Raw genomic sequence first — 144,179 nt, forward strand, 5'->3', positions numbered from 1 at the left:
TGCTGGAGGTGCCAGCATGTCTGGACTATTACATTTGAGCTTTCTGGAGACATGTTAAGTGCTGTCTCTCTGGCTGATTCTGCACTTGGTCATTCACTGGTTTAATAGCCTAGAATCTTTCTTTTCTTTTTTATACCATAGTCCCCAAGTTCTTAGAGATAACCTAAATCTGAGTGTTTATTCTAAAAGAATGGACGTTCGACATTTGCTTTCTCAAAGCTTCTTTCTCACCCAGTGATTGTGTCTTCCTCTCTATAAACCCACCTACTCCCAGACACTCTGTTCTCCTTGTTCCTGTATGGCTTTGCTGCATTAGCCGGAATGGAGGGGCTCCCCATTATCCCAGGCAGAAACTTCATGGTCTAGAGATATGGTGAGTTGGTTGAGAATTAAGATATAGCTACTGATGATGTCAAGATATGTTTATTTTTTTCATTCACTCTAAATTTGGTTCCAGGCACTTTTCTGGTTCGTGTTCATGTTTGTTACTGCTAAATAATGACGAGCAGAGGTATCCTGGAGAAACAGTTTCTCTCTGTCATTTTACCACAAATGTCTCCACTGGACTTATTTTCCTGTGTTCTTTACTGGGAGCACAGTCTTTTAGCTACTACACCACCAGGGAAGTCCCTATTTTCCCATGTTCTTGAACAAAAGATTCTGAGCAGTGAAAACATGGGGTTGGACATTGGCATTGGTTAAATAATTTGCCAAGGTGTTCCTTTACAGGTAAATGAGGAGACATTCTGAGTAGCATGTTTCTTCTTGGTATTCAGGGCAATAAAACTCACTTATTGCCCTTAAAAATTCACAGATGACTCATGAATCAATTAAAATTTTAAAGTAGCTCATTATCTTAAAAGTTAACTTTAGATGGTTGATCATGATTAATATATTACAGAATTTTAAAAATTAATGCAAAATGACTGCATCTTGTTATTGTAACACTGGGCTATGAATACTCCAGTGTAATTAATGATAGAAGTGATGCCTACAACATGAAAGCACATGGGCAAATTATTATAATCATTGGCTCTGACAAAATCTTATATCACCATTGAGGCCCATTATGTGCAAGACACAGTAGAAACTGCTAAGTCTTCTTTGCTACACAGTCATAATCATAGCTGTCATATTTTATGACAGTCTAAAGTTAATTTCAGATGAATTAAAAGTGATATTTTAAAAAGTCAATGAAGAAGAAAATGTTTCTGAAAACAATATCTCCAAATGGGAAGCAAATTAAATTATGAAAATAAATACTCAGTAGTTTTAATCAAATTAAAAAACAAAGACTAAGCTCGAGAAAACAGTTGAAACAACTAGAAGATGTTCCACCAGAAGTTTATATATAATAATAATTTTACTGCTATTATTAATAATGCTACAATATATACTAACTTTTTCCCATACAAAAGTTGTTTAATGCCATTTTACAAAACCACCACAATATTGTAAAGTAATTAGCCTTCAATTAAAATAAAAAATTAAACTTGTACAATATATACTCTAAGAAAAAAATTCCTGCTTAGTAGCAATTCCATATTTAGAATCTAAGAAAGAAAAATCAGAGTAATTTTTAAAAATGGAATTATCTTCATGCATTTTTTGAAACATGAAACTCTTAAGTGAATTCAGGTTAAAGATCAACCTCCTTATTTTGGCTTATAAAGCCCTACAGATTCATATCTGTCTTCATCCCTCTTAAAAAAAAAAACAACTTATTTAGTCTTATCTCTGGTCACTGCTACCTAGTACCTCTTCTCCAATAGTGTTAAGAAATCCAAATATCTGTGTTCTTTCTTACCTCCTTCCTGTGTCTGAGAGGATGGGAGAGGTTGTCTTTGGTACTTGTAGTGCTCATTTGGATTCAGATAACTCAGATTCCTCTTCCTGCCTTGGCCTGTTGTTGCAAGCCCCTGAATTCTTTAATATATCACTTCTTTATTTCTGCCCATATATCCTTTAATATTCTCTTCCTTAAAGTTTCTTCAAAGCCCAAGTTAGGTTGCCATGCTTCTTGCCAGGACCCTAAATGATACAGCACTCAAAATTCAGAATTAAGTATTGATATTTTTCACATTTTCCCTGGTGGCTCAGATGCAGGAGTTTCAAGTTCGATCCCAGGGTTGGGAAGATCCCCTGGAGAAGGGAGTGGCAACCCCCTCCAGTATTCTGGCCTAGAGAATCCCATGGATAGAGGCTACAGTCCATGGGGTTGCAAAGAGTGGACATGGATGAATCACTTTCACTTTCAAATTAAAACACAACTTTATTGAGGTATGATTTATACATAATAAAATGCACCTACTCTGATCATCTAGTTTGATGAATTTTGGTAAAGGGATATATCTGTGTAACCACCACATAGTGGTGAAAAGAGAAAAATTGCACGTCCATTACTTCCAAAAGTTTCCTCTGCACTTTCTTGGTCAAATTCCCCACTCCAGTTTTCTAATCTGTTTATTTGTATTCTAGAATTTTAGCTAGATTAAATCATAGATTATGACTTACTTGTATCTGACTTCCTTTCTTCAGCATGTTTTTGAGATTCATCCATATTGTTGCATTTATCAGTTAATCACATTTTTAAATTTTTAAGTAGTGTTCAGTTGTATGGATATTTTAAAATTTATTTATCCATCCCTCTGTTCATGGGTATTTTTTTTTTCAGGTTTTGACTATTATCGGTAAGGCTATATGTTTATGGACATTCATTTACAAATATTTGTGTAGACATGTGTTTGTTTGTTTGTTTTGAGGGAGCCACATTTTCCCTAGTGGCTCAGATGGTAAAGGAGAATTTCTGGGTTGTATGATAAGTCATCAACTTTATAAAAGGAGCTGTCATGCATTTATACAAAGTGGTGGTACTCATTCACATTCTCACCAGCCATGTATTAGAGTTCCAGTTGCTCTATATGCTCATGTAGTACTTGTTATTTTCAACATTTTAAATTTTAGGTATTTCTCATGGTTGGAGCTGTTTTGTTGTGGCTTTAATTTCCATTTCCCTGATGATTAATGATGCTGAGCATTTTATCATGCAGTTTTTCATCATCCATTTGCCCATTAAAAACAGGATTATTTGTCATAATTTTGAAGGCATACATTCTGGATCCAAGTCTTTTGTTAGATACAAGCATTGTAAATATTATTTTCCCCAATTTTCCTTTATCTTAGTAATGTTTTACAAATAGCAGATAGTTTAAACTTAGAAGTCCAATTTAACTCTTTATGGCCTGTAAGTATTGTGTCCTGTCTGTGAAATTTTTGCCTATCTCAGCATCATGAAGATTTTATCCTATGTTTTTTTCTGGAAAGTTCTTTTACTTTTTAGGGGAAAAAAGAAATCTCTGTAGGTAAACTTAAAATTGCCCCTTTACCCCTTCCTTCCTGTATGCCCCTCCTTTCATTTTAGTGCAAACCATGATCTTGAACTTCACATATACATCTTTATCTATGTTGTATAATTCTGCCATATAAGTTCTTTTATTTTTTTAATTTTAATTTTTACTTTATTTTACTTTACAATACTGTATTGGTTTTGCCATACATTGACATGGATCCACCACGGGTGCACATGCATTCCCAAACATGAACCCCCCCTCCCACCTCCCTCCCCATAACATCTCTCTGGGTCATCACCGTGCACCAGCCCCAAGCATGCTGTATCCTGCATCGGACATAGACTGGCGATTCAATTCTTACATGATAGTATACATGTTTCAATGCCATTCTCCCAAATCATCCCACCCTCTCCCTCTCCCTCTGAGTCCAAAAGTCCATTATACACATCTGTGTCTTTTTTGCTGTCTTGCATACAGGGTCACCATTGCCCTCTTTCTAAATTCCATATATATGTGTTAGTATACTGTATTGGTGTTTTTCTTTCTGGCTTACTTCACTCTGTATAATCGGCTCCAGTTTCATCCATCTCATTAGAACTGATTCAAATGTATTCTTTTTAATGGCTGAGTAATACTCCATTGTGTATATGTACCACAGCTTTCTTATCCATTCATCTGCTGATGGACATCTAGGTTGTTTCCATGTCCTGGCTATTATAAACAGTGCTGCGATGAACATTGGGGTACATGAGTCTCTTTCAATTCTGGTTTCCTCGGTGTGTATGCCCAGCAGTGGGATTGCTGGGTCATATGGCAGTTCTATTTGCAACTTTTTAAGGAATATCCACACTGTTCTCCATAGTGGCTGTACTAGTTTGCATTCCCACCAACAGTGTAGGAGGGTTCCCTTTTCTCCACACCCTCTCCAGCATTTATTGCTTGCAGATTTTTGGATGGCAGACATTCTGACTGGTGTGAAGTGGTACCTCATTGTGGTTTTGATTTGCATTTCTCTAATAATGAGTGATGTTGAGCATCTTTTCATGTGTTTGTGTATGTCTTCTTTGGAGAAATGTCTATTTAGTTCTTTGGCCCATTTTTTGATTGGGTCATTTATTTTTCTGGAATTGAGCTGCAGAAGTTGCTTGTATATTTTTGAGATTAGTTTGTCAGTTGCTTCATTTGCTATTATTTTCTCCCATTCAGAAGGCTGTCTTTTCACCTTACTTATATTTTCCTTTGTTGTGCAGAAGCTTTTAATTTTAATTAGATCCCATTTGTTTATTTTTGCTTTTATTTCCAGAATTCTGGGAGGTGGATCGTAGAGGATCCTGCTGTGATTTATGTCGGAGAGTGTTTTGCCTATGTTCTCCTCTAAGAGTTTTATAGTTTCTGGTCTTACATTTAGATCTTTAATCCATTTTGATTTTATTTTTGTGTGCAGTGTTAGAAAGTATTCTAGTTTCATTCTTTTACAAGTGGTTGATCAGTTTTCCCAGCACCACTTGTTAAAGAGATTGTCTTTACTCCATTGCATATTCTTGCCTCCTTTGTCAAAGATAAGGTGTCCATATGTGTGTGGATTTATCTCTGGGCTTTCTATTTTGTTCCATTGATCTATATGTCTGTCTTTGTGCCAGTACCATACTGTCTTGATGACTGTGGCTTTGTAGTAGAGCCTGAAGTCAGGCAAGTTGATTCCTCCAGTTCCATTCTTCTTTCTCAAGATTGCTTTGGCTATTTGAGGTTTTTTGTATTTCCATACAAATCTTGAAATTATTTGTTCTAGTTCTGTGAAAAATATCGCTGGTAGCTTGATAGAGATTGCATTGAATTTGTAAATTGCTTTGGGTAGTATACTCATTTTCACTATATTGATTCTTCTGATCCATGAACATGGTATATTTCTCCATCTATTAGTGTCCTCTTTGATTTCTTTCATCAGTGTTTTATAGTTTTCTATATATAGGTCTTTCGTTTCTTTAGGTAGATATAGTCCTCAGTATTTTATTCTTTTCATTGCAATGGTGACTGAAATCGTTTCCTTATTTCTTTTTCTACTTTCTCATTATTTGTGTATAGGAATGCAAGGCATTTCTGTGTGTTGATTTTATATCCTGCAGCTTTACTATATTCATTGATTAGCTCTAGTAATTTTCTGGTGAAGTTTTTAGGGTTTTCTATGTAGAGGATCATGTCATCATATAAGTTCTTATGCATCATGATATTTAGCATTATTTCATGATTTTGTAAAACTCACATAAAGATTTCATCTGTATGTGCATACAGATGAAAACAGCTCTCACTTAGTTTTTTCTGTATGTAGTAGCTTAAATTCATAACCAGTTTTTTGCTATCTGCTCAGTTAACCTTTCAAACCAGAAATTTAATTTTTACTTATTCTTAATCCAAGACAGAGAAAGATTCCATCCGTCTATATAATCTATCTATCCATCCATCCATCTACAGAGAGACACACAGGGAGAGATAGAAGATAGATACATACACAGAGAATGTTTCATTTTATTTAAGAAGAATGAATGAAACCAAGTTTTAAGCAATTGTTTAATTGTTCTCTGCTATGGACATGTGCATAGACATGGACTGGAGATTTTTTTTTAAGGTTTTATTCCAGAGTCACAGAGGTAGGTTATAGATTCTGATGGCCAAAGGGAACCTTTACAGGAACTTGTTGAGATAACACAAATTTACTTACTCCTTTACTTATTTTTACTTGTTATATCTGTCCACCTGGGCAATGCATAAGAAACAGCTTATTCTTTTCTCCAATTAGGGCCATGAATATGGGAGCTGAATCATAGAGAAAATAACCAAAAGGCTATATGCGCAGAGAGAGGAACAAGGAGCAACAGGAAACTAAGCAACTTCTAAAATTCTCTGCTATAGAAATTTTATATTTTATCTGTTGATGAAAAATTTTAAAGTAAGAACTGAAGTATTGTTTAACCACAAACTATAGCTTTTAGAAGCACAATGCTTATATCATATTGCTAGACTGTGTAATGGGTGAAGTGGTGGCAGATAGCTAGCTTCAAACTCATAAACTTCTTTTTCCTTCTGAACACACATCTCGGCTACCTTCCCAATCTGAGTGCACATAGGTAGGACCATGTAACTAATTCTTTCAAACAGAATGTGTGTGGAAATGGTGATTGCCACTCGCAGGATTGTCTTTTCATCACATGTGATCCTTCACCTTCTCTCTCTTTGCCTCATTAGCTGACTGGAAGCAGAAGACTCAGCAGAGACTCTGAGGCCCCAGGGGAAATGCAGAGCCCCTAAACGAAAGGAACGGTTTGAAGACTACAGAGTTATATACATTGCAAAATCTTTGCAAATTTTTAATGCGGTTCACATATAAACATGAAAAGTCAGGGATACAGTATTAGTCAAGGAGTGTGAACTTCACTCCTCCACCCAAATTTCTGTCCACTTTTATCTCTTTCTGACCCTTGATGATGAATGATTATCTTGACTTTTAGATCTCTTTTGAGAAAGGCAAGCTCTTCTCTACTTCCTCATCTGGGGAAGGGTGCGTTAGGTAAAGTGTCTTTGGGCATATGCCTGGAAACTGAAGCAAAAGACATGATGTTGTGAGGAAACTGAAGTGAATAGAAGACAGGTGAACAACCCTTGCTCAGAAAAGGCACAGAGCTAGGACAGCTGTTGTCAATTGCAGAAACTGTGGAATTTCTCTTTGGCTTCTAGCAATGAGTAATTTGGTGCCAATTGATTTTCTGCCCTTCAGAATCTCTGCTCTAGATTGATATCAGGGAGGTAGAATCCAGTTTACTTACCATAGACCACTGGCCCTTACTAGGGTAAGGATGATGTGCTATGGTTGGCAGCCCTACCAAGAACGTATGAAAAAGAGCAAGGGAAATTTTCTGAAGTCAGTAGACATTTAACTGGTGTAAGAGGGAGAAGAGGTACATGGCAGACTTACAACAGAACACATCTGCTACAAAGACAGAACTTTTAAGTCATTGATATCTTGATGTAAATAAATTTATTAGACTTCATCTTATATGTATGTACACGGCAAAGCAAAGAGGAAAGTTATTGAGTGTTATAATCCAACCACATGCTAGGTATTCTTATGAAAATTATCCCATTTTATGGAAAATGATGGCCGGGGAGTCAGGAATAGAGGAGGTGACAAAGAAAACAAGAAAGGACCAAAGGCTACCTGAAACAAACTTTTCTATACCACCTTTGCCTACTTATAGAAATCATTTGACTATTGGCCTGTGAGTTTGCTATTCAATTGTTTCTCATCCCTACAATTCTTGCCTGTCTTTAGATGTTTTGTCTTACTTCTCAGTAGAAACCAATCAGAGATTTTAAAAATGACCAACTGTGGATAGAGTTCTCTTGGAATTCCATATGATTTATTTTGTGGTAGAAATAAACGAGAAGTACTAGTTGTGTGTCAAGGAAGGAGGGGAGAACCATAAATCAAAAGTTACACAACATTAAATGACCTTTCAGACTTTAACAAGTGGAATTTCAGGAGGGAAGAAAGTCGAGAAGCACAGATGAAGCACAAGTGGTTAGAAATTCATTTTTTAAGGGAATGGAGACTAAGATCTGTTTTGGTATGTTTGCATGACCCAACCTGGGAGGTCAGAAAACCATCACAGGCTTTTGCTTGTAGAGCAGGTGCACCTTGCTGTAAATAATATGTGTAGCTCTGACCCTGAAAGCTGATATCAGATGTGTTCAGCCAGGTGACTCCTGATGATAGTTCATTTTGTGTTCATTTTCTTCCCCTATACTCCTTAACAGGCATCCAGTTAATTTACTTGAAGATTCTGACTTTTGATAGCATTCCTAGAGTTGAATGATTTTGGCATTTTGGTATTTAAAGCGAGAATGGATGATGTTTCATATGCTTATACACTTCCAAAATCTTGTGTACCTAGATAGCCCCTCTATATAAAGCTACATTTTGAGTAAAGAAATGTAGTTTTGTTTCTGTTATTAACAATAGTTGAGAAAGATTCCATGTTGAAGTCCCTTAGGCTATGGGACATTTATTAACCAGGCCCTTTTTTATAGGATTTTTAAAAAGTTCCAAAATAGAGTGAAATATCATCAATTCAGGTGTTTAAAAATTAAGAATTTGTGATCATTTGGGAGGGATTACTTACTTTTGTATCATGAAAAAGAACAATGTGAGTAATATTCTGGGGGTCTGTTTAATCTGGATAAAAAAACTAAACCTTTCAGTCATATTCAAAGCACTTATCTAGTGGTTACGGGTAAATTACTCGTATCTGTTCAAAGTGTTTCCTGGAATTTCAAGCATCTTTCCAACATAGTCATCACAGAGGTAGTGTTGGTCCTCTTTTCCCTTGTCAGTCAGTTCAGTCACTAGTCATGTCCAGCTCTTTGTGACCCCATGGACTGCAGCATGCCAGGCTTCCCTGTCCATCACCAACTCCTGGAGCCTGCTCAAATTCATGTCCATTGAGTTGGTGATGCCATCCAGCCATCTCATCCTCTGTTGTCCCCTTCTCCTCTTGCCTTCAATCTTTCCCAGCATCAGGGTCTTTTCCAGTGAGTAGTTCTTCTTATCAGCTAGCCAAAGTATTGGAGCTTTAGCTTCAGCATTAGTCCCTTCAGTTAATATTCAGGACTGATTTTCTTTAAGTTTGGCTGGTTTGATCTCCATGCAGTCCAAGGGACTCTCAAGAGTCTTCTCCAACATCACAGTTCACAAGCATAAATTTCCTTGTATCAGAGGGCAAATTATTTCTCAGAATAATTTTCAAGAAGCATGAGGCTTAAGTGCTTTGAAATCTTGCAATAAGAATGAAATGGTAACTGATGATGTTCCATTTTGAATATCCCCAGGGCTGCATTGAAGCCATGGGTATACCTTCGTTACTATTGTAAACAAATTACACCTATGGGATAAGAGTTGTTAGCTACATGACAGGGTTGACATGCTGAGTTAACAAAATAGTAGCTGCTTTCTTGGGTACAGAGGGACAGTGATAGTCTCTGAGTCTCTGTCGGGGATGTAAAGGAACAATAATTCCCCTATTGCTGTAGGTACAATTGATTAGAGGATGTAGTTTTCCCTCAGGAGAGAGAATAGCTAAGAAATTTCACCGGTGATAGAGACTAAAGTTATGCCTGATGAATCTGTAGAATTTGTGTTTTTTCAGTTCAGTTCGGTTCAGTCACTCAGTTGTGTTGGACTCTTTGCGACCCCATGAATCGCAGCACGCCAGGCCTCCCTGTCCATCACCAACTCCCGGAGTTCACTCAGACTCACGTCCATCGGGTCCGTGATGCCATCCAGCCATCTCATCCTCTGTCGTCCCCTTCTCCTCCTGCCCCCAGCCCCTCCCAGCATCAGAGTCTTTTCCAATGAGTCAACTCTTTGCATTAGGTGTCCAAAGTACTGGAGTTTCAGCTTTAGCATCCTTCCTTCCAAAGAAATTCCAGGGCTGATCTCCTTCAGAATGGACTGGTTGGATCTCCTTGCAGTCCAAGGGACTCTCAAGAGTCTTCTCCAACACCACAGTTCAAACGCGTCAATTCTTCAGCGCTCAGCCTTCTCTCACATCCATACATGACCACAGGAAAAACTATAGCCTTGACTAGACGGACCTTATTCGGCAAAGTAATGTCTCTGCTTTTGAATATGCTATCTAGGTTGGTCATAACTTTTCTTCCAAGGAGTAAGCGTCTTTTAATTTCATGGCTGCAGTCATCATTTGCACTGATTTTGGAACCCCCCAAAATAAAGTCTGACACTGTTTCCACTGTTTCCCCATCTATTTCCGATGAAGTGACGGGACCAGATGCCATGATCTTTGTTTTCTGAATATTGAGCTTTAAGCCAACTTTTTCTTTAGTTACAACTATGTATTTAAGTGTGGTATCAGACCTAAAATTAGTATTATGTGTTGCCTTGACATCTGGGGGAGGTTGGAAGAGACTTGTGTTGTCCAATCCAAGTTCCCCTCTCTACTTTGCTTCTGCAGATAAAACCTTCCAGCCAAGCAACCCTCCGTATCGAAGAAACCAAGTGCAGTTCCTGCTTATCTCTGAGTAGTGGGTTTCATTTCCCTGGCAGCCCACAAATTATTCAAACAAACAAATTACATCATTTTGCGGAAAACTTGGGATTTCCTTCCTTCTCCATATTACAAAATCTGCCTTCCACAGCCCGGGTTGCTCATTCTATCCTGTTCTCAAGTAAAACTGCCCTTTGGCCCTGCATAGTGTCCTCCTCCTCTGGACTATGCCTTTACGTGACAAATAATTGTTGCTGATATCATCTGTCTAGAGTTGGATGTCTTATGGCCATCTGCATAACCCTAGGGTAAGTAACTTCCCTCACCAGTGATGCAAGGAGGAGTTGATTTAAACAGAAAATACCAACATAGAAAATTAAAAGATCTCAGTAGCTGTAATCTCAAGATTTTTAAAAATGATATCATTTATTTTGAGAGAAGAGAGGAGAGTGTGTCAAATATATAGTATAAAGGAGGTATACTTGGAAATGTTCAGCAGTGAAATTCATGAATTGCTTCAGTCAATAGAGCTGTTGTTATGATATAGCTTGTATTCTAATTATGTTTCAGCTCAGTGAGATTAAGTCTGAATTCAGAACCCAATCTTTAAGTTAGTATTTCTGCCACTGTATGCTATCTCTATTTTCCTACATATCAACTTTAATGAGAGTTTTTGTCACTAATGGATGTTGAAATTTGTCAAATGGCTTTTTTCGTGTCTATTGAGATGATTATATGTTTCTCCTTCTTTTATCACATTGTTTGGTTTGCAGATTTTGAACCATCCTTGCATCTCTTGAATAAATCCCACCTGATCACAGTGTATGAGCCCTTCTACATGGTGTTGAATTTGGTTTGCCAGTGTTGTGCTGAGAATGTTTGCATTTATATTCATCAGAAATATTAACTTGTTTCTTTCCCCCAGTTCAGTTAGCTTTCTTATTACCCTTGCTTTGAACTCTATCTGGTAAATTATTTATTTTGGTTTCATTAAGGCTTTTCTCAAGATTTTTTTTTCTTGTTCTTTGAAGCATACTCTCTTGTCTTCTCATTGTGTTTAACTTTCTCTCTCTTTCTATGAAGTTAGGTGAAACAGTTGCCTGTCCTGGCTTGAAGGTGTGGCCTTGTCAACTTTGCCTGTGTCCTGTGCCTTTGGAGTTGCCTCGAAGGTAAGCATGAGCTGTGTCTTCCCCTGGTGTGTTCCAGTCATCATTGCATCAGTGGAAAGTAGAGCTGGAGTTGGTGGGGCTAGAGCCAGAGTCTGGTGTAAATAGGGGCTTCTCCTATGCTCAGTGGTTGTCACTGCCTATGGGGGGCAGGGTTGGGGCTGGAGGGCCTGAGTAGGAGACCTCAGCTAGTTGGTTGTGTGATGGCATTCTCAGCCTTGGGTTGGGGTGTGAAAGCGAAAATCACTCAGTTGTGTCCATGGAATTCTCCAGGCCAGAATACTGGAGTGGGTAGCCTTTCCCTTCTCCAGGGGATCTTCCCAACCCAGGGATCAAACCCAGGCCTCCTACATCGCAGGCGGATTCTTTACCAGCTGAGCCTGCAGAGAAGCCATGGTTTGGGTGTGACTAGGGCTTAAGGGTTTGGGGTTGCCCTTCCGTGCTGGTTTCACTTTCCCCCTGATGTGTGCATTGGTTAGAGGCTGCCTCGGGGATGGCAGGGTTGGTGTCACACTACAGCCACCTCTGCCTTAGTGAGGAGAAGAGCTAGAGCAGGAGGGGCTGGAGTGGGAGTCTGGGACAGGCTGGGGGTTGCCCTAGGGTGTTCCTGGCAAGTCAGCAAGAACCCCAGGCGGTCTTCAGTCTGCTGTCTCTGTGACTGAGCGTAAACACGAATGTGTGTGTGCTGTTTAAGAGCAGAGTCTCGGGTTCTTCCTCTGGTAAGTCCCAGTGTTTTCCAACCTGCTAAAGGGGCTTGTCTTTCCACTGATGTAATGTCTAACATGTGGCTTGAGCCCCTCGCTCTGCAAGGGGAGGACCCTGAGCCTGTGCTATTCCCCTCCTCTTCTGTGTCGTGGTGTGGGTGTGGGGTGTGGATCCTGACCACATCACTTCTCCTCCCTTCCTACCAGACTCAATGGGTGCATCTTCCTTTATAGCCTTGGTTGTCCTGCTAGCCTCCAGGTGGATTTTAGCGAGAGACATTCTATGTATAGTTCTTTTTAAAAAAAATTAATTTATTTTTTAATTGAGGGATAATTGCTTTACAGAATTTTGTTGTTTTCTATCAAGCCTCAACATGAATCAGCCATAGGTATACATATATCCCCTCCTTTTTGAACCTTCCTCCCATCTCCCACCCTATCCCACCCCTCTAGGTTGATATGGAGCCCCTATTTGAGTTTCCTGAGCCATACAGCAAATTCCCAATGGCTATCTATTTTACTTATGGCAATGTAAGTTTCCATGTTACTCTCTCCATATATTTCACCCTCTCCTCCTCTCTCCTCATGTCCATAAATCTATTCTCTATGTCTGTTTCTCCATTGCTGCCCTGCAAATAAATTCTTCAGTACCATTTTTCTAGATTCCATATATATATATGTTCAAATATGATATTTATCTTTCTCTTTCTGACTTACTTCACTGTGTAATAGGCTCTAGTGACTCAAGTGTGTTCCTTTTTATGGCTGAGTAATATTCCATTATGTATATGGACCACAACTTCTTTATCCATTCATCTGTCAACGGACATCCAGGTTGCTTCTATGTTCTAGCCTTTGTAAATAGTGCTGCAATGGACAATGGGATACATGTGTCTTTCAATTTTGGTTTTCCAGGGTATGTGCCTAGGAGTAGGATTGCTGGGTCATATGGTGATTTTATTCCTAGTTTTTCAAGAAATCTCCATACCATCTTCCGAAGTGGCTGTATCAGTTTACATTCCCACCAGTGCAGGAGCATTCCCTTTTCTCCACACCCTCTCCAGCATTTATTGTTTGTAGGCTTTTTGATGACGGCCATTCTGACAGGTGTGAGGTGATATCTCATTGCAGTTTTGATTTGCATTTCTCTAATAATGAGCGATGTTGAGTATCTTTTCATGTGTTTGTTAGCCATCTGTATGTCTTCTTCGGAGAAATGTCTGTTTAGGTCTTTTTCCCACTTTTTGATTGGTTGTTTTTCTGGTACTGAGTTGTATGAGCTACTTGTATATTTTGGAAATTAATCATTTGTAAGTTGTTTCATTTGCTATTATCTTTCCTATTCTGAGGGTTATCTTTTCACCTTGCTTTTAGTTTCCTTTGCTGTGCAAAAGCTTTTAAGTTTAATCCGGTCCCACTTGTTTACTTTTGTTTTTATTTCTATTACTCTAGGAGGTGGGTCATAGAGGATCTTGCTTTGATTTATGTCATCAAGTGTTCTGCCTTTGTTTTCCTCAAAGAGTTTTCTAGTTTCTGGTCTTACATTTAGGTCTTTAATCCATTTTGCATTTATCTTTGTGTATGGTGTTAGGAAGTGTTCTAGTTTCATTCTCTTACATGTAGCTGTCCAGTTTCCCCAGCATCATCTATTGAAGAGGCTGTCTAGAAAAATGGAATGCTTCAGGAATTTGCATGTCATCCTTGCACAGGGGCCATGCTAATCTTCTCTGTATCATTCCAATTTTACTATATGTGCTGTTAAAGCAAGCACTGGTTGTAGTTTTGATGTGTTCATGAGCAGATGGGAGCCTAGCATTATTTTGATCCCATCTCCCACTTGTAAACTGTTTCTGATGGCAGTTTCTGTGGGCTCATAGAGCATGCTGTCATCAGTCTTTTGTTGTTGCTCAGTTTCTCAGTCGTTTCTCCAATTCTTTGCAACCCCATGGACTGCAGACCACCAGTTTCCCTGTCCTTCATACGTCCCGGAGTTTGCTCAAACTCATGTCCATTGCATTGGTAATGCCATCCAACCATCTCATCCTCTGCTGTCTCCTTCTGCTCCTGCCTTCAATCTTTCCCAGCATCAGGGTCTTTTCCAATGAATAGGCTCTTTGCATCAGTTGGCCAAAGTATTGGGGCTTCAGGGTTGATTTCCTTTAAGGATTGACTGGTTTGATTTCCTGGCTATCCAAGGCACTCTCAAGAATCTTCTCCAGTACCACAGTTTGAAAGCATCAGTTCTTCAGTGCTCAGTTTAGTCATCAGTCTATTTACTTGCATTAAAAAAAATGACCAATTAACTTCTATTGAGTCATTGAGAAGAATGGATGGGAACTCACATCATTTCCCTGGAGGTACCCCTCACTTCCATTCCTGTGTTCAGAATGTATATTTGGGTCCTATTGGGTTTTCTCTTTTTTGTATTGGTTTTTGAAAACTCTTTCTGCTCGAACCACTCAAGCTGGCAAATTTCTATGATAGATTTCTTTCTATGATCACATTATATTTGCTTTACATGGAAATCTCCACCTGGGGTTGGAGTGAAACACTTAGGAACTCTGTTTGTTGCAAGGAAAGACTTGAAGTCAGTGGTAGCATATGAGAGGGAGTGTGTTATGAGGACCAGGTGAATCCAAATTTGCTACACAGCCGCTGATTTCAGAAAATGATTTCCAAGTTGCAGAGATCTATTTACAAATGATCCCTAGCAGCTACCAAGATTAATTCTTAATCCCTTGCACTTTAAAGCTTTTTTTTAGTCACTGAACCTCAATCCTATTCCTTTGTACAAAGTTTCGTGCAAAGAGCATATTACCATAGAATGGCAGATTGGCTCATGTGGGTGGGCACTGTGCTCCACATATGGGTTTTGGTATGCAGAATCCAGCTGCACGAGGTGAGGACAGGACCTGTGCTCTTTGAAAAGATGGGAGGACAGCAACACCTGTTTATTACCTCTAGAGCCTCTGGGACTTTGACAAGCTAGGGTTGTAAACAGCAATACAGTTAAAAAAAAAGTTATCATTTAGCTCTCAGCTAGTGAATTTTCCCCTGTTTGAATTTTATTTGGTAAAGAAATTCACTTCAAAGACCACTGCTTTGTAAAATCTCCTGGGTTCTTGATTTTCTGTCTCTAATTCAGGGAAGGAAGATGCAGGCTTATACTTCATTTTCTTTTAAATCTTGACTCAAACAATGAAGTACATTGTCTCTCACAGTCTAATGTAGATGCAGTTTTTTTAAAAACTTTTTATTTTTAGTTTATTTTACTTTATAATACTGTATTGGTTTTGCCATACATTGACATGAATCCACCACGGGTGTACATGCGTTCCCAAACATGAACCCCCCTCCCACTTCCCTCCCCACAACATCCCTCTGGGTCATCCCCGTGCACCAGCCCCAAGCATGGGAACTTGGGATGCAGTTGTAGTGGGACACAGGAAAAGCAGCTTCTAGATCTGTGTTGGGGTTTATTTGCTGTTGTTCAGTTCCTAAGTTGTGTCCAACTCTTTGCAACTCCACAGACTGCAGCACGCCAGACTTCCCTGTCCTTCACTATCTCACAGAGTTTGCTCTAATTCATGTCCATCGAGTTGGTGATGCCATCCAACCATCTCATCCACTGTCATCCCCTTCTCCTCCTGCCTTCAGTCTTTCCCAGCCCCAGGGTCTTCAATAAATCTGCTCTTCATATCAGGAGGCCAAATTATCAGAGCTTCAGCTGCAGCACCAGTCCTTCCCATGAGTATTCAGGGTTGATTTCCTTTAGGATTGACTGGTTTGATATCCTTTTTTGGGACTCCCAAAAGTCTTTTTCAGCACCATAGTTGGGGTTTATAGAGAAGGTAATATTTCAAAAGATGCTTTAAGGAAGAGTAGAAATTTGTAAGCAAAGGGAGAGAATGTAGAAGGACATCCAGGCAGAGAGATGACATTTTAGGCAGGTAAAAATCCAGGTGAAAGGAGCAGTGTGTGTTTTAGTGATGTGAGAGGACACATTGGATACATGGCTGGGGAGACACCAAGTCACAGTGGGAATCTTATGTCATTCAGAGATGCACTTATTTTCTCCAGTGGGCCATGGAATCTGACTGAAGGGTTTTGAAGAAAAGTTTGGGTATTATCAGATTCATATTCAATAAAGAGCTCTGTAACAGTTGTGTAAAATTTGTTTTAGAAAGAAAAGTTAGACCAGAGGTAGGGAAGTTGTAATATTTTTGATGAAATATATAACAAGGCAAGGTAGTGGTCATGGAAATGAAGAGAGGAAAAAAAATCAGCAAATTCAATGACAGAATCTATATATTTTGATACTGAATGTATGTGGTGGTGGATGTGTAAGCAACCATATTCAGCTCCTGAAGTGGGGCCGTGAAGAGGGTTAGTGTCAAAGTTAGTGGAGGATTATTGGCCCCTCATTGCTTCTGCTTCTGTATTTTTGGCCTGGGCTTGCTATTAGTCTGCATGGCTGGTGGTCAGGAAAAGCTAGACTTGAACTGGAAAAGCAAGACAGACTGGAACTCACTGATACTCCTGTGTCCATCCTTTGCTGCTTCTAACTATACTCAGGGAATATTGTTCTTATGAGCTTTTGTAGAAGAGATTACGAGTGGATGAACTTTAGTTTTCTAAGTGATGAGAAAATTTTGGTAGAAGGGCTAACAGTGAGAATTGGGTTTATTGAAATATAACTTAAGGCAAAAAAGAAACACACTAAAAAAGGTACCAATACTACTAATGGACACAGTTTCTAGTAAATAGGTAATAGTTAACAAACTGTTGTTGTTGTAGTTTAGTCACTAAGTTGTGTCCAACTCTTTTGTGACCCCATGGACTGTAGCCCACCAGGCGCCTCTGTCCGTGGAGTTCTCCAGGCAAGAATGCTGGGGTGGGTTGCCATTTCCTCCCCCTGGGGATCTTCCCAACCCAGGGATTAAACTTGCATCTCTTGCATTGGCAGGTGGATTCTTTACCATTGAGTGACATGGGAAGCCAGTTATGAATAATAGACACTAAATAATATAGACAGCATTCATAAAGGAAATGTTAGGGAAATAATAAGGAGAAATAGAAACACAATAGTCATAAAAGATTTTAACTCACCTTTTTTCAGTTCATAACAAAGTCAAGGGGACAACAAATAAAGTAGGCAAAAATAACCAAGGATATGAAAAATATAAGGACAAGATATGCTTGTTAGATTTATTTGATATATATTAAAATTTGTACCTTAAAAAAGACAATATGTCTTCTTTTCAACTACCAATGGGATAGTCACAAGAAATGACCATATCATACACCACACAGGAAGCTTCAATAATTATATTAAAATAAAATCGCATAGACAAAATTGTGTGATATATATCCAATAAAATAAAATAGTAAAATTAGATAATTGAAGTCCCAGTGTACAGAAATGTAGATATTTTCTCTTAAATAATTAATAAATATGAATTAGCAAAGTATATTGCTAATGAAAACACTCCATAATAGCACAGAGGGTTATGAGTGAAAGCAAGGTCAGAGGATAAATCATTATATATTTATATTAATGCATAGGAAAGCACAATAATAAATGAATTGAACAGGTAACTAAAGGAGTTAGAAAAAGACAGAAAAGAAAATAGAAATACAAAATTAATAAGGTAAAGCAGAAACCAATAAACAATTAAAAAGTGGCAAAGCTGTATATATATTGAGAAGCTGGGTTTTGAACAAGAAATGATATGAAATAAATGTCAGTTAACTAGGCAAGAGAAAAGGAAGAAAGGACAAATATACTAAATAAGAAATGAGAGAGAAAATACTCTCAGTGGCAGATGAAATGAATCATAGAAGGCTAATTTTCTAAACCCCATGGAAATACATTTGAAAAATCTTGAAATGGATAGTTTTCTAGGAGGATTAAATTTACCAAAAAAGATTCCCGAAAAGGGAGAAAATTCAAAAGGATGATTAACATAGGAGGAATAATTTGTCAAAGAGTTGATGCTCTATAAAGGACTCTGTCTAGACAATTACACAGGGGAAAAAAATCTAATGCTATTTAAATTGCTCCAGAGCCAAATGACAAAGAAATGCTTCTAAATCCTCCTATGAAATACTAGGCATAATATCATTACAAAAGTCCAACAAGACTAGCACAAAAGACAATATACAACTCAATATTGGCATAAAAGTTCTAAACATATTACTAACAGAGAGAAACCAGTAGTCAGTACACAGAGGTCATTCCTAGAATGTGAGGATGGTTCTAATGAAAAAAAACTATATCAGTATACTTCATCATAGTAAGAGACCTAAGATGAATCTTATAATCAGTCTCCAAGTGTTTTGAAAAGGCAATAGAAAAATTAAAACTAAGTCATTTATGAAAGACCATGTATTGCATGATTCTGTTTATAGGAAATATCCAGAACAGGCAAATAAATGAAAGTAGATTATAGTGATTGCCTAGGATGGGGGAATAGCCTGGGATAGAGAGTGATACCAAATGTGTCTGGAGGTTCTTTTTGGGGGTGATGAATGTTAGATTCTAAAATGAGATTGTGGTAATGGTGTACAGTTCTGTGAATATACTAAAAGCCGTTGAATTGAATGGTATATGAATTGTATCTTAATAAAACTGTTAAGGAAGTCAATGTACATGCTTAAAAGTCTAAATAAAATATTCTTAACTTAATAAAAATGTCTTTGGCTCACCCCCAAAGTTAACATGAATCTTGTTGGAGAAGTGAGAATTGTTTTTCCCATAGACTCTTGAAACAAGCAAAAATTTCCCTAACTAGCACTGCCCAGTCTCTTCAGAGACACCAGCCAGTGCAATTTAAAAAAAAGAGACAGAAATTGGAGTCATAACATTTGAAAACATTATCACTATTTACAGCTGCTATTATAGTACACATTGTAAATATGAAACAAACCAAGAGAAAATGTAAACACAACAATAAAATTCAGGACAATGGCTTTCCTACTTGCAAATTGGAACCACTTAGAGTATTTAGTTGAGCAGTCACCAGTTCTGGGACTTAAGACAAATTCCTTAACCTCTGTGCACTTCATTTTGCTCTCAAATGCAAAAGAAATGATGTTTAGTTCAAAAGAGTTTTTCTGCTTTCTAAATGTCATAACCACTCAATCAGCACTGGTGCTGGGCCCTGCCCTTCCTCTAAGAATAGGATGTATTGCAGTGTCTCTCTGAATTGATTCACATGTGGTGGCAGAGGGAGTACCAACCAATAAACCGAATTACCTGGGGATTTCTTCTCCATTTCTTCTCTAGAGTCAGTGATGACCACGTACCATCTCCTGCAAAAGGAAATGAGCTTGGTTTTAGTGCCAACTTTAAGCTGGTAATGGTGAAGTTGAGGTGGTTGAGAATAATTGTGAAGTTATCTGTGGACTAGGTAGGAAAAAAATCTATGATCAGTTGTGAATGAATTTTGAAAATTTCTGGTAACCAACAAGTAAAGAAAAACAGACAAAATTACTTTTAATATATCCCTTAATCAACATATTGGAAATAATATAACTTCAACACAGAATTAATAAAAAATTACTCAGGTAAAAAGATTAGGTGTAAAAGCACATCTTTCAGAGGCAAAATTCAGGATAGTACTTGTTATACTGAAGATTAACTCTTGGTTCTCTTTCTTTCTCTTTTTCTCCACCTTCCCCCTATCATCTTTATAATTGTGCAGTCACTCAGTTGTGTCCAGCTCTTTCTGACCCTAAGCACTGCAGCTTGCCAGGATTCCCTGTCCTTCACTAACTCCTGGACCTTGCTCAAACTCATGTCCATCACGTCAGTGATGCTATCCAACCAGCTCATCCTCTGTCATCCCCTTCTCCTCCTGCTTTCAATCTTTCCCAGCATCAGGGTCTTTTCCAATGAACCAGTTCTTCGAATCAGGTGGCCAAAGTATTGGAGTTTCAGCTTCAGCATCAGTCCTTCCAATGAATATTCGGGACTGATTTCCTTTACAATTGACTGGTTTAATCTTCAAGCAGTCCAAGACACTCTCAAGAGTCTTCTCCACCACCACAGTTCAAAAGCATAAATTCCTTGGTGCTTTCTTTATGGTCCAGCTCTCACATCCATACATGACTACTGGAAAAACCATAGATTTGACTAGACAGACCTTTAGTAATGTCTCTATTTTTTAATATGCTGTCTAGGTTGGCCGTAGCTTTTCTTCCAAGGAGCAAGCGTCTTTTAATTTCATGGCTGCAGTCACCATCTGCAGTGATTTTGGAGCCCAAGAAAATAAAATCTGTCATTGTTTCCATTGTTTCCCCATCTATTTGTCACGAAGTGATGGGATCAGATTCCATGATCTTAGTTTTTGAATGTTGAGTTTTAAACCAGCTTTTTCACTCTCCTCTTTCACTTTCATCAAGAGGCTTTTTAGTTCCTCTTGACTTTCTGCCATAAGGGTAGTGTCATCTGCATATCTGGAGTTATTGATATTTCTCTCTTCAATCTTAATTCCAGCTTGTGCTTCATCCATCTGGCATTTCGAATGATGTATTCTGCATATAAGTTAAATAAGCAGGGACAATATACAGCCTTGACATACTCCTTTCCCAATTGGAACCAGTCCGTTGTTCCATGTCTCATTCTAACCATTGCTTCTTGACCTGCATACAAATTTCTCAGGAGGCAGGTCAGGTGGTCTGGTATTCCCATCTCTTGAAGAATTTCCCAGTTTGTTGTGATTCACACAGTCAAAGGCTTTAGCATAGTCAATGAAGCAGAAGTAGATGTTCTTCTGGAATTCTCTTGCTTATTCTATGATCCAACGGATATTGGCAATTTTATCTCTGGTTCCTCTGTCTTTTCTAAACCCAGCTTGAACATCTGGAAGTTCTCGGTTCACGTACTGTTGAAGCCTAGCTTGGAGAATTTGGGCATTACTTTGCTAGCATGTGAGATGAGTGCAATTGTGTGGTAGTTTGAGCATTCTTCGGCATTGCCTTTCTTTGGGATTGGAATGAAAACTGACCTTTTCCAGTCCTGTGGCCACAGCTGAGTTTTTCAAATGAGCTGGTATATTGAGTGCAGCACTTTCATAGCATCATCTCTTAGGATTTGAAATAGCTCAACTGGAATTCCATCACCTCCACTAGCTTTGTTTGTAGTGATGCTTCCTAAGGGCCACTTGACTTCACATTCCAGGATGTCTGGCTCTACACCATGGTTATCTGGGTCATTAAGATCTTTTTTGTATGGTTCTGTGTATTCTTGCCACCTTTTCTTAGTATCTTCTGCTTCTGTTATGTCCATACCGTTTCTGTTCTTTATTGTGCCCATCTTTTCATGAAATGTTCCCTCATCAGATTTTGGAGATAGTGTTTTTTAAATGAATTTAACTTTCTACCAAAGTCATGAAATCACTAAAAAGTATTAGTATTTGGCACAGTCTAAACATATTTTCTAAATGTTTGCTTCTAACATGCTTGCTAGGCTTCTAACATTGATGCAGAAAACATACTTTAAAAAAGCAAGATATACCAGAACTTTTACCTCTAAATAAATATCTTCCTTTAAATCAGTCATCTTAGAATGCTAAGTTATTTCATTAATACTGTTATTGTTTGAGTTATTTTCTGAGCTCTTGTACTTACCAGGCCTGCACCTTTTTCTTTTGAGTATACTGAATATTGATGATTTTTTGTCCCCTCATTGTGGATTATGTATGTGGAAATAGCTATAAGTAATTTAGAGAGAAGTATCAGGGAAAAATTGTATGTTCAGTTTGAATTATATTACTTTAAATTTATTTATATTGCATTTAAACAGGGGAAAATTAAGCTTGTGAAAGAGTAAAACTGGCTTTTCAGTATGTGTCTTACTTACCATTTTGTTTGTATACAAAAGAAAAAAAAATCCAAAATGCTTTGAATGATTATACTCTTATCGGAATAGGGTTCCCTAGACAGAGTAGATTTATGATGAGTCATTTTGGTCTCTTAGTTTTCTTTCAAAACCTGAGTCAGCTTCATTTCAGCAGAAATAAATTCATCCAAGTTTCTCATGAAGAGTTTCTTCATATTCTGAGCACATTGGGGTGTAATGGACTGAAGTCTAACAAACGTGAATTTCAATCCTGATACCGCTTCTGTGTAATATTTAATGTAATCTCAGTCAGCTTTGATGTTAGCATCTGTGTAATGGGAATTATAAAGTACAGCAAGTTGTTAGGATATGACATACAATTGCTTACCCAGTGTTGATTCCTGGCTGCTTTTAAATCAGGTTTGGAGTGTAATGGGATATGATAACATAACAATGATGAATTTTCTAGTTCTTTTTGTATTCTACCATAGAATCTAGTAGAATACCCCCCAATATGTAGCATATATGGAAATATACTACCATTAAGTTGCTGGTAATAACATATTTAGGAAAAATGTATTCTACTGGTGATTATTTTGTGTCCTGTAAGTTCATTAAATTCTTCATCTAGACTTCAGGAAGATATATGTGCTGCATTAATGGCCGATTGCCTAGTATCAAGAGTTATTTTGAAGTGAAGGATGAAATGACCCAGAAGCAATCTGTATGAATGATGGGCAAAGTGAGATAATGAAAGCACAGTGTAGGGGGCCTTCTTGATACCATTTATCAGTTGAGGATGTGCAAATTAATTTAACTATTAAATATTTGGAACCCAAATCTTTCATAAAGTATTTCTTTTCCAGTTAACACTGGACAATAAAAGTATCCTAGTATTTTTAAAGAGACATTATGTTAGAATGATCATATTTTTGATGTAGATATGAGCTGCACAGATGGGAAATTCTTTAGAGACTCTAGAGGTGGCCTCCAGGCCAAATCTGGTCCACTACCTGTTTTCGTAACTATAATTTATTGGAGCACGGTCACTTTCATTCATTTATGTATCATCTTTGGCTAACTTTATTCTTTAAAAGCATTGTTGGATAGTTGCAACAGAGACTTTATTGTCCACAAAGCCGAAAATATTTACCATTTACCATGTGGCCTTTGGCCCTTGCTTAAGAAGAAAAAGTTTGCTGTGAAAAGAAAAAAATTGCAATATTAGAGGAGCACAGAGGAAGTCATTCTGTTCTTCCACTGCCCTTTAAGTTCTGGTTTTGGTTCTCTGTGTTCCTAGATAGGAAATTATACATATTCTTCGGTAGCGTCCTTTCTACCCGTAGGCATTAGGAGTGGGCCAGTTGTTGGCAGATTAACTCCCTGACATCAGCTCCATTCCTACCACTTTTGCTTTGTACTCTGAGCCACATGGGCCTCCTCAGTGTTCCCCAAGAACACCATGTATGTCTGAGAAAACCACAATTCAAAAAGTCACATGTACCCCAGTGTTCACAGCAGCACTGTTTACAATAGCCAGGACAAGGAAGCAACGTAGATGTCCATCGACAGATGAATGGATAAAGAAGTTATGGTACATATACATACAATGGAATAGGACTCAGCCATAAAAAGGAATGAATCTGAATCATTGGAGGGAGGTGGATGAACCTAGATCCTGTCATACGGAGTGAAATAAGTCAGACAGAGAAAAACAAATGTTGCATATTAATACATCTATAAGGAATCTAGAAAAATAGTACTGATAAACCTATTTTCAGGGAAGTAAGGGAGATGCAGATGTAGAGAAAATTTGTGGACACAGTGATGGAAGGAGAGAGTGGGACGAATTGAGAGAGTAGCATTGACATACATACACTACCATGTGTGAAATAGATGGCTAGTGGGAAGCTGTTATACAACACAGCCTGGTATTCTGCGATGACATAGAGGGGTGGGTTGGTGGGGGGTGGAAGGGAGGCTCACTGGGGAGGGGATACATATATATGTATAGTTATAACTGATTCGTGTTGCTGTACAGCAGAAACCAACACAACATTGTAAAGCAGTTATCCTCCAATTAAAAAAAAGGGAACACCGTATTTGTATTCACTTCAGGACTTTTCAACAACTTAGAAATACCCTTCCATTATGTCTTCACCTGAATGATTCCTTCCCCTTCAGTTTACCCCTTAAGTGTCATGTTCAGAGAGGGCATTCCTGACCACCTTATTTATAGTATGGTCCTTATTGCCCATCACTCTTGAACTCATTATTCTCCTTGATTCTTTCATTGAATAAAATCACCATCTGGAATTTAGTCTTCCTTTTCACTTATTTATCATCTGTTCCTCCAGGCTGTCAGCTGCAACAGCCAGAGCAGTGTTTGGCACATAAAAGGCCACAGTATTTGTTGACAGTGGCTGGTGAAATGATCTGCTAGGAAGTAAAGCTGGCACTGCCTTCCAGAGACAGCAAAAGAACCTAGATTTAGATTCAGGAATTTATTTATCCTCCTGCAAATTAATGTGTGAAAAGGTTCATGATTTCATAGACACTTGAGGCCTTATTTTACTTATAGAATACTCCAGGGAAGCTCAATAAGCCTCCAGCTGAAAAATGACTTGGCTTAGTATAGCTTTGTGAAAGTCTTAATATTCTATCTTAATAAGCAAATACTCTATACCTCCCTTAGCTCCAAGTTCTTATCTGAAGCCTGGGTTATTTTAGTAGCCATCTTTAGATATGCCAGTTATGGATATGGATGTAAGAGTGGAATTAAACAACAAGTAAACAGTCTCGATTATGACTAACTCTATATATTGGTCTCATTGTTTATGCATGTAAGAACACACATGCCAGAAGTGTTAGTGAAAACTAAACTATCTCCTTTTCAATCAGTGGTGTCCGAAGTGTGTTTCAGAGAAACCCTCCTAGGAAAGAGAGCTCAGTTATATTTGCTGCTTTCATTTTCAGATAAATTCCATCTACTGTGACATACTCTTCTCATTAACTAAGCAAATTAGGTCACAGACTTTAGGTGGGCAACTCTTAGTGTTGAAGAAACAGCTATTTGACTTCAATTAAAAGAGATAGGGCTTGCAAAGGTCTAGTGATCTCATAAATTTGATAAGATAGTTTTGGATATTGTTAGAGTTACTAGTATGGTTGAACAGTTAGGTTATACCACAGAATCAACAAAGGAAAAAGAGTTGCCAGCTAGCATCCCTTGCTCAAGATACTCAAAGTGAAGCGCAGGTTATAAAGCTTGTATTCTAGCAATTTGAACTTTGTCAATGTTCCACCTACCTAATTCAGGACAAGAACAGTGTTGTTTATGTGATATGTTGACTTATGAGACATCTAGAAGTTCTGTGAATGTAAATGCATGGCCTGAGTCACTCTTTAATTAGTAAGATACTGGAGTGCTATTTAGTAACTTATTCTTACAGACCCTCTTATCTCTGAAGAAAAGGAAAAAGTAAAAATCTACATCCTCATGTACTTAATTTTGGACCGACTTTATAATCAGACTTCATTTTAGCAGTAAAAATAGAACATATTCTTTTGTTTAAAGCTGAAATTTTGATGTGTTTTGTTTTGACTGGCATCAACTAGATTTACAATTCTGTCCATATAGTCCAGTCCTGAATATTCATTGGAAGGACAGATGCTGAAGGTGAAACTCCAATACTTTGGCCAACTGATATGAAGAACTGACTCATTGGAAAGACCCTGATGCTGGGAAAGATTGAAGGCAGGAAGAGAAGGGGATGACAGGATGAGCTGGTTGGATGGCATCACCGACTTGATGGACATGAGTTTGAGCAAGTTTCGGGAGTCGGTGATGGACAGGGAAGACTGGTGTGCTGCAGTCCATGGGGTTGCAAAGAGTCGGACATGACTGAGTGACTGAACTGAACTGAGTTCAGCTCAGTTTCCATGACCCCCACATTTGTAACACCATTTTTAGTTTATAGTTCAGCTGTGTTGGATTATTTGGGATTAACTAGACATTTCTGTTAAGACACCTCTTTTAATACTGCTAATATCTTTTTTGAAGGACTAAATTGTGCCCCTCCCTTCTAATTCATGTGTCAACATATGTGTACCCAGTGTAAGTAATTAAGTTTAAATGAGATAATATGGGTGGGGCCCCTAAATCACTAGGACTAGGGTTCTTATAAGAAGAAGAGAATCAGAGATTAGATCTATCTGGAGGTGCACAGAGGATGGCCCATTGAGGATACAGAGGGAAGATACTGTTTGCAAAGCAGAAAGAACGGTTATTGTTCAGTTGCTAAGTTGTGTCCAGCTCTTTGTGACCCCATGAACTGCAGCATGCCAGACATCCCTGTCCTTCACTATAACCTGGAGTCTGCTCAAATTCATGTCCATTGAGTTGGTGGTACAAGCTAACCATCTCATCCTCTGCTGCCCCCTCCTCCTTTTGCCTTCAACCTTTCCCAGCATCAGGGTCTTTTCCAGTGAGTCAGATCTCTGCATCAGGTGGCCAAAGTATTGGAGCTTTCAGTTCAGTTCAGTCGTTCAGTCATGTCTGATTCTTTGCGACCCCATGAATTGCAGCACGCCAGGCCTCCTTGTCTATCACCAATTCCCGGAGTTTACACAGACTCATGTCCATAGAGTCAGTGATGCCATCCAGCCATCTCATCCTCTGTCATCCCCTTTTTCTCCTACTCCCAAACCCTCCGAGCATCGGAGTCTTTTCCAATGAGTCAACTCTTCGCATGAGGTAGCCAAAGTACTGGAGTTTCAGCTTTAGCATCATTCCTTCCAAAGAAATCCCAGGGCTGATCTCCTTCAGAATGGACTGGTTGGATCTCTTTGCAGTCCAAGGGACTCTCAAGAGTCTTCTCCAGCACTACAGTTCAAAAGCATCAATTCTTCTGCGCTCAGCTTTCTTTATAGTCCAGCTCTCACATCCATACATGACCACAGGAAAAACCATAGCCTTGACTAGACAGAGCTTTGTTGGCAAAGTAATGTCTCTGCTTTTGAATATGCTAACTTGGTTGGTCTTAGCTTTTCTTCCAAGGAGTAAGCATCTTTTAATTTCATGGCTGCAGTCACCATCTGCAGTGATTTTGGAGCCCCCCAAAATAAAGCCTGACACTGTTTCCACTGTTTCCCCATCTATTTCCCATAAAGTGACGGGACCAGGTGCCATGATCTTTGTTTTCTGAATGTTGAGCTTTAAGCCGTCTTTTTCACTCTCCTCTTTCACTTTCATCAAGAGGCTCTTTATTTTCTCTTCACTTTCTGCCATAAGGGTGGTGTCATCTGCATATCTGAGGTGATTGATATTTCTCCCGGCAATCTTGATTCTAGCTTGTGTTTCTTCCAGCCCAGCGTTTCTCATGATGTACTCTGCATAGATGTTAAATAAGCAGGGTAACAATATACAGTCTTTTCCTATTTGGAACCAATCTGTTGTTCCATGTGCAGTTCTAACTATTGCTTCCTGACCTGCATATAGGTTTCTCAAGAGGCAGGTCAGGTGGTCTGGTATTCCAACTCTTCAGAATTCTTCCAACTCTCTTTCAGAATTTTCCACAGTTTCTTGTGATCCCCACAGTCAAAGGCTTTGGCATAGTCAATAAAGCAGAAATAGATGTTTTTCTGGAACTCTCTTCCTTTTTTGATGAAGCAGCGGATTTTGGCAATTTGATCTCTGATTCCTCTGCCTTTTCTAAAACCAGCTTGATCATCTGGAAGTTCACAGTTCACGTATTGCTGAAGCCTGGCTTGGAGAATTTTGAGCATTACTTTACTAGCTTGCGAGATGAGTGCAATTGTGTGGTAGTTTGAGCATTCTTTGGCATTGCCTTTCTTTGGGATTGAAATGAAAACTGACCTTTTCCAGTCCTGTGGCCACTGCTGAGTTTTCTAAATTTGCTGGAGAGGGAGGGAAAGATGGCAGAGGAATAGGACGGGAAGACCACTTTCTCCCTCACAAATTCCTCAAAAGAACATTTCAACGCCGAGCAAACTCCGCAAAACAACTTCTGTAGGCTGGCAGAGGACATCAGGCAACCAGAAAAGCAGACCATTGTCTTCAAAAACAGGTAGGAAAAAATATAAAAGATGAAAAAGGAGACAAAGGAGGTGGGGAGGGAGCTCCATCCCGGGAAGGGAAGCCCGTCCCGGGAAGGGAAGCCCGTCCCGGGAAGGGAATTTTAAGAAGAGAGGTTTCCAAACACCAGGAAACACTCTCCCTGCCGAGTCTGTGGCAAGCCTTGGAAACACAGAGGGCAACATAACAGGAAGGAAAAATAGATAAATAATTAAAACCAACAGATTACAAGCCCAATAGTAACTCCTCCAGCGGAAAAGCAGCACAGACGCCTGCATCCGCCATTGGGAAGTGGGGGCAGGGCAGGGACGCGCGGGAGGCGCGGGCTGCAGAGCTTTGTAAGATTCGGGCAGGAACGCCCCACGCGCAACCAGAACGATCTAACTTGGGCTAGCAAACCAGACTGTGGGATAGCTACCACGCGAAAAGCTCGAACATAAGACACCGCCAGGACCGAGCACAGAACAAAGGACAGAACGGAAAAAGCCAGCTGCAGACCATCCCCCGCCGGGGACAGGCAGCCAGAGCCGTAAGGACTGGAAAGGGGCAATTGCAGACCCGGAGAGACTTTACGTACCTAACTGCAAGCAGGCTTCTTTGCTAAAACTTCTGGGGGTGCTGGACAGTCACCATCTGCCTCACGGGAGGCGCCAGCGGTCCACCCAGAAAGCTGAGCAGCAGCGGCAGAAAAGGTGACAAGCCGCGGCGATCGCGCTCGCCAAACTCCTGAGCTACTCGGACCTGGGAAGGGCACAAAGTGCAGTCCCAGCCGAATTTGTGCCTCTGAGGGCTGCCTGAGCGCCGAACCTGAGCGGCTTGGACTGGGGAAGTGCACGCAGCCTAGGGCCGGCCCCAGACGGTTCCCGGATAGACATCGTAGAGCCGGAGCGGTTTGTGCGCTGCGAGAAAGGACAGGTCAAGCGGGGCTGAGAGACTGTGTGCACACGACAGTGCTATTTGTTTGCAGCATCCCCCCTCCCCACAGCGCGACTGAACTAGTGAGCCTAAAAAACCAGCAAACAGAAGAAGTTAAACAGAGGGAACCACCTTGGAAGTGATCCCACACGGCCCATAACATCAGAGAAGAGCCAGATATATTTTTACTATTTTTAAAATTATTCCTTTTTTTTTTTTTCGCTTTTTTGTTTTTTTTTCTTTTTTCTTTTTTTTTCCAACTTTTTTAATTGTTAAGTCTTCTATTTCTCCTCTAATTTTTATTTCTATAACCTATTATTACTATTTTAAAAAAAAAGACTTTTTTTTTTTTAAGGCAAACACCATATATAGTCTTTGGATGGTTGTTGGTGGTTTTTTTTTTGTTTGTTTGTTTGTTTGTTTTTTAATAATTCTTTTTTTTCTTTCTTCCTTTTTCCTTCTGCCCTTCTTTAATATTGTATCTTTGAAAATCCAACCTCTACTCTAGATTTTTAATCTTTGCTCTTAGGTTTTTGTTGTCAATTTTGTACATTTAAAAACCCAAACTTCACTACCCAAGTTTACCTGAGAGCGAGATTACTGGCTTGACCACTCTCTCCTCCTCTGGACTCTCCTTTTTCTCCACCAGGTGGCCTCTGTCTCTTTTCTCCCCCATCTCTTCTCTATCCAACTCTGTGAATCTCTGTGTGTTCCAGACGGTGGAGAACACCTAAGGAACTGGTTACTGGCAGGATTTGTCTCTCTCCTACTCATTCCTCTCTCTTATCCTCCTGGTCACCTCTGTCTACTTCCTCCCTCTCCTCTTCCCCGTATAACTCTGTAAATACCTCTGAGCGGTCCAGACTATAGAGCGCACATAGGACGTGACTACTGGCTAGCTTGCTCTCTCCTCTCTTGATCTCACCGCATCTCATTCCAGTTACCTCTAACTACCCCCTCCATCTTCTCTTCTCCTTGTAACTCAGTGAACCTCTCTGAGTGTCCCTCAATGTGGAGAAACTTTTCATCTTTAACCTAGATGTTTTATCATCGGTGCTGTATAGATGGAGAAGTCTAGAGGCTACTGTAAAAATAAAACTGAAAACCAGAAGCAGGAGGCTTAAATCCAAAGCCTGAAAACATTAGAGAACTCTTGAATTCAGGGAACATTAAGCAATAGGAGCTCATCAAATGCCTTCATACCTACACTGAAACCAAGCTCCACCCAAGGGCCAACAAGTTCCAAAACAAGACATACCATGCAAATTCTCCAGCAACACAGGAACACTCCCCTGAGCTTCAATATACAGGCAGCTCAAAATTATCCCCAAACCTTTGATGTCTCATAACCCATTACGGGTCACTCCACTGCACTCCAGAGAGAAGAAACCCAGCTCCACCCACCAAAACTCCAACACAAGCCTCCCTAACCAGGAAACCTTGACAAGTCACTGATAGAACCCCACCCAAAGTGAGGAAGCTCCATAATAAAGAGAACTCCACAAATTACCAGAATATAAAAAGGCCACCCCAAACGCAGCAGTATAACCAAGATGAAGAGACAGAGGAATACTCAGCAGGTAAAGGAACAGGAGAGTTGCCCACCAAACCAAACAAAAGAGGAAGAAGTAGGGAATCTACCGGAGAAGGAATTCCGAATATTGATAGTGAAAATGATCCAAAATCTTGAAATCAAAATGGAATCACAGATAAATAGCCTAGAGACAAGGATTGAGAAGATGCAAGAAAGGTTTAACAAGGACCTAGAAGAAATAAAAAAGAGTCAAAATATAATGAATAACGCAATAAATGAGATCAGAAACACTCTGGAGGCAACAAATAGTAGAATAACGGAGGCAGAAGATAGGATTAGTGAAATAGAAGATAGAATGGTAGAAATAAATGAATCAGAGAGGAAACAAGAAAAACGAATTAAAAGAAATGAGGACAATCTCAGAGACCTCCAGGACAATATGAAACACTCCAACATTCGAATTATAGGAGTCCCAGAAGAAGAAGACAGAAAGAAAGATCATGAGAAAATCCTTGAGGAGATAATAGTTGAAAACTTCCCTAAAATGGGGAAGGAAATAATCACCCAAGTCCAAGAAACACAGAGAGTTCCAAATAGGATAAACCCAAGGTGAAACACCCCAAGACACATATTAATCAAATTAACAAAGATCAAACACAAAGAACAAATATTAAAAGCAGCAAGGGAAAAACAACAAATAACATACAAGGGGATTCCCATAAGGATAACAGCTGATCTTTCAATAGAAACTCTTCAGGCCAGGAGGGAATGGCAAGACATACTTAAAGTGATGAAAGACAATAACCTACAGCCCAGATTACTGTACCCAGCAAGGATCTCATTCAAATACGAAGGAGAAATCAAAAGCTTTACAGACAAGCAAAAGCTGAGAGAATTCAGCACCACCAAACCAGCTCTCCAACAAATTCTAAAGGATATTCTCTAGACAGGAAACATGAAAAGGGTGTATAAACCCAAACCCAAAACAATAAAGTAAATGGTAACGGGCTCATACTTATCAATAATTACCTTAAACGTAAATGGGTTGAACGCCCCAACCAAAAGACAAAGACTGGCCGAATGGATACAAAAACAAGACCCCTCTATATGCTGCTTACAAGAGACCCACCTCAAAACAAGGGACACATACAGACTGAAAGTGAAGGGCTGGAAAAAGATATACCACGCAAATAGAGACCAAAAGAAAGCAGGAGTGGCAATACTCATATCCGATAAAATAGACTTTAAAACAAAGGCTGTGAAAAGAGACAAAGAAGGCCACTATGTAATGATTAAAGGAACAATCCAAGAAGAAGATATAACAATTATAAATATATATGCACCCAATATAGGAGCACCGCAATATGTAAGACAAATGCTAACAAGTATGAAAGGGGAAATCAACAATAACACAATAATAGTGGGAGACTTTAATACCCCACTCACACCTATGGACAGATCAACTAAACAGAAAATCAACAAAGAAACACAAACTTTAAATGATACATTAGATCAGTTAGACCTAATTGATATCTATAGGACATTTCACCCCAAAACAATGAATTTCACCTTTTTTTCAAGTGCTCATGGAACCTTCTCCAGGATAGATCACATCCTGGGCCATAAATCTAAACTTGATAAATTCAAAAAAATCGAAATCATTCCAAGCATCTTTTCTGACCATAATGCATTAAGATTAGATCTCAATTACAGGAGAAAAACTATTAAAAATTCCAACATATGGAGGTTGAACAACACACTTCTGAATAACCAACAAATCACAGAAGAAATCAAAAAAGAAATCAAAATATGCATAGAAACTAATGAAAATGAAAACCCAACAACCCAAAACCTGTGGGACACTATAAAAGCAGTGCTAAGAGGAAAGTTCATAGCAATACAGGCATACCTCAAGAAACAAGAAAAAAGTCAAATAAATAACCCAACTCTACAACTAAAGCAACTAGAAAAGGAAGAATTGGAGAACCCCAGAGTTAGTAGAAGGAAAGAAATCTTAAAAATTAGGGCAGAAATAAATGCAAAAGAAACAAAAGAGACCATAGCAAAAATCAACAAAGCCAAAAGCTGGTTCTTTGAAAGGATAAATAAAATTGACAAACCATTAGCCAGACTCATCAAGAAGCAAAGAGAAAAATCAAATCAATAAAATTAGAAATGAAAACGGAGAGATCACAACAGACAACACAGAAATACAAAGGATCATAAGAGACTACTATCAGCAGTTGTATGCCAATAAAATGGACAACGTGGAAGAAATGGACAAATTCTTAGAAAAGTACAATTTTCCAAAACTGAACCAGGAAGAAATAGAAAATCTTAACAGACCCATCACAAGCACGGAAATTGAAATGGTAATCAGAAATCTTCCAGCAAACAAAAGCCCAGGTCCAGACGGCTTCACAGCTGAATTCTACCAAAAATTTAGAGAAGAGCTAACACCTATCCTCCTCAAACTCTTCCAGAAAATTGCAGAGGAAGGTAAACTTCCAAACTCATTCTATGAGGCCACCATCACCCTAATACCAAAACCTGACAAAGATGTCACAAAAAAAGAAAACTACAGGCCAATATCACTGATGAACATAGATGCAAAAATCCTCAACAAAATTCTAGCAATCAGAATCCAACAACACATTAAAAAGATCATACACCATGACCAAGTGGGCTTTATCCAGGGATGCAAGGATTCTTCAATATCCGCAAATCAATCAATGTAATTCACCACATTAACAAATTGAAAAATAAAAACCATATGATTATCTCAATAGATGCAGAGAAGGCCTTTGACAAAATTCAACATCCATTTATGATAAAAACTCTCCAGAAAGCAGGAATAGAAGGAACATAGCTCAACATAATAAAAGCTATATATGACAAACCCACAGCAAACATTATCCTCAATGGTGAAAAATTGAAAGCATTTCCCCTAAAGTCAGGAACAAGACAAGGGTGCCCACTTTCACTGCTACTATTCAACATAGTTCTGGAAGTTTTGGCCACAGCAATCAGAGCAGAAAAAGAAATAAAAGGAATCCAAATTGGAAAAGAAGAAGTAAAACTCTCACTGTTTGCAGATGACATGATCCTCTACATGGAAAACCCTAAAGACTCCACCAGAAAATTATTAGAGCTAATCAATGAATATAGTAAAGTTGCAGGATATAAAATCAACACACAGAAATCCCTTGCATTCCTATACACGAATAATGAGAAAGTAGAAAAAGAAATTAAGGAAACAATTCCATTCACCATTGCAACGAAAAGAATAAAATACTTAGGAATATATCTACCTAAAGAAACTAAAGACCTATATATAGAAAACTATAAAACACTAATGAAAGAAATCAAAGAGGACACTAATAGATGGAGAAATATACCATCTTCATGGATCAGAAGAATCAATATAGTGAAAATGAGTATACTACCCAAAGCAATTTGCAAATTCAATGCAATCACTATCAAGCTACCAGCCACATTTTTCACAGAACTAGAACAAATAATTTCAAGATTTGTATGGAAATACAAAAAACCTCGAATAGCCAAAGCAATCTTGAGAAAGAAGAATGGAACTGGAGGAATCAACTTGCCTGACTTCAGGCTCTACTACAAAGCCACAGTCATCAAGACAGTATGGTACTGGCACAAAGACAGACATATAGATCAATGGAACAAAATAGAAAGCCCAGAGATAAATCCACACACATATGAACACCTTATCTTTGACAAAGGAGGCAAGAATATACAATGGAGTAAAGACAATCTCTTTAACAAATGGTGCTGGGAAAACTGGTCAACCACTTGTAAAAGAATGAAACTAGATCACTTTCTAACACCACACACAAAAATAAAATCAAAATGGATTAAAGATCTAAATGTAAGACCAGAAACTATAAAACTCCTAGAGGAGAACATAGGCAAAACACTCTCAGACATAAATCACAGCAGGATCCTCTATGATCCACCTCCCAGAATTCTGGAAATAAAAGCAAAAATAAACAAATGGGACCTAATTAAAATTAAAAGCTTCTGCACAACAAAGGAAAATATAAGCAAGGTGAAAAGACAGCCTTCTGAATGGGAGAAAATAATAGCAAATGAAGCAACTGACAAACAACTAATCTCAAAAATATACAAGCAACTCCTGCAGCTCAATTCCAGAAAAATAAACGACCCAATCAAAAAATAGGCCAAAGAACTAAATAGACATTTCTCCAAAGAAGACATACGGATGGCTAACAAACACATGAAAAGATGCTCAACATCACTCATTATCAGAGAAATGCAAATCAAAACCACAATGAGGTACCACTTCACACCAGTCAGAATGGCTGCGATCCAAAAATCTGCAAGAAATAAATGCTGGAGAGGGTGTGGAGAAAAGGGAACCCTCCTACACTGTTGGTGGGAATGCAAACTAGTACAGCCACTATGGAGAACAGTGTGGATATTCCTTAAAAAATTGCAAATAGGACTACCGTATGACCCAGCAATCCCACTTCTGGGCATACACACCGAGGAAACCAGAATTGAAAGAGACACATGTACCCCAATGTTCATCGCAGCACTGTTTATAATAGCCAGGACATGGAAACAACCTAGATGTCCATCAGCAGATGAATGGATAAGAAAGCGGTGGTACATATACACAATGGAGTATTACTCAGCCGTTAAAAAGAATTCATTTGAATCAGTTCTGATGAAATGGATGAAACTGGAGCCAATTATACAGAGTGAAGTAAGCCAGAAAGAAAAACACCAATACAGTATACTAACACATATATATGGAATTTAGGACGATGGCAATGATGACCCTGTATGCAAGATAGGAAAAAAGACACAGCTGTGTATAATGGACTTTTGGACTCAGAGGGAGAGGGAGAGGGTGGGATGATTTGGGAGAATGGCATTCTAGCACGTATACTATCATGTAAGAATTGAATCACCAGTCTATGTCTGACGCAGGGTGCAGCATGCTTGGGGCTGGCGCATGGGGATGACCCAGAGAGATGTTGTGGGGAGGGAGGTGGGAGTGGGGTTCATGTTTGGGAACACATGTAAGAATTAAAGATTTTAAAATTAAAAAAAAAAAAATTTGCTGACATATTGAGTGCAGCACTTTTACAGCATCATCTTCCAAGATTTGAAATAGCTCAACTGGAATTCAAACACCTCCACTAGCTTTGTTCGTAGTGATGCTTTCTAAGGCCCACTTGACTTCACATTCCAGAATGTCTGGCTCTGTGTGAGTGATCACAGTATCATGATTATCTTGGTTGTGAAGATCTTTTTTTAAAAAATTAATTAATTAAATTTTAAAAAATTTACAATACTGTATTGGTTTTGCCATACATTGACATGAATCCACCATAGGTGTACATGAGTTCCCAATCCTGAACCCCCTTCTCACCTCCCTCCCTATATCATCTCTCTGGGTCATCCCAGTGCACCAGCCCCAACCATCCTGTATCCTGTATCGAACCTAGACTGGCGATTCATTTTTTACAGGCTAGTATATGTTTCAATGCCATTCTCCCAAATCATCCCACCCTCTCCCTCTCCCACAGAGTCCAAATGTCTGTTCTATACATCTTTGTCTCTTTTGCTGTCTCGCATACAGGGTTATCATTACCATCTTTCTAAATTCCATATATATGTGTCAGTATACGGTATTGGTGTTTTTCTTTCTGGCTTACTTCACTCTATATTATCAGCTCCAGTTTCATCCACCTCATTAGAACTGATTCAAATGTATTCTTTTTAATGGCTGCATAATACTCCATTGTGTATATGTACCACAGCTTTCTTATCCATTTATCTGCTGATGGACATCTCGGTTGCTTCCATGTCCTGGCTATTATAAACAGTGCTGCGATAAACATTGGGGTACACGTGTCTCTTTCACTTCTGGTTTCCTCGGTGTGTATGCCCAGCAGTGGGATTGCTTTGTACAGTTCTTCTGTGTATTCTTGCCACCTCTTCTTAATATCTTCTGCTTCTCTTAGGTCTAGACCATTTCTGTCTTTTATCAACCCCATCTTTACATGAAATGTTCCCTTGGTATCTCTATAATTTTCTTGAAGAGATCTCTAGTCTTTCTCATTCTGTTGTTTTCCTCTATTTCTTTGCTTTGGTCACTGAGGAAGGCTTTCTTATTTCTCCTTGCCATTCTTTGGAACTCTGCATTCAGATGCTTACATCTTTCCTTTTCTCCTTTTCTTTTTGCTTCTCTTCTTTTCACAGCTATTTGTAAGGCCTCCCTAGACAGCCATTTTACTTTTTCGCATTTCTTTTCCATGGGGATGGTCTTGATCCCTGACAGCTTCCGCAAAAGTCCTTCCAACAAATACTCATAAAGAGATGCCATTCCAAAAAACAATCTGGCTAACACCTGGCCTCAGACTTCTAGCTTTCAGAACTGTGAGAAAAGAAATTTCTGTTGTTTAAGTCATCCAGTCTGTGGAATTTTGTTATAGAGCCCTGGTGGACTAATATATTCTTTAAGAATGATGGTTGCTGTGACTTATACTCTTGTAAGTTACTCATCAGTGATGTTTCAGATTACTTCAGAGGAGAGAGTATTGCAACCCTTGAGAAACTCACACCACCACTGAAACTTCTCAGAAGCAGCACTGTAACAGCTATGAATAAACGCACATCATAGCCATATTCTAAAGTTTTCCGCTATTGGTCTGGGTTTGGTTAAAAACTTGAATGTTTTAGGCTACATGCAGTATATAGTTCAGGCAATAAAGCACCTGAGAATTTGATTAAAAGCAGGAGGATTTGCAACTAATATTAGTAAGAGCTCCCTGGATGATGCCTTGGCAAACTTTCAGCAAAATACAAGCTGATTTATGGTGGTGATGGGGACACTACAGAGAAATGAAATGCTAAGGCAGATCTTCTCACAAGTTCTTTGTAGGAAGGCAGTTTTAGAATGAAGTGGTCACAAGTCAGAGGTAACATTCTGAAATGAAGGAAGGTGGGGGTTTATGCTGTTGGGTTGCAGGATAGTTCCAGGTAGATTCCCATCATGACCCTATGCTCAGAGCCAGAGAAGAATTACAATCCAGCTGCTTAGATTTTTTGCATTAAGTTAGAATTAATTTAAGAATTTCTTTCCTCTCAAGTTGATTGTACTATAAATGAAAAATCTCCTATCCTTAGAAAAGTATCTGGGAATGAGCTACACACACTGCCTTTCCCTCAGCACATTCCCTCTCACTGAAGGTCTGTAAACAGTTTTAAAAGCTAGGTTGGCTTCCCCACCACAGATCGTGCTGTCAGTCCCACCTGGTGGTCTCACTTCCTGAGAACTGGTCCAGGCTAGATTAGGTAAGGGTTTCTATATGAGGGTGATGAGTTTTTTTTTTTTTTTTCCTGTTTGTAATGACAAAGCAGTGCAGTGATATTATTCAGTTTACTCTTTAAGTCAATGTTTGAAACACTTTTTGGCAGGTCAAAAGTGAAAGTGGGGGACCAGTTATGCTGCTGCAGTGGAAGAGGCAAGTCATGATGGCTGGGTGCAGGTGGTGGTAATGGATGTGGGGAACAGTGGGTGGGCCAGAGTACTATGTGTAGATACAGCCAGTAGAATTTGCTGATGAACTGAATGAGTGGACGATGATACAAGAGAGAAGGCCGAATGAGGCTGACATCTGTATCTGGGGTTTCAGTAAATTGGGTGGTGGTTTATGTACAGGAGGGGAAGGAAATGGCAACCCACTTCAGTATTCTTGTCTGGAGAATCCCATGGATGGAGAAGCCTGGCAGGCTACAGTCCATGGGGTCACAAAGAGCACGACTGAATGACTTTACTTTTCACTTTATGTACAGGAATGGAAATTGCTGTGTGGAGCAGGTTTTCGTGGGGGGAAATCAAGGATTGTGTTTTGAACATGGTAGTTTTGAGAGTCCTAGTAAATATGCTGATCAGCCACTTAGACACACTAGCATGGAGCTCAGCAAAGTGGGTAGCCTACATATGCAAATTTGGAAATAAAGCATTTAAATGTCAATATACAGCCCTTGGGGCTTCCCAGGTGGCTCAGTAGTAAAGAATCAGCCTACTAAGCAGACGATGCAACAGATGCGGGTTTGATCCTTGGGTTGTGAATATCCCCTGGAGAAGAAAATGACAACCAACTCCAGTATTCCTGCCTGGAAAATCCCATGGACAGAGCCACCTGGTGGGGTACGGTCCATGGGGTCACAAAGAGTTGGACATTACTTAGCAACTAAAGCACCGTCACCATACATTCCTTGGCAGAATATACACTGGCATTTAAAGTCATGGGAATGGATAAAATCGCCTGGGGGGAGGCATTAAAGCAGGTGCAAAAATGATTTATCTATGATTCTGTTCTCAGAGAATGTAGGTGAGAATTTATATCATCTATAGTTCAGTATTCATGTCCTAATTAGAACTCCAGAATTTTCCCTGTCTCATTCACCCTCTGCTACCAGGCTCCATTTTTGGTCTTTCAACAGCAGATAACTCCTCCCCTGAAAAAGCAGTTGAATCCATAGCCAAACTTTGGTTTCTTTTCTTGTGTGAATTGTATTAACCTTAAATTAGCAGAAATGGTTATTAAGTGGGAAGAAAGCTTCCCCCATGAAGCTGCTTTCTGCACATCTCTTGAATATGGTGCTCCAGAACCTGCTTGTAGTTAGTCATATTTTGTGATTGCAAAAAACATATTTTACACTCTAGAGGAAAGAAATCTAGAATCAGCACAATATATAGGTACTTCTTCCCACCAACCCAGTGACACTTACCAGGCCTATGCTTAAATAATAAGCATTCTCATCTTGTCTGATTTCTGTTCAGTTCAGTTTAGTCACTCAGTCGTGTCTGACTCTGTGATCTCATGGCCTGCAGCATGCCAGGCTTCCCTGTCCATCACCAACTCCCAAAGCTTGCTCAAACTCATGTCCATTGAGTTGGTGATGCCATCCAACCATTTCATCCTCTGTCACCCCCTTCTCCTCCTGCCTTCACTCTTTCCCAGTATCAAGCTCTTTTCAAATGAGTCAGTTCTTCGAATTAGGTGGCCGAAGTATTGGAGTTTCAGGTCCAGCATCAGTCCTTCCAATGAATATTCAGGACTGATTTCCTTTAGGATGGACTGTTTGGATCTCCTTGCTGTCCAAGGGACTCTCAAGAGTCTTCTCCAACACCACAGTTCAAAAGCATCAATTCTTCAGTGCTCAGCTTTCTTTATAGTCCAACTCTCACATCCATACATGACTACTGGAAAAACCATAGCTTTGCCTGATTTAGTTAATGACAAACAAGTTCACCTGACAATAAAAATGTAAGCAATAGAAGGAGAAATGGCATGGTGAATGGCATTCTATAATTCTCAAGGGGTGAGAAAAAAGCATCCCATTAAAAAAAAATAAAATGTGCTGTTTCGAATAAGATTTCCGATTTCACCTTTAAGATTTGATGTCCCCATCTTTCTAAATTCCATATATATGTGTTAGTATACTGTATTGGTCGGTTTCTTTCTAACTTACTTCACTCTGTATAATAGGCTCCAGTTTCATCCACCTCATTAGAACTGATTCAAATGCATTCTTTTTAATAGCTGAGTAATATTCCATTGTGTATATTGGAATGTGTGTGTATTCCACAGCTTTCTTATTCATTCATCTGCTGATGGACATCTAGGCTGCTTCCATGTCCTGGCTATTGTAAACAGTGCTGTGAAAAACATTGGGGTACACGTGTCTCTTTCAATTCTGGTTTCCTCGGTGTGTATGCCCAGCAGTGGGATTGCTGGACCCTATATGTGAGACAGCAAAAGAGACACAGATATAAAAAAACAGACTTTTGGACTCTGTGGGAGAAGGCAAGAGTGGGATGATTTGAGAGAATAGTATTGGGACATGTATATTATCACATGTGAAATAGATCACCAGTCTAGGTTTGATGCATGAGACAGGGTGCTCAGGGCTGGTATACTGGATGACCCTGAGGGATGGGATAGGGAGGGAGGTGGGAGGGGGTTCAGGATGGGGAACACAAGTAAACCCATGGCTGATTCATGTGAAGGTATGGCAAAAACCACCACAATATTGTAAAGTAATTAGCCTCCAATTAAAATTAAAAAAAAAAAAGATTTGATGTCCCTTTACAAAGACTATCTTTCCCCATATATATATACATATATATATACATGTATATATATATAGCTAAGTTTTATAGTCTGACTACCTAATGTTTGAACTTGAGCTAGATGTGGAAAAAGTAAATTTGAACAAAAGTAAGACTTATTTATTTCAGGGAAAAGCAATAGAAAATATTGTAACTGTGAGACTTACTCATTCTGTCACTCTTTCCTGTCACCCTCTCTACCCTCAAGCATCAAGGAAGCACCAAGTATACACTTGAAGCCTAAAGGGCTATGGCAGGTCATAGTCTATCTAAAGAAGGTAAAGAAATAGCTTAAGGTAACAGCACCAGAGGGAACTCTTTTGGAGCAACATCCATCCTTTCCCATTCTGGTGGATAAAGAAGAAAAATACATCTTTCAAATAATAGAGAAGATTTACATCTGATATTGGCTTTTATTGTCATAGGAGGTATGACCCTCAGAAAAACAAGCCAGTTCTAGCTAACATTTTCTTCCTAACATCTTACTTCTACCCCATCACCAAGTTTGTAAAACAGTGAAAACATTGCTGGTAAAAATAGGCTTGGCTAATAATAAAACATCCTCTTCCTGAAATTAAGGCTGGCTATTGAACCACATTGGTAAATATACTCTCATCCCAGTTTTGTTTTTGGAATTTACATAGGGACTTCCTGATGTAAAAGCACTTTACCCCCTCTTTAAACTTTGATTTCTGCTAGTGAGGCCTCTTTGAGAAGATTGTCAGAGTGGCTTCAAGGCCATTTGAGAGCTGGACTTCACTTGAATGGATGACTAGAGCAATCCCATAGTCGTGATTTATGACCTCCAATGGCCTTGGCTAGACAAGAACGCTGGACTCTTGATCCTACTGCTGTCTTCTTGAAGTCATATGCTGCCTAAAAGGGAGTGAATTCAAAAGCGTAACTGAATGCCCTATTTCTCTATGTTAGTTCAAGAAAACTAGTCAGAAAGGGCTCTAGAATGCAAATGTGTGCACCTTAGGAAAAACTGCCTGCCCTTTATTCCATATGGTATGTCAGATATTGAAATTCTTTTTATCCATTAGAGAAAAACTAATTTGTCTTCCATGACTTAAGAAATGTTTTATTTCCCATCTGCACAGAGTAACAACAGAACCATTAGCAAAGGGACAAAATATTTAAGTTTCAAGCCCTATGATAGTCTATGAATTGATAGAGTAGAATATTAAAGGGAAATACTAGGGCCTACCCACCCCTCAACCAAATATCAGGACATCCAATTACATGTTACAGTGACCCTGAAAGGCCTGCTTGAAATCTTAGTGTCTTAATGCTGTGCCCTTTATTACAGAGAAAATGATGAAAAAGTTACCTTTAAAATATGTCTCTCTAATTGTCTGCTGATAGTCTTTCACTGCCAGCTACCCTGTTCGTATCAGTAAAACCTGATGATCAAAACAAAAACCAAAAAAACCCCAAAACCTAGAAAAATAAAAACAACAAAATCCCTTGAAGTTCAATTTCCCTGGAACTCTATGAAATAGCTGGCAAAAGTTGCTTTGACATTCTTAAGTCTTGAAAGTTTGTATCTTGGTCCAAAAGATTTCTTGAGATTTACTGGGCTCAAATAAGACTTTGTCAGAAGTCACGGAACTAAAATGGCATAACCGTGGTACGCCCTGGGAGCAGTAGCCGTTTTAGGTGAATTGACATCTAGATAAAATCTTTTGGTAATGCACAGATATCAAGGTTAGGCCATTTTGGACTGTTATTAAGCCATGGTTTTCAAAGGTGGCCTTTTTGGCTAATGAGTAATGCTTTAAGTCACACCGATTTCATTTCCCAACATGAATTCCCTTCAGGACACATTTAATTGGTGCTTTTATGCCAAGTGCTATCACATTTTTATTTTGTTTCTCTGGTTAATAAATATAATAACTGTGTGTAGAGCTCTTAGTTAAAAAGTTTCTTCAAATAGATTATTTTATTTTGGAAACTCACATATATTAATATTTAACAAATCTATACCCTTAATGGTTTATTTTAACACTTTTCTGCACAGGAAAATTTAGTAAGCTTCAGATGACTTTACTAATACAGTTAAGTTGGCTCCTGTGCTCAATAAAAAGGCAAGTCATGGTCTTTTCAAGAACATATGGAAAATTTATCAAATTTGGTCATGGATTAGGCAAAAAGGAAGTTTCAACAAATTCCCCCCAAACAGGTAACATACGGAGCAACATAGCTAGTTACGATAACTGAAATCTCTTTACATTCCCCAAAACATATGAACCAAGGAGAACAAATAAAATTGTATGTAACCTGTAAAATAATAGATAGCAAATTCTGTAACCTCAATTTTCATGAGAGTTTGGACTTGAATAAACAGCAAAGGATGAGTCTCAGAGCTTCTCTGGAGTGGGGTCTTGTGAAGTTGCATACAGGATGGAGAGAACTGTTCCCAGCACTGCAGAACTTTTAAACTGAGAGCTCTACACACACTTATTATATCAACCAGAGAAACAAAATGAAATATGTGACCACATTTGGCATAAAAGTACCAATTAAAGGTATCCTGAAGGGAATTCACATTGGAAAATGAAGTAGGTGTGTCTTAGAGCATTACTTATTTCTGAGAAGAAGGAAAAATGCTCAGTACAGGAGTTCTGAAGCTTGTTCCCATTTTTTGAGCAACCTGTTGAGAAGTGCTATGTTTGACTGGGGCTGGTCCTGCTTCCACTTATCACTGGAGAGTGAAGACATCTTACTGAGGGAGTCTGTGATAAAAGCCAGTGTCTTCAGCACTGTGTGCAGTGTGATGACTAGAAGCAGGACTGGCCTCACCCCCAGAGAACAGCTGCAGACTAGGGCCAGAGCCTCAGGATAAAGGACAGCTGTGTGTGCTCGGTTGCTTCAGTTGCTTCTAACTCTTTGCAACCCCTTGGACTGTAGCCTGCCAAGCTCCTCTGTCCATGGGATTTTCTAGGCAAGAATATCGAAGTGAGTTACCATTTCCTCCTCCAGGGGATCTTCCCAACCCAGGGATCGAACCCCTGCATCTCCTGCATTGGGCAGATTCTTTGCCACTGTGACACCTGGGAAGCACCCCTAGAGGATAGAATGACATAGACCAAAGCCCCTTCTTGGCTGACATCCTTTCCCTGCCCACAGAGGATGAGGAGATGAGGGTGAACTTTTCCCTGAGAGAAATTTTAACTTGGACTAGAACAAATTTAATTGAAAGGGACATGTTAACTTGGAGGAGACTGAATTACTTTTATGTGGCAATTTATAAATTTGTCTCCCTACTCCATCCCTTGCCTGCTGCTGTCATGGGCACAGGAGCACAAAAGCAAGATGAGCTACAGAAATATAAATTTACAGTTTTTACAAATGGATCTGTGACCTTAAAATGTGACTCCTTGTTATATGATAATTCTTTTAAAAAAACTGTTGTTTCAAGGGGAAAGACTATAAAAATATTCATTGTATTTACATCGCTAACTCTCTTCTAGGCAACAAGCTGCACTTGCTTCAAGCTGGTAATATTCATAGTATTTTCTTTAAAACCCATGCTGAGGGTATAGTCAATATAACCTAGTACATTTCTTTCCTCATATGACTTTTAGTCTATAATTTTGTGAACAGCATTTTCACATTCTTAAATGTGAAAATTCATCTGTGATATTTAAACCCATAAGTATCAGGATGCATTTCTAAATCATATTGTTTAGTTTTCCTACTAATAAATTTGATGTTATATGTAATTTTTTCTATGAATAATAAGAAATCTTAGTTTTAAAAAATGTCTGATGTCTTATCTACATCATTGCGTTAGGTGCATTCAAAGCATCTAACATGCTTTGAATGAAAATACTCATTTTTCATTCCAATGGTAACATGTGGTAATATTACCACATTTTTCAAAGCTCTATGGAGTGTAGCAGAGGACCACAGTGCCCCTAATCTCTGGGTTCCAGTTACTGAGGAACAATGTGATAGCATGTGGTGAATGGTGCCATTGGATTCATGGTCTCTGAAGAAGAACATTTAACTTCAGGACCAAAGATGGGTCTCAGTCACTCAGAACTTTGTATGCAAAATTTTATTTAAAGTGACAGGACAGAGAAAACTTCTGACATAGACACAGAATGGGGTAGAAAGTGTACCCACCTCACTAGTTTAAGCAGGACCTTGTATCTGTTTCAACTAGCTGCTGAGAATAGATAAAAAGAATACCTCAAGGTTGTAAGAGTTCCAACGGACCCTTTCCCAAGACATACATCCTGAGATAAGTTTGGTACAAGATTAGCCAGGGAGAATAGGTTCTGGGTACTGTCTCTGGATAAGATATACTATTGCTGTGTAATCAGTGGTACAAGTCTTGAGAAACAAGTTCCCAGGCAAAATTTGTTACAATTATAATAATTAACATAGACCCTAAGAAAAGCATTTCCATGAGTAAGATGTTATGCTGTGTGATCATTAGTTCTAGACCTAAAGAAAGGCCAGTTCTCAGGCAAGATAAATTGTTGTACAAGGCTTAAGTAAAGCATGAGTGAGAATGTTCACCTCCTCCTTAAAGGGCCTTGGACTGCCTGCCTAAGCTTTAACTGTTTCACTTCCCCCTTTTACTTTTAGGAGAATATGGTTGCCAGGGAAAGGGGTGGAAAAATCATTTTGTAACTTCTTCCTGCTGGTAAGGGGCGCAGACCCTAAATTGTTGAAGCAACATATTCCCCTTATCCTCATATTGAGGGTCTCTGATCCAGGAGCCCTGAGTAATAGCTAGAGGAGGCAGTAGAAACTGTGGGAGCATGAACAATCATTGCAACTTAAATGCCTCAAGCCACTTAGATACAAAGTTCATTATACAGTTACACATATAAGGAGCAAACAGCAAGAATAAGATGATTACAATGATTACAGTCAAGATAGTTTTCCACCGAGGAGGGCTTGTAAGCTAAGATTGTATCTGTGACCAAAACAGATATCTGCATCCAGAATATCAGGGGAGTCCATTTTGAAGAGTGATCAGAATCTCTGCATCCCTGCTACTTTGTCTGGGAAGCCATATACAGTGGCTTCCTTTAGAAAGAACAAACTAGACAAGCAGATTAAAAGACAGAGACCAAAAATCAGTGAAAGAATTATTGCAATCAGCAATCAACCAAGAGTAAGAATCTGGTTACATTTGGTAGTAACTTTGATCCTGTTCTAGATAGAGTCAACACTTGGGTTGTCTTGTTTATAAGAATGGAGCCATTTGGAGTGTTCTTATGCATTTTGAATGTAGGTAGAACAAACCCAATTAGAAGTAGTTGAAAGAGTGACAACCTAAACCATAACAGACAAAATAAATCTTACCATTTATTTTTAGAAGATTGAGTCTGAAACCCAATGTAGGCAGATGTTTTAGGGACACTTATAGCCAGATAGCCAGTTGTCTAAGTTAGTACAAGTAGGCTTTAGCCTCTTATTGTAATATTAACATATAAGCCAAAGTAGTTGTCACCATTAACAATTTAAGTATTTTTTCTAGGTATAAGAAGAAGCAAGAATTTTGGCTCAAGAAAATCTTTACCTGAAAATATCTATCTGAAGGCCTGTTTTGATCATTTTTCTAGAGCACAGAGTGAGTGCCTAATGTCTGATTTCCACCCTGAATTCCATTCAGGGGATGTTGAAAATCAGCGACTGTAGTGTCCATGATTTAATCTTTGGAGAGGCAGACGGCAAGTGCCAGTTTCCAGTCGCAGGGCTCCTTTATGGCCTTGAGGTTGACCATGGTTTGAGGGGGATTTTATGACCATCTTGTCCCAAGTGCTGAGAAGGCTCATTCCCAGGTCTGTTGATTTCATTTCCACTCAATGTGCTGTTACTGGACTAGGCCCTGTGAGTAGCAAAAGTCTCTGGACTGCACCTGTCTCACTAGTCTCTTGGTCCAGGAAAATGTTCCCTCTTGTTACTTCTTCTCATATACAGAGTCACACCATTATAATTATGGATTTCAAATGGAACTGTACACCATCATTATTGTGTGTCTCAGTCACACACTTGATAATGTAAGGGACAACACTTTTTGAAGCAGGCAATAAAGGAAACAATATAGTTAGCAGTAATAGTAAAATCATAAGAACTTGAGTCAAGGACTTCCATTAGGTATAGCCCAGTGACATCTCCAGATCATCTGAGTTAGCTTGTTAAATGACTATAGCCTGCTGTTAATCTCCTGGTTGTAGACTCTGGAGCATCTGATCTTTGTTCAAAGACTGGTTACTGAGATAATCTTTAGAGACAAACTCAGAGTGTCCTTTTTAATAACTTAATTAAACCTCTTAGCAATGTAACATAACCACAAGAAACTATCTAAAAAGTTAGTCTTAATAAATACAGACCTTAATTAAGAAAACTAGAACTTAATGTTCGTGAAACATAATAGATGTCATAGGCGTGACATCAGTTGTGTGGGTTTTTCTTTTAGAGCTCCTCAGTATGCTTTGAGATTTCTGTATATGTCAGGAGACAATCTTTTTTACCTTGATAAAGCTGTTCAGAACCCAAGTATCTCCAATTTCTGGAGGGGCAAGGAAGAGAGAAAAGAAAAATGTTTTAATTTTACCCACCGGTATAAACCACTAAATTGTTTTAAACCATCAGTAACTTGAGGAGAAGAGCCTCTTTATATCTGCAAACAAAGATTAGAAGCCAGTAATATGTCAGACAAAAAGTCATGAGAATTGTAAGCATATTTAGCAGTCTGTTCAATCCCATGCAACCGATCCCTTTGTTCTGGCTTCCCTGCCTGACGACCAAGGATGTCAGTGAAAGTGATAGTCTCCAAGAAGTTGCTGAAGTGTTTTGCCAATGTCTGTATGACCTGTCCAGCAAAATGGTTGCCCCAATCACTGGAGATTGCATAAAACACATTTTAACCATTTTTTTTTTTTCGGTTGTGAGATATTAGCCCAGAAGCCAGAAAAAGCTTTATCTTATCAAGTAAAAGTGAGGTTTATCAGGGATCCAGGAAAAGCCAAGTAGCTATCTTGGATTTCTCATAGCCCCAGCTATTTGGTTTATAGCCATTGTTTATCCATTTTAAATTCCCTGATGAGGGGTTAATTTTGTAGAGTCAGAATGAACTTTGTCTATGTGTGTGCCACAGTCTGTTATCAAAAGCCACATTTTAAGAAAACTTCATTCTTTTAACAGGGAGAGAAAACCAAATTCCAGTTTTGTACCAGCTTATATTCACTGTGAAACAATAGTTATTAAATTAGTCAAAGTAACAATAAGACTTCAAAGGCAGTTTAATGTCTTAAGAAACTTGTACCACACAAACCTCTTTTTTCACTTACCACAAGCCTTTTTTATACTTTCTGTATTTATCACTTTATTTGCCCATTCAGAGAACAGCCACCTGTAAGTTCATATTTACTTCCTTTTTCCTTAACAGAATGTAATTCCATTCTTTATACCTTTTTGTTGAAAACACACGTCTTACTTTCTTTCAGCAACCATGAACTGTACTTCATATCATTTCATAGACTGGTTTATATAAATCACCCAAAGCTATATCATTAGTAAAAGTATCTTCATAATGTCTATGTTAGGATTGGGAACATGTGTACACCCATGGTGGATTCATGTTGATGTATGGCAAAACCAATACAATATTGTAAAGTAACTAGCCTCCAATTAAAATAAATAAATTTAAATTTAAAAAAATCAATAAACAAACGTTCGATACCAGGGATCAATTCAATAGCGAATATTTCCCAGTTCACAAAAACCTGAAATTCATTTTAGTTTAATTTTCTTGAATTTAGAATTATTTGATTTTTAAGCGCTTACTTCTCTTTAGGACAATTAAATTGAGCTCCTTGACAATTAGCCTTTAGCAATGTTGTCCAAGGATGGAGACAGACATAAATCTGGACAGAGACCTCGCAGCTTTCTGCTTGAAATTTAAAATGTCTCTTTGCCCTTTTTTTTCCCCTTTGGCTTGAAGTTCTACCAATTTGCCCATGGCTGGAGTCCCAGACAGAGTGGCTGTGTATCTCAAGGACATGATAAGAGTTAACTTCAGGCTTTTCCTCAGGCATGCTTTTGTTTCTCAGGCAGGGTTGGACCTCCCCAAAAAAAAAAAATGTTTTAATAAGCCAGCTTTTTCCTAATTGCATGTGCAAAAAGAACCTGTTTTGCAATTTCAAAAAGATTTAATTTTAACCAGTTTTCTCAGGAGTCTAAAGAATATCATGGCCATTCAGTGTCAAAAATGTCATCTCTCCTTTTTATAGTCATAGTTTCATAGCTAAAATTTAAACTGAGAGTGTTCAAATTAGCTCTAATGACAAGGATAGACTAACTGATAAGATGTTGTCCCAGTAGGGATTGTCTCTCTGGGCAGGTGAGGTTTTCTCTTAAAGCAAAGAAAACTTGCATATAAGGGGCTTTTTAGACTCTGGGGATCAAACTTATACCAGTTTTTCCATGATACAATTCAAAGGGGTGGTTCTGGAACTGTTAGCTACCATCTGTAAGAGAGAAAAAAGCGGCACCCAGTGCCATGGCTTTTTTCTACCAGAGGTGTCCCTCTCTGCTCTAGATGGGGATGGAGACAGGTCTTCCACTAAGCTTCCTTCCCTGGCTGGAGTTAACCTGTCCTTTACCGACACGGGTGTCTCACTATCGTCCCTCTGGGTTCTACCACTGAGGCAGGGTGGAGGTGCACCAAGGGTAGACCTGATGGCATCCCAAATTGATGTCCAATTTCTCACTATTAAAATCTTTGTCTGCTTTCTGCTCCTCTGATGCCACCTGGGCTGATATATGCTAGCAAAAGAGGTGGTAAAAGGCTGGCCAGCAAGGAAAAAGGGATTTTTGTCTTCGAGCTATTAGGGCCAATCCTTCCAGTTCATTTCCACACATTCCACAGAAAGAATATCTAAGGAGTTGAGACAGAAGCCACTGGAGAGCCTCCTGTGGTCTGCTAAGAGCCAGCATCACCAAAAGAAGAAGCCCATTGCCTTTCCGATCTGACCAGATCCTAGGATTCCCAACCTGTGTCCTCAGAAATCTCACAGTCGTCAGCAGGGCCTCCATCCATATAGACCGGAGGTATGGCCATGACAAGGACTCACTTTCAGATCATTGCTGCCTGAGGCAGGCAGCCAAGAGAGGGACCTTCAGCCTGAGAGATGTTCCTGGAGCCAGAGTTCCATCCAGCTCCGAAATGTTCTCCTGTCTGCAGCGCATGTAAAGACAACCCACGTGCAAATTTTGGCTTTTAGCAAGACTAGGTACTTCATAACTGTCAATCCAAATTTGGGGTTAAGTAATAGTACACAGTAACAGCATCTATTGCAAGTTCCTTGAAAGTCTATGATTCCACAGATTAGGTTAGTAGTTTCAATTCCCCAGACAGTTATGAAATAGTCAAAGAGCCTGGGAAAAGGTGACGGAGAAAGGAAAATTCGGTCCACACGCTCGGCCCATTTGTGGTTGCTCCCCTTGCAGGGACATTGGGTACCTCTCGGCACTGACAGGTTTCTATAAACCCCTGAAAGGCTCCCTTTTTGGGGCATTATGAGGCACCACGGAACTGCAAAAGCCAGGCTCTGCTCTCGCTTCGCACTTTTTGTTTTGTGCGTCTCTAGCTTCCAATCGGGCTTCCCTGGTGGATCAGAGGTTAAAGTGTCTACCTGCAGTGCAGGAGACCTGGGTTTGATCCCTGGGTTGGGAAGATCCCCTGGAGAAGGAAATGGCAACCCACTCCAGTATTCTTGCCTGGAGAATTCCATGGACGGAGGAGCCTGGTGGGCTATAGTCCATGGGGTTGCAAAGAGTTAGACACGACTTCTAGAGTTAGTAAAGTGGAAAACGTTTTTACTAAGAGAACAAAAGAACTAGAGCTCTAAGTGTCCTTACCTTGTCTTGAAGATCACGGACAAGCTCCTAAGATGATAGCTTATGGTGAACAGTGCCGTTGGATTTGTGGTCTCCAAAGGAGAAGATTTAACTCTAGGACCAAAGACAGGTCTCAGTCACTCAGAACTTTGTATGCAAAATTTTATTTAAAGTGACAGGACAGAGAAAGCTTCTGACATAGACATCAGAAGGGGGTTGAAAGTGTACCCACCTCACTAGTTTAAGTAGACCTTATATACTTCTCAACTAGCTGCTGAGAACAGATGAAAAGAATATCTCAAGGTTGTAAGAGTTCCAACAGACCCTTTCCCAAGGCATACATCCTGAGACAAGTTTGGCACAAGATTAGCCAGGGAGAACTGGTTCTGGGCACCTTCTCTGGGCGAGATATACTGTTGCTGTGTAATCAGGGGTACAAGTCTTGAAGAACAGGTTCCTAGGCAAGATTTGTCACAATTATAGTTATTAACATAGAGCCTAAAAAAAGCATTTCCATGAGTAAGATGTTGTGCTGTGTGATCCTTAGTTCGGGACCTAGAGAAAGGCCATTTCTCAGGCAAGATACATTGTTGTACAAGGCTTAAGTAAAGCATGAGTGGGAATGTTCAGTTCAGTTCAGTTCAGTCGCTCAGTCATGTCTGACTCTTTGCGACCCCATGAATCGCAGCACGCCAGGCCTCCCTGTCCATCACCAACTCCCGGAGTTCACTCAGACCCACGTCCATCGAGTCAGTGATGCCATCCTCCTTAAAGGGCCTTGGACTGCCTGCCTAAGCTTTAACTCTTTCAAAGGTAGATACACATCCCACTCCCACTTAATGTCTGTTTCTAGAGGTCTATACACACGCTTTGTGACAACAGTGGTTGTGCTGGGACCATGCTTATTCAGACAAATATTGACATGCAATATTGACATTTAAATATATTAACATTTCCATTCTCGGCTGACTCATTTACTGGGAACAAGTTCACATGCCAATCCATAGTAGGTAGTTAATAAATATTTGTTGGATGAATAAATGAACATATGGGCTGATATGCATGAGATCTTAAAAAATGAAGTGTGGCATATTTTTTGCAATAAAACAGATCTCTGTTCTTTTGTGATGTTCATGATATTTTTTCACTTATAACTGATATTCGATATGAAAGTAAAAGTGTCTGTCTGACTCTTTGTGACCCCATGGACTGCAGCTTGCCAGTCTCCTCTGTCCATGGGATTCTCCAGGCAAGGATACTGGAATGGGTTGTCATTTCCTTTCTCCAGGGGATCTTCTCAACCCAGGGAGCAAACCCTGGTCTCTTGCATTGCTTGAAGATTCTTTACTGTCTAAACCACCAGAAAGCCCCCCTTTTCACTTAGAACTGATGTTTGGTATAACACATAGTAACGCAAATAATAATAGATCTGCTACTACTACTACTAAGTTGCTTCAGTGGTGTCCGACTCTGTGCGGCCCCATAGACAGCAGCCCACCAGGCTGCCCCGTCCCTGGGATTCTCAAGGCAAGAATACTGGAGTGGGTTGCCATTTCCTTCTCCAATGCATGAAAGTGAAGAGTGAAAGTGAAGTCGCTCAGTCGTGTCTGACTCTTAGCGACCCCATGGACTGCAGCCCACCAGGCTCCTGCATCCATGGGATTTTCCAGGCAAGAATACTGGAGTGGGGTGCCATTGCCTTCTCCGAATAGATCTAATATGTAATAGCAATTGATGGAAATCGTAGTAGAGAAGGAGAAAGAAAACAATGGAACTGAAAAAAATGAATGGGAATAGCAGGAGTAGCACTCTGTGACTTACTTCATAGACGTATGACATGCTGAGGCCTCCCAGGTGGTGCAGTGGTAAAGAATCCACCAAGTCCCAATGCAGGAGACACAGAAGATGTAGGTTTGATCCCCGAGTTCTGAAGATTCTTTGGAGGAGGAAATGGCAATCCATTCAAGTATTGTTGGCTGGGAAATCCCATGAACAGAAGACACTGGTGGAATATAGTCCACGGGGTCACAAAAGAGTCAGACACGACTGAGCATGCACACATAACATGCTACTCATACGATATCACTTTTATGCAGTTTAGAGTAACTCAATGAACTTGGTGTTGACTAGTTTGAATTTCTTTAGAGGAGCAATTGCCCACCAGAGATGGAGGGACCTCTTACTTTTTCAGATTTGTGGTCTAGGAAAGGCAGCCCCCATGACATTTTGGAATCTGACTCAGTGCCGGGATCAGTAGGAAGTAGGTAGTATTGTAGAATCCACCCGTAGGTCAGCATTGAAGTAAAGTGAGGAAGAGCTGTGGGCAGAAGACTGTGACTTCAAGAACCTCATAGTCTTAATTGGCATACGCTCCATTTTCCTTACTTCTATTAATAGATGGGGTAGCTTTTGTTGTGATCTTTTAAAGTTCTCACTGGTATCAGCGTGTGTCTGTGGTGTGTGTGTGTGAGAGAGTATGTGTTCCTTCTTGCCTTATTTAGGACCAGACTTATCCTTCAACACTTGTAGGTGGAGAGCGCTTTTTTCTCCAGCAGGATACTGGCCTTCTTCTCAGATAGACCCTACCCCGATGGACAGGAGTCTGAGTGAACTCTGGGAGTTGGTGATGGACAGGGAGGCCTGGCGTGCTGCAATTCATGGGGTTGCAAAGAGTCGGACATGGCTGAGTGACTGAATTGAACTGAACTGAACTTGCTACTAACTTTCCTCTTTCTTGGCTTCCAAAATTATTACTTACTGATCCACTGCTGATGCATAAGATTCTTTCTTCCAATCACTGTAGATTGGCTTTATTAAAACAGCCCTGCTACCAAAGGCTTTGTTTGCTACTAGGGCAATCACTATAGTAACAAAATAATGATAGTATCTGTAATAAAGACTCTGATTCCATTTTTGATCTTAACTTCTGATAGCGTTCAAGCCCCAACCTCCTTCCTTCCCTCTTGTCCCATATCTAACCAAGAGAGGTTGTGCTTACTCACTTTTGTTGTGGGTGGGAAATTCAAATCCAAGGCCTTTATACCTATGAGAATGCTTATGGTTAGCCCCACCTTTAACTACTATAAAACCCAAAGTCACTTACCTGTCTGCTATCTCAATTCATTTTGAGACCTGCTTGCCCCAACTCTCCCTGGAAAGTCTCATTGTGTAAGTAATAAATATCTTAATACTTTCATGTTATGTGAATGATCTTATTAGTCTTGACATCGGAACAAAAGTTTGGCCACAACAATATCCTTATCTTTGCAGTATGGATGACACTGTAATTAGATATTAGGTAAATTCATGAAGAATTTACCATGAGTTCCCTTCAGAATATTTTTTGTTCAGAGGAAACAGTGGCAGAAGATACTAAAGGGTTTTCTTATCCTCAATAGGTGGCGATTCTAGACATCATGTTGGCAGCTCCATGAGGCCAAAGACTGTGATTGTCTTATTCATTGCGTATCTTTAGCATTTAACTCAGTACCTGACACACAAAAGATGCCCTGCAAGCTTTGCTGAACGAATGAATGAGTTAAGTCCTTCTTATATAGAGCTCTGGTCTCAGGGGAGCAGAAGAAAACCCCTGGGCAGTGTTCTGGTTTTAATGCGTCCAGAGATGTTCTTCAGAGCTGTGGACAAGATTGATAATCAGCATGGAAAAGACAGATGCAAAACCCGTGAATGTTTAATACTTTTGATGGAAAGGCATTGTGAATTGCCTGACTGAGAAGACACACACTTCTGAGGCTGCATAAATCAGAGTTAAAAATGGTTAGGAACTGTTTAAAAAATAAAGCATGTAGGTCTGAAATGCCATCCTTAATAGGAAAAAGCAGGACTTAACTGGATGAGAGTGTGCATATTTACACAGTACTAAGTGACTGTGTGAAGAGATTGATTGGGTGTTTGAACATAGGGCTGTGTAATTAAGTAATGACTGACAGAAAGATGCCAGCTGGAAATCTCTGCTTTTTAGCTTTGGTTTCAGTCTTCCTCTGGCTTTGGGTAATTTCCCTCTTCTTGAAAAATTATTCGTGTCTCTAATGTATTCCAGGAATAAGTGTGCATGCATGCTCAGTTGTGTCTGCCTCTTTGCAACTGCATGGACAGTAGCCTGCCCGGCTCCTCTATCCATGGGATTTCCCAGGCAAATGGAGTGGTTCTTCCTGAATCAGGGATCGAACCCAGGTCTCCTATATTGCAGGCAGTTTCTTTACCATCAGAACCACCAGGAAACGGCAGAGTAAGGTACTTAATAATTGAGACTGCATAGTTTTCAAAGCCCTAAGTATTTAATATTTGTCCCCTAACAGAGACAAATTTGCCTACATTGCCCTAGAAAATGGTGCAAACACGTGACGGAAGGAACAGGATAAAGACCCATCCTAAAGAGCCTCTTGACTGAAAACAGATGTATTTTTTCATATCAAACTTGACTCAAACACCGCTTATATTGTGCTAAGCTGCTGATTATATATTTATCAATTTAGAGAAGGAAATGTTCATGATATCTTAGTTTGGTTGGTGTACTAGATTCCTATTTGATGGTATAACAAAACTTTGTGGCCTAAAACAGCACAAATTTATGATCTCACAGTGCTGGAGGTCAGGAGTCTGACATGGGTCTCACTGGATAATATTAAGATATAAACAGGACTGTCTTTCCTTATGGAGGCTCTAGGGAGGGTATCCATTTCCTCTTCCAAGGCAGAGACGTCTTGTAGAGATTGTTTATATTCTTTGACCTGGCGCCTCCTTCCTCCATCTTCAAATTCAACAATGTCAGAAATAATCCTCACATCACTGAGCAACTCTTGGGCTTCACTCCTCACTTTTAAGGATTCTTTTGATTATATTGAGTCCACTTGGACAATCCATGTTAATCTTTGTACTTTAAGATCAGCTGATTAGCAAATTTAATACCATCTTCAGCCTTAATTCCATATAAGGTAACATATTCCTAGGTTTCCATGCATTGAGATGTAGGCATCTTTGGGAGGTCAGTATTGTAGCTGTCATTTTAAAATCATTTGGAAATAACTCAGAGGGCTCTGTATACAGGCATGACCCAGAAAAGAAAATGCCAGTACTCTTTTGGTATGGATTAGACAGTTTTCTATTTGTGTTTGTCTGTTTCCTTTTTAGAATATTGTTTATTTTCTTAATAAAGGAAAGTGAAGTTTCCTATTCCTTTAGATTTGTTGAGTTTTGGCTGGTTGGTTTGAGCAAGACCTTTGGAGAGAACCTGATGTTGTAAGAGTGGTAGATTCAGATTGTTCTAATCTCATAGTCAGTAGGCTTGAATACAAATCCATTTCTATTTGGAAAAAATAAAGCTTTATTGCATGGGGGTTATGTTCTTTCTGAAGTAGAAGAATATCATCACTGTAGCAGTAGAAAAATTAGCCAGAATAATGTATTGTTATTGTATAATCTGTAATATATATTAGGCGGAGATTAATGCTCTTGTTAAATAGATAATAGAAACATTAATTTTATTCTCTCAACAGAGAGTAAGATAAAATTTGAGAAAGCCTTCAAGTTCTGTGTATGCATCTTCTGAAACACTTTGCAAAGTGTGTGAATCTTGTGCTGTATCAGATTACTCAGCTATGATTTAGCTCCTAGGCTAGGAGAAACTTTGGTAATTAAGTCAATAATTGCTCTAATCTGGGTCTAGCCTTAAATGCCTATTTCTGGCATCCACTGAAGACATTAGGTAATAATCATAGTACTTAGTAGATATTGTGTTGGGAAAAACAATTATTTTCTTTCTCTTTAGCAAAATGTTTTAAAGTCAATGTTTCTTTGGAAATTGTATTTCTTTTATGGTCTCCTTGGTGATGGAATGCTCACAGCATGAATTCCACTGGTGCTTTTTCACCTCATGCAGTCCATCCGTGTTGCTTTTGCCCAGCCTTCATTGTTTTATTCCATTATCATAACTTTAAAAAAATAGGGCTCACTTTTGTGTGCATGAAGGATGAGATTATTGCAGCCTGGAACATGGCTTGGATTCTTCAATTCCTGCACAACATGTCTGTGGGCAGGTGACTTAGGAATCCAAAGCATGAACAGAACCTGTGCTGAGACCTCCTGTGTAACCTCTCCAGATCTGAAGCAGCCCTTGCCAAATGTTGATTGCTTCCAAATGCAACTGCCTAGGTTACGTGCAAAATGAACATAATCAGTTTTTATTTCCCATGGTGATATACCAACAGCTACATTCGTCTCTGATAGTTTGCAATTCAGTAATAATAGCTTGGTTCAGTTTAGTTTATTGAAGACATAAAAATACTTGGCAGCCAGAGGCCGAAATTCGTGGTTCAAGGGAACAAGATTCCAAGAGGACCTGTACATGGAACATGGGTATGTCCAGCACTTAGAAACCATGATTTATTCATTTATTGAGAAGTAGTATTCCATAAACATTATCTATGTAATTACTGAGGGGGGAATTCTGTCTCTAGTTACAGAAAATGTTACCTCAGAGTTTAGTAGTGTATATCCCACCTTTTTAATAGCATTCCTTTTGTCTGAAAATATTTTGGCTTCTAGCTTTTTTTTTTCTTTTCTATTTTAAAAAATTTATTTATTTTAATTGGAGGCTAATTACTTTACAATGTTGTAGTGGTTTTTGCCATACATTGACATGAATCAGCCATGGGTTTACTTCTCACTTTTCTTGGGAAAAAACTCTTCATTTTTATCCTTTGGGAAAAAAAGAAAGAGAAGAACACCAAGTTCCTCTACTCAGTAACTAGTTGAGATCTTTATAGATGTCTGCAGTGAAGATTTGGGCTCCCCAGGTGATGCTAGAGGTAAAGAATCCACCTACCAATGCAGGAGATGTAAGAGACACGGGGTTCCATCCCCTGGTTGGGAAGATTCCCTGGAGGAAGAAATGGTGACCTACTCCAATGTGGGAGATCCCATGGACACAGGAGCCTGGTGGGCTACCGTCCATGGGGCCACAAAGAGTCAGACACGACTGAAGCGACTTGGCACGCATGCAGTGAGAATGAAGGATTTTCTGAATTCAGCTGAGCATCTTCAAACAAGAACTATTTGGGAGTAATATTTATCAAAAAATATTTGCTAGAGGTAAAAATTGAAAATTTCAGATTGGAAAATATTTGTTCAATGTGGGAGCTCATCATTAGTCCACAGAAATATTAGATAATGTTGGTAATAAAATCCACTCTGTTTTTATTCATCTTCCATATCAATGAAGTAAAATAACTTAGGATTTGGGCCGAGAAAACCCAGGCACCACAAACACTATATCCCAGCTCAGCCACACCACTTTTGAATTGATTGTTTGAGTTTTGGTTTCTTTGTCTACCAAATAAGCAGTCATGTTAACCTCTGTCTTACCTGCTACCTCACAGGTATGCTATAAAGACCAAATAGGATGACGTCTGTAAAAATGATAGGTCTCCTTTTGTGGGTCCTCTCTCTTTTCTGGACTCTTTATTTATTTTTATGTAAAAAGTGTCCATGGTCACCATAAAATATGTTCTTTGAGATGTGCCTATTCCATACACTTTTCCTGCCAGCCTTCTTTAATGCTAATGAAACAGGTTGTAAGTAGTGATGAAATGGGGATAAAGGTTTTCTGTCATCATAGCTATAAGAGGTAGTGTGAAGGTGGTGAACAGAAATGTGATTTAAGATGGAGGTCTTTTATTGTGAAGTCATGGATAACCAACTGGAAGTCATTAAACCTCAGCTATGTGTAAAATAGATGAATAAAACCTACCAACATTGTGTCACAAGACTGTCTTCATCAAAAGAAGCAAGTATATAGAAACTCTTTGAAAACTTAAACCTACAAATGGAAATTATCATTATTCTTTTATTTGGACATTGTAAACTTCAGCATTGATAAATGAAACTACATGAAACAAATTATTTCTTGAGAAAAACAATGCTATACTAGTAAAGGAGAAATAGCTCTCATATAATTGCAGTAAATAAAATCCATAATGCGTTTATAAATCTTTATTTAGTCAGAATGATGACTATTTCATATACTGACCTTTTGTTTTAAAATTGATGAGTCTTTTTTTGTGAATAAGGACTTTAGCGATTTGCAAGTCAACAATTGAATCACCACTTTTAAGAAAGCTGAAATAAAATCTGTTTACAACACAGGTGTTTATTTAAGAAACTCCATGTGTGAAAATCCTTAATTTCAAAATAGACTAGTTGGGGTAGGGGATGGTGGGATAATGACTTTATAAAGTTATTGCTTATTGAGACCCTTAAAGGATGTTTAACAACAGTATTGGTATCAGAATCATATTCTGCTACCCAAGTTTCTTTTTTCAATAGCTACCTTCTCTGTTGTAAGAACTTTAACCTATTTACATATAATTATTTTCCCTTCTAAAATGGTTTAAAATGCCCATTTGATTTCTAAGACACAGTGCGTATTGGGGGCACAGACTAGCTTTTTAAATGGGCTGGTTTCTTTCAAAACAGGAAGCAGTACCAGCCAAGTTCATTAAAAATCAGCATCGGAGGATACTTACTAAGTACTTAATTATGTAATCAGATTTTGGCTTGGGGGCTGGGTACAAAGTTAGAAAGAAAGAGAGAGAGAGAGAGAGAGACTGGTTGTACCTGGCTGGGTGAAAAGAGAGCAAGGGACTGAGACGACATCCTTCTCCAGGCATGCTGGCCTCTGGTGGCCCACGTCTCTGAGCCTGCAGGCCGAAGCCCCAGACCCGAGATGTCCTACTTCTCCAAGTCCAGTGAGTAGGGACCCTTCTCTGTGGGGAGGATCCACCCCCTTCTGGGAATGATTGTCATAGGTACATGGATATAATATGAAGTTAAAACTAAGGACTGCAGGAAAAACGAAGGGAAAAGAAATGACTTTTAAATTTTGGTTAAATAAAAAGTTTTACATGATGTGAACTCATTTAAATTTATTAGATATATTGAAATATTAAGTATAGAATCAATGCACATTATATATTTTTCTGTATTTTTATTGCAAAAAATATGTATAACCTTATCAATAACAGAATAAATCAAAATCAGGTGCTATGTGAGGGTGCAATGAGAGGAACACCTCACTTCTATGATATTCTTGGCAAAGGTATATTTTTGGTATCAAATCATAAGGACAAACCGGGCAAATTCAAATTAAAGAACAGCAACAAAAAAAAATAAGCCTGGGCTCTTCTAAAATGTCATTGTCATAAAAATTAAAGAAAGATGGGGAAACTGTTTCAGATTGATAAACTCTGAAGAGACACTACAAATAGATACAACACAAGTTTGAGATCGATGCTTTTGTTACAAGGGATACCACTGACACAGTTGGTGAAACTTGAATGGCTTATGAAGATTAGATGTTAGTATCAGATCAATCAAATCCTTGATTTTGGGTAGCTGTATGGTACCCTCGGGCTTCCCTGGTGGCTCAGTGATAAAGAATCCACCGGCAGTGCAGGAGACTGAGATTCAATCCTTGGGTTGGACAAATCCCCTGGAGAAGCAAAGGACTGCCCACTCCAGTGTTCTTGCCTGGGAAATCTCTCCTCTGGGAACAGAGGAGCCTGGCAAAAGGAGTCCATCAAGTTGCAAGAGTTGGACATGATTTGATGACTGAACCATCACCACCATGGTAGTTCTCATTTTTAGCAAGTACATATACACCGTCTCGGGGCCAATGTAGTGTCAGGCTTGCACCTTCCACTCAGTTAGTCGAAGGAAAAAGGTTCTTCGTACTGTGCTGAAAAATACTCTGTTAATTTGAAATAGAAACAATAAAAATATGAGAATAAAATCTTATTTAGTGGTTATGAAAAAACATGTGATGTTTCGAATCAGTTGGCACAGTTCTTGGTATAAGGTTGTTGTTGTTCACTTGCTAAGTTGTGTCTGACTCTTTGTGACCCCATGGACTACGGCACACCAGGCTTCCCTGTCCTTTATTATCTCCCAGTGCCTCAAATGCACTGTGTGTTTCTTCTAAAGGACATTTGCTAAGTTTTGGAGCTGTGCCAGAGGCGTGAGAAAGAAAGCCTATGAAAGCAAAGCATGTCTCCTACAGTCTCACATCATGGGCTTCCCTGGTAACTCAGCTGTAAAGAATCCTCCTGCAATGCAGAAGACCCTGGCTAAATTCCTGGGTCAGGAAAATCCCCTGGAGAAGGTATAGGCTACCCACTGCAGTATTTGAGGGCTTCCCTGGTGGTTCAGATGGTAAAGAATCTGCCCGCAATGTGGGAGACCTGGTTTGATCCCTGGGTTGGGAAGATCCCTTGGAGGAGGGCATGGCAACCCACTCAAGTATTCTTGCCTGGAGAATCCCCATGGACAGAGGAGCCTGGCAGGCTACAGTCCATAGGGTCGCAGAGAGTCTGACACGACTGAGTGGCTAAGCACTGGGTGATTGTAGGGCTTTCCAGGCTGTGTAAGTGGCAAAGAATCTGCCTGCCAGTGAAGGAGGTGCAAGAAGTGGTGTTTTGATCCCTTTTTCAGGAAGATCCCTTGGAGAAGGGAATGGCTACTCATTCCAGTACTCTTGCCTGGAGAATTCCATGGGCAGAGGAGCCTGGTGGGGTGACAGTCCATGGGGTCGCAAAGAGCCGGATTTGACTGAACTTGCACACACTGGGTGATTGTAAGCTAATTTAAGAAAATGTTCTATCTTCTCCAGAACTTCGGTTTATTCGATTTTTCTAGTTGTCCTTGTAGGGGCATTAGCATGCTCTGACCTAAGATGTGGAAATATGTAAACTCCAGCATTGGATTGTGGGACATATTGACCAAGATAAAACATATTCTTATTGAACAACAGTATTTTCTTTCTAGCTTCTGATTTTAGGAATTGTAGTCTCTGAGTCATGCTGGTTAGGGGTGCTGATGAGGCAAATAGGAAATGATTCTCCTACTAAAATTCCATACAGTAGGGAGATGGTTGTTAAGCTTCATAATGGATACATATTTTGTGTTTATAAACAAGGCAATAGAAAATGAAGTATAAAGGGAAAATATTATTTTAAATTGACCAGAGTACATTGTTTCCAACTTCATAACATTGATTACCCATTCATTGTATTTTCAAGCAAATCTCATAGACCTAGAAGCTAAAAGGAATTAATACTACTACACTGGAAAAAATTTAGTCACTGGCAGTTTTTTTTCAGGGGTGGGGCAGATGGGGTGGATTTTGCATTTAAGAGTGTGTCAAGATCTGCTAGCCAGGAGGAGCAGGAACATCATGATTTTCTTGTTCTTTTTTCCACTGTATTTTCATTTTCTCGCACAGTTCTTGGTATAAGGTTGTTGTTCAGTTGTTAAGTTGTGTCCAGCTCTTTGTGACTCCATGGACTGCAACACACCAGGCTTCCCTATCCTTTATTATCTCAGAGTTTCCTCAAATTCATGTCCACTGAGTCAGCAATGCTATCTAACTATCTTATCCTCTGCTGCCCCCTCTCCCATTGCTTTCAATCTTTCCCAGCATCGGTATTTTCCAATGAGTTGGCTCTTCGCATCAGGTGGCCAAAATATTGGAGCTTCAGCAGCAGTCCTTGCAATGAATATTCAGGACTGATTTCCTTTAGGATTGACTGATTTGATCTCCTTGCAGCCCAAGGGATTTTCAAGAGTGTTCTCCAGCACTACAATTTGAAAGCATCAATTCTTAGGCACTCAGCCTTCTTAATAGTCCAGGTCTCACATCCGTACATGACTACTGGTATCTCAGGCAGGAAAGTATCCGCCTGTAATACGGGAGACCTGGGTTTGATCCCTGGATAGGCAAAATCCCCTGGAGAAGGGCATGGCAACCCACTCCAATATTCTTGCCTGGAGAATCCCATGGACAGAGGAATCTGGAGGGATTCAATCCATGGGATCACAAAGAGTTGGGACACGACTGAGTGACTAAACGCATACTGGAAAAACCATATTGGACCTTTGTTGGCAAAATGATGTCTGCCTTTTAATACACTAAGTATAAATTTAGGCCCTTAATAAATATTTATTGAATGAATAAATGGAATAACTTACAGTGTTAGTGATAGAAATAAGAAAAATTGAATGTAGTAAAAAAGTAGTTTCGGGGAATAGGATGAACCATTTTACTGGTTAGATGAGATCCAATACTTGCTGGTGTTTGGAGGTTATCACCTTTTCATTGAGTTTACATCTTTCAACTCCTTATCTTAAGGGATAAGAATAAGATTTTTTTTTCTCCTCTGTGTAAGTGGTAGGGGCTTTCCTGGTGGCTCGGACAATAAAGAATCTGCCTGCAATGCAGGAAACCTGGGTTCGATCCCTGGGTTGGGAAGATTCCCTGAAGGAGGGCATGGCAACCTACTCCAGTTTTCTTGCCTGGAAAATCCCCATGGACAGAGGAGCCTGGCAGGCTACAATCCATGGGGTGGCAAAGTCAGACACGACTCAACAACCAAGCACAATATTTGTTATTCCACATGGCTTTACCACATAATGCAAATTTTGATATTCTGTCTTCTGAGATTAGAGGTATCCTAATACGGTTTACTTTAACGTCGACTCTTTGCTACCCCATGGACTGTAGCCTACCAGGGTCCTCAGTCCATGGAATTCTCCAGGCAACAATACTGGAGTGGGGTGTCATTTCCTTCTCCAGGGGATCTTCCCAACCCAGGGATCAAACCCGGGTCTCCAGCACTGCAGGCAGAGGCTTTACCGTCTGAGCCCCCAGGGAAGCCAGTTTAATGTAAGTCATTGTTAAATTTGCAGTTGTTCTCCTGCATATCTTGATTCTACAACTCTTAAAATAATGGCAGAGACTGAATGCAGATATATGGGATTTATATTCTGCTAAATATAGTTTCAGCTAGGAACATATATGTATCTTACAGATGAGTGGGTACTGTCATCTATTGAGAAAAAAATTTCCCCAAGTGTATGAAGGTACAACAAGGAATGACCCATAGCTGTTTCCATGCTGGCTCTTTAAATGGGATATTTTTAAGGTAAAGACAGTCGCTGATAGTTGGTAAGAGATTTATTCTGTTCCTTTTGCCTCTTAGTTTTCCAAAGAGCATGGTTGTTTGGTTCTCACTGTTATTATTTTTCTCACTGCTTTCACTGGGGACTATCTATCTGACCCTGATGTGCATTCTGGGTTTTTTTATGGGAACACTTGCTAAATATTCTTGCTGACATTTTCTACTTGGGGTTATGGCGCACAGCCTCATACTCGGCTCTAACGTGTTCTTGACCTACGTGTCCATTCCCTTCTGGTGTGCATTGTATATGACTCCAGCTTATTTGATTATATTCAGCAAAATACTTTGCATTTGTAGTGTGTTTTGAGAAATGTATGAACCTTTTTGTGCTGGAGTTACCATGAATTTGAAATGTTCATGATATATTGGTACCAACATAAATATTAGTATGAACTTCAAAATTATGCCTGTACAATTGTCTGCTACAAAAAGAGGTTTACAGGTATTATTACTCAAGTTCAACTTTAGTTTGGTAGAACTGTGAGGTAACCTTAAAAGCCAGGGTCTCCAAAAATGTATTTTTGATGAAGGCAAATCATCAGAGAAGGGGTAGGAAGGGCATTTTAATCAGTTTCATCACTGAAATCCTTGAGGAGGGAAGTGTAGTTATTAATAGATAATAGCAGCTGACTTGCTGTTGCAATCAAGGTTTAGCACATAAAGTGTAGATCACTCCAATTTCACATAGAAAGAGATTCAGTAGTGGGATTTACGTGTGTAAAAGGGCTTAGAAGAACAGGTCATCATACTGTGTGCAGTGTGCTCAGTTATGTTTGACTTTTTGCGACCCCATGGACTGTAGCCCACCAGGCTACCCTGTCCATGGAATTTTCCAGGCAAGAATACTGGGGTGGGTTACCATTTCCTCCTGGGAATCTTCCTGACCCAGGGATCAAATTCACATCTCCTGCATTGGCAGGTGGATATTTTTTTACCACTGAGCCACCTGGAAAACCCACGGATCTTCATAGTTGTGAGCAAGATACACAAAATTCTGTCAGCCACTGTTGCTTCCACAATTATTACTCTCACAATGCCTTCACAATCAGCAAACTGGGCACTTATTCCAGTCACCAGAACTCTCTTAAGCATCATGTCATTATTGCCAGTAACAATAATTTTTATTTTTCAAATCTGAGTGTATCCAAGTAGTGAAACCTAATTTGTGTCTAGAGTTTAGGCTGCAAGAGAGTCTGGGTATTGCAGTTTATAGGTTTCTAAGCTTTTCCTAAGAGAAGATATGAGGAACTAGTTTAAGAGAACAGTTCATAGTATTTACAAGACTATTATGTTTGAGTAATCTGAATCTACAGATATTTAGATACTTAAATTGACTACAACCAGATACAACTTATATAGCTCAGTTGGTAAAGAATCTGCCTTCAGTGCAGGAGACCCAGGTTCGATTCCTGGGTTGGGAAGATCCCCTGGAGAAGGAAATGGCAACCTACTCCAGTATTCATGCCTGGAGAATTCCATGGACAGAGGAGCCTGCTGGGCTACAGTTCATGGGTTTGCAAAGAGTCGGACATGACTTAATGACTAAACCACCACCACAACCAGATTCAGCCTGAGAGATGACAGGTGTCTAATACCTAGGTTATTTTCAAGCACACAAAAAATGCACTGTAACTCCTTGAAGCAAAATCCAAGCCCATGCTCCTTGCGTTCCTATTCTTTGTGTATCACACACACCTCTCCTCCACCTCTCTGCAGCTGTCCTTCAGGGTACAGTGACATAGTCTAGGGGTCTGCAGTCTCTTTTTGCAAGGGAACAGAAAGTATTTTAGCCCTCATGGTCCACATGTGGGCTCTTCATCCTCTTCTTCTGTGCTTTGTTTTTAGAAACCTTTACAAATGTCCAGACATTTTTAGCTTGAGGTCTACACAAAAAGAGGCCATAGTCAGTAATTTGCTAACCCTTATCCAGACCATGTATTGCTGTCCTGTTAGTCTGTAGTTACTTCACTTGCTTAAGTCTTTTCTCATCATCAAATCCTTGTTATGAGGAGGTGGCACTGTTACCAGGACAACCAAGAATCTGGCCTGCATGGTTTACTGCAAGCTGAATTCTCTGTTCCATTGTCAATTTCCTGCTTCTTTCCTTGCTTACCTCACAGAGTCACAGAGAAGTAAATATTTTTACAGACTTCCTGTCCTTAACCATTTGCTCCTCCAGAGTGACATGGAGAATTTTAAATATTCACTGGCTTAATAGATTCCATTTCTACAGACTAATCTGTCTCTTTTAATAGAATTGAAATACAGAAACATCTATCTTTTTAATACATTTTTTTTCTGATTGATATTACACAGCTACCTATCCCCAAAACCAGTGATAAAAAGCATCATGATTTGAAGTGAGATTATTACTATAGATTTAAAAAATCTAAATACTGTTACTTAATTTGAAGGTGGATATATTTACAAAAGAGAAAAAATACATTTATTTCTCCTGAAAATTTGCAAAGTAAAATATACTATAATGCAACAAACTACCTGAATTGTGACTTATCTCCTCTGTTGAAGCACTATTGTCCATGTTAAGACAGGGAACACAATATATAGTTATTGGAAAAAGAGAATGATGTCCATACAGTTTAGTCATAAATCTGTTTTTGAGGCATGAAAGATTAAAGGCATCATCCGAATTTCTACTCTTAAACTCTTGTTTCTTAGAAAACAACATGCTTGCATGTTTAAACTGACATTTTGAGGAGTTTTATAAAGATCAATTTAAACTCACCGTGTGATGAATAATCTTTAGGTTTAATGAGGCCTCAAGACACAGACCAGCACAAAGCATGTCATATTACCTGTTCTTTCTTCTTCTAACATAATCAGAAAAATTACGATATTTATTCTCAGGCAACCTACAAACTCTGCTCTCCCATCAGATTTGTCAAAATTGCAGGAAAATGGCAGGTATTCTATTTATGCCTATACATCCTATGAAAGGGAAGTTCATTGACTATAAACACTTCAGTAAGGCACATATTTCTACTCTGTACCTGAGGCATAATTTTTCCTCTTAAAAATAACACACTAACCCAATTAGCTTTCCTAAATTGAATTAACCTAATAGCATTCAAAAACTGACAAACATAATCTGCTTGTTTTAAGGCAGAAGTGGATTAGTCAACAGAATCATATATCTAGTCAGGTCCAAATCAAGTTATAAATTCTAACCAAATAGTGAGTGCTGGAATAAGCCATATTATTAGTATGCATAGTCATACTGATCTCAACTGTAAGCAACAAAGGCCTTTCCAGCAGGGAAATATAAACATTTATAGTTGAAGAATGTCTTTTTATATTGTGGTAAAGAGATTATTTCCCTTTAATGTCCATGGCTACCTCAAGTCTTTGTGGCCCATTTTGTTACATTTCTAGTAGTCACAGGAAGAAATAGCTCTCTTCATTTTTCTGTGCAACTTTTAGTTATGTTATTGTTTAATACTATTTTTTTTTTTTGCCTGCCCACTACTGCTTGTTAGAACATGTACTGAAGCAAAAGAGGGAAAACTCAAATGTATCAGGTGCTTTTTTTTTTTTGTGACCAACCTTTTAATTGATTTATAAAATTATATTTTAAAGAAATAGTGACTGATAATACTGACATAAATGAAGATTTAAGAATTATCTATAGATTTTATTTATTTGAATTATAAATACAGAAACAGGCTTTCCACATGGCTCAGTAGTAAAGAATCCACCTGCCAACCAGAAGACTCAGGATCGATCCCTGAGTCTGGAAGATCCCCTGGCGAAGGAAATGTTAACCCACTCCAGTATTCTTGCCTGGGAAAGCCGCTGGACAGAGGATCCTGGTGGGCTACAGTCCATGGGGGCACAAAAGAGTCAGACTAAACGACAACAACATGAATACAGAAAAGTAGCATCAAATACATTTTCATTTGTTACTACTCTCATTGTGAGACATTATCTTATATAATCCACTGAGTTACCTATTTTTTTGTATTCTTTGAGCAACACCAATTTGATACATATAATTTAAAATTCAGTGTTAAATATCGTTAGAGATTGACGTACCTGGTCTCCATAGGTGGCCCATCCTTGAGCCATGACTCCCAGTATGTATGTTCTTGATTGGTCCCCTCGCCTTGAATCTGGGATGGATCTGTGACTCCTTTTTAGCCAGTGGAATGTGGTGGAACTGCCTCATCTCTGAGGCAATGTCTTTTTTTTTTTAATTTGAATTTATTTATTTTAATTGGAGGCTAATTACTTTACAATATTGTATTGGTTCTGCCACACATCAACATGAATGAGGCAAGGTCTTAAGATGCCTTGCAGCTTTCCACCTAGGTCTCTTGGAAACAAGAGCTCTGGGAGAAGCCAGCTGCCACCATGCTGTGAGAAAATGCCCAAGACAGCCAAGCAGTGAGGTCACATGGAGAAATAGAGATGCGTGGATGTTTCTCAGCTATTCCAGTCAACCCAGCTAATGTAAAGATATGTGAGTGGAGTTGTTATCTTGAGAGGTCTTGAAGGTGTTATGTCTAAGCCAGTTAAGTCTTCAGATAGCTCCACCCCAGCTCCAGAATTCAATGAGAGACTCTACAGAGAACTACTCTGTTGAATCCAGAATACACAGAACTATGAGAAATTGTTGATTTAAGCCATTGAGTTTTGGGATGTTTTGTTACACAGCATTAGGTAACCAACAGAGATATAAGCTTATGCTTTGTGGTTTTAATTTTAGTCACAACATTCCATTGCCTAGATAAAACCTGCATTTAAAATTTTGGAATTTATTGATATTGCTATCTTCGTTTTGTACACATAATTCATAGCTCAGAAAATGTGTGTGAAGCTGTGTGTGTTTCATTCTCTAATAAAAATGTGTCTTGAAGAGCAACTAAATTGGCTTTCCAAGAGAGGGGAAACTGCTTCTGGATATTTTAAATAAATACTTTGATCTGCAACAACTCTGCTATGCATTTGGTAGTGCAGTTCAGTTCAGTCACTCAGTCGTGTCGGACTCTTTGCGACCCCATGAATTGCAGCACGCCAGGCCTCCCTGTTCATCACCATGTCCCGGAGTTGACTCAGACTCATGTCCATCGAGTCCGTGATGCCATCCAGCCATCTCATCCTCTGTTGTCCCCTTCTCCAGCCCCCAATCCCTCCCAGCATCAGAGTTTTTTTTTTTTTTTTTAATTTTTTTTATTTATTTATTTATTTTTAAATTTTAAAATCTTAAATTCTTACATGCGTTCCCAAACATGAACCCCCCTCCCACCTCCCTCCCCACAACATCTCTCTGGGTCATCCCCAAATGAGTCAACTCTTCACATGAGGAGGCCAAAGTACTGGAGTTTCAACTTGAGCATCATTCCTTCCAAAGAAATCCCAGGGTTGATCTCCTTCAGAATGGACTGGTTGGATCTCCTTGCAGTCCAAGGGACTCTCAACAGTCTTCTCCAACACCACACTTCAAAAGCATCAATTCTTCAGCACTCAGCCTTCTTCACAGTCCAACTCTCACATCCATACATGACCACAGGAAAAACCATAGCCTTGACTAGACGGACCTTAGTCGGCAAAGTAATGTCTCTGCTTTTGAATATGCTATCTAGGTTGGTCATAACTTTTCTTCCAAGGAGTAAGTGTCTTTAAATTTCATGGATGAAGTCACCATCTGCAGTGATTTTGGAGCCCCCCAAAATAAAGTCTGACACCATTTCCACTGTTTCCCCATCTATTTCCCATGAAGTGATGGGACCAGATGCATGATCTTCGTTTTCTGAATGTTGAGCTTTAAGACAACCTTTTCACTCTCCTCTTTCACTTTCATCAAGAGGCTTTTCAGCTCCTCTTCACTTTCTGCCATAAGGGTGGTGTCATCTGCATATCTGAGGTGATTGATATTTCTCCCAGCAATCTTGATTCCAGCTTGTGTTTCTTCCAGTCCAGCATTTCTCATGATGTATTCTGCATATAAGTTAAATAAGCAGGGTGACAATATACAGCCTTGATGTACTCCTTTTCCTATTTGGAACCAATCTGTTGTTCCATGTCCAGTTCTAACTGTTGCTTCCTGACCTGCATACAGGTTTCTCAAGAGGCAGTTCAGGTGGTCTGGTATTCCCATCTCTTTCAGAATTTTCCACAGTTTATTGTGATCCCCACAGTCAAAGGCCTTGGCATAGTTAATAAAGCAGAAATAGATGTTTTTCTGGAACTCTCTTGCTTCTTCCATGATCCAGCAGATGTTGGCAATTTGATCTCTGGTTCCTCTGCCTTTTCCAAAACCAGCTTGAACGTCAGGGAGTTCACGGTTCACGTATTGCTGAAGCCTGGCTTGGAGAATTTTGAGCATTACTTTACTAGCATGTAAGATGAGTACAATTGTGCGGTAGTTTGAGCATTCTTTGGCATTGCCTTTCTTTGGGATTGGAGTGAAAACTGACCTTTTCCAGTCCTGTGGCCACTGCCGAGTTTTCCAAATGTGCTGGCATGTTGAGTGCAGCACTTTCACAGCATCATCTTTCAGGATTTGAAAGAGCTCAACTGGAATTCTATCACCTCCACTAGCTTTGTTCGTAGTGATGCTTTCTAAGGCCCACTTGACTTCACATTCCAAGATGTCTGGTTCTAGATTAGTGATCACATCATCATGACTATCTGGGTCATGAAGATCTTTTTTGTATAGTTCTTCTATGTATTCTTGCCACCTCTTCTTAATATCTTCTGCTTCTGTTAGGTCCATACATTTCTGTCCTTTATCGAGCCCATCTTTGCATGAAGTGTTCCCTTGGTATCTCCAATTTTCTTGAAGAGATCTCTAGTCTTTCCCATTCTGTTCTTTTCTTCTATTTCTTTGCATTGATCGCTGAAGAAGGCTTTCTTATCTCTTCTTGCTATTCTTTGGAACTCTGCATTCAGATGCTTATATCTTTCCTTTTCTCCTTTGCTTTTCACCTCTCTTCTCTTCACAGCTATTTGTAAGGCCTCCTCAGACAGCCATTTTGCTTTTTTGCATTTCTTTTCCATGGGGATGGTCTTGATCCCTGTCTCCTGCACAATGTCACTAACCTCATTCCATAGTTCATCAGGCACTCTATTTATCAGATCTAGGTCCTTAAATTTATTTCTCACTTCCACTATATAATCATAAGGGATTTGGTTTAGGTCATACCTGAATGGTCTAGCGGTTTTCCCTACTTTCTTCATTTTAAGTCTGAATTTGGTAATAAGGAGTTCATGATCTGAGCCACAGTCAGCTCCTGGTCTTGTTTTTGTTGACTGTATAGAGCTTCTCCATCTTTGGCTGCATAGAATATAATCAATCTGATTTCGGTGTGGACCATCTGGTGATGTCCATGTGTAGAGTCTTCTCCTGTGTTGTTGGAAGAGGGTGTTTGCTATGACCAGTGCATTTTCTTGCCAAAACTTTATTAGTCTTTGCCCTGCTTCATTCCTCATTCCAAGGCCAAATTTGCCTGTTACTCCAGGTGTTTCTTGACTTCCTACTTTTGCATTCCAGTCCCCTATAATGAAAAGGACATCTTTTGGGGGTGTTAGTTCTAAAAGGTCTTGTAAGTCTTCATAAAACCGTTCAACTTCAGCTTCTTCAGCATTACTGGTTGGGACATAGACTTGGATAACTGTGATATTGAATGGTTTGCCTTGGAGATGAACAGAGATCATTCTGTCATTTTTGAGATTGCATCCAAATACTGCATTTTGGACTCTTCTGTTGACCATGATGGCTACTCCATTTCTTCTGAGGGATTCCTGCCCGCAGTAGTAGATATAATGGTCATCTGAGTTAAATTTACCCATTCCAGTCCATTTTAGTTCGCTGATTCCTAGAATGTCGACGTTCACCCTTGCCATCTCTTGTTTGACCACTTCCAATTTGCCTTGATTCATGGACCTGACATTCCAGGTTCCTATGCAATATTGCTCTTTACAGCATCAGATCTTGCCTCTATCACCAGTCACATCCACGACTGGGTATTGCTTTTGCTTTGGCTCCATCCCTTCGTTCTTTCTGGAGTTATTTCTCCACTAATCTCCAGTAGCATATTGGTCACCTAATGACCTGGGGAGTTCCTCTGTTGGTATCCTATCATATTGCCTTTTCATACTGTTCATGGGTTTCTCAAGGCAAGAATACTGAAGTGGCTTGCTATTCCATTCTCCAGTGGACCACATTCTGTCAGACCTCTCCACAATGACCCACCTGTCTTGGGTTGCCCTGCAGGCATGGCTTGGTTTCATTGAGTTAGACAAAGCTGTGGTCCTAGTGTGATTAGATTGACTTGTTTTCTGTGAGTATGGTTTCAGTGTGTCTGCCCTCTGATGCCCTCTTGCAACACCTACCATCTTACTTGGGTTTCTCTTACCTTGGACCTGGGGTATCTCTTCATGGCTGCTCCAGCAAAGTACAGCCGCTGCTCCTTACCTTGGATGAGGGGTATCTCCTTACTGCCATCATTCTGTAATATAATTTTGAGACTGCATGCACTGAAAGACCTAAAAACAAGAAGAGGAACAAATAAAAGAGAACTAGAAGCAGACTCCCTAAAAATACTTAGCAAAGAGAGCGTTGATGAGAGGGATGTTTCTCTAGGGCTAGACTCTTGAGAGTCCGTTGGACTGCAAGGAGATCCAACCAGTTCATTCTGAAGGAGATCAACCCTGGGATTTCTTTGGACGGAACGATGCTAAAGCTGAAACTCCAGTACTTTGGCCACCTCATGTGAAGAGTTGACTCATTGGAAAAGACTGTGATGCTGGGAGGGATTGGGGGCAGGAGGAGAAGGGGACGACAGAGGATGAGATGGCTGAATGGCATCACTGACTCAATGGGCGTGAATCTGAGTGAACTCCGGGAGATGCTGATGGACAGGGAGGCTTGGCGTGCTGCGATTCATGGGGTCGCAGAGTAGGACACGACTGAGCGACTGAACTGAACTGAACTGAATATTTCAGTAGGTGTTCTCAGTCGTTCAGTTGTGTGTGACTGTTTGCCACCCTATGGACTGTAGCCCACCAGACTCTTCTGTCCATGAGATATCCAGGCAAGGATACTGGTGTGGGTTGCCGTTTCCTCTTCCAGGGGATCTTCCTAACCCAGGGATTGAACCTGCATCTCCTGCATCTCCTGCATTGGCAGGCGGATTTCTTTATGATTGAGCTACCCAGGAAGCCCCATTTCTATAGGCAACTGATGCTGAATGTCACTTCTCAATAAGCAGATATTTTAGGGCAGTTAATCTAATTTATGGGCTTCTCTGGTGGCTCAGAGGTTAAAGTGTCTGACTGCAATATGGGAGACCTGGGTTCAACCCCCAGGTCAGGAAGATCCCCTAGAGAAGGAAATGGGAATCCATTCCAGTATTCTTGCTTGGAAAATTCCATGGATGGAGGAGCCTGGTAGGCTACAGTCCATGGGATTGAGAATATGAATTTCCTGTGAGTCAGCAAGCCTGACAGATGTGTAGTGTGATATCATTAAGAGGTTTCTGTCTTCAAAATTCACAGAACTGGAGAAAACCAAACATTTAGTGTTAAGCTTGGAAATACTGATGTTCATTTAGGATCTTACCAGGCAAGGCATTCTGGCCTCTGAATTGGGTGTACTAACTTCCTATAGAATGGTTTCCTAGTAAATTGGAAATAAGCTGTACTTGTGTCAGATTTAATTTATGTAGTTTAGAAATTTTTGTAAAGAACTGAATTTAATGACTACTAAATGTCAGTGTCCTTATATGGTGAGTAGCCAAAATTTCTTGGTTCTTAAAGGAGAATGGCAGAGATCTTAGAAAAACTAAGTGATATAGTAAAGGATCAATATTCTCATTGCAAAGTCGTTCCTTAAAAAAGTTCTGTATATACTAAGTATTTGTAAAGCATTAGGTGGATGTATGAGGCAGAGAACAACCTAATTTTCCTGCAGTGGCATCAGAGAAATTGAGAACTGACCTTAGTCCTCTAGAGTGAACAGATTACCAGGATGACAAAGGAGAATGTGTGTAAACGGAGAGGTGGAGAATGCATTTCAGGCAAGGGGATGAGGGCTAAATATCTTTCTTATGTGTTGCCATATATTTTATCTGAGCATCTAATATAGTACTTATCATATAACGATGTAAAATCAGTATCTTATTCCTCCTTGCTTCACTGGATTGTGAGTTTGGAGGATAGATACAATACAGCATTTATGTTTGGGTCCCTATACCAGTCTCTGGCATATAGCAGGCTCTCAAACGCTATAATAAATAAATGAAGAAATTAGCAAATGTGGAAATTCCTATTTTATAACACTTACTATAACTGTCTGAATTGGATATTTGTATGTAGAGTTCCCCATTAAACTGCAAGATATTTTAGGGAAAGGACCTTGCCTTAATTTTCTTCCTTAAATGGTATTTGACATATAGTTCAGAACCTTATAAATGTTGATTGAATGAAAAGTAAATTCTGGTTCTTTACCTTTTTTAGTCAAACAGGGCCTAATGTAAGCCCCTAAGCTTAAGCAAAGTACTGAAATATCACAATAAGTGATCTTGAAGCAGCATGATTCTGCATTACAAATACAAGGTTGTCATATTTCTGTCTTTCTGGTTGCCTAGAAACAAAGATGTGGAGTTATATGAGGCTATAAGAGCTTGTACCAATAGGATTATCTATGCAAAGTTCACCATGACTCTCTGGATTTGGAAGGCATCAGTTCTAGAGAGCTTCAGATGACAATGCGGTCTTGATAGTTTCAAGTCCGCAGAGTTTCACTATAATGCCCACATAATCCTTAGCCTAAAGGATGTAATTCTAAAAGTAACCACACTGGATCAAAAATAAAACTGATCTGTATTTACTGGTATATCATAAGTATTTTCAGACCTTAAACAATCACATTAAACATTGGAATATAGAGGGGAGGAAAAAGAATAGGAAAAAGTTGATTATTTGATAAACCAGTGTTGTCAAGATATGGATTAAGATAATTTTGACCTCTTGACCTGTGGCTGAGCAGAGGTGCTGTGGTAATTCTGGGTAAGAGGGTATTAAATTTCTACTTGAAAGTGCTTTTCCCTCCTGCTCTAATCTTTGAGAGTGGAAAGAGATGCAGTATAACAACTTGAGAGTAATGGGCTGGGAGTCAGGAGTCCTCGGCCCTACTTCTGGACTTAGGCATTTGCACATGTAAATGAAGACAATTCTGTCCCATGGAAACAAAGGCAATGCTGTTGATTTCACCTTGTGTTTTGTAACTGCAAGAGGAGAGGGGACTAGATGAAAGGAGAAAGAAGGTTAAAATCAGTTTCTGAAATGAGAACAGGAAAACTGGAGGATCCATTCTGGGGAAATCTATGAACATTTAGCAATTGCTGTGGACACAGCTGGGAGCAGCTTTCCAGTCAGAGTCAGTTTTCTTCAAGAGTGATTTCTCATGTGTCAACTCATTTTATTTATTTATTTATTTAATATAAATTTATTTATTTTAATTGGAGGCTAATTACTTTACAATATTGTATTGGTTTTGCCATACATCAACAGAATCTGCCGTAGGTATACACGTGTTCCTCATCCTGAAGCCCCCTCCTACCTCCCTCCTCATACCATCCCTCTGGGTCATCCCAGTGCACCAGCCCCGAGCATCCTGTATCCTGCATCAAACCTGGACTGGTGATTCATTTCACATATGATAATATACATGTTTCAATGCCATTCTCCCAAATCATCCCACCCTCGCCCTTTCTCACAGAGTCCAAAAGACTGTTCTATACAACTGAGTCTCTTTTGCTATCTCACATACAGGGTTATCATTACCATCTTTCTAAATTCCATATATATGTGTTAGTATACTGTTTTGGTGTTTTTCTTTCTGGTTTACTTCACTCTGTATAACCGGCTCCAGTTTCATCCACCTCATTAGAACTGATTGAAATGTATTCTTTTTAATGGTTGAGTAATACTCCATTGTGTATATGTACCAAGCTTTCTTATCCATTCATCTGCTGATGGACATCTAGGTTGCTTCCATGTCCTGGCTATTATAAACAGTGCTGCGATGAACATTGGGGTACACATGTCTCTTTCAATTCTGGTTTCCTCGGTGTGTATGCCCAGCAACTCATTTTAACATTCACAATAGCACTCGTGGTAGTTGGGCTACATAGTATAATACTAGTGAACAACTGGAGTTTCAGAGAGATTATATGAATTGGGAACATAGTCACCCAAAGAGTTGACTTGTAAAACAGGCCTCTTGACATCAGTCCTAGCACTGTTTCCTCTGCAACATCCTGCTGCCTTTGTTAATAGTGGAGATCTTAATTATAATTCTCAAGGACAAATCTGAAGCTGAAGATTGTTATTTGAAACGTATCAGGAACTTTGTGGTATGCACCTTTTTGTGTGTATTCCATTGTGTGATAAGATCCTGGAGGATACTATTTTGTAGTACTCAGCATTTTAGTAGATGTTTGAAGAACAGCTTTCTTGATAGCTCAGTTGGTGAAGAATCTGCCTGCAATGTAGAAGACCCCAGTTCAATTCCTGGGTCAGGAAGATCCACTGGGGAAGGGATAGGCTACCTACTCCAGTATCCTTGGGCTTCTCTTGCGGCTCAGGTGGCAAAGAATCCACCTGGAATGAGGGAGACCTGGGTTCAATCCCTGGGTTGGGAAGATTCCCTGGAGAAGGGAAAGGCTACCCACTCCAATATTCTGGGCTGGAGAATTCCATGGACTGTATAGTCCACAGAGCTGCAAAGACTGAGTGATTTTCATTTTCACTTTGAAAGTGATAGTGTTAGTTGCTTCAGTTTTGTCGGACTCTTTCCGACTGCATGTACTATAGCCTTCCAGGTTCCTCTGTCCATGGCGTTCTCCAGGCAAGAATACTGGCCATTCCCTTCTCCAGGGCATCTTCCCAACCCAGGGATTGAGCCCAAGTCTCCTGCATTGCAGGAAAATTCTTTACCATCTGAGCCATTAGGGAAGCCCTGGTGTTTAGTAAAAACTTATTAATTACTTTGTATTGGCACATAAGGGGCTTTCCAAGTGGCCCTAGTGGTAAAGAATCTACCTGCCAATGCAGGAGACATAAGAGACACAGGTTCAATACTTGGGTCAGAAAAATTCCCTGAACGAGAGCATGGAAACCCACTCTGGTATACTTGCCTGGAAAATCCCATGGACAAAGGAGCCTGGTGGGCTTTGGTCCATAGGGTTGAAAAGAGTTGGACATGACTGAAGTGATTTAGCATGCAGGATGAGTAGGCACATATGCTGTATATAATCATGGAGTTTTAAAAATAGTTATGGGGTTATTACAGAAACATACATTTAAATGACACCATTGGTACACAGGGGTTAATTGTTCGTACTTTTTTTTGGATGAACCGCTCCTTGAATGATTGTCTTAGTTATTTTACAAATTTATATCAGGTTGGTCCACCTTTAGCTTGCCTTGGCTTTGTTTTACAAAGCCTAGATAATGAACAAAGTTTGAGACTTTTTTCATTGTCCTTTGAAATTCTGCTTTTGGGGCTAGTATATTGAGCAGACCTCAGGTTCTAGTTTTATATTATTAATACCAACTGCATACCAAGGGAAGGGCCTTTATAAGGAAGCTATCATTAATTTAGATTTCTGCTGTCAGAAACTATATTGAGCCTTTTAAATATTCAGTCTCATTTAATTCTCACAACAGTGCTATGTCACAGAGAGTATTACCGACCTTTCAGATCAGGATGTTCATAGAAGTGAAGATGTCCTAAGTCACACAGGTAGTTACTAATAATTCTGGGAGTTCTATGGGTTTGACTAAATCGTTTTGACTCCAAAACCTTTGTGTATGTGTGTGTGTGTGTGTGTGTGTGTGTGTGTGCAACTCTAGAAGAATACAGAGGATAGTACATCTGTATATTTATCTTCAAGTTTAATAAATATTAACAGCTGGTCTTTTTCTTCTTTAGAGCTTTCATTTCATTTTTAAAGTTTTTTTAAAAAATAAAGCTCTTCTGTTGATACCATCTTATTGCTAAATAATATACTGCAATCTTTTTTCTGATTATCTTTTTAAATTAAAGTATAATTGACTTACAATATTATATTATTTTTAGGTTTACAACATAGTAATTCAATATTATATAGATGACATTCCATAAAAGTTATTATAAAAATTAACTATACTCCCTCTCCTGTGCACATTATTATATTATTGCAAATTATTTATTTTATACCTAGCAGTTTGTACCTCTTAATCCCTTTCACTTATTCTGCCCCTCTTCCTCTCTGGAAGCCACTGATTTGTTCTCTGTTTTCTGTGAGTTTGTTTCTGTTTGTTATCCATTTTAGACATTATATGTTGACTTCTTTCTATGATAGAATGGAATCTAATTCTGTTGTATCAGGTCATTTTCTCCTATTATCATTATTTCTTCTTTTGCTTTCCCTAATATTACTTTGAAAAAGAATAGTGAAAGTGTTAGTCGCTCAGTCATGTTTGACTCTTTGTAATGCCATGGACTGTAGCCCAGCAAGTTCCTCTGTCCATGGAATTCTCCAGGCAAGATTAGTGAAGTGGGTAGCTATTCTCTTTCCCAGGAGAACTTTTCCTTTAAATAATTTATTAATCCTTCACTAAATATTGTATTAATATTTAAGCCTCCCTTTGTTCCTTTATTTATAGCCCAAATTCTTGACTCTATACAGTGTTAGGATGATGGTATTAATACCCTCAACCTTCCTTCCACTTAAATCCCCCTTTGCCAACAAACTCCTAACTTTTTTCTTTTTCCTTTGATCTCACCAAAATTTATAATACTTTTGTTTCTTGCAGACATAATTAAACTTTTTATGCTTTGTGTGTAAGTTGATTCTAAATGTTGAAATGATAAACAATGTTCAAATTGTCATGATGGTCTATTATTTACCACAAAGCTATTTAATAGCTATTATTATAATTCCTATCTGCACTTCTGCTGCAGATGTCACTCACTACTTGTGGATGTACAAGGAGGGTATTTAGTATCATATTCAAAGAATGGATCTCTTTTCCTACTCAACTAGTCTCTTAAAATTATGATATAATTTTTGGCAACTTCGTGTTTTAACTATGTATTTCTTTATCTTTTTATTTTCTTATAATTTGTGACTATTTTCTTTCTCATTTAAGCAGTTTTCCCTGAGTTTATGCTTGTTTATGGCCTGTACATTCCACGTGACTGCCACTGACTTGCAGTTCTATACTGGTGTTTTGCTTCATATACTGATTGATGTACTACCATTTCTTGCACTGGTTTTGTTCCTTGAAATTCAAGTAGTTTTTTTTTTTTCCCTTTCATTTTTTGGCTTTTCCCCCATTCTTGGTATTTCTTGTCTCTCACTCATAGTAACTGTAGTATGGGCCTCTCTTTAATTTCTAGAGGCTTTTCTCCTGGAGTTTTGCATCATTTTGCTCTAATATGGACTGGTTGCTTTCAAGATCTACTCTGAAGCTGCAGTCCTGGGCCTTTCACTCACTTTTTTCCTGGGTGTTGATTTACCATTTTCCAAGTCTCTTATATTCTTCTTTGTTATTTTCTCTTATATTAGGGATGAAATATTATGGATATCTGTGTGGTTCTAGCTAGAACTGTAATTTAATCTCTTTTATCTTTCCTGATACATGTCTATTTCTTGAGCCAGTTTCTGTCATAGTTGTGAAGGACAGAACTATAAAATAAACATCACCGAGCTGAAATGAAGGTGTCAACAGCATCATACTCCTTCCAGATGACCTAGGTGAGAATTCACTTCCTGGCCTTTCTGAACTGCTTTCCCTGTATTTTTTGGCTCACGTCCCATCCCCTGTCTTCAAAGACAGTGTCGTAATGCCATCTGCCTGTCTGTCCCTCTGCTCTGTTACGTGGCCTTTCTCTATTCTGTTAAGTCTCTGTCTGCTGCCCTCAATCCCATGGACAGTAGTCTACCAGGCTTCTCTGTCCATGGGATTTTCCAGGCAAGAGTACTGGAGTGGGTTGCCATTTCCTTCTCCAGGGGATCTTCCCAACCCAGGGATCAAACCCAGGTCTCCTGCGTTGCAGGCAGATGCTTTACCCTCTGAGCCACCAGGGATGCCCCTTTTAAGATATATGTCATCACATTTAGGGCCCATCTGGATGATACAGAATAGTTTTCCTATCTCAAGATCCTTAACAAAGTCAATCTTCAAAGTATCATTATTTTTTGCTGCGTAAGGTAACATTTATGCATTTCTGGAATTAGGACATAGATATCTTCTGTGGGATCATTATTTAGTCTACCGCATTTAACATTTTGAATCAAATATATATTGCCTTTTAAAAAGTGATCAAAAGAGCAAATGAGGGAGTATTAATATAGCACTGGTAAGAGATCTCTCCAGTGCGCATTTACCACAACATATTAATATTTGAATTTTGAAAGTTGGGCTAGTCCTTTTAATGTTAAAATGATTCTCTTTTGTACTTAGATCAGATGTGATTTGTTCAAAATCGTATAGTGAATGAATGGCAGACCCATTTTTTAAATTGTCTAACAAGTGTCAGAATTTGTAGTGTTTCAATTATATATCACTGTTGTTGAGCTAAAAATGCTATGTAAAAATGCTAACAATCTCTCACAAAATTCTGCCTATTCATGGATGTATTTTAATAATGTAACTCTAAACACAGCTCCCAGAAGCGAAATTTAGTACAATTTTTAAAAAATTTTATTAGTTTATTTTGGCTGCACCATGCCACATGTGGGATCTTCGTTTCCCTCAGTTCAGTTCAATTCAGTTGCTCAGTCGTGTCCAACTCTTTGCAACTCCATGAATCGCAGCATGCCAGTCCTCCCTGTCCATCACCAACTCCCGGAATTCACTCAAACTCACATCCATCGAGTCGGTGATACCATCCAGCCATCTCATCTTCTGTCGTCCCCTTCTCCTCCTGCCCCCAATCCCTCCCAGCATCAGAGTCTTTTCCAATGAGTCAACTCTTTGCATGAGGTGGCCAACATACTGGAGTTTCAGCTTTAGCATCATTCCTTCCAAAAGGCTGATCCTCCCAGGGCTGATCTACATCAGAATGGACTGGTTGGATCTCTTTGAAGTCCGAGGGACTCTCAAGATCTTCTCCAACACCACAGTTCAACAGCATCAATTCTTTGGCACTCAGCTTTCTTCACAGTCCAACTCTCACATCCATACATGACTACTGGAAAAACCATAGCCTTGACTAGATGGACCTTTGTTGGCAAAATAATGTCTCTGCTTTTGAATATGGTATCTAGGTTTCCCTGTCAGGGATCAAACCTGTGCCCCCTGCAGTGTCTTAACCACTGGACCACCTGGGAAGTCCCACAGCAGCAAAATTTAAAATATGAAACGTGAAAAAGCAAAAGGAAACTTGTGAACTCTTGGAAAGACAGCATCAGCAGCCCTTTCCATGTGTTCAGTAGTTTATAAAATGCCTGTTTGGCAAGATTTCATCGTTTCTTCTCTGTTTGCTGCATCTCTGTCTGTCATAAAGACTCTGTTGCTTTGGCAAAATAAGTTGGAGCAAAAATTTAAGAGTGTATCTAAAAACATATTTTAGCAATTTGACAGTTGGGCATCCAGATTTGAAGAAGAAGAAAAAAAAGTTAGCATGCCAACATAGCACTTTGAAATAGAAAACACAATCCAAAATTAGGAAAAGGTGACAATCAGTTTGGAAAATCATTTAAAATGAGATGATATATAGCATGCTTTAAATTCCATTTTTAATGTGTAACATTTCACGGCATTTGAAGTAATGATCTGAAATAGATACAATGGTCCAAATGGTCTCCACCTCCTTGCCAAAAAATATTTTGAACTGCCATATATTTAGCAGATATTTACAGAGAAAATATTTCTGATACAACTGAGAAATTCATGTATTGGTGATCTGAATTCACAAAACTATCAAAGTTTTAAATACACTTTAACCTAAAATAGAAGCAAAAGCAAAATATTTTTTTTTATCCCAATTAAAGTCTGATACCCCACCTCCTGTCTAGAGGAGCCAGTTCTCTATAAACCTCAACCAACTGTTGCTACTTCAGTCTATGTACCATCTTTAGCAAATCCTAAAGAGGATAATTATTATACATTAAAATGTTAGGTCAAGGTGTAACTTATCAGGTGGGAAGAAATGGGCTTCATTTTCTATTTCAAGAATTTAGTTTTCACCACCTGAAAGCTTTTATGAAAACCAAAAACCAAAGGAGGATTTAGTAGTTAAGAATAGAGTGTTCAACTGAATAAAGGCATGAAAAGCATAGAAACACTGCCTGTCACCCTCCTCAAGTATTGATATTAATTTCCTATAATCTATAGTAAATACTAATCATATGAGAAGAGACAGGTTGTAACAAGTTGAGCATACTAGAAAGTGTGCTTGGATAAATCAAAGCATAGTTTAAATGAAGCACCTAGTTTGCACCTAGGTGATTTCTTAATTTGTAGCTCAGCTGGTAAAGAATCAGCTTGCAATGCAGGAGACCTGTGTTTGATCCCTGGGTTGGAAAGATCTCCTGGAAAAGGGAAAGGCTACCCACTCCAGTATTCTGGTGAGAGAATTCCATAGACTATACCCATGGGGTTGCAAAGAGTTGGACACAACTGAACAACTTTCACTTTCTTCACTTTATGAACTAAATCTAGCTCAACACCTCTTTGCCCATTCTACTAGTTTAGACAAGCTACATAAAACATTCACCAAACATTTAAAGTATAGGGGGTAGAAATTTAAAATATCCTCTGGTGCAAGATGCTTACTCCTTGGAAGAAAAGTTATGACCAACCTAGATAGCATATTCAAAAGCAGAGACATTACTTTGCCAACAAAGGTCCGTCTAGTCAAGACTATGGTTTTTCCTGTGGTCATGTATGGATGTGAGAGTTGGACTGTGAAGAAGGCTGAGCACTGAAGAATTGATGCTTTTAAACTGTGGTGCTGGAGAAGACTGTTGAGAGTCCCTTGGACTGCAAGGAGATCCAACCAGTCCATTCTAAAGCAGATCAGCCCTGGGATTTCTTTGGAAGAAATGATGCTAAAGCTGAAACTCCAGTACTTTGGCCACCTCATGCGAAGAGTTGATTCATTGGAAAAGACTCTGATGCTGGGAGGGATTGGGGGCAGGAGGAGAAGGGGACGACAGAGGATGAGATGGCTGGATGGCATCACGGACTCGATGGACATGAGTCTGAGTCAACTCCGGGAGTTGATGATGGACAGGGAGGCCTGGCGTGCTGTGATTCATGGAGTTGCAGAGTCAGACACGACTGAGCGACTGAACTGAACTGAACTGGTGCTTTAGATAAAGTACCCTGAGATAATGATGAAAGAAGCATTAAAAGTAACAAAAAGCAAAGTTTACCACTTGTATCTTTTGCATAATGATTTGACTAGAAAACGTTGAACGAAGAGAACCCAAGTTAAATATCCTGAAGTCAGGCTAGCTACTTATAAACAGTTTATTAGAACAAACTCATCTATGTAGCAGAATAGTGAGAAGATTTATAAGAAGAGCTAGCAAGCCTAATGAGCCTGGTGACAGCTGGTTGCCAGGAAAAGAATTTCAGTTCAAATTTTAAAATTACCAAATTTTAATATATTTTTAAATGTTAACTTGATGTTGAATCAGGACACTCCAATGGTGTAACTGCTATTAAGTCTATGTGATTTGAGTTTAGACCAGAGTAATCCAGGTCGGTTTCTATCTATTATATATTTCTCCCAGTATGAAAGGACAAGAAAAATAAGGCTCAATTTAAAGATGCCTTAAAACTAATTAATGGTAATTAATTAATTAAATTAATATGTACAAAAGATTTACCCATGATCAGGGTTTGTTAAGGTGGCAGAATCTGGTAATTGCATAAAAGTTAAACCTTTGGTGCTAGTGGTACAGAATCTGCCTGCCAATGTAGGAGACTTAAGAGAGGCAGGTTTTATCCCTGGGGTGGGAAGATCCCCTGGAGAAAGAAACGGCAACCCACTCCAGTATTCATGCCTGGAGGGTTCCCTGACAGAGGAGCCTGGCAGACTACAGTCCATGGGGTCGCAATGAATTAGACATGGCTTAGTGACTGCATGACAACCTATCAAGCCTAGCTGCATATTCCACTTTATGATCCAGATGGCTTCCAACTCAAAATACGTGTTAATCAGAGCCCTATAAGCAGTAGCACAATTTCATATGGAGTAACATGAACAACGATTTTTTCATCAGTCCTCTTAAGTGGCTCAGTGGATAAAGAATCCACCTGCAATGCAGGAGATCTAGGTTTGATCTCTGGGTTGGGAAGATCACCTGGAGAAGGGACTGGCAACCCACTTCAGTGTTCTTGCCTGGAGAATTCCATGGAAAGAGGAAACTGGCCAGCTATGGTACATGGGGTCCCAGAGAGTTGGAGACGACTAAGTGACTTTCACTATTCACTTTTTCACTCTGACCCTCATCACAACACAAGAATGTTAATGAATAATGTCCCATCATGACCCTTAGTTATAATACAATTTATTTACACTCTAGCTAAAACTAACCAAGCCCCCTTTGACCTACAGAAGGAGAATCTGAGCTTGTGTCAGGCTTCAACATAGAATATGCAGCATGCCCATTCACTATGTTTTTCTTAGCAGACTATGCCAACATTGTCATAATAAACATTTTCACAGCAATCCTATTTCTAGGCACATTCTATAGCTCCTACATACCAAAACTATACACAATCAGCCTTATTATCACAGCGCTACTACTAACAATATCTTTGGTATGAATTTGAGCACCCTACCTTCAATTTTCATGTGATCAATTAATACATTTACTCTGAAAAAGCTTCCTATCGTTAACGCTAGCCTTCTGCATTTGACCCATCTCACTGCCAAATATATCAAACATTCCTCTACAAACATAAGAAGTATGTCTGGTAAAAGTTACTTTGCTAGAGTAACTCTAAGTTACTCTAATAGAGGTTCAAATCCTCTTATTTCTAGAATTATAGGAATTGAACCTACCCTTATGAATTTAAAATTCATTCTGCTACCATATTACACTTTATCCTATAGTAAGGCCAGTTAAATAAGCTATCTAGCCCATACCTTGAACTAATGAATACCATCATCTTTATCATTATCCTAACATCATCTTAACACTTTAGGAACCATAATTGTAATAACCAGCTTCCTCTGACCACTGATTTGAATCAGTTTTGAAGTAAATATACTAGCCATCACTCCTGTTACAATAAAAATGTTTAACCCATGAGCTATAGAAGTATCCACTACACAAGCCACCATATCAACATACTTATAATAGCTGTTATCATTAACCTATTATACTCCTGCCAATGGACTGTTGCAAAAATCATCTTTAATCTAACAGCATCAATATTAATAACAGTAGCCCTGATAATAAAACTAGAATAAAATATGTATCTCCAAATATCTGAAGGTCTTGTCTGTGGGAGAGGGGTTCAACTCTTATGTGTGAGTTCAGGAAATAGTGAGTAGAACTAATGGGGAGTATATTCCAATTGTCAAAAGATCTAAGGTGTTGTCTTGGGAACAAGGGATTTCCTACTTGGCAAGCGATGACAAGGATTCTTTTTTCTATCTCTTACATGAGACATTGTAAATATATTCAGCACTGTAGAGTGACTACACCTCTCAGTTTGCCCAGGCAGTTTTTATTCTTTAATTCAGGTGTACTTATTAACGGGGCTCCTTTTACCCTCTGAAGTGCTCCAGTAATCAATATGGTCTCTCACTTAGAGCAGTGATTTCTCACCCCTGCTTCAACATTAGAGGAACCCTGAATACTTAAAAAAAAATTATTTGGACACATCGGTCTTAGCAGTGGCATGTGGATTCTTTGCTGTGTTATGTGGGATATTTTCTTGTAGTACATGAACTCTCTGGTTGTGGAGCCCAGACTCTGTAGTTGTGGGGCATGATGGGCTTAGTTGCTGTCTGGCATGTGGGATCTTAGGATCAAACCCACATCCCCTGAATTGAATGGCGATTCTTCACCAGTGGACCATCAGGGAAGTCTCTGAATACTTAAAAAAAGTTTAGATGCCTAAACATTGAATGCATACCAACTAAAATCAGAATCCTGAGGTTGAAACAAGGCATTGGCAGTTTTCAAAGCCTCCCAGGTGCTTCTCTGTACAACAAGATTGAGTATCCTTTGCCTGGAGGATTTTTCCTTCATTCCTTATCTTAACTGGCCCTGTAGTTCTATTTTCTGAAAATGTATGTTGTATTTCACAAGGTAAGCAAAGCTTGAAACTCTGCTACAACCATAAGTACATGTTAAGCCACTTTAGTCATGTCCATTTCTTTGCAACCTGTGGATTGCAGCCAGCCATGCTCTTCTATCCAGAGAAGGCAATGGCAACCCACTCCAGTACTCTTGCCTGGAGAATCCCACGGAGGGAGGAGTTCATAGGCTACAGTTCATGGGGTTGCTAAGAGTCGGACACAACTGAGCGACTTCACTTTCACTTTCATGCATTGGAGAAGGAAATGGCAACCCACCCCAGTATTCTTGCCTGGAGAATCCCAGGGACAGAGAAGCCTGCTGGGCTGCTGTCTATGGGGTCGAACAGAGTCGGACACGACTGACGCGACTTAGCAGCAGCAGCATGCTCTTCTATCCAGGGGATTCCCAGGCAAGAATATTGGAGTGGATTTGCATTTCATACTCCAGGGGATTGAAAACTGCGACTCTAACATCTCCTGCGTTGGCAGGCAAGTTCTTTACCTCTAGCTCCACCTGAGAAGCCCAGTTCAGTTCAGTTCAGTTGCTTAGTCATGTCTCTTTGCAACCCCAAGGACTGCAGTGCGCCAGTCTTCCCTGTCCATCACCAACTCCTGGATCTTGCTCAAACTCGTGTTCATCAAGTCAGTGATGCCATCCAGCCATCTCATCCTCTGTCATTCCCTTCTCCTCCTGCCTTCAATCTTTTCCAGCATCAGAGTCTTTCTCAGTGAGTCAGTTCTTTGCATCAGGTAGCCAAAATATTGGAGCTTCAGCTTCAGCATCAGTCCTTCCAATGAATATTCAGGACTGATTTCCTTTAGGATTGACTGGTTTGATCTCCTTGTAGTCAAGAATAAAACAAATAAGAATATAAATTGGCATATTTTTTAAAAAATTCTGTCCATATGCTTCTATTTTATTTTTTTTTAAGAGTTCATTTTCAGCTCTCCAAACAAAGCCTGGTGGCATTTTTACGTTTACATTTTCTCTTATGAAGAGGAGATGTATTACATAAAGCTTTTATTTTTTCTTGGGAAAACCCAAGTCCATGAAGATTTCTAACTGTACTTACACTCTTCCTTTAATGAGGTAATTATTTTATCAAGTGTTGGGCTAAGAGGTTTACCATGTGTGCAACATTGAATTAAATTGGTGCATAGCAGATATGGCATTCATTTAGCTTTCTTATTAGTTTATTAGATTTGATCCTCTGAAATATTTTACCACTTAGCTATGAGCCTTTGAATCTACTCTAATGAGTCTAGCCTTTTATCAGTTGCTTCTTGAAAATGGTTTAACTTCTTGCCCTGGCTGTCAAATGATTAGGAGCTACATGCTAATAAGGCATTTTTCTTTTGGTAGTTCCTGGGAGAAAAAAAATGAAACCCACTCCTGTCAGTTGTTTCCCTGTAACTTTCTTTTAAATGATGAAGATGTATAATTGAGGTTTGGAAAACATATAAATGGAAGTCCAAGGCTTGACACTTTTAGAGAAAAAATTCACCCAAGATTTCTGAAATGTTAACATATGAGAATATATTTCATCAAGTTGGTACTATTTGATGCACATTTCTGAAGATGTGTAGGGCCTCTCTTTTGGGGCGGGGTGCTTCCCAGGTGGCACTAGTGGTAAAGAATCCATGTGCCGGTGCAGAAGACATAAGAGACCTGGGTTCAGTCCCTGGGTTGGGAAGATCCCCTGGAGGAGGGCATGGCAACCCACTCCAGTATTCTTGCCTGGAGAATCCCCATGGACAGAGGGGCCTGGCGGGCTACAGTCTATGCGGTCACAAAGAGTCAGACACAACTAAAGTGACTGAACATGCATGAATGCTTCTTTTTAGCTTTATTATGACACATTAGAAAGTGGGGGCTAAAATGATTGGATTTTAAAAGAAGCAAGTTAAAAAAAAAAACCAGAGATTAACTATTGTGTCTAGTTCCCCATCCTGCTTGGGAATCAGCTTTCTCTAACAGAGTAATCTGGGTCTGAAATGCAGAAATTTCTTCATTTTTTAACGTTTGGCTTGAAGAATGGGTAACAAGATAAAGAAAGCAGTTCTGTTTTCCAGTCCTGATATAAGTTGTTTGTGGCTGTCATCAGACGTGGAGGCAGCTGCCTCTTCCCACTTTTTTCTATGTGATCTAATATACCTCACTTACCCTAAAACCTCAGAAAACACCCAATAAGACTGGATATCCTACAGTAAAACGATTTAATAAAACAAAAAAATTACTCATGAAAACAAGTGGTGCTAAAAACTTCATGTAGGAAAAGTGCTTCCTCCATATTTTTCTTTCAGATGTCTAATCCTTCTCGGGCTCCCTCAGGCTTGTCTGATGACAGAGTGAATCTCTTCTTATAAATAAGACAAAGAGGTTGGGTAACTGTGTGAAAGAGTGAAATAAATCGTGTCCACACTAAACTTCTGTCTGGCCATTTGGTCCAAATCAGTTGCTATAGATTTTGTGCTTAACAGATTTGTCAGATATTGGGAGAAAAGCAAAATTAGCATGACCAGAAAGATCATGTATATAATGACTGTATTTGAATTGATTGAATAGTGTTATATCAGTTCTTTGATTTTAAGATCCGCTGGCTGATAATCCAATATGCTTTTGTTTAGGAATCTCTTAAAGGAGGAAACCCATTCCTTCTGAATTATCCTGGAATGAGTAACAAAATGCTCTTCCTGTTCCCTTCTGATACATTTTCACACACTTCTTTTACAATTTGCTCTAACAAAGAAATACAGGAGAGCTATTTTTTAACCTTTAGCTGTCTTTCTTTTTGGCCTTCCAGTAAGCCTTCTGTATTTATGTCTGTATGTTATATATGCATCCATTTATTTACTGGCTCAATTATTTACTTGTACCCCCACCTTATTTTAGAATGGACAAAAGTGGCTTGTGAAGTTGCAGAAGATTTTCCAAGGTTACAGAATTTAATAATGGTAGTGAAAGAAATAAAATTGAAAAAAATATAGGACATAGATAGATTATAATGGGGCCATGATATGCATAACCTAATAATCTGTATGCTTGTTAATGAGTTAGCTATTAATCTGACCATAAGTAGCCTACATAAAAAATAAACCTGGCTAGCTACACAATTTACAGGAATCATAAGGTAAAAACAAATTTTTCAGGAGATACACAATTAATTTTCACTCTGAGACCAATGAGTCATTTCTTCTGGGAGGTTTGGTTGTTTTTTGTTTTTGTTTTTAAGTGGATGGCTTGCTTTGGTGCAGATTTGGAGCCCTTTTAAATAAAAGTGTAACCCATTGGATTGACTACAAGACATGGAACAAAAAGTTTTAAGCAAAGGATTAAATATTCAAATTTGGGAAAGTGCAGCAGACCTGTGAGTCTGAAGATTTCAAGGATATATTTGTGTGTGTGTGCTCAGTCTTGTCTGACTCTTTACAGCCTTATGGACTGTAGCCCGCCAGGCTCTTGTGTCCATGGTTTTATGTGTGGAATCTAGAGTAGGTTGCCATTTCCTCCTCCCAGGGATCTTCCCAAGCAAGGGATCAAACCCGAGTTTCCTTCATTGACAGGTAAGTCTTTACTACTGAGCCACCTGGGAGGTCAAAGGCATGTATGACGGTGGCAATCATGCACTTAGCAGTGGAAGGACAGCTGGATGGTTGCTCATGTGATGGGAGATGAACAACCTTCAATCTGAATGAATTTCTGTAAGCCATCTAATTGGGTACTTATTTCAGTCTAACAGGATGAAGTAAAGAAGGAATATAAGACCCATCTTATTGATTTATCAATTGTATTAAGAGGGAATAGAGTATTCCCTTGTGGCTCAGACAGTAAAGAATCTGCCTACAATGTGAGAGGCCTGTGTTTGATCCCTGGGTTGGGAAGATCCCCTGGAGGAGGCCATGACAACCCACTCCAGTATTCTTGCCTGGGAAATCCCCAGGGACAGAGGAGCCTGGTGGCCTACAGTCCATGGGGTCACACAGAGTTGGACATGACTGAGAGACTAAGCATACAAACACAGAGTATGCACAAGTCATTAAGAACCCACACCATTAGTTTCACTAATAATACAGTCAATTGACATTTTCAGATGTATTTTATGGGATGTCTTAGGCTTGAAAGTACAATTCAAACTGAGGAATAAACTATCACTCTTCTCACATTAAAAAGAAAGTGGTTATGGTGCAGTCAAATATACAACATTTTGGGGACATTGCATCCATATATAAACCTATTTTCTTTACTTGCTGAATCAATAGTCTTTTGGGTATTAATTTATAATGAAGTTGTTAATATTGATAATGATACTTCAGCATATTTTGATAATACTGTTAATGATTGTTATTCATATAAGTTAAATGATCAATATATAAAGATCAAAGAAGGCTCAAATACCCTAAATTTATGGAAGCCTTTTGGTCCAGACAAGTTCCTTTCATTCTATTCATGTACTGAAGAGCCCAGTGATATTTTTGCATACCGTCTTTATTGACATAGCTAAAAGGCCAGTATCCAAGTTTTTGCCATTTGTAGGAAAATTATATACAGGGATAAGTGAAAGTGAGTGAAGTCACTCAGTTGTGTTGGACTCTTTGTGACCCCATGGACTATAGCCTACCAAGATTCTCCATCCATGGGATTTTCCAGGCAAGAATACTGGAGTGGGTTGCCATTTCCTTCTCCAGGGGATCTTCCTGACCCAGGGATCAAACCCAGATCTGCTGCCTTGTAGGCAGATGCTGTACCTTCTGAGCCACAAGGGAAGCCCGCAGGGATAAGTAATCCTTACTTTATTTAACTTTGTATCTGAGTTTTGGTTTACATGATACTTATAACTTTAGGAAAAATCTCATCTCCTTCCCAAATTGGAGAAAGACAATGCCAGTGGAATTTCCTCACTAATTAGATGTGGGTTATGAGAGAATACTGAGAATGACTCAAATTTTTTGACCTGAGCAATGAGAAGGATGGAGTTATCGTGAATGAAATGAGAAAGATAACGGGAAGTAGGAACGCATTTTGGAGGGAAGATTGAGGGTCAGTTTTGGATGAGTTTAGTATAAAATGTGTGGCATCCGATTGGAAAATTGAGAAAATGGTTAGATACGAGTGTCTGGAATTCAGAAGGGTATCATGGTATGGAGTTGTAAATTTAAGTCTCAAAGTATAAATAGTGTGTAAAACCGTAGACTAATTAAGTGAGAATTAGGTAGGCAAGAGAAGTGGTCCCAAGGCTAAACACTGTAGCCTTTTAGGAGGCTGGAAAAGTGAGGACAAATCAGCAAATGGGATTTAGAAGTAACAAGCGATGTGAAAGCAAAACCAGGAAAGGAAGGCGTGTTGGAAGCCGAATGGTGAAGGTTGTTTTCAGGAAGAGCAAGTGATCAGCTGCATCAGGTGTCTTTGAAAGGTCAGGTAGGAGTTCACTGCTTGATTTGGCAAAGTGGAGGTCATTGGTGACATTGGTAACCAGAGTTTTGGTACACGGTAGGGGGAAGCTTGACTGGAATGAGGTTAAAAGAAAACAAGATAGAAATTCAAGGTGGCAAACATCAACAATCTTATAAAATAATGTAGAGGGAAGCAGAATGATTGAGTTATAGCTGGAGAGGGAACGGGGCCAAGAGAAAAACAAATTCAAGATGGGAGAAATCACAGCTGATAAAATTAAAAGCTTCTGCACAACAAAGGAAACTATAAGCAAGGTGAAAAGACAGCCTTCAGAATGGGAGAAAATAATAGCAAACGAAGCAACTGACAAACAACTAATCTCAAAAATATACAAGCAACTCCTGCAGCTCAATTCCAGAAAAAGAAATGACCCAATCAAAAACCTGGGCCAAAGAACTAAATAGACATTTCTCCAAAGAAGACATACAGACGGCTAACAAACACATGAAAAGATGCTCAACGTCACTCATTATCAGAGAAATGCAAATCAAAACCACAATGAGGTACCATTTCACATCAGTCAGAATGGCTGCAATCCAAAAATCTGCAAGCAATAAATGCTGGAGAGGGTATGGAGAAAAGGGAACCCTCTTATACTGTTGGTGGGAATGCAAACTAATACAGCGAGAACAGTATATGGAGAACAGTGTGGAGATTCCTTCAAAAACTGGAAATAGAAGTGCCTTATGACCCAGCAATCCCACTGCTGGACATATACACTGAGGAAACCAGAATTGAAAGAGACATGTGTACCCTAATGTTCATCACAGCACTGTTTATAATGGCCAGGACATGGAAGCAACCTAGATGTCCATCAGCAGATGAATGGATAAGAAAGCTTTGGTACATATACACAATAGATTATTACTCAGCCATTAAAAAGAATACATTTGAATCAGTTCTAATGAGGTGGATGAAACTGGAGTCGATTATACAGAGTGAAGTAAGCCAGAAAGAAAAACACCAATACAGTATACTAACACATATATATGGAATTTAGAAAGATAGTCACGATAACCCTGTATGTGAGACAGCAAAAGAGACACAGATGTATAAAACAGTCTTTTGGACTCTGTGGGAGAGGGAGAGGGAGAGGGTGGGATGATTTGGGAGAATGGCATTGAAACATGTATAATATCATATAAGAAATGAATCACCAGTCTAGGTTCGATACAGGATACAGGATGCTTGGGGCTGGTGCACTGACCCAGAGGGATGGTATGGGGAGGGAGGTGGGAGGGGGATTCAGGATTGGGAACACGTGTACACCCGTGGCGGATTCATGTTGATATATGGCAAAACCAATACAATATTGTAAAGTAAAAAGTAAATAAATAAATAAAATAAAATCTGAAAAAAAAAAGTTTTGGTAGAGAGGGGCAATTGACAGCAAGGAATTTCTGGAAGATGTCTTTGAGCAAGTGGGAAGAGATGACGTCTATTGGAAGCATAGCCCTGGTGGGTATTATCTATGGTGGGAAGAGGGAGAGCGGAGAAAGGACTGATGCTTGTGGACGAGAGTTGTGGTGAAATAGGAAACAGTCATCAGTTAAGGGTGAGGATATGGGAAACGTTGCTTGTTCAAGGACAGGAGAAGGCATACTATAGTTATCTAGGGAAATATAGTACGGCTGTCAGAGTTCCTTAAGAACTCAATTCAATTTAATACTCAAATTTCAGTGAGGCTGGTTAGCATACTTGTATGGTTTTCTTCAGCCATGTGAACTGTCTGGGTAGGGGACAGTGGCGTGGAAATTATTTATGACCAGAACTGAGAGTTTGCATGTATATATTGTTTTACATTTAAGATTTATCATCTAAAAAAAGTGATGTGAGCATTTCAGAAGTGATGTGAGCATTTCACAGCATGCTTTATGCCGCTTCGGATTACTCACTATTCCTTAAATTCTAGTGTGAGGCTCCATGGTTAGTAGAGTAGACACGATTCTTATTCTTAGAGTTCACACTTACTGTAAACTAAGTAGATGTTCCTGGAAGGAAGGATAACAGGCCCAGATGACATAGGCTTGGCATATGGAGGGCCATGACACGTGGAGGACCATCTACTTAAACTGGAGAATGAATGACTGTTTTGAAAATGTTAAACACAGGTGCAAAGAACTTATATGGATCTCAATTGTTTCCAATATTTTAAATTAGGAGTTCTCAAACTTTGATCTCAGGACACTTAAAAATAATTTTTATTTATGTGTTTATTTTTGGCTGTGCTGTGACGGCTTTTTCTCTAGTTGCGAGGAGTGGGGGCTGCTCTCTAGCAGTGTATGGACTTCTCATGCCACGGCTTCTCTTGTTGTGGAGTATGGGCTCTAGGCATGCAGGCTTCAGTAGCTGTGCCACGTGGGCTCAGTAGTTGCGGCTCCTGGGCTCCAGAGCACAGGCTCAGTAGCTGTGGCACACAGGCTTAGTTGCTTCAAGGCATGTGGGATTTTCCTGGACCAGGGATCAAACCCTTGTTTCCTGCATTGGCAGGTGGATTCTTTACCAGTGAGCCACCAGGGACGCCCTCAGGACACCTTTATACACTTAAAAAATCTTGAGGAGTCCACAGAAATTTTGTATATGTGGTTAAATTTATTGATATTTACACATAAAAATTAAAAGCAAGACACTTAAAATATTTTTTTCATTTTAAATAAAAATACACCCAATTTAATTGGAGTAAAAGATCATTGATCAATAATTTGTTTTGTTTTTCTTGGGGGGTTTACTTTGCTTTTTCTTTGATGAGTATGTCTCTTTGAAACATAAAATCAGTGAAGTTTAAGGAAATCTGGAATTTAATCATTCCAATTTTTCTAGTGCAAACCTGGAAACCGAGGTCCAAAGAAGTGACAATTCATGGTCTCAGTGATGGTTAGGGATGACTTAGCTGTTTTAAAATAAAAAATGTGAATCTACCAATTTGAGTTGTTGTCAAAACTATTATGTAAAATTAGTATGAAAATGGAGTACTTCAAATACACTAACTTATCATCTAGATTTGATCAACCATCCATCCTAAAATAAATCTAATTTTTGTTGTTGCGTCTCCTATTCACACAAGACTAATTAACCAGAGGCAGCTACTTAAAGATGAGGCAGAAGGTCGGGAAAGGATTAAGAAGTTGCTCTTGGGTTTTCTTTGTAATTTCAAATCCTTTTAAGTCTTGGAGACATTGTAGTGTATTATTCACTTGCTTCAGGAACATCAAAGGCAAAAAGGAATGAAAAGAAAAGAATAGAAAGCCATTACAGAGTGTAGAGTTTTCTAAAATCTATTTGCTTTGCTATCCATGGCAATAAATACCCCTTTGACAACGAATGTATATAAATGGGCAGCACTTGGAGCTGCTGCAAATCTTCTTTAGCTGTTGCGCACTTTTAATTATGAACTAAGAAACAGCATAAATCCCAACTGCATCTTTAGGAGAAGTGCATATTCAATATCGGTGCTACTCCTTGATACTAGAAGCAGCTGATGTATATCTATTGTGAATATCTGTCCATCATGTGTCTATCATACATCAATTTGTTCCTCCCACACCCATCCCCTCCCCACCCGCCTCCAGCCCACACACATTTCAGAGGTATTTCTGGAAGGAGGAGAAATTTTTATCTGCTGTGTTAAGCAGAAAGGTCTTTCATTAATCAGAATATTTTCATGATGGAGGTAATGTATACTTAGCAAGCTAGCTAGAAATTTGAAATGCATAAATAAGAATTTTGGCAAAAACCAAGACAAACATGTCTTCAGTATTATTTCCCCCCCTGGCTTTTTAAGACAGATAACTTAACCTCATTTTGAAGAGAGTAGTACTTACTTACACAAGAGAGAAAAGGAACAGTCAGCTGTGTTCGACCTCACTCAGCCTTGAGCTCCGTGTCTACTACCATTTGCTTCTTCCAAGATACAACAGAGTAACATGTCTTATCAAATACCTACCTGCAGTGAGGTTACAGGCTTTCACTAAGGTTAAAGAAGATGAAGGCTTAAGCTTAGTCGCTAAGTCATGTCTGATTCTTGTGACCCCATGGACTGTAGCCCACCAGGCTCCTCTGTCCATGGGATTTTCCAGGCAAGAACACTGGAGTGGGTTGCCATTTCCTTCTCCAAAACAAGGTGAATGTTGTATATAAATGAAACGTTTAGCTGAGTCTTAGAAATGCATTGTAGGACAAACAGCATGCATTCAACAAATATTTGAGCACCCAGTATGGTGGCTGTCAGCCCTGATGGCATATTAACCCCACTGGGGAAGACTTTGAAAAACACCATCAGTGCCCTGGTGAAATCCCAGATCAGTTAAATCAGTATCTTTAGGGTAAGGTGCAATGATCATTTGTTTTAAACTCCCCAAGTAATTCTAATATGCTAGACACCACACATTGAAGGTGAATAAAGCCAGGTTCTTCAAGAAACTCACAGGTTGATATGGAAGGCAGATATATATGTAGAAAATTGCACTGAAATGCCATATGAGATATGTAATATGCATTTTTCAAACTGTTATCTGTTCTGGAACTATACACATGTATATTCCTTCTAATCCATAAAACCCTGCAATTTGTCATTATTATCATCATTTTACAGATGTTGAAATTAAATTTCAAAAAGCTTAGTAAGTTGACCAAGGTCATATGCTAGTAAATGGAACAACGGATGTTCAGTCTGTGTTTCTCTGAGTCCAGAGTTTACTCTCTTTCCACTATGGCAAAACTGTCCTGGGATCAGACAAAATCATTTGAGTTGACTCCAGGATGAGTAGACTTGGGTACTTGTGTTACTGAATCTAAGCTTGTACTGCTCCCAAGACAAGACAGTAAATTGAGAGACAAGTTGTTGGGTCAAGGAATAGCAACTTCATTCAGAAAGCCAGCAGACAGAAAAAATGGTGGACTACTGTCCCAGAGAACTGTCTTAACTGGATTAGAATTCAGGCTTGTATTTATACTAAAAGGGGAGGGGGTGTGGCTAATTGCTACAAACTGCTTGCTGCAGGAATTCTTAGTTCTTACAGCTGACAATTTAGGTCTAGCCACAATGATCTTATAAACCTCCAATAAGACAATTGTTATGTTTTTTTTCTGCAACTTTTTATCTCTGTATGAAGGTTAAAGTGTTATAAACTTAGAGGTAGGAGTCTTGAGAATGGGCTTCCCATATATTTCAGCTTGTAGGCAGCATTCTTTCACAAAAGGTACAGAGCCAGCATGAGTAAGTGCGTCTAAAGGAATAAATCCAATACGGAGTCAGGTCCTTCTCTGTTGTGGGTGTTAGTCACTCAGTAGTGTGTGACTCTTTGCAACTCCATGGACTGTAGCCCACCAGGCTGTTTTGTCCATGGACTTCTCGAGGCAAGAGTATTGGAGTGGGTTGCCCTTCCCTTTTCCAGGGGATCTTCCCAACCCAGGGACAAACCCATGTCTCCTGCATTGCAGGCAGATTCTTTACTGTTTGAACTATGAGGGAAGCCAAAATCAAAGCACTTAGGTTGCCAAATTTCTGGGCTCCTCTGTCCATGGGATTCTCCAGGCAAGAATACTGGAGTTGGTAGCCATTTGCTTCTTCAGGGGATATTCCCGAACCAAGGATCGAACCTGGGTCTCCTGCATTACAGGTGGATTCTTTACCATCTGAGTCACTAGGGAAGCTCTTCTTCTTTGTTACACCTGGGCAAGAGGATAAGGGTTCAAGGGTGTGTCAAAGACACTGAGGCATGAAAATGTATGACTTGTTTGGAAATTATGCAGAGATCCATGAAGCTATCCAGTGTGGTGAATGATGAAAGGTGAAACTATAGAAGTAAGCAAAGACTATATCATGGGTGTTTAACTGTTTTAATTAAACATCAAAATGTTAAGTACATATAAAGTAAATCTACAGAGACAGAGTGGTTGCCTATTATCTGTCTTCCCGGTAACTTCTTTTGTCCTGGGATATCCCTCGGACATTTTACAGATATGCTCTACTCTCTTTCCCAGCCACATCATTACAGGATTCTTACAGGTTCATTTGCCCTTTCTTGACTCTGACAAATTGATCTCTCTCTGTTGGCTCAGGAGTGTGACTCCCCCAAGCTTTTCTGATCTAGAAATGAGGAATAAAGTTAGTTCCTTTCAGCTGATGGATACTGTGGGACGTGAAGCCCAGGAGCTACTGGCAACCATTTTGCTGCTAAATGTAGGGAAAGAGAAAAACACCCACATTCATTGGGTTCCTGTCAGAGACAGGAGCTGAGACAGAGCATCTCTGATTCTGACTGCCCTTTAGGTTCATCGGTATTCCTAAACAAGTTAGGATGATCTATGCTCTTTTGCTATAACTGACAGCTCCCAAATCTCAGTGGCTTAAACAACACTGACTTGTTTCTTGACCATGCTGATATCTATCACAGATAAGTGGAGGGCTCTGTTCATCATGAGCTTCCCTGGTGGCTCAGATGGTAAAGAAGCTGCCTGCAATGTAGAAGACATGGATTCAGTCCCTGGGTCAAGAATATCCCCTGGAGAAGGGCATGCTTACCCACCCCAGTACTCTTGCCTGGAAAATTTCATGGAAGAGGAGGCTGGTAGGCTATAGTCCATGAGGTCGCTAAGAGTTGGACACGGCTGAGCGATTTCACTTTCACTTTTCACTTTCATGCATTGGAGAAGGAAATGGCAACCCACTCCAGTGTTCTTGCCTGGAGAATCCCAGGGATGGGGGAGCCTGGTGGGCTGCCGTCTATGGGGTCACACAGACTCGGCCACGACTGAAGCGACTTAGCAGCCGCAGCAGCAGAGCGACTAACACTTTCACTTTCTGTTCATCATAGGCATGTAAGGGTCCAGGTTTATGGAGCAGACCCACCTCAAATGTTACTGCTCACCATACCAAAAAGAAATAAGCTAGGTCTGAAGGGTCTCTCACCAATAATTAAAGCCCATAAATGACGTATGTCACTTCTGTTCCTAAAATCATTGACCGAGAGGAGTTTTGTTGTAGCACTTAAGCACAGGGATCATAAAGGACGTGCCCTAAGGGCAGACTTGGGGAGAACCAGAAAACAGTTGTGTAACAGCATTAGTGACTATCATGATAACCTTCCTATAGTTTTTTTGTCTTTCTTATTTTTTAAAATTGAAATATAGCTGATTTACATTATTGTTTTAGCTTTACGTATACAAAGTACAGTCCTCACATGAGATGTGCTATTATCCTTCCTATAAATTCCCTTTTAATTTTTAACTTAGTACATTAAGTTTTACTTTCATAAAGTAATTAATGCCTATAAAGTAAATGATGCTAAAGGCTTTTAAGAAAAGCAAGAGTCTTCCCATCATGTCCAGTCCTGATCCCAAGAGACAATCACTTTCAAGTTTTTAAGGTGCCTCTTCCCTTTGCTGTGCCAATTACTTCTCTCCTAGCTGCTTTTATCTGTCCCAAATGTGTTGCTATCTATTATGTAAAATGCTCTTGAGTTAGGATTTTTATTTTAGTATGAATATTTCTGGCAACAAATGTGAAATATTTGCTATTGTCTTCTTTCCCACCTATGTCATCTTTGCAGATGACACCTCCCTTATGGCAGAAAGTGAAGAGGAACTAAAAAGCCTCTGGATGAAAGTGAAAGAGGAGAGTGAAAAAGTTGGCTTAAAGCTCAACATTCAGAAAACGAAGATCATGGCATCTGGTCCCATCACTTCATGGGAAATAGATGGGGAAACAGTGGAAACAGTGTCAGACTTTATTTTTTGGGGCTCCAAAATCTCTGCAGATGGTGACTGCAGCCATGAAATTAAAAGATGCTTACTCCTTGGAAGAAAAGTTATGATCAACCTAGATAGCATATTAAAAAGAAGAGACATTACTTTGGCAACAAAGGTCCATCTAGTCAAGGCTATGGTTTTTCCAGTGGTCATGTATGGATGTGAGAGTTGGACTGTGAAGAAAGCTGAGCGCTGAAGAATTGATGCTTTTGAACTCTGGTGTTGGAGAAGACTCTTGAGAGTCCCTTGGACTGCAAGGAGATCCAACAAGTCCATCCTAAAGGATATCAGTCCTGGGTGTTCTTTGGAAGGACTGATGCTGAAGCTGAAACTCTAATACTTTGGCCACCTCATGCGAAGAGTTGACTCATTGGAAAAGACTTTGATGCTGGGAGGGATTGGGGGCAGCAGGAGAAGGGGATGACAGAGGATGAGATGGCTGGCTGGCATCACCGACTCAATGGACATGAGTTTGAGTAAACTCTGGGAGATGGTGATGGACAGGGAGGCCTGGCGTGCTGTGATTCATGGGGTTGCAAAGAGTCGGACACAACTGAGCAACTGAATTGAACTGAAAAAAATCTTTACTATTGTCTCATGTTTTTTTAAAAAAACTTTATTGATACTTTATGGGGTTTCAGGAAAAGACAGAAATATGTCATGTATGTTTACATTTCCCAATCCTTGATTTTCTGTATGCTCTGGTTGGGTTTCACTCAACTGAGATTAAAGGAGGTGGCTCAGAGTTAAAGAATCCACCTGCTAATTCAGTAGACATGGGTTCTGTCCCTGTGTCAGGAAGATCCCCCAGAAAAGTAAATGGAAGCCCACTCCAGTAAAATCTGGAAAATCTTAGGACAGTGAAGTCTGGTGGGCTACAGTCTGTGGGGTCACAAGAGAGTCAGACAGGACTTAACGACTACACGGCAGCAAGTATGGAACTCTTTAAGTCCGTGGGTCTCAAATTGTGGAGTCACAGCATGGCTCTGTGGCATGACATTTGTTTGAAAGTGAATATTGCAAAAAGTGTTCCCAGGACCTATAGTGTATTTTCTTGCTACACTGGAAAGCCAAACATGACAACAGGCTTTGGAGAATCTATGAAGTATTCTCAAGTTACACTAAGTTGTGCTACATTGTTTTCCAAATCCTTTCCACCTAGATGCAGAATTAAAATACAAAAGCTGACCTAGCATTGGGACTCAACAGAGAGAAAAAAATTTTTAGTCTTGTCAGGTCATTGATTTTATGACACTGATTTATTTTTTCCTGCTGCTGCTGCTGCTAAGTCGCTTCAGTCGTGTCCGACTCTGTGTGACCCCATAGACGGCAGCCCACCAGGCTCCCCTGTCCCTGGGATTCTCCAGACAAGAACACTGGACTGGGTTGCCATTTCCTTCTCCAATGCATGAAAGTGAAACGTGAAAGTGAAGTCGCTCAGTCATGTCTGACTCTTTGCAACCCCATGGACTGCAGCCTACCAGGCTCCTCCGTCCATGGGATTTTCCAGGCAAGAGTACTGGAGTGGGGTGGACCTAGCATTGGGACTCAACAGAGAGAAATAAAATTTTTAGTCTTGTCAGGTCATTGATTTTATGACACTGATTTATTTTTCCCTAGACTTCAAAAATCTTTCCAACTTTTATCCCTCTTTTCCTCTATTTTGTTTTGAAAATCCTTCTGGGGATCTCGTATAGATTTATTTTTTGGTAAGTGTTAGAAGCCTCTTGAGAATCTTTCAAGAGCATGTAAGATTGACAGAGCAGAGGACAGAGTCTGTTCTCAGAACAGTTACACTCTCTACTGTATACACAGAAACTATCATTTTGAATTTTATAGCTATTTGTAGATATTCTGAAGATGAGAATTAGGAGAAATGTTATCCTTTGTGATAGCCACAGTGACTCAGAGAAAAAAGCCTTTGTGATTGACTGTTTTCCCAATTCTCAGAGAATTTTATAGGCCCGGGATTATATTTTTGTCTAGGAACTTTGTTATATTGATATATCAAATCCATTAGAAGTATTATAGTAATGGTAGACTCGAGGCACCTCAGATATAAATACTATTGCACTGGAATACTTCTAGCTTCATCAAAATTTACAACATCCTACATTAAACTGTATATGTACCTCCAGGTGCACATACAATTTTATTAAATTATTGAGACAGTAGTCTCTTTACAAATTAAAACGAATTTAGATGACAAGAATTTCTTGAAATTCTTAGAGTTTCAAGAATTTGTTAGGCTAAGCTTCCCACTTCTTCTTCCTTTAGTGCTTTTATTAGGTCAACCTAATACTTTATATTAAGAAAGTTAAGGAGCTTTCTTAAGAATATTGGAACTACTTTTCTTTATTTTTTGTTGAGTGAATAAGGCTGAAACATTACAGTGGTGTTATAAGTTTCCGAGCAAGGAAATTATATTTTAAGAATGGTAAATATGATATTACCCAATATGTGTTTCTTATCTTACAAAATCCCCACTCATCTGCATGAGTAGAGAATATTTTTATGGTTGCTTCTTTGGGTCCTTCTGTGATCATCTCCAATGAAATAGGTGTTGTACTGCAGCAAACTAAATTGTTTTATTTTTAAGTAGAAACTTTTTGTTTGGATTTTTTTAAAGATTTAAATTTATTTCTTTTAATTGAAGGCTAATTACTTTACAATGTTGTATTGGTTTTGCCATACATCAACATGAATCCACCGCGGGTGTACACGTGTTTCCCATCCTGAGCCACCCTCCTACCTCCCTCCCCATACGTCTGGGTCATCCCAGCGCACCAGCCCCAGCATCCTGTATCCTGCATTGAACCTGGACTGGCTATTCGTTTCTTATATGATATTATACATGTTTCAATGCCATTCTCCCAAATAATGAAAATGATCTGTTTTTCTCTCTACTCTTACTGCTTTTCTGGCATGTAAAAAAATACTTTAATGGCTAGGGGTGTGGTGTTGAGTGTGACTTGTCTTCGTTTGGACCTTGACTTGACCTCTGTTGTATCTCTTCTGCTACTTACCACATGTTTTCAGTAGTTTATTTGCTGATAAATGATGGAGGTTCAAGCTGGATTTCAGAGTATTAGATGAGTAACCAGATGGGTACCAAAGCAATCCACAGACACAGCTGGAAACATTTAGGTGTCCATCAACAGGAAAATGCACAGGAAAACTGTGGTATAGTCATACAGTGGAATATGACTCAGAATTAAACAGAACAAACTGCTAATACAAGTAAAGCATGAAAGAATTTAAAAAATATTAAGTGAAAGAAATCCAATATAAAGGAATACATATATTGCAACAGATTTTTAATTTTTAAAATTTATTTATTGATTTTTGGCCACCCAGGATGAGGGATCTTAGTTTCCTCAGAGTCTTAACCACTAGACCAGCAGGGAAGTCCTGGGAGCAATAATTTCTTTCTTCCTTTTTTTTCGTTTTAAACTATTCCTTGGAAAAGCCCAAGCTGTGTACATTTTGCATTTATCTTCAATATTCTTCTCTTCACTAAGACTAGGCATTACAGAAATACATTATTCAATAGTCTCTGGGGGAAAAGTTTTTCTAGCATCTTAATTTTAAGTTTATGAAGCATATATTTTTATTTTTTAAAATTTTAAAATCTTAGTGCCTTTATTTAAAGATTTATGAATCAGGCAGCATCCAATTTAGCAGTTAGAAACTCTGAGGAATTGCACAAAATAAAAGACTTTTAAAGGCATAAGGGATCAGGAATAAGGAAGTTGTATTGGGCAAAGAATCCAAGTGCTTACTGCGAGGTTACTTTCCATTAGAGGCTGGAAAGCTTTCTTAGGCAGACGACTTAACTAGTGATAATCAGAAGATTCCTGGCTGACTGGTTCAAGATTTTGTTTCTGGAAGAGCCAAAACTGCATTTACTTCTATTTTGCTAGCATGGTTTCTAACTAAACAATTCCTTTAATACTGAGTTATGTTTTAGAATATATTGAAGGAGCTTGTGATTGATATTTTATGCATCATCAGAAATTTTTTTTTCTTTTTTGTCAATAGACTCATTTGCAAGAGGAGTTTTCGGTACAAAGGCAGTTATGGTGCTTTTCTTATTTGTCTTTCCTTATCTTGACAGTAGAGTATAGATTTTACATCCAGCTTCTTTATCTGGGATGTTAGTTTTAGTTAATTCCATTAAGAAGTTCACAGTCATAGTGGTAAACAAGATCAATTCCTGCTCTACTTCAAAAGCATGGAAAGCATGTAATTAGATGACACCCCTGTAGCCTATCATAGGGTGTTCTAACCAACTCATGTCAATAGCAATGATGGAAGATGTACGCTGGCTCTTACCATAATTACAGTGTTGACTGTCTTCATATTTCAGAGTAAATGACTTTAGACCTATTCAACATGAACCAATAAAATAATATAAACACTGTACCAGAAAATGAGTGTGTTAGGAGAGAGACTAAGTCTCGAATGCTAAATATTCAGGACTCCAGGCAGTTTGAGCTAACTAGAGTATTAAACCTAACTCAGGCAGGTGGTCAGGAATGTTGGTGGCCTGGCTATACTGTCTCTCGGTGCAGGCTCATCCATGAGTGTGCTTTCTTGCTTGTATCTTCCTGTGGCCCTCGTCTCCTCCTTTTCCTTCTCACTAGACCTTGTTTCTTATGTCATTACCTTGGTTAGATTCTTGCTCTATTAAAATGTTAAGAATCTGATGGGCCTGGTTGACCATGGGCAGAAGTACTGGCATTCTCAGACCAGTTTCCTCTTCTGTAAACATGGAAAAATAATACTTTGTAAGTTTGTGGTTAGGAATAAACTGGGTAATACTCAAGTTGAACTCAACTCTAGCTAAGAGAAAATTGCCCATCTTGACAACTCTGACCACTTTTATGCCTGGGAGTGAGGATGGGGAAGTAGGTGAGAAATTTATTTGAAAGTAATCTCTTTCTTACATTTTCTCCCAGGATAATTAGGTAATTTTTTAAAATTAAAACTACTAAAGGGTAGGACTTGAAATTTGTTCTCTAAAACGTCTTCTGATGACTGATTTTTAAAAAAATAATTTATTTTAATTGGAGGCTAATTACTTTACAATATTGTAGTGGTTTTTGCCATACATTGATATGAATCAGCTGATGACTGATTTGATAATTTAGACAAATTGTGGGATTTTAATTCCAACCTTTGGGGAGGGAGAATGCTGCTGCTGCTGCTGCTGCTGCTGAGTCACTTCAGTCGTGTCTGATTCTGTGCAACCCCATAGATGGCAGCCTACCAGGCTCTGCCGCCCCTGGGATTCTCCGGGCAAGAACACTGGAGTGGGTTGCCATTTCCTTCTCCAATGCATGAAAGTGAAACGTGAAAGTGAAGTCGCTCAGTCATGTCCGACTCTTCACGACCCCATGGACGGCAGCCCACCAGGCTCCTCCATCCATGGGATTTGCCAGGCAAGGGTATTGCAGTAGGGTGCCATTGCCTTCTCTGCGGGGAGGGAGAATAATTCCCTTAAAATTCTATTCACTGTTGAGGCTCTGAGGCATGAGGTTGTCCTGTGTTACAAAATCCAGAAGAATTCCATTTCCAAACTTTGGCTAGATTTGGGGTTATTTGACTGTTTACAATGTCTCCATGGTGATTTTCCAACATATTTCACACTTAATCTTAAAATGAGTATTTTCTGCCACATCTTCCACCCACTCTTTTCTCTTGCAGAAACTGTTTTGGGTGATACATAATAGTTAAATATATTCATATATATTCTGGCAGTTATGTTTACAAATGGATATAATTGTCTAACAAGATGGTTCATTATTTCTGAGATTAAATCTTACTAATTAATTACTGTGTTTAAAAACATAAAAATTTAAACAAATTTTTTTTTCACACATCACCTTCCTTGTATTAAAGATGATAAATAAGTATCACTAATCCAATATGTGATATTTATGCCAGTAAATATTGGAAAAAAACATAAAACATATTCTTTAACACTAAGTTGTAGTAACAATAGCAAGCATATAATTAGTGCTTATGATGAGTTAAATGCTAGACATTATTTGACTTAAGCCTGCCTCACAATAAGACTCTGAAGGAAGCAGTTTTTTCATTTTGAATTTACAGATGAGGAGATTAAATTCTAGAGAAGTAAGTACATTTCCCAAAGAAACACAGTCAATATGTGGTAGGTATGAAAGTGGAATCAGTTTCTGAATCATTTTGCTCCCAAAGTCAGCATTTTTAAGCTCTGTGTGTTTTGTCGCTTAGTATTCTGTATATAGACAGCTTTCTTTGATCTTTAAGTTGTCTGGAAGCTGTGTTGAAAAAAAATTAATTGTGGGTGAGAATAGATTTTGGTAATCAAATTGTTTTACTGAATGTTTTTGCTATAAGTATACTGATAACATTTCTGCTCATTGCCCTTGCTGGTGCAGAGATGGCATTCTGAGAGAGTCCTTTTTTCACTTGGGGCATATCTTTCTTATTCAAGAGGCAATTCATCTTGTATTTCCTTTTTTTGTAGAATAAGGTATTTTCCTTCACTGTACTGTGCAAAAGCCCAGAAATGCACTAAGAGCGTTAACCAAACAATTCAAGATGATCTTAAACACTGCTACTATCTATAGACAAGGCATCCAGACAGGCCGTGAAGACGTGCATCGTGACCAGGAGGGGAAATTCTGGGGAGGACTCTGTCTACTGACATTCCTGCTTTTAGTCTCGAAAGAGATAGAATGCTGGTCTGGGAATGGAGAAATGTGAATTTTAGTACCAAATCTATCAATGAATCCTCATGGGGCTACAGACAAATTGTTTAATCGCCGATTTCCTCATTCATGAAACAGAGAAAACAATGACTGCCTAACCAGAGAATTGTCTCTGGTTGGTAGCAGGAGAGGAAGTCAGAAAGATTCCAGGTATGAGATGGATTAAACATGGCCTAGCTACCTTAGAAGAGGGAGGGGCTATGCGGCAAGAAATGTGGGTAGCCTCTGGGAGCTGAGAGTAGCCCCAGATGATAGCCAGTAAGAAAACATACACTTCAGTCTTACAATTGCAAGGAACTAAATTCTGCCAGCAACCTGAATAAGCTTAGAAGTGAATTCTTCCCTAGAGTCGCCTGTCTGACAACTTGATGTCAGTCCAGTAAGACCTGACTAATCAAATCTGCCTAGACTGATATACAGAACTATGAGCGGATAAATGGTTGTTATAGTTTTTATTGCTATGTAATAATAGACAATTCACTTTTGCTTTTGTATAAGTTTCTAGATTCATTTTTTCCCCCTATTTTGACTCCACTGATTTCCTTTGCCGTTGAAAACTGTCTTCTGTCTTTCTTACAGCTATGATTGTGCTTAGTTGCTCAGTCATGTCCGACTCTTTGTGACCTCATGGACTGCAGCCCTCCAGGTTCCTTTGTCCTTGGGGATTCTCCAGGCAAGAATATTGGAGAGGGCTGCCATGCCCTCCTCCAGAGTATCTTCCCAACCCAGGGATTGAACCCAGGTCTCCTGCATTACAGATGGATTTTTCACTTTCTGAGCCATCAGGGAAACTGTGATTAGTCGTTCTCTTTCTGCTGACTTCATCTGTCATGAATACATCTGATTTTTAATATGGATGAGAAGACCCATGCATTCTTTCATCCAACACATAGTCATTGTTTGTTATGTGCCTGAGCTCTAGCTATTAGGGATGAAATAAGTAAAAACTACATCATCCTTGTTCTTGTGGAATTTATGTTCTAGTAGATAAAGTAAGTATTGGTTTGGCTAAAAATTTCATTTGGGTTTTTATATAATTTGCATAATATCTTGTAGAAAAACCTGAATAAACTTTTTGGCCAAACCAGTGATAAATAAATACAAACTATAACATGGGATATTGTGAAGTTTAAGAAAGTGTGGTTACAGAGGTAGTCAGTAGTCAGATATATTTGGCTGTGGTAAGGAATTTGGATTTTATTGTGAGGTTATTGGATGGTTTTGAGGAAGGGAATGACCAGATCAGATTTTTTTTTTTTTTGGTAAAAGGATCACTTTGGGTGCTCAGTGGTTAATAGCCAAATAGGAAGCGGATTTGGAAAGGTGGGAAGGCAATAAAAGACATGGTAGGAGTCACCTCCCAGCGCTAGGTGGGAGTGGTGGAGGTGATGAGAAATGATTGAATCTGGAATATACGTGAAGGTACAAGAGGCTTACAAACAGAATACAAATCTTCAGTTCTCAAAGAGATGAGAGATGGTTCTTGAGTGCTCTGCTCATCTCCTTAACTCCCCGTGGATGAAGTACTTGCTCCTGCATTCCAGAGGGCATTCAAGAGATTCCAGTTTTGTTTTCTGTGTTTTGAATGTTTATCTATTTATTTGACTGTGATGGTTCTTTGTTGCAGCACTAGAACTCTTAGTTGTGGCATCTAGTTCCCTGACTAGGGATTGAACCCTGGACCCCTGCATTGACAGGACTGAGTCTTAGCCACTGGACCACCAGGGAAGTCCCAAGAGATTCCAGTTTTGATTCAGCATTTCTCATATATGATCCCAGTTATTCCTTAAAATAGCCATGGAAAGTAGGTATCTTTATACCAAATTATTATATATTATGGCTCTTCAGAGTTGTTTGATAATAGAATAAATTGTGTGTGTGTGTAGTAGCATTTAATGATTAGTTGCATCTGTAAGTGCTATTCTACTTGGAAAACATACCACATACTCTTGCTTTCAAGTTCTGATTTTTTATTTTGTTTTGACGTATAGTTCCTGATCCTGATATCAGAGACCAGAACCCATTAAGAGTGGATAACCTAGTTGAGTCCATGGATTCAGGAAAGGGATTTTACTTTTGGCATTTTCTTCTGCATTTAAAATGTTAGATGATGGCCCAGAGCAGGGCCTGTCACTAGCTCTAGTTCTGTTTCCTTAAGCACTGTGCCACCAGGGCAACGAAGAGCATCTTAAGAGATTATGCTGAATAATGCTGAAGCCAGAGACGGTCTTTGTAGAACCCCTACTTGAAAGCAGAATGCTATTTTGGGTTTCCATTTCTGACATTTGATTTTGAAAGCTCTGTAACATGCAAGTAATGGAGTGCCTAAACGTCTAAAATGATCAGTTATCAATTCTACACAATCCTTTTAAAGCTTAGTTTTTTATGTTGAAACCATAATGGAAAAGAATGCATAAGAAAAGAATGTATATATATGTATAACTGAGTCACTTTGCTGTACTGCAGAGACTGGCACAACATTATAAATCAACTATACTTCAATTAAAAAAAAAACCTAGTTATTTAATGAAGAAAATGAAACCCAAATATATCATGTCAATCCCTTGCCATGTTTTTAGGATATGAAGAGGGGAACTTTTGTTTTTCAAACAATTATTGTGAAAGCCTACCATACACTAGTCAATGTGCTAAAAACTAAGACTATGCAAGTAAGTCAGAGATCCAATCCTTGCCTTTAGTGGAATGAAGCATCTTCAATCAAGTGCTCACAGAAATAAGTGTATAGTTGTAAACTGAGATACACTGTGAAGGAACAAACAGTAGGAAGGTTACTTTCATGACTATGAGTAAAATCTTGCTGTATGTATATTTACGTCCTGAGAAGGTTTGAAAAAAAAAAAGAATTAAGGGCTATTAATTTGGAAGCTTCATTTTAAACCAAACAAACAATGATTATTTCCTCATTAACAAATCACAACCTCAGCGTTTGGCCTCCTTTGTATTCTATAATGTTGCTGCTGTATCACTGAACAAGCATGGCACACAGCCTGCATTTCCTTATTAACTTTGGCATTCTTATGTCTTCATTCATTTATTCATTCATCCATTATTCTTTCCAAAGAAATTCTATCATCTTTTCTGCAAAATTGCTAGCCTTTGGGTAAATCTCAAAATTACATTATGACAATAAAAATGACAGTTGTCATTAATTACATTCCTATCCTGTGCCAGACAAATATATATAAATATATAATAACATTAATTATTAATGATTACAGATAATTAACATTTATAAATAATTAATAATATATTCTATAATAATAAAATGTACCATATCATATATATGTAATCTCCTTTAATTCTTTTAGCAACCTTGATATGTAAATATCAGCCTTATTTAATATGAAGAAATGAGGCCCAGAGAAGTTAGTAAATTGCTTGAGGCCAATCACATGGTAAATATTATACCTACATTTCAAATCAGGTTGATCCATTTATAAAATCTGTATCTTTTCATTACACTGTTTTAGCAAGAACAATGATATCCTATGGTGGTTTAGTTACTAAGTCATGTCTGACTCTTGCTACCCAATGGACTGCAGCCCACCAGGCTCCTCTGCCCATGGAATTTCTCAGGCAAGAGTACTGGAGTGGGTTGCCATTTCCTTCACCAGAAGAATCTTCCCAACCCAAGGATCAAACCAAGTCTCCTGCATTGCAGGCAGATTCTTTACTAACTGAACCACCAGGGAAGCCCATTTTACATATAATAGTTATATTACAAGGTGGTATATGATGAGTATCATGCTCCAACATAAGGATTATAAATGGCAGGGCTGCATTTTTAGCTGAAGTAACCATGTCGAACCTACTTACCTCTACTTGCCAGTTTTCTGAATCTGCTATGTTGTCTTTAGGACTCTCTACCCAGGACAGTATTATCTCCCTCTGCTTTATGCAAAAATGAGAGTGATTACGAATCAAGTGGGAAAAAGTACTGCTCTCCCTTGAAGTGTTCTGTGTTAAAAAGTTTTTTCCTTCTTTTTAAAAATTAATGTGTTTATTTTAATTGGAGGCTAATTACTTTACAATATTGTAGTGGTTTTTGCCATACATTGACATGAATCATCCCCCCCTCCCATCTCCCTTCTTAAAACGTTTTATCATGACTGTACCAGACAGATTTTCAGTCTTTTTTAATGTTTCATTTCAGATTTTTAAACAGAGAGGTGGCTTAGGGGTAAAGAATCTACCTGCAATGCAGGAGACGCAGGAGACATGGGTTTGATCCCTTGGTTGGGAATATATCAGGAGAAGGAGATGGCAACCCACTCCAGTATTCTTGCTGGGAGAATCCCATGGACAGAGGAACCTGTTGGACTACAGTCTGTGGGGTTGCATAGAGTTGGACACCACTGAGCAGCGAAGCTGGAAAAGGCAATGGCACCCCACTCCAGTACTCTTGCCTGGAAAATCCCATGGACGGAGGAGCCTGGTGGGCTGCAGTCCCTGGGGTCGCTAAGAGTCGGACACAACTGAAGCGACTTAGCAGCAGCAGCAGCAGCAGCAGCAGAGCAATGAAGCACGCCCAAGCACTATTTGTGAATCAAGGCTGTTTTAGTGTGTCAAATAAGTATGCTATGTCATTTTCTTGTTTTTAGAGTAAAGACACCCTTGATGACTCCACTCCCAATTTTACTGTTCATTTAGGAGTCTCATGAAGATGCATCTGCATCCTGTCAGCCAGTGCCAGCTGGTGAGGCAAATGCCTATTGCTGCTGCTGCTAAGTCACGTCAGTCGTGTATAACTCTGTGCGACCCCATAGACGACAGCCCACCAGGCTCCTCTGTCCCTGGGATTCTCCAGGCAAGAATACTGGAGTGGGTTGCCATTTCCTTCTCCAATGCATGAAAGTGAAAAGTGAAAGTGAAGTCACTCAGTCATGTCCGACTCTTAGCGACCCCATGGACTACAGCCTACCAGGCTCCTCTGTCCATTGGATTTTCCAGGCAAGAGTACTGGAGTTCTCAAGCCTTCCATCAAATTAGGATCACTTTTTGGTGTATGCCATGTAAATAGGCACTCTCAGTGGTCATGTATGGATGTGAGAGTTGGACTGTGAAGAAAGCTGAGCACCGAGGAATTGATGCTTTTGAACTGTGGTGTTGGAGAAGACGCTTGAGAGTCCCTTGAACTGCAAGGAGATCCAACCAGTCCACTCTGAAGGAGACCAACCCTGGGATTTCTTTGGAAGGACTGATGCTAAAGCTGAAACTCCAGTACTTTGGCCACCTCATGTGAAGAGTTGACTCATTGGAAAAGACTGTGATGCTGGGAGGGATTGGGGGCAGGAGGAGAAGGGGACGACAGAGGATGAGATGGCTGGATGGCATCACCGACCTGATGGATGTGAGTTTGAGTGAACTCCGGGAGTTGGTGATGGATAGGAAGGCCTGGCATGCTGCAATTCATGGGGTTGCAAAGAGCTGAACATGACTAAGCGATTGAACTGACTGACTGACTGAAGTAGCCTGCATTTGTAGACATATTAACCCAAGCACTATGACTAGATGGAGAAAAAAAGAATGGTCAAGTCAATTAATACACTGTCATTTTGCAGAACAACGAAAAACTTCTTAAATTCAACAAATATTTAGACCAGAGTTGACAGTTAAAGCTATTGTTAACAATGTCCCCACTTCCTTGCGATTGTCCCTTAATTTCTTACCTTTCCCCAGAGGCCCATGGTTTTCTGAATAATTAATAAGTGCTCCAAGGCATGAAAAGAGCATCAGATGTTTCAATCAGTGGGTTTCAAATTGAATTAGAATCTGTCACCCACATTTGATCCTTGAGCAACTGAAGTAGGGCTGGTTCACTTTAAAATATTTAATCTGCAACACATAATTGATGATTTAATTAATAATTAATAGTGACTAATAATTGTAGATATACTTTTTGGTTCATTTCAATGAGGAATAATTTTCAAGTCTCTATTCTGTTAGTGAGCTCACAGTTTCACATTGGTGTTAGATATTTTAAGAATAAGTTATTTATAACTACTAAAAAGGAAATATAGAACCAGATATATCTGAAGTCCTCAAGAAATTGATGCTATGTATTTATTTCACTTTTTATTTTTAAATAAAATTCATATATATTTAAGGTGTATAGAATAATGATTTGATCTAAATATAGTCTTCACTTGGTCCAACCTGCTTCTCTCACTCTTGTAGGCATTGCTCCAGAGGATAAACCATTAAACCTTTTGCACGTGCATGCGAGATGAGTTGCTTTAGTCATGTCTGACTCTTTGTGACCTCCTCGGACTATAGCCTATCAGGCTCCTCTGTTCATGGGATTCTCCAGGCAAGAATACTGGAGTGGGTTGCCATTTCCTCCTCCAGGGGATCTTCCCCACCCGGGGATTGAGCCCACATCTCTTGTGTCTCCTGCATTGGCAGGTGAGTTCTTTACCACTAGTGCTCCCTGGGAAGCCCAAACCTTCTGCATACAAAATCTTCATTTGAGTTTATGTTCTAGAAAATCTGACTTGAGACAGTAGATATGTAGATTTTACCAAGGTTTTGTTTGGCTGATGGAACTTTGGATAATTTTAATTTTCTACTTTATATTGTTTTACTTTTGCAAATGTTTCTACCTTGGTCATATTTTGTTGCTATAATCAGAATAAAGCAACCATCAGGTATATAGTACAAAAAGTAAGAAAAACTGCTCTATTTGAAACCAGAAAATTTAGGTTCTGTGGTTGAAATACTGGCTTATGTGGCTTCTGTCAAGTCACTTAGAAATTCTTCTGTAATGCAGTTCTGTCTTCTATAAGAAGTGGGTTGTCATTATATTGCCTGAATTTGTCTTGAGGTGGGTACATAATGACTATGAAACACATTAAAAAAAACTGCAATGTTCTACAGAGATATCATTTGTTTTTTATAGTATCTCTTGGAACTGTTTTCTACTGTTTTTATTTGTATATGTTCATACCAAGTGAGAGTGGTACCAGCTTAAATGACCAAGATGATCACTACATACATTTTATTTCCTTTTAAGTAAAGATTAAAACTGAGTCAGTTCCCTTGGTCAGACTGTACCCTGCTCAGAACTTTGGCATTCTTTATAGGCTAAAGGAAATCAACATTTTGAGTTCTGAGACAACTCTGTATATCAGGTCTGTGATTATCTCTGAGAGTCAAAGCCATCATTCAGTGCGTCCCAAAGAAATCATTCCCAAGTCATTTCTTAATGGGTGTTGGGATATAATAAATGAAAGCTATATGAAGAACCCTGCTTTTCTTTTTAACTTCCTGGAAGAATTCTACTTGCTATCAGATCTATTAACGTTGGGACACTATGGGTCTTGTCTAAAGGATTCTTTAAAATTTCCCTAGGCAGTAGAACAGGCACATGCAGTTATTAAAATACTATCTGCTTCTAATGTGGAAAGCAGTTGTTTACCACTGCAGAAGGAATCCTTCTCAAATGAAATTTGTGATAATTACCTGTAGAGTCAACACTCTTCTGTAGCTAAATTAGTCTGATTTTGGTCAAAACTAATTTGAAAAGATAGCATTCATTTCTACATCTAGTATTTGACTAAATAGTTTTCTGTGGTAAGTAATAAAAGGAGACAGAGCATATCTAATAAAAGGCTTAATTGTGACTAAAGCTGATGAGGCTCTATTTTTATACTAGTTATTCATTACATGCAGTGGGGATTTGTGATCAGAGAACTTTAGCAAATTTGGAAGAAGCATGACCCTGTATATGTGTTGAGCAAGTGCGCAGGTCCAAAATTCTAGGTCTTAGGAATTACCACTTGGGAATAGATCATAGGAAATACTAAGTAAGAACTCTTAAACACACAAAAAATGATTGCTTTATTGGTGGAAGTTTCTTCTTGGGAAAACTTCTAGAATGCAAAAAATAGATATTCTTTTTCAGATTGGCAAACTTTCAAGGCCAAGAAGATAAGAGATGATCTCTGAAGACCTCAATTCTAGAAGGAAAGGAAATAATTCACTGTCAAGGGTCTGCTATTCATCCTAATAGTATTAATAGGAATACTCACCTTCATAATTTCTGTGGCATCTGGTTTACAGTTCTCTCTGTAATTCAGGAAGAGGCTAAGAGAAGAGAAAAATAATTTATGATTATCAATATAGGGCAGATGAGAAAATCAGATGAAAAATATGAATGTTACCTTGATAAACTATAAGTCCGCAAGTCCAGAAAAGGGAGGGCTTTTAATGCTCTGCAACCTTACTGGAGAAGGCAATGGCACCCCACTCCAGACTCTTGCCTGGAAAATCCCATGGATGGGGGAGCCTGATAGGCTGCAGTCCATGGGGTCTCGAAGAGTCGGACACGACTGAGCGACTTCACTTTCACTTTTCACTTTCATGCATTGGAGAAGGAAATGGCAACCCACTCCAGTATTCTTGCCTGGAGAATCCCAGGAAGGGGGAGCCTGGTGGGCGGCTGTCTATGGGGTCACACAGAGTCGGACATGACTGAAGTGACTTAACAGCTTAGCAGCAACCTTATTGGAAGCTTTCTTTTTAAAATAATTTGATAACATTTTAATTTATTTTTGTACATAGTTTTATTGGCATATTATTGACCTAATAAACTGCATACAAAGTGTACATTTGATAATTTTTGATACAATGTGCACCATGAGACATAATGAAGATTTATGTATGTCCCCTCCCAAATTTCCCTCTGACTCTTTTTAATTCCTCCTCCTTCCTGTCCTCTGTGCCATCTCCAGATAATCACTATTTGTTTTTTTTATCACTTTCAGTGAATTTGCATTAGCTAAATATTTATATAAGTGGAATCCTAGTATATCTGCTGTTTTGTTTGTCTGCTTCCTTCATATAACATATAATCATGATAAAGTGAGACAACATGTGCAAACACTTGGCATTACATGCAGTGGTATATAAAGTCATTAAAATAATTAATTTGCTTCTGTTGCTTTGCTCAATACTTTATTTGAATTTCTTATGTCTCAGTAATAATGAATGTCAGAGAGTGCCAGGAACTATGTTTAAATGATTTTTTTTTAAAGAAACTGTGGTTTTCATATATTTTGCTGTTGAATAAAATATAAATTAGACATTCTGAGGACATTGTTAAAGGTCTCTGGGCTTATTACATCCTGCAGATTTGCACCTACACTGAACTTGGTTACCACACAGGTCTAAGGAAATGCGTGGTTGTGTCAGTCCTCGGAGGCCAGATGGCACACAGGTGCGTGCCTGCGTGCTAGTGGCTAATTGCATCAGCCATTGAGTCTGTCAGCATGGTTCAGACCTTGATCTAACTGACCTATGAGAAGGAGTATATTTTGTTCTGTCTCTCTACTAGTTTTTCAGCTGGCTATAAATCACTTCTACTCTGTGAGGAAAAAAATAGACTTTCTTGATTCGCTCTGCCTGTGTCACTGTCCATGGGTATATTTATGTTCAAAGGATGTATAGAATTTTATTAGGGTAAAGGCAGGAACTGGGCTTCCCAAGTGGTGCAGTAGTGAAGAATCTGCCTGCTGATGCAAGAGACCAGGGTTTGATCCCTGGGTCGAGAAGATCCTTTGGAGAAGGGAATGGCAATGCACTCCAGTATTCTTGCCTGTGAAATCCCAGGGACAGGGGAGCCTGGTGGACTAGAGTCCATGGGGTCTCAGAGTTGGACACAGCTGAGCTATTGAGCACACACGCACATAAGGACAGGATCTACAGACAGATGGGTTGTCAGGCTTGGCATATGAAATTGTATACAGAAGCATGACTGGCAATATTTTCTAGCCCAAGCCATGCTCTTGAGTAAATTATTTAGAATTTACATATGAAAGATGTCTTTGAAATCAGCTTTCCATCTGTGACCTGACAGCTGGTAGATGAACATTTAGTGTGTTTTTAAAAGGCCACCCTTTTATGTATGAGAGGTGTATGTGTCAAATGAAAGCATGAAAGTGAAAGTAAAAGTCACTCAGTTCAGTTCGGTCCCTCAGTCGTGTCCGACTCTTTGCGACCCCATGAATCGCAGCACGCCAGGCCTCCCTGTCCATCACCAACTCCCTGAGTTCACTCAGACTCACGTCCATCGAGTCCGTGATGCCATCCAGCGATCTCTTCCTCTGTCGTCCCCTTCTCCTGCCCCCAATCCCTCCCAGCATCAGAGTCTTTTCTAATGAGTCAACTCTTCGCATGAGGTGGCCAAAGTACTGGAGCTTCAGCTTTAGCATCATTCTTTCCAAAGAAATCCCAGGACTGATCTCCTTCAGAATGGACTGGTTGGATCTCCTTGCAGTCCAAGGGACTCTCAAGAGTCTTCTCCAACACCACAGTTCAAAAGCATCAATTCTTCAGCACTCAGCCTTCTTCACAGTCCAACTCTCACATCCATACATGACCACTGGGAAAACCATAGCCTTGACTAGGCGGACCTTAGTTGGCAAAGTAATGTCTCTGCTTTTGAATATGCTATCTAGGTTGGTCATAACTTTTCTTCCAAAGAGTAAGCATCTTTTAATTTCATGGCTGCAGTCGCCATGTGCAGTGATTTTGGAGCCAAAAAAAAAAAAAAAATAAAGTCTGACACTGTTTCCACTGTTTCCCCATCTATTTCCCATGAAGTGATGGGACCAGATGCCATGATCTTCGTTTTCTGGATGTTGAGTCAGGCCCAACTCTTTGTGACACCATGCACTGTAGCCCTCCAGGCTCCTCTGTCCATGGAATTCTCCAGGCCAGAATACTGGAGTGGGTAGCCGTTCCCTTCTCCAGGGGATCTTTCCAAACCACAGATCAAACCCAGGGCTCTCGCATTGCAGACAGATTCTTTATCGTATGAGCCACCAGAGAAGCCCAATAGACTTCTCTATTATTTATTCTCCTCTAAATTCTCCTTAGATGGATAATTACAGGACTTCTGTGTGGCATCTGCTTTGTAAGAGGGATATAGTGCCTTTTACTGAAGGTCACTCAAAAGGAATTTACCGTTTGCTGATGGTTATTTGCTTACAACTGTTGTATGCATTCTGTCTGCATATTTCTGTGTTTGTACCTTTTTACCTTTCTGTCTCATCTTCAAGCATTTGTATCATAATCCTTATCTGAAAGGTATATGATATATACTTTTACTACAATATAAATAAGAATTTTTGAATTGTAGAGACAAGATGATTCCTTTTATTTTTTATTCTTTTAGGTATGTCAGTTCACATTGTGAGCTTTTTTTGATTTGGAGTAATAATCAGTTTGGAATTCTTTTGGAAATGGTAAAAATGTGAGATACTAGTTTAACATTCTCCAAGATAATATACTTGGTAGACTTATTTCATTATGTTTTAATTGATAACATTTGACTGAAGCAATCATAAAGGAAACAAACCCTTTAAAAGCTTGATTATTTTTAGGGTTTGAGATTTTTACATTCGTTTAGTCACTGAGCTATTATTTTCTTCGTTATTATTACAAAGCCATTAGTTCACATTACAGTCTATTTTTCAAAGAAATAATAGCTCACAGTTTCAAGAACTGAACACAACTATTTACAAAATATTCTTTTTTAGTCCTTGTTTTCTGAATATACTTACATGGTTTTTTATTTCTTTTCTTTAAGATTCCATTATTAAGTATTTTTAATTTTCTACAAATATAAGCAATAACTACATAGTATTCTGTTAGATGTTGCACTGTGGTTTACTTACTATTCCCTGTCATCCTATATTTTACTGATTTTGTTTTTTACCATTTTTGATAGTACTATAATGAATATCTTTGCCTGGGTAGCTGTTCTTTCTCTGCTGAATTAATTACTTATGAATATTTTATGACTTTCCAAACTTATTATCATTTTACAGCCAGGAACATCAGGGACATAATTTTGTCATTTTATAGTTGTATATAAATGCATTAATTTTACCATATCATTAGAATTTCATGCCACTATTTTAATTTTTCATTTTAATAGACATAAAATTTTATCTTAATGGTCCTTTAATTTTCATTTCTTTGACTATATCAAACCAAGACAAAATAATTTCAAAATCTCTGTAACTTTTTACGTCTAGTATGAATTGTGTCTGGCGTCTTGAGTGTTTTGGGGAGCATTTACATAAGCTCTTTATTTTATATAGGTGCTGATACTTTGTTTTTCATACATAATCAAATGTTTTCTCGAACTGTGTATTTAGCATTTATTTCTATTTTTCTTACATAAAAATTTTATAAATACTTTGGTAGTCAAATATGTTGCTTTCCCTTTGTGATTTTATTATTGCAAAACAGCTTTCTATTTTAGAAATGCCACACCTATTCATCAATTTACAACCTCTGCCCTGGCTATTTTTTGCCATTAAAAAACCTAGGTTATGATGCCATCAGTATGATATACCTGCTCTATGGTATTGCTTAGCCATTGCTGCACAGCCCACCCAGATGTAGTAGCATAAAACACAGGAGATGTAAGAGACCTGGGTTTGATCCCTGGGATGGGAAGATCCTCTGGAGAAGGGAGTGCTAACGCACTCCAGTATTCTTGCCTGGAGAATCCCATGGACAGAGGAGCTTGGCAGGCTACAGTCCACAGGGTCTCAAAGAGTTGGTCACAGCTGAAGTGACTGAGCAGGCATGCACACAGCGGAGTTCTAGTCGTTGACCAGCCTCAGCCAAGCGGTTCTCACTTGGCTCTTTTATGTGGTGCCTGTCACAATGACTGGGATTGAAGTCACCTTTGAGATTTCCTCACCCATGACCTGTGGTTAATGCTGATCAGTAGGCAGGACCTCAGCTGAGGCTGTTGACCAGAATATCTTCATGTGGCCTGTCCATGTGGTTTGGGCTTCCGTAAGGCATGGAGCCTGAGTTCCAAAAGTAAGCATCCTGAGAGAGACACAGGGAGAGAGAGAGAGCTGGGTAGAACCTATCTCACTGTTTAAGACCCAGCATTAGATGTCGGTAGTGTCACCTCCACTGCACTCTTTTGGTTAAGGCAATCAGAAAAGAATATCATGTAATAATAAGGGTATATGGAGATATTGTTACAAGCCACCTTTGAAAATTACAGCTGCCATACCTATTTAATTTTTTGTACTGTATTCTTGAGTATCTATGCTACATGATGAAAGTAGTTTATAGAGATTAATTGGTAGCCATACAAATGGAAGATAGATGTGGCAATGAGGGAGGAAAGACTAGAAAGCAATTTAGGACTAAGTGAATGATAAAGGGGAGTGGGAAACTCGCCTCTAAGAAATCTTTTGTTGAAAAAATAAGCAGAACTTAATTACTATTGGATGTGAAGCACAAATTGGAAGATTTAGAATGATTCTAAGAGATGAATTCTGGGTTACTGGCATAATAGTTATGACAATAGCAGAAGTGGGTCTGTTGAAAAGTAGGTCTAATTTTATGGGATGCACAGAAGTATTAATTTTAACAGTTAAAGTTTTACATATTGTTTGAGCTTTCAAATATAGATGCCACATATAACATTGAAGTACCATGGTGAACACAGCATAACATTAAATTACTGTGGATGAGACATACAGAGGATGGCAGTAAGTATTTTGACATTATCAGTATAGGAAGGAGAATTTAACTCATAAAATAGAAGGCTTTGTCTGAAGGAGTAATAAAAAAAAAACGATGAGTCTCCATACATGGACTAATTTAAGGAATAACACACAGATGCATGGAAAATGTGTTTCATTGAAAAACTATTCATTATCTGTAGTACACTCTCTCAGGTCATCAGATTCTAGTCCTGATGACTGTTTGGTTTTGAGCTATTTTACAACTCTTCCTTTGTATGTTGTAGATAACTGAGAGATGTGTGTAAATCTGTTCTGTGATTTTCATGAGACTCCCCCGTCTAAGGAAAAACCAGTTTGTCTCAATTTCCAGCGTGTCTCAACATTCCCTTATATAAATTTGTACTATTTTAACTTTCCCTTTGATCTTGTTATTTCATCTGTCTTGGGCCCTCATATCATATGAAATAAGAAAATCCCTTAATACATATTGAGGCTTCCCAGGTGGTGCTAGTGGTAAAGAACTTGCCTTCCAGTGCGTGAGATGCAGGTTTGATCCCTGGGTTGGGAAGATGGCAACCCACTCCAGTATTCTTGCCTGGATAATCCCCATGGAGAGAGGAGCCTGGTGGGCTGCAGTCCATGGGATCACATGGAGTCGGATATGACTGAACAACTAAGCACAGCGCAGCAAGGACAATTTTATTCAGGACTATTGTAATAGGTGTCATGACCATTGTAATAGGGGAGAGAGATCAGATTCAACTCTGAAAACAAGGCCAAGTGGGAGTTACGGCCAAGGAGCAGTTTGAGAGGCGTCAGAGGATAGAAAATTACTGAGAGGAGATACTGAAGGTGGGGTAATTCTTATTAAACTGACTGAATAGGATTCTTACTAATGGCAGGGGTCATGGCGATCAGCTATCACTTGGAGGATGGAGAAAGATGAGGAATTTGAGCAGATATTGAGCATGTTCAGATAGTAAGGGTGGAAAAGTTCTCTCTAAACTGGCTTGGCAGGATTCTTCCTACAACTGGGCTAGGCAGATGTGAGGGCAAAGTCCTTGTGGAGATAAGGACTCAGAGATCCTCAGCCCAAGTTTGGTCAAGGTGGGAGGCTATGTCAATGTGAATTATGATTTTACTTTGTTCTGAAAGTTATCTGAGCAAACAGTAGAAGGATAATCTGAGTGGCAGAAGATGAACCTAAAGTTGCGGCAGAATGGTGAACAAACTGGGTCTAGAATGAAAGTAAGAAGAAGCAAAAACAAAACCCATTCATGCTTGTCTTAACTCTTGACAAGTTATGGTAATTCTTGGACCTTCTGGTTCTTATTGGTAGAGTTGGGAGGTAATAATCATGTCTATTTTACAAGGTCATATATAGATAAATGTGATGATGGGGAAGATATTGTCTCCCAAATCAGCAAGTGCTATGTTAGCAAAGCATTATGACTGCAATTTAGGAGTCAAACGAGGGGAGTGTTTCAAGAAGAGTTGTGTGAAGGCACATGGCAGACATTGCTAGCTCTCACCTGATAACCATTCTCTCCTTTGTCATAGAACTTGGGCTGGTAGTGAGTGAATTACTGCCAACTGATATAGTCTGCATCTCCCAACCTCTTTAATCACCTAGTATGACTGTGAGGTTGAGTTATGGTCGTGAAATGTGAGCTGAAGTATAGAGTTTGATTTTAGAAGTCTCCTTAAAATCCTAATCTTTAACCATTAGAATCTGAGCTTGTTTCATAATTCACTTACTTCTGTTAAAAATGTTGTATATTCACATAGACTATCCTTTTCAGTTTTTTTTTTCCAGTACAAAACTCCATAACTATCTTTTCTTGGTTTGTACTTACTCTGATTTTTGTTTCACACTTTTATTACCAACTGACTTACCTCCTCTCACCAGAGGCATTTAAAAGAATACACAAAGTCAAGGGAACAAAGAGAACAGGGAATATTTGAGTCACATTTTGCTCTGAAATTCTCAAATCTGTTCTTAAATCTTTAAATTTTGATATAACATGGCAAAACTGCACAAAAATTAATTTTAAACTCTGTTACTTCTTTAAAACATTTCTTTAAAAGGTCTAAAATTTTATTTTTACTCAGCTTGTACACATCAGAATGAGTACAAGAAATATAAATCATTTAGTTCAATGTCCACTTGGAGGCCAGAATTACCTACAGTCTTCATAAAGGCCCAGAAAATTGTGCAGTAATTCACTTGCTCACACTGGAGATATATTTTAAAATCTTAAGGAAACAAGTTTCAGATAGCTCTCCTCCTCCTACCCACTGCTCCCCAAAGTAAAATGAAATCCAACAAATAATTATACCTAATCCTCTGTTTCATTTTATTCTATTAGTAATGCTTGAGAAAACTTTGCTGTATCTTTCTACCCTTATAAAAACAAACTCCCCCACCCTGAAGATAGCTCCATTTTATAAATCCATGTAGGATATATTATTTTTATTTTCTTCCAAAAATTTTACCCTGTTGGTATTTATGTTGTTGCTTGTACATTGAAGTTAAGAAATAAGCTCCTGAGATTACATGTTGCTATGTCAAGGCCAAAATAAAAATAACATGATAGAGGAATTTGGTTTGTATTGACTATTTTCTGATTAGCCTAAATATGATTATATTGATTGCTTCACCAGCACTTGTATTTAATGTTTCAATTCACTGAGCTTCAGTTCAAAAAAATAATATCTTCTTTCCTTACAGTCTCCCTTCCTGCAAGAGAATGTAAATGTCTGAGCCAGACACCAGCCCTGAAAATGCTTCTGAAAATTTACTTTTAATGCTCATTAGTACATAAACTCATTTCAACTCAGGAAATATATTAGAGCAAAGCAATATGGACTCATTTATAATGATTCCCTTGCTTTAGGAAATCATTAACTTTGGAAACTATGTGATTAGGGTGACTAAATTTCTCCTGAAAATAGCCAACATCTAGGGAGAATTATGGGCTGGATAAAAGGTACTAGTTCTAAGTGCAGAGGACATGAGTGGAGGTTTAATATATTTATAATTAGATCATGGAACCAAGAAGGAACTAAAATCCAGTCATTCAAGGCCAGTGATACACTGTACAATGTTCTACTTGCATAAACAAGTCCCTATCTTCCAGAGTTTGCTCAGACTCATGTCCATTGAGTCAATGACGCCATCCAACTGTCTCATCCTCTGTCATCTGCTTTACCTCCTGTCCTCAATCTTTCCCAGCATCAGGGTCTTTTCCAGTGAGTCAGCTCTTCGTATCAGGTGGCCAAAGTATTGGAGCTTCAGCTTCAGCATCAGTCCTTCCAATGAATATTCAGGGTTGATTGCTTTTAGGATTGACTGGTTTGATCTTCTTGCTGTCCAAGGGACTCTCAAGAGTCTTCTCCAGCAGTGATAATAATTTGGCTGTAGGTTGGCTCCCATTTTCATTGTCTACTCAAAGCAGGGATTTGGAAAATTTGGCTTTTAAAAACTCTTAAACGCTTAAAGCATGTTCGAGAGGACATGTATATCTGATGAGCATCATTGATTTGGCTTCCTCTGTTAGTTCTAGAGTTTGTACTGACCTTGTTCTGGCTCCAGAGGAGATCACTCAGGGGGGTTTCAGACCAAGAGAGGATGTGCTTGTGTCCTGAGAGATGCTTTTTCCAAAATGTATAAAGGAGTGAGACAGTTCTCATGAATGAGATGCATATGCATGAGCCATGATACAGTTGTCTGCTTCGGATATACTGTTGAAGTGTTGTACACATTTGCTGACTTTTAAGTGCTGAGATAACATCTGAAGATGGACTATCTGGTTGTAGTATCTGAAGCAGGTTCCTTAACTGGGGGGCTATCATCTTTCACCCTGCTGATTCTCTTGCATCTGTGGTAAGAATAGCAACCCTCAAGTTCTCCAGAGGCTAGGCCATAAGGGATGGAAAGGGCTTCTTGGGTGTCATCATAATTGGAACTCTGACTAAGCTACAGTGTTTTTTTCCCCAGAGATCTAGAAGATCTCCCTCAGCTTTCTTATCTTCTACAACCTGAGATTACATCTTTGAGGGAGCAATATGCGTTCCCTTAGGAAATAAATCAAGACAAATATGGAGTGAATTGTTTGCTGGCCAGTGTTGACAGAAGCACAAAAATAACACATACATTTTACAGTGTAAGGAACATGCTATTACTGGCTTTATCCTTGTCTGAGGCAAGGGTTTCAAATTAACTTGGTGAACTAAATCAGCCATTGGTGACTTATCTGTGATGTGGTAATTCTTTAAAGCTTATTATGCAAAGATCATATATTGAATCTGAAAATACTTAGAACTAAGTTTTCTACATAAGATCTGTTGAAGAGACGATGGAAGAGAACTGCTTTTAAAGTTGAAAATTCTGATTCCTACTCGATTTGTTTGATATGTGTTATTTAACACAGCTCCTAACTTTTTATACATTTTTAAAAACTGAAAAAACTTACTGGTAAGTGAAATTTTTAGAGCTTTAGATCTAAAGGTTTTTTTTTTTTTTTTTTTTTTTTTTTTTTTTTTTTTTTAGGAAAACTAAAGAGTGAAAAGGTTGGCTTAAAGCTCAACATTCAGAAAAAGAAGATCATGGCATCTGGTCCCATCGCCTCATGGGAAATAGATGGGGAAACAGTGGAAACAGTGTCAGACTTTATTTTTTGGGGCTCCAAAATCACTGCAGATGATGACTGCAGCCACGAAATTAAAAGACACTTACTCCTTGGAAGAAAAGTTATGACCAACCTAGATAGCATATTCAAAAGCAGAGACATTACTTTGCTGACTAAGGTCCGTCTAGTCAAGGCTATGGTTTTTCCAGTAGTCATGTATGGATGTGAGAGTTGGACCATGAAGAAGGCTGAGCACCGAAGAATTGATGCTTTTGAAGTGTGGTGTTGGAGAAGACTCTTGAGAGTCCCTTGGACTGCAAGGAGATCCAACCAGTCCATTCTAAAGGAGATCGATCCTGGGTGTTCTTTGGAAGGAATGATGCTAAAGCTGAAACTCCAGTACTTTGGCCACCTCGTGAAGAGTTGACTCATTGGAGAAGACTGATGCTGGGAGGGATTGGGGGCAGGAGGGGAAGGGGACAACAGAGGATGAGATGGCTGGATGGCATCACTGACTCAATGGACATGAGTCTGAGTGAACTCAGGGAGTTGGTGATGGACAGGGAGGCCTGGCGTGCTGCAATTCATGGGGTCGCAAAGAGTCGGACACGACTGAGTGACTGAACTGAACTGAACTGAACTGAAAATATAAATAAGCAAAATTTTAAGTTTTGATATAAGGTTTTTTTTTTTTTTTTTCAGGAAAACTAAAATGTAAATAAACTTGGGCCTTGTTAGAACAAACTGTAGTTTAAGTTGAGTATTTTACAGTGCTTTGATAAGTTAGTAGGTATCAGCTGATATGTACTAGTAAGTGGAGTGAACTAAAGCATTTCAAATGAGTGATTAGGGGGACTAAACATAAAACTTAGTGGGAGAGTTCTGCAATCACTGCCAAGGACAGACCCTCTAGTCATCTGTTGCAATCCAAGGAGGCCTGTCCACATGGCAGACAATACTGAGTTTCTGCTGAGTCAGAGATCTCTGTTGTGTTCTTGTGCACTGGCTTTTGGAACTCATGTAAAGGCCTTTCATTTTGGGTGAAATTCCTCTTGGTAGATTGGACGTAGGCTGGTCTTTGGAGAGGAATCAAGCCCTGAGCCTTTGGAATGGGAACACTGACTCCAAGACCATAGACAACCAGAGAACTAATGCTAGGGAGTATCAAATAGTGAGAACTCACACAAAGGAAACCACTGGAATACAAGACCTGCCATCACCCAACCACCAGTAGCACCCTGAGCACAATGTCTCATCTAAACAACAAACAAAACAAAAATACAAACCCAATCATCAACAGACAGGATTACCACCTCACTCAGCCTTGCCCATCAGAGGAAAAACAAACAAACAAAAACTCAGCACAAATCTCACCCTATAGGAAGCTTACACAAACCACTGGACCAGCCTTAGGAGGGCAGAAACCAAAAGGATGAAAGAATTCAACCTTGAAGCCTGGGAAGAGGAGACCTAAAACACAATGTTAAGAAAATTAATGAAAAGGCAGAGACATACTACACAAATGAAGCAACAAACTAGAAATACAGAAGTCCAAATAAATGAAGAGGAAATAGGCAAACTACCTGGAAAAGAATTCAGAATAATGATAGCAAAGATGATCAAAAGCCTTGAAAACAAAGTGGAAAAATTGCAAGAATCAATTTACAAAGACCTAGAAGAATTAAAGAATAAACACACAGAGACAAACAACACAATTACTGAAATTAAAAATATTCTAGAAGGAATCAATAGCAGAATATCTGAAGCAGAAGACCTAATCAGTGAGCTGGAAGATAAAATGGTGGAAGTAGCTTCTGAAGAGCAGAATGAAGTAAAAAGAATGAAAAGATAGAGGATAGCGGAAAAGACTGAGGATAGTCTCAGAGACCTCTGGGACAATATCAAATGCACCAACATTCGAATTATAGGGGTCCCAGAAGAAGAAGAGAAAAAGAAAGGGTATGAGAAAATTTTTGAAGAGATTATAGTTGAAAATTTCCCAAACATGGAAAAGGAAATAGTCAATCAAGTCCAAGAGGAACAAAGAGTCCCATACAGGATAAACCCAAGGAGAAACATGCCAAGACACATCCTAATCAAATTAACAAAGACTAAGCACAAAGAAAGAGTGTTAAAAGCAGCAAAGGAGAAGCAACAAGTAACACACAAGGGAAACACCATATGTTTAACAGCCTACCTTTCAGCAGAAACTCTGCAGGCCAAAAGGGAATGGCAGGATATATTTAAAGTACTGAAAACGAAAAATCTACAACCTAGATTATTGTACCCTGTATGAGATTATTAAGGATCTCATTTAAAATTGATGGAGAAATAAAAAGCTTTTCAGATAAGTAAAAGTTAAGAGAATTCAGTACCACCAAACCAGCTTTACAACAAATGTTAAGGACTTATATAGTAAAGAAATACAAGAGAAAAGATCCACAAAATCAACCCCAAACAATTAAGAAAATGGCAATAGGAATATATATATATATATCAATAATTACTTTAAATGTAAATAGATCAAATTCTCCAACCAAAAGACACAGACTGGCTAAAAATGGATACAAAAACAAGACCCTTATATGTGCTGCCTACAAGAAACCCACTTCAGACCTCAAGACACATATAGACTGAAAATGAGAGGATGGAAAAATATATTCCATGTAAATGGGTAGCAAAAGAAAGCTGGAGTAGCAATCCTCATATCAGACAAAATAGACCTTAATATAAAGATTACAAGAGATAAGGAAGGACACTACATAATGATCAAGGGATCAATCCAAGAGAAAGACATAACAATTGTAAATATCTATGCACCCAATATAGGAGCACCTCAATACATATGACAAACACTAAGAGACATAAAAGGGGAAATTGACGGTAACACAATAATAGTAGGAGACTTTAACACTCCACTCACACCAATGGACAGATCATCAAAACAGAAAAATAATAAGGAAACACAAGGCTTAAATGATGCATTAGATGAGATGGATCTCATTGATATCTTCAGGACATTATATCCAAATGCAGAAGAATACACCTTCTTCTCAAGTGCACATGGAACATTCTCCAGGATAGACCACATCTTGGGTCACAAATCAAACCTCAGTAAATTTAAGAAAATTAAAATCATATCAAGCATCTTCTCTGACCACAATGCTATGAGACTAGATATCAATGACAAGAAAAAAAACTGTAAGAAACACGAACACATGGAGATTAAACAACACGTTTCTAAAATAACTAACAGGTTACAGAAGAAATCAAAAGAGAAAAAATTTCTGGGAAACAAATGATAATGAAAACACGACAACTCAAAACCTATGGGATGCAGTGAAAGCAGTTCTAAGAGGAAAGTTTATATCAATACAATCCTACCTCAAGAAACAAGAAAAACATCAAATAGACAATCTAACTTTACACCTAAAGCAACTGGAAAAAGAAGAACAAAATCCCCAAAATTAGTGGAAGGAAAGAAATCATAAAGATCTGAGCAGAAATAACTGAAAAAGAAATGAGAGAAACAATAGTACAGGTTAATAAAACTAAAAGCTGGTTCTTTGAGAAGATAAACAAAATTGACAAACCCTTAGCCAGGCTCATCAAGAAAAAAAGAGAGAAGAATCAAATTAACAAAATTAGAAATGAAAAAATGAGAGGTTACAACAGACAATGCAGAAATACAAAGGATTATAAGAGACTATTATGAACAACTATATGGCAATAAAATGGATAACCTGGAAGAAATGGACAGATTCTTAGAAAAGTTCAATCTACCAAGAGTGAACCAGGAGGAAATAGAAATTATGAACAACCCAATTAGAAGCACTGAAATTGAAGCTGTGATAAAAAATCTCCCCCAAAACAAAAGCCCAGGACCAGATGGCTTCACAGGAGAATTCTATCAAACATTTAGGGAAGAGCTAATGCCTATCCTTCTAAAATGCTTTCAAAAATTGCAGAGGAATGAGCCCTTCCAAACTCATTCTACAAGGCCACCATCACCCTGATACCAAAACCAGACAAAGACAACACACAAAAAGAAAACTACAGGCCAATATCACTGATGAACATAGATGCTAAAATCGTCAACAAAATTTTAGCAAACAGAATTCAGCAACATATCAAAAAGCTCATATACCATGATCAAGTTGGGTTTATTCCAGAAATGCAAGTATTCTTTAATATATGCAAATCAATCCATGTGATACACTATATTAGCAAATTGAAAGATAAAAATAATATGATCATCTCAATAGATGTAGAAAAAGTCTTTAACAAAATTCAGCACCCATTTATGATTAAAACGCTTCAAAAAATGGGCATAGAAGGAAACTACCTCAACATAGTTAAGGCCGTATATGATAAGCTTACAGCAAACATTATTCTCATTGGTGAAAAACTGAAAGCATTCTCCCTAAGATCAGGAACAAGACAAAGGTGTTCACTTTCACTGATATTATTCAACATAGTTCTGGAAGCCCTAGCTACAGCAATCAGAGAAGAAAAATAAATAAATAAATAAAAAGAATCCAGATCAGAAAAGAAATAAAGCTCTCACTGTTTGCAGTTGACATGATACTGTACATAGAAAACCCTAAAGATAGTATCAGAAAATTACTAAAGCTAATCAGTGAATTTAGCAAGGTTGCAGGATACAAAATCAACACACAGAAATCACATGCATATCTAGATACTAACAATGAAAAACCAGAAAGAGAAATTAAGGACTCAACCCCATTCACCACTGCAACAAAAAGAATTAAATTCTTTTGTCTTCTTACCTAAGGAGACAGAAGAACTGTACACAGAAAATTATAAGACACTAATGAAAGAAATCAAAGACAACATAAAACAGATGGAGAGATGCTCCATGTTCTTGGGTAGAAAAAATCAATGTTGTGAAAATGACTGTACAACCAAATGCAATCTACAGATTCAATGTGACCCCTATCAAATTATCAATGACATTTTTCACAGAACTAGAACGAAAAATTTCACAATTCATATGGAAACACAGAAGACCCCAAATAGCCAAAGCAATCTTGAGAAAGAAGAATGGAGTTGGAGGAATCAACCTTCCTGACTTCAGATTAGACTACAAAGCTATGGTCATCAAGACAGTATGGTACTGGCACAAAAACAGAAATATAGACCAATGGAACAAGATAGAAAGCCCAGAAATAAACCCATGCACCTATGGGTACCTTACTTTTGACAAAGGAGGCAAGAATATACAATGGGGCAAAGGCAGCCTCTTTAAAAAATGGTGTGGGAAAACTGGACAGCTACATGTAAAAGAATGAAATTAGAACACTTCCTAACTACACAGAAAGATAAACTCAAAATGAATTCAAGACCTAAATGTAAGACAAGAAACTATAAAACTTTTAAAGGAAAACATAGGCAGAACACTTGATAACATAAATAAAAGCAAGATTCCCTATGACCCACCTCCTAGAGTAATAGAAATAAAAACAAAAGTAAACAAGTGGGACTTGATTAAACTTAAAAGCTTTTGCACAGCAAAGGAAACTATAAGCAAGGTGAAAAGACAATCCTCAGAATGGGAGAAAATAATAGCAAATGAAACAACTGACAAAGGATTAATTTCTAAAATATACAAGTAGCTCATACAACTCAATGCCAGAAAAACAACCAACCAATCAAAAAGTGGGAAAAAGACTTAAACAGACATTTCTTCAAATAAGACATATAGATGGCTAACACATGAAAAGATGCTTAACATCACTCATTATTAGAGAAATGCAAGTTAAAACTACAATGAGATATCACCTCACACCTGTCAGAATGCTGCTACTGCTGCTAAGTTGCTTCAGTCGTGTCCAACTCTGTGTGACCCCGTAGATGGCAGCCCACCAGGCTTCCTAGTCCCTGGGATTCTCTAGGCAAGAACACTGGAATGTGTTGCCATTTCCTTCTCCAATGCATGACAGTGAAAAGTGAAAGTGAAGTCACTTGGTCATGTCCAACTCTTAGTGACCCATGGACTGCAGCCTATCAGGCTCCTCTGTCCATGGGATTTTCCAGGCAAGAGTACTGGAGTGGGTTGCCGTTGCCTTCTCACACCTATCAGAATGGCCATGATCAAAAAGTCTACAAACAATAAATGCTGGAGAGGGTGTGGAGAAAAGGGAATGCTCTTGCACTGTTGGTGGGAATGTAAATTGATACAGCCACTATGGAAGACGGTATGGAGATTCCTTAAAAACTAGGAATAAAACCACCATATGGACAAAGGTCCATCTAGTCAAGGCTATGGTTTTTGCAGTGGTCATGTATGGATGTGAGAGTTGGACTATAAAGAAAGCTGAGCACCGAAGAATTGATGCTTTTGAACTATGGTGTCAGAGAAGACTCTTGAGAGTCCCTTGGTCTGAAAGGAGATCCAATCAGTGCATCCCAAAGGAGATCAGTCCTGGGTGTTCATTGGAGGGACTGATGCTGAAGCTGAAACTCCAGTACTTTGGCCACCTCATGCAAAGAGTTGACTCATTGGAAAAGACTCTGATGCTGGGAGGAGCTGGGGGCAGGAGGAGAAGGGGATGACAGAGGATGAGATGGTTGGATGGCATCACGGACCCGATGGACGTGAGTCTGAGTGAACTCCGGGAGTTGGTGATGGACAGGGAGGCCTGGCGTGCTGCAGTTCATGGGGTCGCAAAGAGTCAGACACGACTGAGTGTCTGAACTGAACTGAACTGATGACCCAGAAATTCCCCTCCTAGGCATATACCCTGAGGAAACCAAAATTGAAAAAGACACATGTATCCCAATGTTCATTGCAGCACTATTTACAATAGCTAGAACATGGAAGCAACCTAGATGTCTATTAACAGATGAATGGATAAAGAAGTTGTGGTCCATATACACAATGGAATATTCCTCAGCCATAAAAAGGAATGCATTTGAGTCAGTTCTGATGAGGTGGATGAACCTAGAACATATTACACAGAGTGAAGTAAGTCAGAAACAGAAAGATAAATATCATATTCTGACGCATATATACGGAATCTAGAAAAATGGTACTGAAGAATTTTATTTGCAGGGCAGAATGGAGAAACAGGCATAGAGAATAGACTTATGTACATGGGGAGAGGGGAGGAGAGGATGAGATGTATGGAAAGAGTAACATGGAAACTTACATTACCATATGTAAAATAGATAGCCATTGGGAATTTGCTGTATGGCTCAGGAAACTCAAACAGGGACTTTGTATCAACCTAGAGGGGTGGGATGGGGTGGGAGATGGGAGGGAGTTTCAAAAGGGAGAGGATATATGTATACCTGTGGCTGATTCATGTTGAGATTTGACAGAAAACAACAAAACAAAGCAATTATCCTTCAATAAAAAAAAAAAAAAACTTAATGGGAACCAAGTGCAAACCTGACAATAGAATCCAGCCCTAATCAATGTTTTTCTGTATGTATGTGAAAGGGCATTTCTAGTATTATGAGAATAAATGATAAAAGAGTTCATCAGTGAGGGACCAGAAGAAAATTCAGAATATTTCTAAATTGATGTCACAAGCAGGATAAAAATAATATTTGGAGGATACAGGTAATTGAAGTGGTACAAAGTCAAAAGATTTATTTTCAGATAGTTGGTAGAGAATTAATTTCACCTACATTAGTTAAAAACGTCTAGTTTAGAGACAATAATTAGCAGATAATACATAGGTAATAAGAAAATCAGGGTAAAGATAATTGCACTAATTTCTTCTTCAGAGGAAGTCATGAGTGAGAGCTTTTATATCAGCCTCTAAAATAAAATACCAGTAGCTTTAATCTAACATAGAAAGTAGTGCTGGTTAAAATAAATCCTCAAGAATTATAGGAGGAAAATGTGGAATGGTGGTTCTGAGAGAATCGAGTTTCATCATACTATAGCAACTTACTACATCCTCTCAGATTAATTTTGCTTAGCATTTTTGAGCCCCGTTTTCTCATCTTTAAAATGTTATCTTTAAGATGGTAACAATAAGAGTATCTTATCTGGTTGTGTTTTAGGAGGGTTACATGAGATGATATATCTAAAACTATGTGCACAATACATGCTAGCAAATAGTCAAAATTATTAAAGATGGTGTACAAGAATATGAAAATAAGATAATTTAAGGCTAGCATTTCTATACAATAAAGCAAATCTTATCATTCTGATGTTTTGACAAATGTATACACTCATTAACCGCTAACTCAATCCGGATAAACATTTCATCTCCCCCAGGTCCCCACAAGCTTTCTTGGAGTTAGTCTACCAGCTTGCCCTTGCCACTTGCACTTGCTGATTTGCTTTCTGACACTGTGGTTTCACAGAGATTTTTCAGAATCTCATGTAAATGGAATCATACACTATGGATTCTTATAAATCTCAAACACTATGAATTCTTCTGTGTCTGACATCTTTCACTCAACATAGTTTTTGTAATCCATCCTCATTGTGTGTCAGTTCTTTAATGCCCTTTATTGTCAAGTAATATTGTCTTTTATGAATATACTACCCCTCCCCCCCCACCCCAATTAAGTGTTGATGGACATTTTGGTTTTTTTTTTTTTTTTGGTAAAATACATTTTCCCTTCTCTTTGAAAAAAATCAAAGAGGAATGGAGTGGAATTTCTGGCTTTCACTTGCTAAAAATGTTTTACTTTATATGAAAAGGCTAAACTGTGTTTCCTACAATGTTTATACCATCAGCATATGTTATACCATCACCCCCCAACTGCTCTATATCTTTGTAAGTCCTTGGTATGGTCAGTCATTTTGATTCTGGTTATTCAACTAGGTTTGGAGTTGAATTTCACTGGGATCTTAATTTTATTTCCCTGATGAATAATGATATTGAGTTTTTTTTTTCCCATATGCTGATTAGCCATTCACTTATCTTCTTTTGTGAAGTGTCTACTCAAATGTTTTCTGCAAGACTCTAACCTGAGTATGTAGCTTGATTTGATCTTTTTAAATGGTGCCGTTTCTATTCTCCCAAGATGGGGGAAATTTCTATAGAGTGATACAGAGCAATGATAAATTTAAAGTTCTGTTTTATCAATTTTTACTGATGCTGATAATGATGTTCAAGGGCTTTAATTTGTAATAGTGCCTGGGGGAGATTAGACACTGATTCTTTTATGATGTTATGCTTGTGTCAGACTCTGTGACCCCATGGACTGTAGCCTTCCAGGCTCCTCTGTCCATGGAATTCTCTAGGCAAGAATACTGGAGTAGGTAGCCATTCCCTTCTCCAGGGTATCTTTCCAACCCACAGATTGAACCCAGGTCTCCTTCATTGCAGGCCGATGTTTACCGTCTGAGCCACCAGGGAATCCTTGACTACTATGACTGCTAAGTCGCTTCAGTTGTGTCCGACTCTGTGCAACCCCATAGATGCCAGCCCACCAGGCTCCCCCGTCCCTGGGATCCTCCAGGCAAGAACATTGGAGTGGGTTGCCATTTCCTTCTCCAATAATCAATGTTAAATATGTGCTTGGTGTTTCCTTCATAAACACATTCTGTTGTAAAGTCTTGTGCATTTTTTACATGAGGGCCATGTGAACTCTAGGCGAAATAATTAACCATAGGTATTATCAGGATAAAATCAAAGTAAGATGGTGGGGGAAAAAGAAAAGACATAGTTGACATTCTCTTCCCACTTCCTTTCTTCCATCTGCCCTGCAGTTCATCCCCCACCTCTTTTTTTCTCTCCCCCTCCATCCCCAGGTGTGCTGAAGGAAATTTTTTTGGAATAATTGCAGTTAACTTCCTACATTTCTCAACTGTAATTAACACATTTTTTGGGGTTAGTTTTACATCCAAAGAGAACATTTTTTAGTAGACAATACTGTTTCTTGTGTGTTGTAAGACTGACGAGTGACACCTGTGCAAAGCGATATATTGGTTGTACTATTTCTGTGGAGGTATGAAAGCAAGTTCATGTATATTCCTGGGAATGTTAAAATGTCAGCTCTGAGTGCTTTCTGCAGTATTTATGCTCACCAGGTGAATCTGTGCCACTAAAAACATATGTATGAGAAAGATGCATGCATTGTTTTCAGTTTGATCATTTTAAATTTTTTGGGGGGGCATCTGAGGGAAATTGTGTTCTTTGAGAAGAAACTGTTCTTTAGATTGTGGTGAACTCAGCTGTGATGAAGAGCGATGTTAAGCTAAAGGAATGAATTGTCATTTTGCTATAGCTGTGTAACCAAATCAGCAGCTGCTGATGGAATTATCTCACGTGGGTAGCTTATCACTGCTACTGGGGCTGGGGGAGTTTGAGAACCACTGGCATATTTGGAAACTTTAATTATGCAGCAGTTAACTGGTCTAAAATTACACAGACTAATTCTATCTCAAGAGAAATATTTTCTGTGTTAAACCACTTTTAACAGAGTCAGGCTCCATTCTCATCCTCTAACAAATTATAGTGGCTCATTCCTGTGTTTGTTTTACTTCATATAAAAAATTCTTGTATGGATAAACGAGTTAATGTATATGGCTCTTATGAAAGTTGCTCAGCCGTTTCTGACTATTTGTGACCCCATGGACTATGTAATCCATGGAATTCTCTAGGCCAGAATACTGGAGTGGTAGCCTTTCCCTTCTCCAGGGGATCTTCCCAACTTAGAGATTGAATCCAAGTCTCCTGCACTGCAGGGGCATCCTTTACCAGCTGAACCACCAGGGAGGCCCTTAAGCCCTTTGGCTCTTGGCTGTAAGCAATAAGGTGTTAGCTGAGGACCCTATGTATAGGCTGGTTTACAACATTCACATGAAAGGATATGAAGAGGGTATAATGAAAATACAAAACCTATCATGGCATTTCCATTTTCATTTCTTCTTTCAGAAAAATAGACTCTTAGCTGAAATTAGCTACACAAAAAACTGATACTTAAAAATGACTTTGGAAGCAAATTGGCTGTAGCATAGGGAACAAAAGAAAAATCTGAATGGGGGTACTTCAATATCTCATGAATATAGAGCCACTACATATTCTAGGTTGAGGATGACTTTATCAGTCATGTCCAACTCTTTGCAACCCCATGGACTGTAGCCTACCAGTCTCCTCAGTCTATGGAATTTTCCAGGCAAGAATACTGGAGTGCGTTGCCATTTCCTTCTCCAGGGGATCTTTCTGATCCAGGGATCGAACCCGGGTCTCCCACATTGCAGGCAGACACTTTACCATCTGAGCCACCAGGGTTATCACCATTCAAATGTCTCAGACCTTCCATTACCTGTGAAACCAATCAATTATATTTAAAGTCCTTGGGTTTGAAAAAAGCTGAAGCAGTTTTTACTTCCTGGCTAGACCTTACTAACATCCACAAATAGAAAAAAACAGGTGGGAGGAGCACCCGGTTCTGATATAGGATGGTGTTACCTGAGTCTGACCAGATTCACCTGCTGATAACACTTAAAAACTCAGAACAAATGAATGAACACTGTCAACATGAAAATTCTGAAGAGTAAACCAAAGCACAGGATTGTGGAGGTGTGTTGCAACTTGGAGAAGTCAAGTGCTGGGAGAGAGACTTACTATTTTCACCCTCCTTATAATTTTACCCTCAGGGCAGGGCCAATCCATGGAGTTGTGCACTGGTGCAAGCAGCTAAGACTGAGATAAATTATTTCTCTTCAGATAGAAGAATCAGAAAAGGGAGTGTGAGCTGGTCAGAGAGGTTGGGAGAAATCCTGGGAGGAAGAGTGCCTGAAACAGTTCTCCTAATTCTGTGTGCTAACCTGAAATAGTCTCAGGTTAACCACTTAGTTATGCATGATATACAACCAAAGAACTCTAGCAAGGTTTCGGGAGCTTAACAGAAACTTGAGTCATCTGAACAATTCTCCTGCCTAACACATATATGCGACCGACTCAAAGTCAATGCAGCAAAGGTTTAAATAACTAAATAGAAATGTGAACTACCCCCACAGAGGCAGAGAGACTTCAAGATATGAACCTAAGCATGTTAAATGCCTTCCAAAATAGTGACATCAGCATTCTCCAGAGGATTTATAACAGAACCTAGGACTTGCGCAACATGCAATTTGTCTAGAATATAATCCAAAATCACAATGCAAAAGATTCAGGGAAATGTGACCAATTCCCAGGGGAAAAACAGAACACATACACCAACCATGAGATGACCCAGTGTTGCAAGGCGATTTTAAAGCAGCTGCTGCTGCTAAGTCACTTCAGTCATGTCCGACTCTGTGCAACCCCACAGACGGCAGCCCATTGAGCTCCGCTGTCCCTGAGATTCTCCAGGCAAGAACACTGGAGTGTGTTGCCATTTCCTTCCCCAATGCATGAAAGTGAAAAGTGAAAGTGAATTTGCTCAGTCAAGTCCAACTCTTAGCGATCCCTTGGACTGCAGCCCACCAGGCTCCTCTGTCCATGGGAGTTTCCAGGCAAGAGTACTGGAGTGGGGTGCCATTGCCTTCTTCGTTTAAAGCAGCTATTGTAACAATATTCAATGAGATAAACGAAAGCATACTGAATATCACGTGGTTATATATACCTGTTATGGGGGCGTTGATAATTATAAGGATTATAGTTTTGGATTGCTTCCTTTTTTAGGTTGGTAACATATATATAAAGCAAAATTTACCATCTGAGCTAAGCTAAAGTGTACCTTTGGTGTCATTAAGTAGCTTCCCATTGTGGTGCAGCATCACCACTGTCCACGTCCATAAAGCTTTTATCACCTCAAATGAAACTCTGCACCATAACTCCCCATTTCCCATTTAAAGGCCAGGTTATAGAAGACCTTGCCAGCCAGGTTAAGGAATGTGAATTTTTATTCTGCATGTTTCATGGGTCATCTGCCTTAGAGTCACTTGAAGTGCTTGTTGAGAAATACATTTAATGAGTTTTCTCAGAACTTTACCTAGGTATATCAAATCATGATCTCTTGAGAGTGGGTCTGGGAATCCATGCCTTGATTGAAACCGTCATGGTGTTTCCTAGCTTGTACACTGAAAGTTAGGAATGCCCAGTGGAGTGGAACCTTGCAAAGTTTATATTAATATCATTTCATAGTTAGATTCTGTTTAGATCATTCTGAGGGGAGGCTAGGTCTGAAGAGGGGGATTTATTCAACAAATATTTGAACACCTCTTATGCAGAAGTGAGGGAAACAGGGGCTTCTCTGGTGGCTCAGTGGTAGAAGAATCCACCTGCCAATTCAGGAGACATGGGTTCAATCCCTGATCTGGGAAGACCCCACATGCCTCAGAGCAACTAAACCCATGCACCACAACAATTGAGCCTGTGCAGTAGAGCCTGGGAACTGAAACTACTGAGTCCACGAGCTGCAGCCACTGAAACCCACAGGCCTAAAGGCCGTGCTCTGCAATAAGAGAAGCCACTGCAGTGAAAAGCCTGCACATCACAACTAGAGAGTAGTCTGCACAGCAACAAAGACCCAGTGGAGCCAAACAAACAAACAAAAATGAACAAGGAAGCAAAAAGTGAGACAGACAACAAACAAGTAAAGAATATGCAAAAAGTCCTTCCAGATGTGATAACTGCTATAAGGAAAATTAGCATAGTATTGTGATAGATGTATGAGTACCTCTGCGTGAGTGGCCTGGGGAAAGAACTGGTCCTCAAGCAGACTGAACAGCCAATTAAAGGCTCCAAAATGGAAATAAGATCAGTTATTCAAGAGACAGAAAAGAGGGCCTGTGCCTTGGGGGTAAGGAGAGAATAAAATAATAGACAGGGTAAAGTAAAGGTAGAAGAGTAAGATGAGGCCACAGGGGTTCTCGGGCCATAATAAGATGTATTAGGTAACATGTATTTTCTTAGGTAACATGTATTTTAAGTGCTCTTTATTAGTAGAGGACAGTACTGCAGTGCAGAGGCAGTTAATATGCAAAGAAAGGTAAAGATACAGTCAAGAAGTATTTAGGGGATTGGGTAAAGTGTAAAAGCCTTGGATATTACTTGGATTTGGGATATAAAGATAGAGAATCATTCTAGGATGATTCTTGGGTTTCTGCCTTGGTTAATTATGCTTACATCATAATAATGTCTGGAGAAGAAAAATAATAGGAGTAAGAGCAGGTTTGAGAGGGACAGAATGATGAACAAGATTTGAACATGCTATATTTGAAGGGACTATACTGTTGTGGTCGTATACTATACTATACTAAACTGTGCAGGTTTGAAAAGAATTTTCAGACATGGGAATGGATTAAAAGTAGAGTTTATTAGAGTGGGGGTCACTGCAAGAATAGTGGTCTGGCTTCCCAACAGTCAGGGAGAGCCCATAATGAGCATAGGTCATTTGTCTGCTTTCATAGATAAAGAAAAAAGAAACAGAGTAAGGTATGTATACTGATTGGGTGAGGTATGTATACTTTCCTTAGAAGGGAAGGGAGAAGGACAGGATGAATTCCTTTCCTTATATGGGATGGCGGGGACAGGCCATGCTACTTAGGAGGGCTCAAGAATTCTGCAAGGGTTGCAACATGACAGGAAGGGCAAAGATAAGGGTCTGGTGCTTTCTGTCCCAGTATTCTGAGTCGGTGTGGGTTCATCCTGTTCTTCTGTCCTCAGGACACCACACATATACCAGTGATATTTGTTTGTGTTAGAATAAGCATAAATATGTAAATATTTGAAAATAACAGTGATTTGAACAGACATCATATATCAATAAAGTTCAGAGATGAAAGAGTTCAGGACTAATTTGTGTCTGGATCTTAATTTACAAAGGTGATTGAATGACAATAGGAATGATTAATAGCTCACCTTGAGAGGGGCAGCATCCTCAGTCAGCAAGTCCACCCATCCACCCCTGCTGCCCTGAGACACCAAAACACCATAAAATAAAGATGATTAATACAAGGGCTGGTTGAGCAATTATATTACTATTGTTGATTCCTTGTATCTTACTATTGCTACATTCTCAACATGTGGACCAACCTCAGTGGCCAAGATTTCCAGACAGCACATCTTCTCCTTGATCTCCAGACATTTCAACTGTGCTCTCCCTAAAGGGAAGCGGTGAAGATGAGTTCACCCCTTTCCTTTAAGAATGTCACTGGGTGTATCGTAAACCAATTTTCTTACCCCATTGGTGAACATCCGAAGAGTCTATGAAAGAAAGCAAGAACTGACCCAGAATAAACAAGAGCATAAGATCAGGGACGTGGAAACAAAGCAAGAGGAGGCTTTAAGAAAGGAGCCAGGGGTCAACAGTAAATCATGCAGCAGAGAGAGGAGAGTTCTTTGGATAGTTCAAGTGAAGGGTGAGCACCATAACAGCAGTTTTAAGAGAGACATAAGACGGTAAAATAAAAGATAATAAAATGTAAGTGAAGGAACAGATAAGACGATAAGCAAGGACTTCTCTATTCTAACCGTTGGCTGACAAGAGGAATTAGGAAATGGGAGGACACATAGGGTTAAGGGATCTGTATTGTATTGTATTGTATTATTGTATTGTATTAAGGGATCTGTATTGTATATCTGTATTGACACACTGAAACCATACTCACAGAAAACTAGTCAATCTAATCACACTAGGACCACAGCCTTGTCTAACTCAATGAAACTAAGACATGCCCGCGGGGCAACCCAAGATGGGCGGGTCATGGTGGAGAGGTCTGACAAAATGTGATCCTCTGGAGAAGGGAATGGCAAGCCACTTCAGTGTTGTTGTCTTGAGAACCCCATGAACAGTATGAAAAGGCAAAATGATAGGATACTGAAAGTGGAACTCCCCAGGTCAGTAGGTGCCCAATATGCTGCTGGAGATCAGTGGAGACATAATCCAGAAAGAATGAAGGGATGGAGCCAAAGCAAAAACAATACCCAGCTGTGGATGTGACTGGTGATAGAAACAAGGTCCGATGCTGTAAAGAGAAATATTGCATAGGAACCTGGAATGTCAGGTCCATGAATCAAGGCAAATTGGAAGTGGTCAAACAAGAGATGGCAAGGGTGAACGTCGACATTCCAGGAATCAGCGAACTAAAATAGACTAGAATGGGTGAATTTAACTCAGATGACCATTATATCTACTACTGCGGGCAGGAATCCCTCAGAAGAAATGGAGTAGCCATCATGGTCAACAGAAGAGTCCAAAATGCAGTACTTGGATGCAATCTCAAAAATGACAGAATGGTCTCTGTTCATCTCCAAGGCAAACCATTCAGTATCACGGTAATCCAAGTCTATGCCCCAACCAGTAATGCTGAAGAAGCTGAAGTTGAACGGTTCTATGAAGACCTACAAGACCTTTTAGAACTAACACCCCCAAAAGATGTCCTTTTCATTATAGGGGACTGGAATGCAAAAGTAGGAAGTCAAGAAACACCTGGAGTAACAGGCAAATTTGGCCTTGGAATGTGGAATGAAGCAGGGCAAAGACTAATAGAGTTTTGCCAAGAAAATGCACTGATCATAGCAAACACCCTCTTCCAACAACACAAGAGAAGACTCTACACATGGACATCACCAGATGGTCGACACCGAAATCACATTGATTATATTCTTTGCAGGCAAGGATGGAGAAGCTTTATACAGTCAACAAAAACAAGATGAGGAGCTGACTGTGGCTCAGATCATGAACTCCTTATTACCAAATTCAGACTTAAATTGAAGAAAGCAGGGAAAACCACTAGACCATTCAGGTATGACCTAAATCAAATCCCTTATGATGATACAGTGGAAGTGAGAAATAGCTTTAAGGGAATAGATCTGATAGATAGAGTGCCTGATGAACTATGGAATGAGGTTAGTGACATTGTGCAGGAGACAGGGATCAAGACCATCCCCATGGAAAAGAAATGCAAAAAAGCCAAACGGCTGCCTGAGGTGGCCTTACAAATAGCTGTGAAAAGAAGAGAGGCAAAAAGCAAAGATATAAGCATCTGAATGCAGAATTCCAAAGAATAGCAAGTTAAGACGCCTTCCTCAGTGATGAATGCAAAGAAATAGAGGAAAACAACAGAATGAGAAAGACTAGAGATCTCTTCAAGAAAATTAGAGATACCAAGGGAACACTTCATGCAAAGATGGGCTCGATAAAGGACAGAAATGTATGGACCTAACAGAAGCAGAAGATATTAAGAAGAGGTGGCAAGAATACACAGAAGAACTGTACAAAAAAGATCTTCACGACCTGGATAATCACAATGGTGTGATCACTAATCTAGAGCCAGACATCTTGGAATGTGAAGTCAAGTGGGCTTTAGAAAGCATCACTATGAACAAAGCTACTGGAGATGATGGAATTCCAGTTGAGCTATTTCAAATCCTGAAAGATGATGCTGTGAAAGTGCTGCACTCAACATGCCAGAAAATTTGGAAAACTCAGCAGTGGCCATAGGACTGGAAAAGGTCAGTTTTTATTCCAATCCCAAAGAAAGGCAATGCCAAAGAATGCTCAAACTACTGCACAATTGCACTCATCTCACATGCTAGTAAAGTAATGCTCAAAATTCTCCAAGCCAGGCTTTGGCAATACATGAATTGTGAACTTCCTGATGTTCAAGCTGGTTTTAGAAAAGGCAGAGGAACCAGAGGTCAAATTGCCAAAATCTGCTGGATCATCGAAAAAGCAGGAGACTTCCAGAAAAACATCAATTTCTGCTTTCTTGACTATCCCAAAGCCTTTGACTGTGTGGATCACAAGAAACTGTGGAAAATTCTGAAAGAGATGGGAATATCAGACCACCTGACCTGCCTCTTGAGAAACCTGTATGCAGGTCAGGAAGCAACAGTTACAACTGGACATGGAACAACAGACTGGTTCCAAACAGGAAAAGGAGCACTTCAAGGCTGTATATTGTCACCCTGCTTATTTAACTTATATGCAGAATATATTATGAGAAACGCTGGACTGAAAGAAACACAAGCTGGAATCAAGATTGCCGGGAGAAATATGAATAACCTCAGATATGCAGATGACACCACCCTTATGACAGAAAGTGAAGAGGAACTGAAAAGCCTCTTGACGAAAGTGAAAGAGGAGAGCGAAAAAGTTGTCTTAAAGCTCAACATTCAGAAAACGAAGATCATGGCATCTGGTCCCATCACTTCATGGGAAATAGATGGGGGAACAGTGGAAACAGTGTCAGACTTTATTTTTTGGGGCTCCAGAATCACTGCAGACGGTGACTGCAGCCATGAAATTAAAAGACGCTTACTCCTTGGAAGAAAAGTTATGACCAACCTAGACAGTATATTCAAAAGCAGGGACATTACTTTGCCGACTAAGGTCTGTCTAGTTAAGGCTGTGGTTTTTCCAGTGGTCATGTATGGATGTGAGAGTTGGACCGTGAAGAAGGCTGAGCACCAAAGAATTGATGCTTTTGAACTGTGGTGTTGGAGAAGACTCTTGAGAGTCCCTTGGACTGCAAGGAGATCCAACCAGTCCACTTTGAAGGAGACCAACCCTGGGATTTCTTTGGAAGGACTGATGCTAAAGCTGAAACTCCAGTACTTTGGCCACCTCATGCCAAGAGTTGACTGATTGGAAAAGTCTTTGATGCTGGGAGGGATTAGGGGCAGGAGGAGAAGGGGACGACAGAGGATGAGATGGCTGGATGGCATCACGGACTCTATGGACGTGAATCTGAGTGAACTCCGGGAGTTGGTGATGGACGGGGAGGCCTGCCGTGCTGTGATTCATGGGGTCGCAAAGAGTTGGACACGACTGAGTGACTGAACTGAACTGAACTGATTGTAGACGTTCGGTTGACAATTGTTAGTGATATTACCTAGAAAGATTAATTCATTTAGAAAAGAGGAGAGACCGACTGGAATATGAAAGCAGAATTGTTCAGATAGTAGTTAGTGTTGTTCTTATGGAGGTGTTTTGAAATGTATGACAGCTTGCAGCACACTGGAATCAGCTAAAATGGTCAGTGGTTGAGATGCAAGAAACTGAAGACGCATCTATTTCTATAAGCAAGGCTGACTGCTGGATTAGCATAAGCACAAGAGGAAGGCTGTCTTAATTTGGTCATATAAGCAACGACTCCTTTTTCCTAATGAGGTGTTTCATGATAACACTTTAGTGGGATGTTGTTTTTTTGTACTTCGTGAGTTCTCCCAGAAGAAATATTTAACGCAGACATTTGGAAAGGTAGTGAAAAATCAGTGTGATGTATTATGGAATAGAGTGTGAGTACCATTTCTAAATAAAAAGTTTTTGAGGAGTGTTTCCTTGGGAGTACTTTATTATGTATCTTGTCAATCTCAGGGCTAAATAGGCAGCATTTAAAGACCATTAAGAGACTTAAATATTAATGTGACTTGTACTGTAATGGGCAACAAAAGTATTGGTATTCAACTAGCCTTTCTTACTGTTTAATAGGAAAAGATATCCTCTCATTTTCCTAATACTCAACAGTGTTCTTAATTATGTCACTGACCTTGCTATAACTACTACACTTGACATCTAATAAATCTGATTCTAAATTGGTTTGTAGCCGAATTTTGAAAAAGGATCAATAGATTCATTTATGCTCACTCTCTCTCTGTTACTGAAACGTGCCTGTACATGTAAAGCATGAGATTACTTGATTTGATTCACAACCACTTGGCTGTCTCAGAAACAGCAGTGCACCTGTAATAGTGTATAACAAATGAAAAATGAAATTAGGAGCCCTGCTGTACCCAACACTCTCATCTGTGCCTAATCTATAGCAATAAGAAGATGAGATGTTGATTTCTCCTACTATTAGAAAACATCCTTCTTTGGATTTCCAAACCTCCACAATAAGCCCTTAAACATTGCCATTGTCAATAATGTTGTTAGTTGATAATGATTATGATAAGATCAGATACCATGTTATTTACATGATTATAACTCAAATAGGAAAACCTGTATCAGTAAAAAATCCTTTTAAATTTAACTTGGAGAACTTAAGGAAAACTGATTAAGCTATGAACTCATCAAGGATTTATTTCCTATTTATGTGAGTAAATTACTAGATTCCACTTAAAAATTATCCAAAGAATATACTATACCATTGCTCATG

Source organism: Capra hircus, chromosome 24 (genome assembly GCF_001704415.2).
Source record: "Capra hircus breed San Clemente chromosome 24, ASM170441v1, whole genome shotgun sequence".
NCBI lineage: Eukaryota > Metazoa > Chordata > Mammalia > Artiodactyla > Bovidae > Capra > Capra hircus.